Source organism: Lepidochelys olivacea (assembly GCF_965140295.1).
Source record: "Lepidochelys olivacea isolate rLepOli2 genome assembly, chromosome: 14".
Classification (NCBI taxonomy): Eukaryota; Metazoa; Chordata; order Testudines; family Cheloniidae; genus Lepidochelys; species Lepidochelys olivacea.
The window spans coordinates 41,508,964-41,647,781 of NC_140424.1; the positions used below are offsets into that span (position 1 = coordinate 41,508,964).

Consider the following 138,818-nt stretch of genomic DNA (forward strand, 5'->3'; position numbering starts at 1 on the left):
TTTGAAGTGTTGAAGTGACTTCCTGAAGAGAAACTATCGGGTATTAAAGGGCTCATTAATCTAGCAGAGAAAAGCATAACAAGACGCAGTGGCTGGAAACTCAAAAAAGACCAATTCATATGAGAAAGAGGGCATACATATTCAACACTGAGAATGAATCACCAAAGGAACAAACTAGAAAGGGAAGTGGTGGAATTCCCCACCTCTTGATGTCTTCTAATGAAGACGAGATGGCTTTCTGGAACGTGTGTAGTCAAAAACTAGCTACTATTCTCTACAGAAGGCATGTGATTTGCAGGGGGTCTGATGACATACTCTAATTGTCTCTTCTGTCCATAAAGTCTGCTAATTTATGAAAAACTGAGCTTTGCATGGGGAGAAGCCTCTGATGTTTTACTGTGTTCGGCTTGAGCCCACAATGAACGCTCATTGCGTGGGGTGACCCAGGGGAAGCAGCTCAAACATCCGGTGTGGCTGGACAGGGGCAGGACATCAGCACTGCAGGGGAGGGGTGGGTGTGGCAGTGACATCACAAGGGCCTTTGGCAGGACCTCAGCCGATTGGACAAAGGTGGTAGGGAGGCGATGACCTCACAGAGAGATCTTGACATCAGCCAGGCAGGACAGGGGGGCAGGACAGGGGCCACCTCGGAGATCCCTGTGGCTTTGCTTCAGCACGTCTCCTTCTCGAGGTCTCTCCTGGAGGACTGAGAGAGCATTCACTTGCACGTACGTGAGCGCAAGGAGGACCCTCTTTGGAGTTTTCTCCTTTTCTTTTCCTGGTTTTGCTCGAAAACAGACGTCCCTCTAGAGAAGGTAAGAGCCTCGGAGAGGTTTGGAACCTGTTCAGTCTGATCCATCAGGTGCCGGCGGATTTTTAGGAAAGGAAAACACTAGATTGTGGGGGCAGCATTTTATTTCCGACCTAGGACTTTGTCCCTTAGAATCACTGGGGACATTGGGGTTTCTCCTTTTTGTTTTCCCTTTTGCTCTGTCCCTCCTACCTTTCTCTTCTTGCTTCCTTTGTCCTCTTCCTCTGCTCTCCTCCCACCACCAGGAGCTGTGTGTCTGGAGCGGGGGTGGGGATTGTGGGAGGCCCTCACAGAGAGGTGAGACTGGACTAGTGCTCCGAGAGTGATCCCCTCGGTGGTGACCAGGGCCATTCTTTGGGCTATTTGGTGAGACCCTTTAGCCTCCCACCCCTCAAAGTCTCAACCTTGATTGGCTGAGGAGGGGGCTATTGACAGGGAGGAAACTCTGGTCTTTCTTGTTCTCTTTTATGACCAAGCAAATAAGTCACAACCAGTTAGATGTTTGACTAATGTGGATGCTGCTCTCCATTCATTGTCTCAGAGCAGTTCCTGATCCTCTCGAACATTCCAATTCTTCTGAAATACTTGCTGAATAATTACTATGAACAATTGTTGGTCTGTAGCTCATTTGAGAGCAACTGCATCAGCAAAGACAAGTCCCTGCACCTTTCTCAGCCTTCGTTTCTCCTTCTGTCAAGGAGGAATAACAATCCTCTCCCATCTACCTCGCCATGGGTGGGTGATGGGGATCCACTGAAGAGTGTCACTCGGAGCAGTGCAGACTAGGGGGTGTCCGATCACACTGAGCCAAAGCAGATTATGACCAAATATTCGATTTCATTTGCATTTTATTATTTTGAAATTGTGAAGAGCAGCAACTACTTAGCTCAGCCTGAAGCATCTCATCTAATGTTCTAGATCATAGTGTCTCCCCTTTGTGTACGACGAGACAGTTTAATGCGCTCTGACAAACAGGAGATGCTCTTGTTTTGCAAACAAATATTTTTGCAAAGAATTTTCATCCTACTTGTTATGATTTCAAGAAACAAAGTGGTTTTGTCTGAATGGATTTTCTGACAGAAAACGGTTTCCATGAAAATGTTCACACCTTATTTCCTGGGCTCTGGAAGTGCTGGGATGTCAGGATCCTGCAGGTGCTGTCACCTCCGCCCTAGGGCCGTGTTCTGCACCCCCCTTCTGCTGGCTGAGTTTCTTCCTCCCTTGGCAATAAGACAGACACTTGTTTTCACAGTCAGTCGATCGCCCTCGTGTCATCACCCTGCCTGCTGGCTGGGCAGGGTAACTCCTGAGGTCACCACCCTCTCCAGCCTGCCTTGGGCTTGGGGAGTGAGGAGGAGGGTGAGGGACGTCTGCTGACCCTGAACATCCGCCATCCATCGGACCATCACTGAGAGCAAGTGAGTGGCATTCGGGTTCCTCGGTGGCTTCCCCTGTCTGTGGGGAGAGGCAGAAAGAGGGGGAGAGGATATCTCCCAAGGGGGATTTCATTTGCAAACAGCCCCCAAGAGCCCCTCACTCTTAGACCGGGCAGGAGCTTCTCCAGAGCCGTCTCCAGTGTGTTTGGAAAGGTTCCAGCAATGGGGCTCCCAGCCCTTCCCTTGTGGGACACTGTTCCCCAGGCTGAGAGTCTCTGAGCTGGGCCAGAGCCTGTGAGCTGCTGAGCATGGAAATCAATGGGGAACGAGGAGGGCCCTGGTCTTCCTGTGCCTAGGGTCTTTGTGACTTTGCCGTGGGGAATGGTTTCCCAGGAGAAGTCGGGACTCCTGGCTTCTGTTCCTTCTCTAGCCTGGGTGGGAGAGTGGCCTGGGATAAGAGGAGGGGGCTGCTTGTCCAGAGTAACCGATGGTCTTTGGGACTGACCCCATTGCTGGAAAAGGATGAGACTTCCTGGATATTGCAGCAGCAGGGATTACGAGGGGGAACGTTGGGAGCGGATCATGCAACGAACTCCTGCCCGTGTGTAGATGGCACTCCCTGAACTCCTGTGGGGGCAGAGGGGGCGGCTGTGGTTGGAGCAGGGAGGAGGAGGGCCGGAAAAGGGCCAGGAGTGAAAGGCTGCCTTGAGCCCAGACTCACCCCTGCTCCCCGCTCGGTTCCAGGATGGCCAGGCTCCTGCGGATGTTGCGGAGGAAGGCTCTGCAGGTGACTCCAGAGCCTGAGGGAAGCAGCTGCCGCCTTCCCGAGGGGCAGAGCAAGCCCTGCGTCCCCGCTGGCGGGGAAGCAGGTCCCGTCCAGCCCAGACGGCGGAAGTGCCCGGCCGTCTGGAAAAGGACCCCGGCTCCCGGCGCAGGCGCCGAGCTGGGAGCGGCCCCGACCAGGCCCCGGTGGAGCTGGCCCAGGCTGCGGTTTGGCAGACAGGACCCAGCCCAGGAGGGGCGCCGGGCAGGGTGGCTCTGCGGCTGGTTGTGTGGGCAGCAGCGGCCCCAGGAGCCCAGCCCTCCTTCCCATCAGGAGGCCTCGCCCTGCCCGGTCTCTGAGGACCTTCCAGCCCCCGCCGGCCAGGAGGTGGAAGGTCCCTGTCCCAGCACCGGCAGCTCAGCCTGGGACCGCGGCAGCACCTGGGCCTCTGGCAGCAGCCAGGCCGATGGAGGCCACTGCTTTGTGCCAGGTGAGGAGCCAGGCTGGGCTCCGGGAGGGCTGAGGACGGGATGTGAACACCCTGGGCCCAGACGCTCTCCCAGGGATCCGGGGTGGGGGTCCCCAGCCCAGGTGTCTGGCCTGAGCCCCACGAACCCCACGGACAGCGGGGACACGGAAGCTCTGGGCTTCGGCAGCTGTTGGGGGCTGAAGACATCCATGAGAGGGAGGTCTGGGGCCCCATCTGCCCTGGGTGCCTGAGTTGGGAAGGGGGGTCTGGAATCCTGCTCTGCCCACCACGCCCCTGTCCTTCCCTCCCTGGTGCAGGCACCCCCCTGGATTCGGAGCAGGAGGAAGGGGTGGATGTGGCCAAAGATGAAGCTGCTCTCAAGGTCATCCGAGAGCAGCTCCAGTGCAGAGATAAGGTACAAATGTTCCCCACCTGGGCTGGAACCAAGATGGCCCTGTCCCTTCCCAGCATCCCCACCCCCTGCCGAAGGTCTTGTCCCTCCTGATCCACCACCCCTAATGGGGCCCTTTTACATCCATGATGTGGGACCCCCAAGATGGGGGTGTTTGTCCCACAACAGCCGAGGTCGTCTCCCCCCACAGCCACTGTCCCGGTTCCTGATCCTGCTTGCGTAGGAGTGGTGGGGGATTTGGAGAATAGGCGGGTCCCCACAATCGCCCATTGAGGCCTGAGCCCTGGAGATGGTGTGGGTGGGGCAGGAAGGTCCCTCGCTAACAGGTTCTCTCTCGCTATCCCCCACTCCTGGTGGGTCCAGGATGAGGAGCAACAGCTCCTGTTCCTTCAGGCCATCTACCCCGCATGTCTGGCTGCACAGGAGAGAGGGGAGGACACGCTGGAGCCGCGCTGCTGCAAGGCGGCTGTGGTGAAGAGGATCGTGGTGAGTGAGACACGCCATACGGCAGCTGGCGAGAGGAGAGAGACATGGGATTGGCAGGGGTATGGCCAGGCTAATGGGTGGGGGCTGGGTGGTGTTGGAGGGGGCAGCAGAGGGCAGGGATTGCTGGGGCTGAAGACTTGGGAGAAATTCTGAGATTGGTGGGTAGTGGGCAGGGGGGGAATTGTGGGGCTGGATGGCAGCTGAGAGTGGGGGACAAGGAAGGAATCGGGGGAGCGGGAGGTGGTGGGGGATCCTGCTGGCCATGTGGGGCACTGGCTGTGTCATATCCCCACTGGGAGGTGTCAGTCGGGCCTGAATCTCACACGCTCCTTTGTCTCCTTCGCGTCTCACAGGAGCTCATCGAGGAGCTTCCCGACGACTCGTCACCCAGCGCCGTCCTCGCCCACTCCCTGGCTGCAGTGGGCTACCTCTGGTACTGAGACAGCCCCACCCCCCCACCCCACCGGCTCCCCTCACCCCAGTGCTGCTCAGGCCCAAGGCTGGGAGTCACCGTCACTGTCCCGCCCAGGTCACCTCCCAAGAGTGGCGCCTCTGGCAGAGATGATGGGGAGGGAAGGGTCACTCCCTCCTGGCGGGGCTCTTCTTTTCACTCCCATAACATGACAGGGGCCTTGGGGAGGGGCTCACTCCTGGGCTCAGATACAGGAGCGGCCGCAGGCTCCAGGGAACAGGAGCTATTCCTGTCCTGCCACTGTCTGTCTGGGAAGCCTTGGCCTTGTCATTCCCGAGCTCAGTGCCTCAGTTTCCATTCTCGCCAGCCTGTGCCTCTATCCCTGTGGCTTGGTGTCCGTGTTGGCCACAGTCCCACCCCCGTACTGCACAGTCTAATACCAGCTCCTCTCTCTTGCCAGCACCATGAAACCTGCCCTGGAGCCAGACCTAGAGACCCACCTCTTGCGAGCTGCCCTTCACTCCGTCTTCACCCTGGGCACGGAGAAGGACACCACCGACATCCAGGTACATCCTCCTCCTCCATCCTCCTCCTCTTCCAGAGTGCTCCTTGGTCCTGCTCCCTTGATTCGCTGGAGCTCCAGATTTCAGGGTGGGGTAGCGGAGATGGAACAAGCTGCAGGGTTGGATCCTTCCCTCCAGCAGGGAAGAGATTACCCCTCTCTGGGGGATTTCTTTCTTTCTTTCTTTCTTTCTTTCTTTCTTTCTTTCTTTCTTTCTTTCTTTCTTTCTTTCATAAGCCGTGTTTTGCCCAGAAGCCCAGCCTCCATCCATAGCAACTTGTCTGTTTCATACTCTTCTGCCTACAAGGCCCTCTGCAGGGACCTGCTAAACTCATGGATCAAAGGTCCAGGGGTCATCAATTCTTGTGAATTGCCTGCAGTGGGATGTGAAGGAGAGAGGCCAGGAGATGTGTTTGGGAGTCTCTCCAGTGCTTCCCAGAGACCCCTCTTCCCATCCTGTGGCAGGTGTAGGCTCAGGTTCCCTAACTCTGACCCATGCTTTGCAGGCTCTGCATAAAGTCATCCCAGAGGTCCTGGATGCCATGCTGGGGAATCTGCTGGCAGAGTCCCCAGACACAGACAGGCTCCACTTCATCTTGGAGGTGAGCCCCGTTTTACCTGAACTCTTTGGGGGACTGGTAAGGAGAGAAGGGAAGATCCATTTTCTATTGTGTCCTCCTAGCTGGGTCCCCAGTGGGCCGTCCTTGGTTGGGGAGGTCAGTGCAATGCAGTGTCAGGTCCTTCCTCCTTGAGGGACAGAGGAAGGAGCTGGGACTTCAAGCCAGAGCTCTGCCTGGTTCTGCGGAGCACAAACCACAGGGCTCCTGGCTGTCTTGGGGAGTGAGAGTCTGAAATCCCACCCTTCCCCCACCCCTCCAACACACACACGCCATGAGATTTGGGAGATGGTTCTCAGAGAAGAGGCACATGCTCCTTCCTAGAGAAACAGGAGGAGCCCAGGGAATCAGCCCTTCCCTCTGATCTGCTCTGATATTCCTGGGGGGATTGTGCTCTCAGTCACTCCCTACACCCCCCTAAGGATTTGCGTAGCAGGGAAGGGTGAGGGTTCAGTCTCCTTTCTGGTGAACTGTTCAGGAATCAGGAGTTCTGGGAGGAGGGGACCAGCCCCGACCCCCAACATTGTCCCAATCTAGAGAGATGCTGACAAGTTGTGACCTGCAAGGTACAAGCTGCGTCCTGTGGGAAAGAATCCCCTTCTAAAGCTCTGCCATCAAGGCCTCAGATATTCCCCCCTGCACAGAATGTCTCAAGCCCCTGGGGCTGGGGGCGTGGGGGGCTCATTTGCAAAGCAGGTGCAGCTGGCCATTGAGTCTGACCTGCCTCCTTTCCCCACAGCATGTCAACTTCTGGGTCGTGTCCAGGGTGTCCCAGGAGCGAGCCAGGGCCATCAGGAGCAGCACAGCCCTGCTCAGATACACAGTCACCCTCCCTGAGTTTGACGTAAGTGACCTCCGACCCCAGCTTGCTGGCTCCAGGCGGAGGCGGGCTGGCTCCAGCGGGCTGCAGGATCTGCTGCTGCCGGGGCTGTGGCTTAGGAGGGTTCTTCATGGGAAGGCAGGGTCAGAGCAGGGACTGAGCTCGGCTTGAGTCAAGTTCTTCTGGTCCTGGTTCAGTGTTGTCCCTGGGCCTTTAAGGAGCCCATGCTCCACCCCTGCTTGGCATCCCAAAACAGCTCCAGGCTCCCTTGGCAGCAGAGCAAATGAAGGGTCGATCTCAAGCTCCTCTCCCCCAGCATCTCCTGCAGAGGGGCTAAGGGGAAGGAGCCCTCTGGCCCAGGGAGGACAGGGAGCTAACAGGAAAATGCTGATGGAGTCCCCTCTCCTCTCCCTTCCATTAGATCTCAGCCGAGTTCCCTAGGATGGGGCACCATGTGGCCCAGCTGGCTCTATTTGTCAGCGATCCAGACAAGGACATCAGCCGGCAGGCCAGGGAGGGGACTTACCGGCTCTACCAACTGCTGCTCCAACAGAGGGGTAAGGAACCCAGCTGGGACACGGAACCCAACAGGGGACTGAGAGTGACCACAGGTGGATAATGGGACCCCAGACCATTTCTCTCAGACTGACCCCAGCTGGAGGACAAGTCTCTCTCTGCCTCTGTTCTTCTCCACTCCACTGTGGAGCCACCATTGGGATTGGAAGGACACAGAAACTGCAACCAGAATGAGGAGAAAAGTCTCTCTCTCTCTCTCTCTCTTCCAGGCCTGACCATACATGACGCGGAAGATCTCTGGTGCTATGACTGGCACCAGGACAGCAGGCTCTTGGGCTACAAAAATACAGCCAGAGTTGGGGAGGTAAGGGCACTGTGCCAGGGCATGACACAGCCCGGGGAGTGGGGCTGGCTGGGTTCCCTGCAGTGAATGCCTCCTGGAGACAGGAGAAGAGCCCACTCCTTATTTCCAGTTCAGAGCTCCTCATCCAGCAACCAGTGGGACAGGCTGGTGCGAAAGGTCCCACATTGGAACCTCGCTAGTTGCCGTGATTTGAGTGTCTTAAATGGCTGCATTGCTCCGTGGCATAAGGAGGATCCCCGGGTGGGTGAGTTAATATAGGATTATGGCTCTGGGTGTCTCTCTGCTCCTTGTCCCGCTGGCTGATCCCCAAGTGTCTGAGAGGAGAGCACTGGGTCAGTCAGTCATGATTCCTTGATCAGACCCCTGTTTAATTCCCTGCACCCTGTAGAAGAAGAGAAAGGAGGTGAGCTTTGCCCAATTCCATTGCCGGTCAGGAAGGAGAATGCCCCAACCTGGGATCTGGGTAGGGGACATAGTGAGCTCCAGAGCCAATATGGACCACATGCGCCCCCCTCATGTCTCCAGACCTGGCCAGGGAATGGCAGAGTATCTGGACCTCAGCCACTGTTCCAAAGAAACACATTGTCACTGACCCAAGTTGCGGCTACTTACTGCACGAGTAGAAAATCAAAGACATCGACCCCACCCTCCGCCCCCGTCTCACAACTGTGGAGAGAATATCCAAACCTTCGAACACACCGTAACACAGTGCCCCCAGACTGGAGTCAAAGGTGAAATGGGTGATTTCCACAACATCACAGAGGAGGCCTTGGAGTGACTCCTGGATCGACAAGGGCATCGACAGAACGCTGCTCCACAGACGCCCCGTGAGAGAGACTGTGTGAGCTTGTCCCTCCTCCCACAAGCTGAATTGCTGCAGCAGAAGAAAAGTCTCCGAGGAGTGTCTGGGATGGGGACTGGGCTATGAGTCTCCTTGTCCTTGTCAGGCTGCAGGTTGGATTCCCCTTGAAGAAACCAAGGAGCTGCAGAGGCCATTCCCAGCGACGAGAGAAATCACTAAGCTGGGGTGAAGAGACCTTTGGCTGTCAGCTCCAACCCCCTCGCCCCCCACAACACACATACACTCCTCTAGCCGCTGAGGTGCAGGAGATCTCTCTGCTGGAAGCAACACAGGGTCCCCTGTCGTCTCTGTGCCCTGCACAGCAGAGTGGGCCTGCTCACACACATTAGAGATCCATTTCCAGCCCATCCTGGCCCCTGCCATAAATTGCCCTCCCGAAAGAGCCACTGGACGCTTTGGTCCCTAAGCACCTGCGACCTTTTCATAAAGGGGCTTCCCTGAGCCCTGGGACCCTGAAAGAGTCCTGGGGAATGAACTGCCTTGGCCACAGCAGCTCTCTTCCCTGCCCTTTGGGGCACTAGACGGTGATGGCATTGTACGGCCAGGACTTGGAGGCTGGCTCTGGGCAATCTGCTCGAGCCTCGTGTCCTCTTGCTTCTAGGTCTTTGGAAAATTCTTCTGCGACGGGCAGAAAAGATCCTTTCTGCAGACAGCAGTGCTGGCCATCCACGACCCCCTGCTGCGTGTCAGCCAGGCTGGGCTGGTGCTCGTCTACTCCCTCCTGGGGGAAGCCCAGCAACTGATGGGGGTCACGGTAAGCAGCTGCAATCGACTCAGGAGCTTGGGGTGGGGCCCAGGGCCTCATTTCCATCCGATCGCCATTCCCTGGCCTGCTAGCAAGGAGCCTAGTGGGGACTTCTGGACTTCATGGACTTCTCTTCTTAGGATGTGGTGCTCTGCTATCACTCCTGGGAAGGACAGGAGAGTCCCCTAAGTGCCCTCTGGGAACCTTTCCTGCCCCACAGAGCTGCACCCATTTTCCCCATGGCCTAGTGTCCAAGTCACCTGAGCCACCATCGAGAGTTGCTCCCATCCCTGGCAGCCTGGGAGGCCAAGGACTGACTGGAGATGGCGACTGACCAGGAAGGGCTGAGGCACATGGGCGTGGGAAGCGGGTCTTGCTGCTGGTAGGGCTGGACCCGCTCTGGAGCGATTCGGAGGATTCAGTCAGCAGGGGCTGCTGACCTGCCCCCTTCACCAGGGCTGCCATCCTGTGGCTTCAGCTTTTGTCACTGGGGTGACTTGGGGAAAGGTCTCAGCCTCTCCCCATCCCACTTCACTGCTGCCAGAAACCCTCCTGCCCCCCGCCACCCTGCTACAGCCCCCTCCCTGCCCTACCTGGGTGGGGATGGAGGTGGGGGTGGAGGAGAGGGTTCTACGAACTTGAGCGGTGTCCCCAGGTGGGTTGGAGGTGGAACAGCTGTCAGGGGCACGGATGGGGAGGTGGCAGGAGCTCACCCGACAAGGAGGGGGGTTGGCACTGGAGGTCACTAGAGAGGACAGCAAGCCTCCATCCTGGGGGTCGGGAGGGTGAATCCACCACTCAGACATGAGCAGCTGCTGGGTGGAAATGATGGTGCTGATTCCAGGTGCCCTTCATCCTCCCTGATTCCTGGGGAGTGTCTCAGTCTCTGACATGTTCTCGTTCCCCTGCAGCACGAGGATGTCACAGCCAAGGTCATGGGCCAGCTTCACATCATCAGGCACTTGCACCAGATGCCCGAGGCGCTGCAAGGGCTGTGGCTCATCTGATGCTCTGAAAGGTTCCCCTCCTTGTTCAGCAAGTCCCGCTCCCTGCTGCAGGTACTGCTCTGTCTCACTGTAAATGCAGGGCTAGTGGAAGCAGAAATGGAGGCCCCTGCACTCACAGAAATTCTCTCCCCTCTCTGTGGAGCTGGGTCCTTCCCTCGGCCCCCCCAAATTCCTTCATCTGGGGCAGGAGCTCTTTCCCTCATACCCATACCCCTCCCCTCTTTCCTTCATCTCACCCCCAGCCCATTCCCCGTGCTCCCAGGCAGAGATCTTCCTGCCCCATATGGCGCAGAAGTACCTTTGGGTCAGGGCTACAGACTGTCTGCCCAACTGAAGCTCAGGAAGCTCCACATTTGAGGAGGTGAGGATGGGACAGAGGCTCAGGGCTAGCTTCATCTCCTGCTCTTTATTCTTCCTTTGGCCCTTCTCTGGGCTCTCAGAGTGTGACATGAAGAGGAGCCTCCTCCCCCCGTGACTTCTAGGCCCTGGGGTGTGTGACAGCCTCCCAGATGGCTGCAGTCAGAAGCTGAGCCACCTCAGGGAACAGTGGGGACAGGTCCCTTGTCCGAGGAAACCAATCAGTGGTAGTTCTCAAAGAGGCTGAGAGGGAAGACCCTGCTCCCTCATGGAGGTAAGAGCCATTGACTTCTTTGGGCATATGGGTTTCTTGGGGGAGAAATGGGATCCCTGCTGCATAGGCTGCCTGGGAGCTTCCCCCATCCCTGCGACAGAGACATCTCCATCAATGTGCCACCCTTGTTTTTTTCCTAGGAAGAGGCTCCCCAGAGAACTCCTACTCCAACCTGTTCTCCTGGGAGCGTTTCTGGGAGGAGGCTCCCATCCCTCAGTCTCCAACTCCATCATGCAGTCTCTTTCACATAACATCTCCGCTCTCCAGCTCCACTTCCCGCAGCAGGACAAATGGACCTTCAGCTCCTAGAGAACAGACTGACCTCCTTCTGATCAGCAATGGGGTTTCACCATCCCCTCAGCAAACCTGTCAGCCGGGCTGGACCAGATTTGAAAGAGGAGGGTATCTAACAGGGTGACTTGGCCTGTGGCTGCCAAGCCTGGGGCTAGGCCAAGTTGATGACCAAGTCAGCCCCACCTGAGAGGAAACAAGGGGAAACAGCAGCAAAAGTACAGAAGCAGAGCGAGCTGTTCAGTAGACAGCCTTGGGCCGAAACCTGGAGTCCAGGGTAGGACTGGGTTCTCTCACCGTCCCTAAGGAAGGGGACACAGAAGACCATAGAAACCCAAGAAGGGCAGGCCAAGCCGAAATCAGGCTGAGGAAGAGCTCCCCACGAGGGTGGAAGGCCTTGTTTCTGTTCAAGACATTTTTGGACTTTGTTTGGAAGGAGCACGACCCAGGAAGGAGTGGAGTAAAGGCCAGTGACCTGGTTGGGGGGCTGAGTTCCCAGCCAACAAACTGCAAGCGTGAGTATCAGCAGGGTTGCTAGCCCAGCGAGAAAGCGGTGACACGAGGCCTGGCCAGCATCTAGCGGTGAGTGAACTCTGGTACGCACCTGCTTCCATTCTGGAAAGAGCCTGGTATTGGAGAGTGGGTGGGGAGAGCAGGGAGGTGGGAGGGGTTCCTGAGGCTGGAGTGGGGAGGAAGCTGTGGGGCTGGGAGGGGAAGGACATGGCCCAGCTTGTGGGAGGGATCCTGCTGGCTGTGTCTGGAGCCCTGTGTAACCTCTTCTGTGGGAAGTTCCCATGGGTCAGTGGGGCCTGAATCTCTCCTGCTCCTTTGGTCTCTTTGGGCTTCACAGGAGGTGTCTGGTGAAGTGCCCTTGGACTCTGGGCCCAGCACCGCTCAGAAATTATTCGCTACCTTCAGAGAGACAGGGCACAGCTCAGCCTGTTGGGTACTCTGGAGATTCACACTTCACTTGAACACACGACACTGAGGTGGTTTTGGAAGCACAGTAACAAAGAAGAGATTTAAGTGACACTAAGGAAGAGAAAGAGACAAATTTCAAAGAGACAAACAAAACACAACACACTTTGTAGTGACTTAAACTGAATCTTAACAAGTCACAATCTTTGCCTTAGCAGTTTCCAGACTAACATCTCAGCTTTCCTAACAGACCTTCTTTGATGTCCCTGTAGGGTAGAAAACTTCTCTGTCGAATCCGCTGATTTGATTGCTTCGTCTTCTTCTGGGCTGCCTGGACCCTGACTGTAACATCTCTCTGGCCCAGCCTCTTACACAGATGTGTGCTGCAGCCAGCCTATCGCAGGGAGCAGTGGAGACAGATGATCTCATCCTGTCAGACCAAGAAACAGGGGTCCCAGTGAGGCTTAGATGGAAGATCCAGGCATCTCCTGGAGGTAAGAACCGTCCACTCTTCCGGGCACTTGGAGCTGTTGCAACGAAGAGGGGGCTCCTGTTCCATAGCCTATTTTCATCATGACTGTGTTTTTTTTATTCTCAGAGGATGTGTCCGGGACCCTGGAGACTCTTTCGTGAAGGAGGTTTGAGCGGGGAGAGATCAGTCACTGTCATGACCCCCGGGTCATTAACCCGGGTCTCCAGGGTTCCTGGGAGCAGCCACCTGGAAACCTACGAAAAACTGCTTACCTAGGACTGACGAAGTCCAGACCCAATTTGAGGCTCCATCCCTGAGGACCTATTGGCAAAGTCCCAGAACAGCTAATCGGCCCCCGGGACCTCCTTAAACCAACAGCAGGAACAAGGAGCTGTCTGAACACCCGAGCTCCTCCCCGGCTCTGGACCGTGTGTTGGCTGTTCCTGCTCCCCAGGCTTGATTTCCTGGCATGCGGACTCAGGGTGACTCATCTGGCTTGAGGTGCTGAACACAATTTGGTCTTTTGCTTCTGCTCTTCCTGTGTCCTGACCCAGCTGACTCTCGACTCCTGCCTTGTGAGTGTGGACTCTGCCTCTGACCACTAGGTCTGGCTGCTCATGACCCGGCCATGACACTGACTTTTCGACAATTCCTCCAGTGCCCTTTTCTGCTCTCCAGCTCTGCTCTCCCAGCAAGACACACCGATCCCTGGCTCCCAGAGTCCTGCTTGCCTGCTAGTCAAGGGCTCAGGGGGAGAGCTTGTCTTGCCCCCTCCCCTACCACAGCTGCTTTTCCTCAGGGACTCTCCCTAGCGCAGAGGAGAGTCCGTCCTGGCAGCAATTCAGGAAGTCACAGAAGGGACGGTCTGCTCAGCTCCCTCTGCAATGTCACTGCCCGAGACCATTACGAGTGGGTGCCCAGTGACTGCGCCAGCAGCTCCTTGAGAGACTCCTGGGGGCAGGGCAGTCGTGTTTCCCGGTGACCGCGGGAAGCCATGCAAAGAGTGTGGCATTGAGGAGACTCTCCTGCTGTCCCAAAGGGTTTCTGTTCTCCTGCACGGTCAGACCGTGGGGCTGGCTGGCAGAATGGGGAAGAGCTGGTTGGTGATGAGTTGGAGGAATCACCATAGAGGTGGCAGCAGCTGCAGATCCTGGAGTCCCTGTGGTCGGGTTACCATGCGTCCGGATTTTCCCGGACATGTCCGGCTTTTTGGGTTTTAAATCGCCCTCCAGGAGGAATTTGTAAAACTCTCCAAAGGGCCGGGATTTCCCTCCCAATGCAGCACTCTGGGGGCGCGGGGTGGGGGGGAGCTGTATGCTCTGCGGGGGAGCATGGCACTGTGTCTGGCTCCGCACCCCAGACACACTGCTCTGAGCAGCAGGTAAGGGAGCCGGGGGGCTGGAGAAGGGGCATGGGGTCCCAAGGACAGTCAGGGGACAGGGAGCAGGAGGGGTTGGATGGGTCAGGGATTCTGGGGGGAGCCTGTCACGGGGTGGGCAGGGAGAGGGGTCGGGGGAGTCAAGGGAGATGGAGCAGGGGGGATTGGATGGGGCGGAGGTTCAAGGGGGAAGTCAGCGGCAGGGAGCGGAGGGGGGTTAGATAGGTCGGAGGCTCTGCTGGGGCAGTCAGGGGAAAGGAAGTGGTTGGATCGGTGTGGGAGACCCGGGGGTCTGTCAGGGGGCAGGGGTGCGGATAGGGGGTGTGGCAGTCAGGGGACAGGCGGGGGGAAAGTTCTAGGGGGGCAGTTAGGGTGGGAGGGTCTCAGGAGGGGGCAGTTGGAGACAGAGAGAAGGAAGGCTTAGATAGAGGATGGGGTCCTGGGAGCGGGAGATCAGGGGACTAGGAGCGGGGGGGTTGGATGGGTTGACAGTTCTGTGGGGGGCAGTCGGGGGCAGGAAGTGGGAGGGAGTAGATAGGGGGCAGGGCTACCACTCCGCCCCCCCACCCGGAGTGTCTTCTTTTTTGAAAGTTCAAAAATGGTAACCCTACCCTATGGGCTAAGCCTCCACTCCTGAGAGTTGAGGCGAACCTCCCCCTGTTCTCAGGGAGTCTTTGGCTTTGGTGGCTGGGCCTGCCTGCCGAGACAGAGGACTCAGTGTTTCCATCAGGCTGCTCAGCTGCAAATGCAGCCACCCAAAGACGTGAAGAAAGGAAGCGAAAGAGCAAAGCTGGACCCTCCGCTGAGCTCCTGCCATCAAGTGAGCCCAGCCTGGGAGAGACGAGGGAAAGCTCCAAGGTGGCTGGGGGCTGCAGGAATCCAGGGGAGGAGAAATAAATCATTAATGATGAATCCTAAGGGCTTTGTCTTGTGTGGTGAAGGGTTTAAAATGGGTCTAGTTACTATCACATTCAACTTTACAATGGCTGTGTCTGATTGAAGGGCAGGTCTGGAAAGGTCAGAGGTCACTCGAGGAGCTTTAAGTCTCAGATTCTGTCCCTATTGCCTGCTTTGACCAGCTGATCTCAACCCAACACATTCCTCAGGTGGTCGCAGTGATGAGCTCTTTCCCTCTTTTTCTGGATTAGCCGCCAGCAAGGGGACAGGATACATGTGGCCAAGGAAATGGAGAGGCATGGGGGTCACTTGCAGAGGCATGCAGATAACTTGCAGAGTTGCCTGTTAATGCAGCTCCTCTGGGGGAGCACGGTAGGGTCCCGTGCACTCAGGGGCACCATTTCAAATTTTGGTGGTGGCGGGGAGGATAAGTTCACCATGATTCCAGGGGCTACTTAGGCACCTGAAAACTCTAGTGTTTTGGCAGATAACTTAGCAAAGAGCTGACAGGAACACTTGCCAGACTGCTTTTCAGGGAAGACAGCTATAAGAATCGATCCAGGGAATGGTTCTGCATCTCTGAGCTGTTTGGACACTTTCAGGGAACATTCCCGATGCAAGACAGAGATCCCCAAAGTTATCCTGGGTAACCCTGAGAGACTTATGGAAAACTCGCAGATACCACATCTCTGCTGTCTCTTTGCACTGACAAACTTGGACTGTCTGAACCTGTTCATGTATTTTACCTGCTTTAAGCTCTCAATAACTTTCACATATAAAAGGAAGAAAATTAAATAAATGAGTGACGTAGTTACACTGATATAGGGCCGTAGTGTAAACCCGACCTCAGAGTTGTCCCATTGAAATGGAATTATTCACAGCAGTCATTAAAGTTAAACATGCACGTGTCAAGGTTCCTTCCCCACTTTGAACTCTAGGGTACAAATGTGGGGACCTGCATGAAAACCTCCAAAGCTTACTTATACCAGCTTAGGTTAAAACTTCCCCAAGGTACAAACTATTTTACCCCTTGCCCTTGGTTTTCCACTGCCCCCACCAAACATTTCTCTGGATTCCTGAGAAAACGTTGTTTGGAAACGTCTTTCCCCCAAAAAACCCTCCCAACCCTTGCACCCCACTTCCTGGGGAAGGTTTGGTAAAAATCCTCACCAATTTGCATAGGTGACAACAGACCCAAGCCCTTGGATCTCAGAACAATGAAAAAAGCAATCAGTTCTTGAAAAGAAACATTTTAATCGAAGAAACAGTAAAAAGAAAAAAATCACCTCTGTAAAATCAGGATGGTAAATACCTTCCTTACAGGGTAATTAGATTCAAAACATAGAGAATCCCTCTAGGCAAAACCTTAGGTTATAAAAAAGAGACACAGACAGGAATATTCATTCTATTCAGCACAACTTCTTTTCTCAGCCGTTTAAAGAAATCAGAATCTAACGCATATCTAGCTCGATTACTTACGAAGTTCTAAGACTCCATTCCTGTTCTGTCCCCGGCAGAAACATCCCCCAGAAAGACACAGACTCTTTGATGTTCTCCCTCTTCCCAGCTTTTGAAAGTATCTTGTCTCCTCATTGGTCATTTTGGTCAGGTGCCAGCGAGGTTATCCTAGCTTCTTAACCCTTTACAGGTGAAAGGGTTTTTCCTCTGGCCAGGAGGGATTTTAAAGATGTTTACCCTTCCCTTTATATTTAGGACAGCACGCAAGTGTTTCCAGGGCCAAGATTAAGGCCACAGCTTATGAGAGGTGCAGACGCAAGAAAAGAAGAGCTGGGCAAAAACTGAAATACCACTTGGAACTTAGCCCAAACAATGCAGCATGAAAAAATAAACTCATCTTCTTATACAGTAATAGATCTGGTTCAAAATGATTTTACACTGACAATGCAACCTTTTAACTAAAATGACACTTTGGATTACATTGATCATTTGAAAAAAGTTCCCTTTCTAAAAAAAAATTTTGGATTTCTCTGCCCACTTGAGAGAGAACGTGGAGTTTTTCCCACCAAAACTAAACAAAAGTTTGATAATTAAAGACATTTGCAAATAAGTTTGAAGAATATCTGGGGGGCGGGAGGGTAAGTGGTTTCTTCTTCAGTTTTCATGACCCTCCCCACCCCCGCTATTTTTGACCAGTTCTAATTATGAAGAAATGTCTGTCTGTCCATGAATGATAAATATGTCTGCTCCTGAAACATTTACAAACAACGGCTCTCATCAGGAGCACTGAGGTCACATTACGTAGAGAAACACCCAGGCCTGCGGGGTTCACATTCTCAAAGACATAAACCGCCCCAGGATGGGAATGTCACACACAACACAGCGTGACTGGCCCGGGTTGGTTAGGTGCATGTTTTGCTGTTGCTGGCAAATTGTACTTTTGTGAGGTGGGGGGGAGTTATATTTGAAAGGAGTTCTTCCTCCTCTCCCACTCTCATCCAGGGGTGCCGGAACAGGGGAGACCAGGGCCCACCACTTTTTACTGTCCATAAGTGTGAGCGACTGGACGAGGGGGGAGAGAAGGGAGGGGGGGAGTGTTTTGGGGGCAAGGGGCGGTGTGAAGTGGGAGCTCAACGAGAAAGGCGGTATGAGGGGGGGAGTCAGGGAAGGGGGGGTTGAGGGGGCAGGACTTCAAGGAGAAGGGGTGGCACAGGGGCTGGGTCACAGTTTGGCTGCCAGCCCCCCCCCCGCCCCCACACTTTTAGGAAGCTTTTTCCCATCCTGCCTTCATCCCAAATTAGTTTGTTACAGTAAGAAAACTTTGAGCAACAAGGAGACTCAGAGACCCACAATATTACCGCTAAAATCCTCACCCGCCCCTGGAGCTGGGCAAACAGAAGTTTTTGGTCGCTGGCAATTCCAAAAAAGAGATGGAAAAAAACTGGTTTCAGGTTGAACAAAACTAAAATTTTTCCGAATTTTTGATGAACCAAAAATCATTAAAAAAAACAACAACAAAAACCCAGGAACATTTCAATATATGTAACTTTTTGAATTTTTAAAATAAAACTGAAGGACATTTTTAAACAAAAAATTGTTTCAAGCTGAAAAATCAAAATGGTTTGTTTGGAAAGTGTCTAAACGAAATGCTTTGACTTGTTAAGAACTGGGGGGAGGGGCTGGACGTGAACAATTCAGCAGACCGGATACGAATTCGCAAACTGCTGAATCTGCATTTTTCACCTTAAATTGGTTTAGATGAAAAGTTTCGCCCAGTCTAGTCCCCACCATTGAGGGGCACCGTAAGAGGGATCAGCTCTTCTAGCTGGTTTCCCAGCCCAAGTCTGTCTCCATTTAATGGGTCCGCTTTAGGGTTCCCCACTCCGCTTTAGGGTTGCCAATTTTAATTGGATGGATTCCTGAAGATTTTATCACATGACATGATCTTTAATTAAAAATTAATCTTGAATTCCTGCAGACTCCCGGTCATCCTGGAGGATTGGCAATGCTACTCCAGTTTCCTGGGCCACACCCGTGTCCCCACCTAATGGATCCCTTCCTCTGGGTTCCTGGGTCAAGCGTCTGTCCTCCATGAGCAGGTCTCCTTCCCCATTCTCCAGAGCTGGGTCTCGATTCCTGTTTCTGGTTCCCTGGGCCTGGTCCCCGTCCCTGTCACACACTGCGGGGAGCTCAAATTCCTGTGAATCCTGCGGACTTCCAGGCTGCTGGGAGGGATGAGTCAGCAGCTTCCTGAAGACGAGTCGCGAGTAGGCAAACACTTTCCCTCTACCTTTCCAAAAACCACATCGGTATAGTAAGACTAGCTCCCCCACCACTGCCACCACTCCACGCACCAGGAGACGATTCCAGGATGCTGGCTCTGAAACAAAAAAAGAGAGAGAAAGGCCCCATTACTAAGGGACTCCGTTAAATCATCCCACTGCTCCCATGAGGATCCCAGAAGATGAAGACGTTCCTGGCATACAGTAAGAGCTGAGTTGGGTCATGCGCACATGGGCAGCACTCAGAGCAGCGGGAATGAGATCTCCAGGCTCATTATCCCCATTGGCCAACCTGACGGAGGGAGAAAGGTGAGCCCGGCAAAGCAGCCCCTGTTCCAGAGTCTGGGAACTGGGATTTTTAAGATGCTCCAGGATGGGGTCCCTCAGGTCTTAAGGTTAGAGGGGACGGTTAGGATCATCTACTCCAGCATCTCGTGAAGCGTGGGGAAGGGCTAGCCACGATGGGAAGGGTGGGGTTTGCAGTTGTATCCAGGAAAATGGGGGGTGGGGTCGCTAACACATTGCTGACGGGTGAGGGGCACGATTGGTTTCTTTGCCTTGAGGAGGGGACTCAGCATTTAAAAGTCTTGGGAACAATAATTTAGTCTGAGCCCTGGCATAACCCAGGCCAGAGAACGTCGCCTACTGATTCCTGCACCCAGTCCAGTGATTTATGGCAGTGACGTGGCATTGAGAGGGATTTTATCATACGCTGAAATCCAGGTGCAGAAGGGAAAGGGCATTAGAAGCTGAAAGACCCCAGAAGTGGCTCTGGTTTTCTCCTCAAAATAACCACCCGGGGCTGATTTTCCCCGGCCCAGTGCCTTGCAGTCATGCACCCAGCACCGAGTGAGTTCGGTGTGCAGGCAGGCTCCCAAATCCAGACAGTGGCACTTCACATCCACTTTGCCCTGGCGTCAGGGACTGCCCTGAGCACCCATCCTGCAAACATTTACACACCTGAGCCCTCCCACTGAGATCCAAGGCTACTCCTACGGATGGAGTAAAACACGTGGCTAAAGCGTTTGCAGAGGTTCCAAAGAGCTGTGGCTCCGTGTAAAAGGAACATTACTTCAGTTATTCCAATCTTGGGTTGATGAGATGCTCCTGCCCGCCCCCTCCATTCACAGCTGAGTCTCCCACCCACTGCAATTCTCCAAGGAACTTCCCACTCCGAAACCCGAGACACTGTGGCCAGCGCTAGCTGTCCCTCTGGCCCAATCCCATGCTTCAGGACATAGTCTGAACGCCACCAAGATCAGTAATTAATTCCCCACCTGCATTTACAGGCCACAGTGTCTAGGGTCTCGGAGTGGGGAGTTCCTTGGAGAATGATCAGAGAGATTGAAGTGATAGCTGGGAGTGCTGGTAGCATAGGGCCTGAGGAGAGAGTCTACAGAACCAGACAATCCTGCTGTCAGGGTGCCAATGCCTGAGATGAAGGGGTGTCCAGGATTTCCAGGATTATGGATCTTGGGTAGCAGATAGAAGACCCCTGGTCGGGGTTCTAGGGGTGTGTCTGTGCAGATTTGTTCCTGTGCTTTTTCAGGGAGTTTCCTGAGCAGATGCTGTAGTCTCTTTTGGTAACTCTCAGTGGGATCAGAGGATAATGGCTTCTAGAAAGTGGTGTTGGAGAGCTGTCGAGCAGCCTCTTGTTCATATTCCGACCTATTCATGATGACGACAGCACCTCCTTTGTCAGCCTTTTTGATTATGATGTCTGAGCTGTTTCTGAGGCTGTGGATGGCGTTGTGTTCTGCACGGCTGAGGTTATGGGGCAAGTGATGCTGCTTTTCCACAATTTCAGCCCGTGCACGTCGGCAGAAGCACTCTATGTAGAAGTCCAGTCTGTTGTTTTGACCTTCAGGAGGAGTCCACCCAGAATCCATCTTTTTGTAGTCTTGGTAGGAAGCTCTCTGTGGGTTAGTATGTTGTTAAGAGGTGTCTTGGAAATATTCCTTGAGTCGGAGAGGTCGAAAATAGGATTCTAGGTCACCACTAGCTCCTGGGACACCCTGGACAAAACCCAGAAGTTGACATGCTGTGGGGAAAGGAGGCAGGTCAGACTCAATGGCCAGCTGCACCTGCTTTGCAAATGAGCCCCCCACGTCCCCAGCCCCAGGGGCTTGAGACATTCTGCGCAGGGGGGAATATCTGAGGCCTTGATGGCAGAGCTTTAGAAGGGGATTCTTTCCCGCAGGACGCAGCTTGTACCTTGCAGGTCACAACTTGTCAGCATCTCTCTAGAGTGGGACAATGTTGGGGGTCGGGGCTGGTCCCCTCCTCCCAGAACTCCTGATTCCTGAACAGTTCACCAGAAAGGAGACTGAACCCTCACCCTTCCCTGCTGTGCAAATCCTTGTGGGGGTGTAGGGAGTGACTGAGAGCACAATCCCCCCAGGAATTTCAGAGCAGATCAGAGGGAAGGGCTGATTCCCTGGGGTCCTCCTGTTTCTCTAGGAAGGAGCACGTGCCTCTTCTCTGAGAACCATCTCCCAAAACTCATGGGGTGTGTGTGTTGGAGGGGTGGGGGAAGGGTGGGTTTTCAGACTCTCACTCCCCAAGACAGCCAGGAGCCCTGTGGTTCATGCTCCGCAGAACCAGGCAGAGCTCTGGCTTGAAGTCCCAGCTCCTTTCTCTGTCCCTCAAGAAGGAAGGACCTGACAGTGCATTGCACTGACCTCCCCAACCAAGGACGGCCCACTGGGGACCCAGCTAGGAGGACAGAGTAGAAAATGGATCTTCTAGTCTCTCCTTACCAGTCCCCCAAAGAGTTCAGGTGAAATGGGGCTCACCTCCAAGATGAAGTGGAGCCTGTCTGTGTCTGGGGATTCTGCCAGCAGATTCCCCAGCATGGCATCCAGGACCTCTGGGATGACTTTGTGCAGAGCCTGCAAAGCATGGGTCAGAGTTAGGGAACCTGAGCCTACACCTGCCACAGGATGGGAAGAGGGGTCTCTGGGAAGCACTGGGGAGACTCCCAAACACATCTCCTGGCCTCTCTCCTTCACATCCCACTGCAGGCAATTTGCAAGAATTGATGACCCCTGGACCTTTGATCCATGAGCTTAGCAGGTCTCTGCAGAGGGCCTTGTAGGCAGAAGAGTATGAAACAGCCAAGTTGCTATGGATGGAAGCTGGGCTTCTGGAAGAAAAAGAAAAAGAAATAGAAAGAAAGAAAGAAAGAAAGAAAGAAAGAAAGAAAGAAAGAAAGAAAGAAAGAAAGAAAGAAAGAAAGAAATCCCCCAGAGAGGGGTAATCTCTTCCCTGCTGGAGGGAAGGATCCAACCCTGCAGCTTGTTCCATCTCCGCTACCCCACCCCGAAATCTGGAGCTCCAGCGAATCAAGGGAACAGTACCAAGGAGCACTCTGGAAGAGGAGGAGGATGGAGGAGGAGGAGGTACCTGGATGCCGGTGGTGTCCTTCTCCGTGCCCAGGGTGAAGACGGAGCGAAGGGCAGCTCGCAAGAGGTGGGTCTCTAGGTCTGGCTCCAGGGCAGGTTTCATGGTGCTGGCAAGAGAGAGGAGCTGGTATTAGACTGTGCAGTACGGGGGTGGGACAGAGCCCCTCCCCAAGGCCCCTGTCATGTGATGGGAGTGAAAAGAAGAGCCCCGCCAGGAGACAGTGACCCTCCCCACCCCACCATCTCTGCCAGAGGCACCACTCTTGGGAGGTGACCTGGGCGGGACAGTGACGGTGACTCCCAGCCTTGGGCCTGAGCAGCACTGGGGTGAGGGGAGCCGGTGGGGTGGGGGGGTGGGGCTGTCTCAGTACCAGAGGTAGCCCACTGCAGCCAGGGAGTGGGCGAGGACGGCGCTGGGTGACGAGTCATCGGGAAGCTCCTCAATGAGCTCCTGTGAGACGCGAAGGAGACAAAGGAGCGTGTGAGATTCAGGCCCGACTGACACCTCCCAGTGGGGATATGACACAGCCAGTGCCCCACATGGCCAGCAGGATCCCCCACCACCTCCCGCTCCCCCGATTCCTTCCTGCCCATCCAACTTGTCCCCCTTCCCGGATTCCTGCCCAGCTCACTCCCAATCCCCTTCTCTCCTCCTCCCTGTCAAAACTGCCCCCATTCAGCCCCATCCCGATGACCGATCTGGGACCATGGGATTCCTTGTCCCCCACTCTCAGCTGCCATCCAGCCCCACAATTCCCCCCCGCCCACTACCCACCAATCTCAGAATTTCTCCCAAGTCTTCAGCCCCAGCAATCCCTGCCCTCTGCTGCCCCCTCCAACACCACCCAGCCCCCACCCATTAGCCTGGCCATACCCCTGCCAATCCCATGTCTCTCTCCTCTCGCCAGCTGCCGTATGGCGTGTCTCACTCACCACGATCCTCTTCACCACAGCCGCCTTGCAGCAGCGCGGCTCCAGCGTGTCCTCCCCTCTCTCCCGTGCAGCCAGACATGCGGGGTAGATGGCCTGAAGGAACAGGAGCTGCTGCTCCTCATCCTGGACCCACCAGGAGTGGGGGATAGCGAGAGAGAACCTGTTAGCGAGGGACCTTCCTGCCCCACCCAAACCAGCTCCAGGGCTCAGGCCTCAATGGGGGATTGTGGGGACCCCCCTATTCTCCAAATCCCCCCCCACTCCTACGCAAGCAGGATCAGGAACCGGGAAAGTGGCTGTGGGGGGAGACGACCTCGGCTGTTGTGGGACAAACACCCCCATCTTGGGGGTCCCACATCATGGATGTAAAGGGGCCCCATTAGGGGTGGTGGATCAGGAGGGACAAGACCTTCGGCAGGGGGTGGGGATGCTGGGAAGGGACAGGGCCATCTTGGTTCCAGCCCAGGTGGGGAACATTTGTACCTTATCTCTGCACTGGAGCTGCTCTCGGATGACCTTGAGAGCAGCTTCATCTTTGGCCACGTCCACCCCTTCCTCCTGCTCCAAATCCAGGGGGGTCCCTGCACCCAGGAGAGAAGGGAACAGGGTGATGCCTGCTGCCACTTGAGGGTTGGACGGGGCGTGGTGGGCAGAGCAGGATTCAAGACCCCCCTTCCCACCTCAGGCACCCAGGGCAGATGGGGCCCCAGACCTCCCTCTCAGGGATGCCGTCAGCCCCAACAGCTGCAGAAGCCCAGAGCAGAGCCCCCCTCCCCTGCCCAGGACTCCAGGGGAGGTGTCTGTTCCCCCCGCCCGGAGCAGCAAGGACCAACTGGCAGCAGCTCTTCACGCCCCCACCCCCAGGTCCCCGTGCGGAAGGGGCAGCTGTGTGACGGCTGCTGCTGTCCAGTGCTGGGACACGGACCTTCCCCCTCCTGGCCGGCGGGGGCTGGAAGGTCCTCAGAGACCGGGCAGGGCGAGGCCTCCTGATGGGAAGGAGGGCTGGGCTCCTGGGGCCGCTGCTGCCCACACAACCAGCCGCAGAGCCACCCTGCCCGGCGCCCCTCCTGGGCTGGGTCCTGTCTGCCAAACCGCAGCCTGGGCCAGCTCCACCGGGGCCTGGTCGGGGCCGCTCCCAGCTCGGCGCCTGCGCCGGGAGCCGGGGTCCTTTTCCAGAAGGCCGGGCACTTCCGCCGTCTGGCCTGGACGGGACCTGCTTCCCCGCCAGCAGGGACGCAGGGCTTGCTCTGCCCCTCGGGAAGGCGGCAGCTGCTTCCCTCAGGCTCTGGGGCCACCTGCAGAGCCTTCCTCCGCAACATCCGCAGGAGCCTGGCCATCCTGGAACCGAGCGGGGAGCAAGGGTGAGTCTGGGCTCAAGGCAGCCTTTCACTCCTGGCCCTTTTCCGGCCCTCCTCCTCCCTGCTCCAACCACAGCCGCCCCCTCTGCCCCCACAGGAGTGCAGGGAGTGCCATCTACACACACGGGCAGGAGTTCGTTGCACGATCTGCTCCCAACGTTCCCCCTTGTAATCCCTGCTGCTGCAATATCCAGGAAGTCTCATCCTTTTCCAGCAATGGGGTCAGTCCCAAAGACCATCGGTTACTCTGGACAAGCAGCCCCCTCCTCTTATCCCAGGCCACTCTCCCACCCAGGCTAGAGAAGGAAGAGAAACCAGGAGTCCCGACTTCTCCTGGGAAACCATTCCCCACATCAAAGTCACAAAGACCCTAGGCACAGGAAGACCAGGGCCCTCCTCGTTCCCCATTGATTTCCATGCTCAGCAGCTCACAGGCTCTGGCCCAGCTCAGAGACTCTCAGCCTGGGGAACAGTGTCCCACAAGGGAAGGGCTGGGAGCCCCATTGCTGGAACCTTTCCAAACACACTGGAGATGGCTCTGGAGAAGCTCCTGCCCGGTCTAAGAGTGAGGGGCTCTTGGGGGCTGTTTGCAAATGAAATCCCCCTTGGGAGATATCCTCTCCCCCTCTTTCTGCCTCTCCCCACAGACAGGGGAAGCCACCGAGGAACCCGAATGCCACTCACTTGCTCTCACGGATGGTCCGATGGATGGCGGATGTTCAGGGTCAGCAGACGTCCCTCGCCCTCCTCCTCACTCCCCAAGCCCAAGGCAGGCTGGAGAGGGTGGTGACCTCAGGAGTTACCCTGCCCAGCCAGCAGGCAGGGTGATGACACGAGGGCGATCGACTGACTGTGAAAACAAGTGTCTGTCTTATTGCCAAGGGAGGGAGAAACTCAGCCAGCAGCAGGGGGGTGCAGAACACAGCCCTAAGGCGGAGCTGACAGCGCCTGCAGGATCCTGACATCCCAGCACTTCCAGAGCCCAGGAAATAAGGTGTGAACATTTTCATGGAAACCGTTTTCTGTCAGAAAATCCATTCAGACAAAACCACTTTGTTTCTTGAAATCATAACAAGTAGGATGAAAATTCTTTGCAAAAATATTTGTTTGCAAAACAAGAGCATCTCCTGTCCATCACAGTGCATTAAACTGTCTCGTCGTACACAAAGGGGAGACACTATGATCTAGAACATTAGATGAGATGCTTCAGGCTGAGCTAAGTAGTTGCTGCTCTTCACAATTTCAAAATAATAAAATGCAAATGAAATTGAATATTTGGTCATAATCTGCTATGGCTCAGTGTGATAGGACACCCCCTAGGTGGTGATAGGACACCCCTATTTTGCTCCTAATATACTTTACCAACTCCTTCTTACTGTCCTTAGCCCTGTCAGCCATGGGTTATTCCCTGATGTCTTTAGCTTCCCTTATCCATTTTCTACACTTCACAACTTCTAATGCATATCACTTGCTATCTATTTCCTCTTTTTTCCCTTCATTTTATGTTGCTTTTTTATTTCTAATTGCTGGTTCACTTCACCAATGAACCAGGATGGGCTTTTAGGCAAAGTTGTTCTCTTTCTCGACTGTAGAATCATTACAGGGTTTTTTTTCATTTGTTTATTTTTGTTGTTGCCATCTAATAAACTCTTCCTAAAGAACTCCCCATTTTCAATCATATTTTTTCTGTCAAATTTTTTCTTCCTGGTCAATTTTGCTCATAATTTTCCTTAGCTTTGGGAAGTTTCCCCTTTTGAAGCATCAAGCATATATATGTTACTTGTTGGGACTAACCTTTGTTTGCCCATATTGAATGTAATCAGGTCATGATCACTGATCCCTAGGCAATCACCCACTTCCAGTCCAGTGATTATCCATCATGAGATCCAAAATAATTACCTCATTTGAGTGGCAATATCTTTTCCTTTAGCAAACAGTGATAATTTTTAGACAATCTAACGATGTTTTACCCCTGGCTACATGAAACGTCCAGCATATGTCTCCCAAACTGGAGTAATCCATAATCAACACAATTTTTCTTTCCAGAGATTACAGACAGGTGCTTATGGAATAACTCCTCTTGATCTTTAATTTGATTCGATGGTCTATAATAGACCCACACCAGTGTCTTCTCCTGGACTTGGTAAGTTAGCACATGGAGCCATGTACCAATATTCTGACCCGTACAGCAGTATCGGCAGAAGCATTCTCACAGATATGCTGATTTTTTATTCAAATCTGTTTGGCCCTGCATCTCATGTAGAGTTGGAATATGAGGAAAGCCAATGAATGAAAGATACTGGCTGCAGAACTGAGCTGGATGAGGGTGGATGTTGAGAGTCTCAGGACTGCAGAAAAGAAATGACAATGTGATAAGAAAATGACTAGGGCAAGAAATAACACTGTTACATAAGATTCAAGAATCATAGAATCATAGAATATCAGGGTTGGAAGGGACCCCAGAAGGTCATCTAGTCCAACCCCCTGCTCAAAGCAGGACCAATTCCCAGTTAAATCATCCCAGCCAGGGCTTTGTCAAGCCTGACCTTAAAAACCTCTAAGGAAGGAGATTCTACCACCTCCCTAGGTAACGCATTCCAGTGTTTCACCACCCTCTTAGTGAAAAAGTTTTTCCTAATATCCAATCTAAACCTCCCCCACTGCAACTTGAGACCATTACTCCTCGTTCTGTCATCTGCTACCATTGAGAACAGTCTAGAGCCATCCTCTTTGGAACCCCCTTTCAGGTAGTTGAAAGCAGCTATCAAATCCCCCCTCAGTCTTCTCTTCTGCAGGCTAAACAATCCCAGCTCCCTCAGCCTCTCCTCATAACTCATGTGTTCCAGTCCCCTAATCATTTTTGTTGCCCTTCGCTGGACTCTCTCCAATTTATCCACATCCTTCTTGAAGTGTGGGGCCCAAAACTGGACACAGTACTCCAGATGAGGCCTCACCAATGTCGAATAGAGGGGAACGATCACGTCCCTCGATCTGCTCGCTATGCCCCTACTTATACATCCCAAAATGCCATTGGCCTTCTTGGCAACAAGGGCACACTGCTGACTCATATCCAGCTTCTCGTCCACTGTCACCCCTAGGTCCTTTTCCGCAGAACTGCTGCCTAGCCATTCGGTCCCTAGTCTGTAGCTGTGCATTGGGTTCTTCCATCCTAAGTGCAGGACCCTGCACTTATCCTTATTGAACCTCATCAGATTCCTTTTGGCCCAATCTTCCAATTGGTCTAGGTCCTTCTGTATCCTATCCCTCCCCTCCAGCGTATCTACCACTCCTCCCAGTTTAGTATCATCCGCAAATTTGCTGAGAGTGCAATCCACACCATCCTCCAGATCATTTATGAAGATATTGAATAAAACCGGCCCCAGGACCGACCCTTGGGGCACTCCACTTGATACCGGAGTGGAGAAAACCATAAGAAACCATGACGTGGTTTGGACATGGGCCAAGAATGGATCAGAAATCACATGTGGTGATGCATACCAGAGTACCAAGCAACTAGAAATAGAGGAAGCCCAAGGCTGCATGGGCTAATCATGGTGAAGAACATAGAATAAAAAGATTTAAAGATGATGGAAGCCAAGACTCTGATACAAGACAGAAGGTGGTGGGAAGACTTCATCCAGACCCATCATTGCTGCTCAGCTGATGGGCAGGAAACAAAGGAGAAGACACTGAACCATATGCATGTAAGATCCTGCAGTTCCAAGTTATCAATAAGTCTAAAACAGGTAATGGTGTCTTTCATACAGAACGCCACCTCCCACCCCCCTGCCAACACACACACACACACCCCTCTTTTGCCCTCAGAGATATTAATGTTGCAATCATAATGATCATCCCACCAATTTTCAGTGAAGCCAATTCTATCAAATTTCTTCTCATCAGGGAGAACCTCCAGCTACTCCTACCTCTCACCCAGATTCCCAGCATTTGGTACAAAGTAACTAATTCCCCCGCCTGCCCCGACTGCTTTTTCACATCCTTTGCCACATTGGTTCAATTTGTTTGTGGCATGCTGAGTTGTGTATGTACTGCATTTGCCTTCTTAGCACCCTCCCCTCTCATTTCTAATTTAACATGGGCCTAGCTGCTCCCGCTCGTCTCCAGAGAAGATTAGCCCCCCTATCTGGGAGATACAGGCTGTCCCATTCAGACAGCCCTCCTCTCCCATGGAAATGTGGCCCCATATTCAACAAAACCCAAACCTGTTCAGGTTCAGACCTGTTGCACCGCCAATGATTCACTTCCAGTATTTTCCACCTTTTCTCACTCATAGGACCAGAAGGACCCTTTGTGCAGGATTCTAGCACATGGTTCTACGGGAGCACCAGCTGGCCGCTAAAGCCAGCTTACTGTTTCAATGTGGACTTTGGGACAGTGAACAAAATTTTGGGTCATTTGAGCTCTGGGTTCCAGAGATACCGCGTCCCCCAAAGAAAGAACTTTTCGTAAAGTAGAGGGATTCTACCAACTTTTTTTGTGCCGACCTAGGAGGTCAAACCATGTCTCTGAGCCTGACCGCAAGGGTAACCGTCATTTGACACTTATCCTAGTTAGTGTACAGCAACCGCTGCCTCTTGGGAGGAGCAAAACAGAGCACAGTGTTCACCGGGGAATTTAGCTCTCGCGATTGGTGTGTGTCTAACATTCATTTGCCAAACGGTTTACACGGCATATGTGAAGACAGAGGGTCAAAAGGGACTTGCTAGCCAGAAAAGATAAACAAGAACACTGGGGGTTCAAGGCAACAAGTTACAGCCATTGAACCCGAGTGAAAGCCAGGCCCTGGGAATCTGAGTTTGGCCCTCGGGAGAAATAGACTTGTGTTGCTAAAATCTGCCTCTGTCAAAGGGGTCTTTTTTCCCCAATTTTTGCTGAATGGAATCGAAGCTGGGCAGAAATGCAGCAGGCCCTGAAATAGCTTTAGGAAAGATGGGGATAAACTGGACAGAGGCCAGAGGAGAGCAGCACAAATTAAAGGTTTAGAAACTCTGGCCTCTGAGGAAAGGTTAAAAAAAAAAACAACTGGGCAGGTTTGATCTTGAGGGAAGAAGACTGCGGAGGGGACCTGCTTACAGTCTTCCAATAGGTTATGGACTGCTATAGAGGGTATGGGAATCAATGGTTATCCATGGCCCCTGAAGGTAGGACAAGAACTAATCGGCTCAATCTGCAGCATGGGAGATTTGGCTTAGTATCAAGCTGTCCTTCAGCGGCTCAAGAGCATGAATGCCAACCTCGGGGCAGACTACCACAGACAGGGCCCAAAGCCCAGCTGAGTTCTATACTTAGATTTCACCCGCCAGATCTTAAATGTAAACTCTTCAGGCCCCAGTAGCCTAACCATGGAGTCACAGGCAACCTCCTTGGACACTCGTCTTTCTTGCCATCTAGGTATGCTTCCTTTCATGATAGATGGTCCCTTAAACCCAAAATCACAACAATATTCAAATTAATCCCAGTCCCATAGGACCGGTCATGTACCCCAGGTCAGTTGCACGGTAGATCGTACACCAAAGACAACGCTTGTAGCCAATCCAGTAATAAACTAGCTAAAGATTTATTAACTAAGGAAAAGAAATGGGAGTTATTTATATAGGGAAATGGAGTTATTTATAAAGCAGTTAAATGTATACACACAAACGAGTCACAGTCTTTAGTTTCAAAAGGTAATTAGAGTTTCTATTGTAATCAAACTTTACATGTTTTTTAGGGCTATCCCAGGCTGTATAGCTGGGGATCCCGTGCTTTTTCTTAGAAATCTTGCCCTCGCAAAGTCCAGCAACACAGAGATAACTTAGTCCTCCTTGTTGTGTGTGTGTGGGGGGGGGGGTATTCCTCTTTCTTTGCAACCCCTCGACAGGAGGAATAGGTCTGCATATCCCCAACTCATGGCAGGAGTGGGGGTAGGGGGGCAGGAAGAGCGATGAAGAGAGTCTTTTGTTCTGTGATGCTCACTGATGGGTCATCTGCTGTTGATGTACCTTCACGAAACCAGTACTTTACAATAGTTGATGTCCGGTAATTTGCCTGGCGCCGGAGAAAATGACATTCCGTCTGTAGGAAGTGAGGATTTTACACTAGCTAATGCTGAGGTTTAGGAAGGACGGGAGTGGAACAGAGTTAGGCCTGGCCTACACTACAGAATTACTTTGGGATAACTTACGTCGCTCAGGAGTGTTATACCGAGCTAAGCACCGACGTAGACAGCGCTAGGCCAGTGGGGAACCTCTCCCGCTGACATTGCTGTCACCTCTCGCGGAGGTGGAGTTATTAAGCCGACGGGCAAGCTCTCTGCCATTGGCTTAGAGCATCTTCACCAGAAGCACGACAGCGGGACAGCTGCGCTGCTGGAAATTTGTAGCGTAGCCGTGTGCCCTTAGGCCTCGTCTATGCTTACAAATTGGGTCGTCCCCGTTACGTCTCTCAAGGGTGCGAAAAATCCACCCCCTTGAGCAACGTGGTTACACTGACCCAAGGCACCTTGCAGTTCTGCATTTGATTGTTCCTTCCTAAGGCCAGGTCTAGGCTACAGACTGACAGCCGTCAACGTAACGCACGCCCGTAAAAATCCACACCCCTGAGCGACTTGACCTAATCCCCAGTGTAGACATGCTCTGTTGGCAGGAGAGCATCGCTTTGTACTGTGTCAGACCCTAGTCCTGCATGTTTCTGGTCCCTTCTGGGCAGAGACCCAGAGCGTCCCAACTAAAATCCCAAGTCTCCTCCCCGCTGCTTTTCTCCCTTTCTTTGGGCCAAACAAAGACAAAGGCTGCAGTGGAAGGCACGTGGATTACATCAGCCTAAAATAAAAAATAATTAAGGTTTGTCCACAGGTGCTGACTTTTATTTTTCCCCATTGGTGCTCCACCCCTGCTCCACCCTGAGGCCCCACCCCCCACTCTGCTCCTTCCCCAAGGTCCTGCTCTTGCTCCGCCTCTTCCTGCCCCCCCATCCCCTCCCCTGAAGCCCCCCACTGGCCTGCTGCTCTCCACCCTCTCCCAAGTGCCTCCTGCCAGCCACGAAACAGCTGATTGGTGACGCAGCTGGAACAGCTGTGGCTGGTGGGTGTTGAACACCCACCAATTTTCCCCCATGGGTGCTCGAGTCCCGGAGCACCCATGGAGTCGGCATCTATGGGTTTGTTTACACTAGGATTTTAGGGGGAGACGGGGGTCTCTAGGCATTGCATTTCAAGGCAGGGAAAAAGCCGTGACTCTGCAAAAGGCTTCGGGGTCATGATGGACAAGCAACTCAGCATGAGCTCCCAGTGTGATGCTGGGGCAAAAGGGGCTAATGTGATGCAGCACCGCAGGGGCGGGGAGGTAATTTTACCTCTATCTGTGGCACTGGGCAGACCAGTACGGAGGGCTTGTCTATACAGCGCGCTAAATCAGCACCACTGCAATCGATGACGAGGCATTGGTTTAGCAGGTCTAGTGAAGACGCGATGAGTCGTTGGGAGAGCGTCTCCCCACCGCATTAGGTCGATGTAAGCTATGTAGCTCCGGGGGGTGATTTTTTTCACACCCCTGAGTGATGTCACTTACATTGACTTAAGTGGCAGTGTAGACCAGGCCTGAGATCGCAAATACAGTTCTGGTGTTTGCACATTAAACGGGATGTTGAAAAACTGGAAACAGGGCAGAAAAGAGCCGCAAACCTGATCTGAAGTCTGGACAAAATGCATTCCAGTGAGAGACTTGAAGTTCAATCTGTTTCAGCGGTTCTCAAAGTGTGGGTCGGGACCCCAAAGTGGGTCTCGGCCCTGTTTTAATGGGGTTGCCACGTCTGTCATTAGACTTGCTGGTACCCCAGGCTGAAGCCAAAGCCTGAGGGTTTCAGCCCTGAGTGGCAGGGTTTGGGCTCCCGTCCCCTCTCCCCCCCATGCCCAGGGCGGTGGGGCTCAGGCAGGCTCAGGCTTCAGACCCCTCTCCTGGGGTCATGTAGTAATTTTTGTTGTCAGAAGGGGGTCACGGAGCAATGAAGTTTGAGGACCCCTTTATCAAATGGAAGATTGAGAGGTGACGTGATTGTGATGTATAAGTACCGGGTCCTGAAGGGATCTTAAATCTAGCTGGGAAAGGAATAACAAGAACAACTGACTGGAAGCTACAGCCAGAGAGATTCAATTGAGAAATAAGACACAAATTTGCAACAGTGAGAAATTTAATCATAGAATATCAGGGTTAGAAGGGACCTCAGAAGGTCAACTAGCCCAACCCCCTGCTCAAAGCAGGACCAATCCCCAACTAAATCGTCCCAGCCAGGGCTTTGTCAAGCCTGACCTTAAAAATATCTAAGGAAGGAGATTCCACCACCTCCCTAGGTAATGCATTCCAGTGTTTCACCACCCTCCTAGTGAAAAAGTTTTTCCTAATATCCAACCTAAACCTCCCCCACTGCAACTTGAGACCATTACTCCTTGTTCTGTCATCTGCTACCACAGAGAACAGTCTAGATCCATCCTCTTTGGAACCCCCTTTCAGGTAGTTGAAAGCAGCTATCAAATCCCCCCTCATTCTTCTCTTCCGCAGACTAAACAATCCCAGTTCCCTCAGCCTCTCCTCATAAATCATGTGTTCCAGTCCCCTAATCATTTTTGTTGCCCTCCACTGGACTCTTTCCAATTTTTCCACATCCTTCTAGTAGTGTGGGGCCCAAAACTGGACACAGTACTCCAGATGAGGCCTCACCAATGTTGAATAGAGGGGAACGATCACATCCCTCGATCTGCTGGCAATGCCCCCATGTATAAATCCCAAAATGCCATTGGCCTTCTTGGCAACAAGGGCACACTGTTGACTCATATCCAGGTTCTCGTCCACTGTAACCCCTACGTCCTTTTCTGCAGAACTGCTGCCGAGCCATTCGGTCCCTAGTCTGTAGCGGTGCATGGGATTCTTCCGTCCTAAGTGCAGGACTCTGCATTTGTCCTTGTTGAACCTCATGAGATTTCTTTTGACCCAATCCTCTAATTTGTCTAGGGCCCTCTGTATCCTATCCCTACCCTCCAGCATATCTACCTCTCCTCCCAGTTTAGTGTCAGTGGAGCAAGCTGTCTTCAGATCACGGCTGGACACTATTCTGAACCTTAGACAAATACAAGTGACTGGGCTCAATAAAGAGGTAAAACTGGGTGAAACTCTTTGAACTCTGTTATAGATCCGACTAGATGATCTAATGGTCCCTTCTGACTTTGAGACCTATTAATGTTGTGGAAATGTGCTAATGGAAATATAACCTACAAGTGGGCCATGAACGTAAGATAGCCAATCCAGAAATATAAGCAAGTCAGTAGTAAAATGACTAATGAAGTAATTGATGAAAACCATGCGCTCTCATGTTTGCAGAACGGGGGAATTAGTTAAAGAAACTAGGGCAGAGAGGAGGAGGGGTATATAAATAGATATGCTTGGAGGAATTTGATTTTTTTTAATAATTTTGCTGGATATTTATTTTAAATCATTTTTTTTTTACCAATGTCAATGTTCCCAGTTGTGCAAAATTATGGGGGTTTAAGCTTTATTTTACTTTAATTTATTTAAATTCTCATTGTCGTGGGAAATTATAGGGGGCATGAGACAATGGGCGGGGCCAGACAATAATTCTTTAATGAATGCATCCGATGAAGTGGGTTTTAGCCCACGAAAGCTTATGCCCAAATAAATTTGTTAGTCTCTAAGGTGCCACAAGGACTCCTCTTTTTTTTTTTTTTTTCTGGCTGATACAGACTAACACGGCGGCCACTCTAAAATCTTTAATGACCGCAGATGTTGAGATTTTAATGGTTAAAGCTTTATAATCGAGACACACAAATTCTCAACATCACGTGTCAAAATATACCAAGTAAGTCTCCTTAAATGAAACTCTCAGACGTTCTCAAGGGGCAGTTTTCTTACTTTTCCTGGCTCTGAATTTCAGTTATCAGCTATGGAACTGTTTTTTGTTGGTTTGTGCGCGTGTGCCATGAAATCGACGTTTACCAACATTTACTCATAAAAATCTAACCCTTCCAAGCAGCCCCCCCCCATATATATATTACAAGGGGAAAACCGAAGGACTTATTACTGCAAATCCAAACCAGTATCAAATATTATAGGACTGCACTAACCATTTAGGCTCATCGATTCTTTGAACACCTGTGTAACACAGAGGAATGTTAACTATTTATTCCTTGACTGGGTTTGACTAAAGCAATTCTTCAAGAAAAGGCATCCAGTCTTAATCTGAGGACATGACGTACTAGAGAACCCGCCGCTCCCCTTGGTAGTTTGTCCCAAAGGTTGCTCATCCTCACTGTTAAAATTGTGCCTTGTTACTAATTACAATTTGTCTGGCTTTAATCTCCAGCCATTGGTTCTTGTTAAGCCTCATGCAACCTTCTCACCCCATTTCCCTAGTTCACAGCTGTTCTTATCAGTCCAGCATCCACCCAGCACATCTGCTCCCAGCTCCCGCAGACACCGACAAAAGAGCAACAGTTGACAACGGGGAAAAAAGCGCAGTGAATCCATGAGAGACTCCAGGATCCAGCCAGGGGAGCAAATGCCCTGAGAGCAGGAAGCTCAGGTTAATATGAGCCAGAGGACGGTAAACCCCTGGTCTCCCCTAAACTGCCTAAACCTGCCTCATTTCGAGCCTTCTTATATGATCACGTTATTTACAAAAGTTTTAACATCATCCTAATGAAAGGAGAAAACCCAAATTCCCTTCTGCAATTTGAGCTGGGTAGGAAACAGCCCAGAAGCAGCTTTACCAAGAGATGGAACCAGGGATTGAAGCTCGGAGGTATCAGGCTGTGTTTGGAATTTATACAAATCACCCCTCCAGGTCTGAGACATTTTCATCTCCAGCCCTCAAGAGTCTGACTTAGCATGAAAGACGACAAAGACGTATGCAGGGGAATTGGATTTTTTTTTTTTTAGTAAACTAAGGCCAGTCCTAGTGATGGAACTGATAGAATTTCTCTTCTGTGTGGAGTCTCCAGTGTCAGTTCCACTTGAAACATTGTCCATGCTTAAGATATTTAAGAGGTCTTTTCCCTGTATAGATTTGCTGATGCCCCATACGTGCTGACCCCAACTGAAGCTTCTCCCACATTCAAGGTTTTTCTCCCGTGTGGATTCTCTGATGTCGAATATGGGTGGAGCTCTGATTGAAAGTTTTCCCACAGTCGAGGCATTTATAGGGTCTCTCTCCTGTATGGATTCTCTGATGTTTAATAAGGGCTGAGTTGTCACTAAAACTTTTCCCACACTCCAGGCACTTATAAGGTCTCTCTCCTGTGTGAGTTCTTTGATGTGAAATCAGATCTGAGCTCCAACTGAATCTTTTCCCACAGTCGAGGCATTTATAGGGTTTCTCTCCTGTATGTGTTCGCTGATGTGAAATAAGGTATGAGCTCTGACTGAAACTTTTCCCACACTCCAGGCATTTATAAGGTTTGTCTCCAGAATGGGTTCTCTTGTGTCGAGTCAGGTGTGAGCTCCGATTGAACCTTCTCCCACAATCGAGGCATTTATAGGGTCTCTCTCCTGTGTGCAGTCGCTGGTGAGTAATAAGGGCTGAACTGTCACTAAACCCCTTCCCACAATCCAGGCATTTGTAAGGTTTCTCGCCTGTATGGTGCATCTGATGTCTAACAAGCTGCATGTTCCAATCAAAACTTTCCCCACAGTCCAGGCATTTATAGGGTCTTTCTCCCGTGTGGGTTCTCTGATGAGAAATAAGATCTGAGCTCTGAATGAAGCTTTTCCCGCATTCCAGGCATTTATAGGGTTTCTCACCTGTGTGGGTTCTCTCATGCCTAATAAGATGGCAACTTTGATTGAAACCTTTCCCACAATTAAGGCACTTATAGGGTTTCTCTCCTGTGTGGATCCTCTGATGGGAAATAAGATTTGAGCTCTGATTGAAACCTTTCCCACAGACTAGGCACTTGTAGGGTTTCTCTCCCGTGTGGATCCTCTGATGGGAAATAAGATGTGAACTTCGACTGAAGCTTTTCCCACACTCGGTGCATGTGTTTTTTCTCTCTTCTGTGGGGATTCTCTGCTGGGCTGTGGTTTCCTTGAGATCCTTGCAATCTCCACCATGATTTATGGGTTCGCACATTTTCTTCCCTGGGTCATATCCCAGCAGCCTCTCCGACCTACGCTGATTTCCACAGGCTTTTCCTGGTTCACGATTCTCATAAAAATCCCCCTCGGATCTTCCCAATACCGTTCCTTGCAGATCCACGTCCTCACCACCTTCCCGCTGTGGATTCTCATTCACCATCCCAGCACCCCCTGGAATACAGAGAGAGAATCCAGAAGGAGTCATCCCCGTGCCGGGGAGAAAGGAATGAAAAGGGAACAGCAAAGAGGGGAAAAACAACACAACCACCACTGAGGAGACTGAGAAAGGGAACATTTACTAACCCTTCTGTAATTTTTCCTTCTCTGAAGTGTGTCCCTGGTGCTCCATGATCCATTAGAACTGGGATATTCCTCCTCATCCTCCAAGCATGGAGGCTCCTCTTTCTTTTAAACCCTCTCTCTCACTCTAATTTCATAGTGTACTGCACCTGGTATAACAACAGCATCACGGGGTGAAGCTCAGTTTCAAAATAAAGTTTTCAAAATAATTTTTTTTTTAAATAGAGCATCCATTTGGAAGAAATAAACTAGTTGTAACAGACAACACAGAGCACCGGGGACCCACAATAGAGAAATTTCATTCTGCCTCCAGATCCCTTCAAAAGATCCAGGGGGAAGTAAAGTCTGGGGGCGGGGAGCTCGTCCCAGATCTCAGTCAGCGTGGGTGGGTGGCATCTGCCCCATGGATGAAGCTTGTCCCAGGAAGGGAGGGGAAGAGACATGAATTAATACAGACAAGACAATACAATGCTTCTGCCACCTCAACGGGATGGAGATGAATTAACATCTCCCTTGTGTTTCTAACTCCTCAGTCCCGTGGCTGGGGGAGTGGAGATCAAAATGTGTCTTAAATGAGTTGTGGGGACTATGGGGTCATTCCCCTGAAATCATAGGGTCTGTTTGCATGGCTGCTGAGAGGTGTAATTCCCAGCTTGGTAGATGGACAAGCACTCGTGTCTAACAATAGCAATATGACCATGGCAGCATGGGCTGTGGCTTGGAATACCCACCGGAGTACAATCCTGCCCTGCCCCTTGGCTAGTGCTAGCCTCTATCTGTGCCACTATTTTTAGGCATTAGTTTTCGGAAAACTATTACATGTAAATGTATCTGAGCTGGGAATCACACCTCCCAGCTGCTGTGTAGATGTAATCTAAGTGACCAAAGAAGAACCTCACCAGAAGCCCAATTGAAAACATCACAGCCGCCCCCCCGGCCCCTCCGCAGCCCCTTCCCAGGCTTCCAATAATCAAGGGGACAGGACTCGCTTATCCAGCGAGGTCACCATCTCATAATTCTCCTGCATGACGTCCCTGTAGAGGGCTCTCTGAGCGGGGCCCAGCAGAGCCCCCGGCCCTGGGTGAAATACACAGCCACCTCCTTGAAGGTCATCGGCTCCTGAAACAAGAGTCCCAGCCACAATCCCACTAGTCCCAGGGGAGGAGGGCCGATAAAATGAAAGGTCTAGTGGAGACAGAGGAGCAGAATCCCACCCCCACCTTGCTCGGAGCAGCCAGGAGACTTGAGGGAAGGGAGAAAGAGAGAGCTCATTGTCCCTCCCAGCCGGTGGAGGAGGGCAGGGGCCTTCCCCTTTACACACACCTACTAGCCAGAGGCTGGCACAGGAAATGGAGCCCCTCAGCAGGGTCCAGGGACAGGAATCCCAACACCCTCCCCATTCCTAGCAGCTGGGGGTGAGGGGACGGGGCCTCTCCCCTGGGCCTCACTGCGGGGTGCCCCCTTCGTATTCCACATCAGCCTCTGCCTGGTGGGTTCAGACTCCAGCAGTGGGAGTCCAGTCCGTTTTCCCAGCCCTGTCCAGGGGGGGTTGTTTCCAGTTCCAGAAATGGGAGAATTTCCACCCCGCTCCCAAGGGGCATCTTCTGAACATACTCAGGTGACTAGCCCAAGCCGCTATCGAGGCCGTATATTTAGGTGCTAACTCTAGCAGAACTAGTGCATATACATCTACCCGGGCTGGGAATCCCACCTCCCAGGGGCTGTGTGGACGTAACCTAAGTGACCGGGGTAGAGACTGAGCAGAAACTAAACTGGGCACACGAGAGCCCCAGGAATGCCACAGACTGAACATGTCCCAGCAGGTTTGTCCCTCCCGGTCACCACCTCCCCGGCCCTGTGTATTTCCTGCTCCAGCCCTTCTAACACAAACCCACCAGCAGCCCCCTGAAGCTCCCCCCTCTGAAGGGGTTTCCCATCCCCCAGCAGGATGTGTTGAAGTCACTGGGATAAGGCAGTCCTACCCCAGTGGGGAGCTCCATCTTTTGGAAAGTGGATGAAAGTTCATACAAAGTTACAATCATCTCTAAGATTGCTAGGAAAAGGTACCCAAAGGAGACAGTCTGGGTCAGCCCAAACAGAAAGGTCCAAATAGACATTGGAGGAGTGGATCTGAAACCCAGGTGAGCGCCCTGCCCCAGGGCTAGAGTCATTCTCATTCTCTCTCACCCAACTTATGTGTAATTATTTATACATGGTGGAACAGCTTCAGCGGGAGAGACTGAGAGAGACGTACCAAGGAAAACCCCATAGTCCTATATGCCAAACTCCAGGAGAGGGTTCACAACTGCATATTCTCTACTAGATTCAAGAGGCCTTTAGAACCTGGTATTTTCTCTTTGCAATCCAATCAATGACCCAGGACACTATTTTGCCTCTAAAACTAAGGAAATCTAATATAATTCAAAAATTAGAACGTAAACGTCAGTGAATTTCGAGGAGCTTTTATATGACTATTTGACAATCATTAAGAAAGAGAAAAATTAAGAAAATAGAAGAGGATTCACATTTTAGCTAATTAGAAGGGAGAAGGCAAAAAAAATTAATAGTTGGTATTTAGCTAAACAAGTAAGCGTCATAGATGCAAAATATTAATCCTTAAATAGAGAAACTGAACACATTTTGAGGGGCTTTTGTATCAAAATCTGGCAAGTGAGAAAAAAGAAAAAGAATTGAGAGGTTATTGAGCAATATCTTATTAATGGAGAGAAAAGGGGCTCAACTTCGTGCAAAGGTTCTCAAACTTTTTTTTGCTGACCCCCCCCTTTGAAAATATTTCAGACTGGGATGACCCCCGCTCAGAAAAAGTGATAGCACATTGCTGTGTGTACTCAGAGGAGCACTAAATGAAGCATGTAATCAATAGCCCTGCAGTCAAAGGCACTGAAACCTTGCAAAAAGGGAAAAGTCGGGTGACCGTATTTCCAGATCCCCAATAGAGGACACTGCTGGGGGGGAGGGGGAACTGTAGGGGGGTACAGCAATACCGTACCAGGCCACCCGTACTTCTGTGCTGCTGCTGGCCCTGGTCCTGCCTTCAGAGCTGGGTGCCTGGCCAGCAGCTGCCACCCTCCGGCTGCCCAGCTCGGAAGGTAACGCCTCCATCAGAAGCACCAGAGAAGTAAGGGTGGCCACACCATACCATTTCGTGACCCCCCCCCCACGCACACACACAATAGCCTTAAGACCCCTTTTGGGGTGAGGACCCCTGTTTCAGAAATGCTGACTTAGTGGTTATTGTATTGCTAGACTTATACACAGGCTTGGCAGAAATTGATTTTTTTTCCCAATCATTTCAATGACAGTATCAGTGTTTCTTTTGAAGGATTGATTTTCAATTTTTATCGATTTAAAGGTTCACAGTCGCAGGAGTTAGTGGGGCGGATCACACAAGAATTATTCAAGGACCGCAGACGTTGAGATTCAACAAGCTGAAAGCTTTATAAATGTTACACACACGCTGGCATCATCATAGGCCAAAATATACCCAGTAAACCTCCTAAACTCAAACGCTAAGAAGTTCTCAAGCAGCATTTTTCTTACTTTGCCGGTCTGCACATTTCAACTATTTCCAGTGGAAATATGTTTTCATCCATTTGTGTGTGTAAGGAGAAATTGAGGTTTACCGACATTTACGGATGTAAAATCTCGTCCTTCCAAGCCTAGGTATGTAGAAGAGAAACAGAATCTGAGCAGACTGATCTCACTGTAACCCCCCCACAGGACACCAAGAGCAGGTCATTCAGGCTGCCTGGCACACGTGCGTTAGGAGACAGTGTGAGCGGGTCACACTCGGGGCTCTTCAGGAGAACAGGATCCTGCCCCCTTTCAGAGCAGGTGTCTCTGACGGAGCAAACAGGGCCCCAGCAGCCGTTCAGGGCTGGGGAGATTCACCCACCGCTGGGGCACGAAGGGGCCTGTCTCAGGGGAGGGAGGGGCTCCGAGTTTTGTAACGGGGTTACAATAAATCCCCCCCCCCCCCGACTCCATTTCAGTCTCATTTCTCTCCCCTCCCCTCCCCGACAACCCAGCCCCAGGGACACAACAGGGAACCCCCCCTGGGGCCCGCCCATGCCCCCCCCCGGCCGCTCTCCCCCCTGCCCGAACCCCCGCGCTGGCCCCGGGCGCAGATCCTGGGCAGAGCCCGGGCAGCGACTCGCCGCTGGGGCCGCAGCTCCGGTCCCTCCGCCAGGCGCTTCCCAGCCAGGGAGCAGCTTCCCGGGGCGGCGGGAGCCGGGGCTGCGGGGCCGCTTGTGCAGAGTCACTGTCCTGCCCGGCCCCGGCCCCGGCCCTTTCCCCGGGTCCCCCCATCACCTGCGGGCTCCGGCTCGGGGGCTGGTGCGGGCCGAGCCCGGGGCGGAGCGGGGCGTTAGCGCCGGTCTCTCCCCGCACAGACCCCGCCGGGGAGCAGCAGCGGCTCGGCCCGGCCCCCGGCTCGCAATGGAGGAGCTGACCCAGGAAGATAAACAGAGGCAGAGCGAGCGCAGCCCGCCCCCTCCCAGCACGAACCAGGGCCCTGTGGGGGCAGCAGCTAAGGACCCCCCCGGCCCGGCCCACACCCCGCTCAGCCCGGGGCGCCCCGGCCCGAAATTCCTCCTCTCTGCCCTGTAGAGACCGGCCCGGCCAATCCCACCCACCGCCCGGGTCACTGAGAAACGCGCCCGGGCAGGCTCCCTGGGAGGCCAGGACCCGCCACCCCCGCGGATTTGGGGACCCTCGGCAGCAATCCCCGGTCCCCATAGAAACCCCCCTTCTCCTCTTCGCAGGGATCCTGCGGACTCCTCCTTTCCACCCCCCACTGACAGGCTTAATCATAGAATCCTAGAATATCAAGGTTGGAAGGGACCCCAGAAGGTCATCTAGTCCAACCCCCTGCTCAAAGCAGGACCCAACCCCAATTAAATCATCCCAGCCAGGGCTTTGTCAAGCCTGACCTTAAAAGCTTCTAAGGAAGGAGATTCTACCACCTCCCTAGGTAACGCATTCCAGTGTTTCACCACCCTCCTAGTGAAAAAGTTTTTCCTAATATCCAACCTAAACCTCCCCCACTGCAACTTGAGACCATTTCTCCTTGTCCTGTCCTCTTCTACCACCGAGAATAGTCTAGAACCATCCTCTCTGGAACCACCTCTCAGGTAGTTGAAAGCAGCTATCAAATCTCCCCTCATTCTTCACTTCTGCAGACTAAACAATCCCAGTTCCCTCAGCCTCTCCAGCTTCAGTGCAAGAACCGCCCCGAGTGCTGGGGCAGGGGGCTGCCGGACAATGGGTTTGTCTAGGACCCAGAAAGGGAGCTGGGGATGGAAGGGAATTGCACCCCCTACAGTAACTCTTTGTTGCTGGGTGAATTCCAGAGTCCCTGCAATGACCCTGTCCACCCACCTAGCTACTGGGCAATATGGACACCTGCTTATCAGGGGTTTACACACATACAATAGCCCTGAAGTTGAACTCTGGGTAACCCCTTCTAAAGTTCAGAAGAGCCCCGACTCTGACCTATGCTTCAGCAGAGAGTTTAGCTGCCACTCAGGAAGAAGGGGAGTGTAATAGAATTAGGCCCCGTCTACACTTAAAAATTAGGTCGACCCAGCTACCTCCCTCAGCTCTGGGTGTGAAAAATCCAGCGCCTGAGCAATGTAATTCAACCAAGCTAAGGCCCCATGTCGACCATACCTTGCCAGTTATTCCCCGTTTTGTAGCTGTGCGTTTGATTTTTCCTTCCTAAGGCCAGGTCTACTCTACAAACGGACACGGGTACAACTACATCACTCAGAAAATCCACCCTCTGGAGCGACGCAGGTATATTGACCTAACCCCCCAGTGAAGACAGTGCTATGTTGGCAGGAGAGTTTAGACCCTGAACATGTGGGAAGACCCACTGGCCAGACACCTGGGAAAGAATCAGAGGCCCCCCCATCCAGTGTCCCATCACCAGCCATTGGGGATATTTGCTGCTATAATTCTGTGACTTTTTAAATAGAGAATAAAATGCTTTTTGGACAAGGAGAGGGAATTAGTGGGCAAAGGAGTGGGAGGAAATGGGGAGAGAGGTTTGGGGCTGCAGAGAGGGCAGGGGGTAAATGGGCAGGGGTAGTAGGGGAAGGGACAGCGGTTGGGGGGCTAAGGACACAGGGGGATGGGGTTGAGGGAAGTGGGAGGAGAGAGGTGGGGCACTGGGAAGTTGCAAGAGAGGAGCACCTCTCAGCCCCACATAATCTCCTTCCGTGTGTGTGCTGAGATCCGGGTGTCCTTGCCCCTCCAGGGCATGTCCGAGCCCCCTCTCTGCCCTGCATGTGATCCAGCATCTGGGGAAGGCCTGACCCACTGGAGGAGGAGCTGAGAACAGGCATGCTGGAAGCCTGTTTTTTCAATATCCTTCTTAATATGCAGCCACCAGAACTGCATTTACGATCCCAGTCCTCATGGGCGGTGGGTGAATCACGGGTTCGAGGAGGCTAGCCCCCGTCCCGGCCCACCCCTTCTGCCTGAGGCCCTTCCCCTCCCCTGCTGAAGCCCAGAGGCCCCCCACCCTCAGCTGCAGAGCACTGGGCGGCCCCAGCCCCCCCAAGTCCCAGCCCCAGCAGGCTTCCTGGAAGAGGAGCAGCCTGCCTGGGCTAGGGCCAACTAGCAGCAAGGGTGGGAGGGAGCGGCTCGGGGCTGTTTGGGGAGGTACAGCCTTCCCTAGCCTATTATATGCACCGCCCATGCCAGTCCTGGTCTCCCCAATGCTCCCCAGTCACCAGCCCCAGAGCTGAATCAATCAGGGTGCAGGGGCAATGTTTTAAATAAAGGGGTGAAACAGCCCTGCTGCGGGGTGGAGTCCCAGTGCCCATGCAGAGTGCTACTCCAGCTTCACTTACTAGCGAAGCCCTCCAGTAAGTTAGTAGCCACTTCATATGGGGAGAAGACAGCGTTCTAGAGTGAAAGTCTTCTAGAGATCCAGGGAATAGATGCTTCATATGCTGATCCCAATAACTGTACCACTTTAGATACAGTTTGACCAGCCAGTGAGGACCAGTCTGCTACCAACCTGGAATGCTGCTGGTTGTGGAGATCCCCAGACTGTCAAGGGGGGGGTCAGAAGTGCTTTGAAAGGGCTGAGAAGCTGCCATTCTTCTCAAGCTGTGAAGGGTCCAGGTGACTTGAGTCCAGAGCGCCAATGTGCGGGAGGTCAGATTAGATGATCATGATGGTCCCTTCTGACCTTCAAGTCTATGAATCAGTGAGACACACACAGCACATACGAGGCCACACTACAATGACTGAGAAATCATCTCTGCGAGACGATCAGAGGGGACTGTGTTCTGATGTGCGTGCTCGAGAACAGGAAGGTCGATATCATGTGGGAACTTTATCTTTGAATATCTGTAATAGCAACAAAATGGGGACATCTATATACGGAATGCCTGTAGATTTACTGTCCAACTGCTTGTCTTTAAATGATATTCACAGTATTCCAAATCCTATCTACAATGGGTTGTCCCATTTATAATCATTTCTGTGTGCATGGAATGTCTATTTCCCAGGTCACTCTGTGGGACTCTCTCTTCAAAGCCCACTGGGCAATATTACCAGCTACTTAACAGGGTTTTACATACATACAACAGCCCTGAAGTTTAACTCTGTGTCCAGCCTTATGGAAAGAGCTCCGGCCTGGGTTTCACCAGAGAGTGAAGCTGAGGTGCAGGAAGAAAGGGAGCATAATAGAGTTATACGTAATATTGTGTGAGCAACCCCAGACCTCATTATGCCAGTGGGGCCGTTTACCTTTCTGGGTTGGTTTTTATTCCACTTTGTGTGGCCCTGGCTGGCAATGAAGTCATCGCAAACCAGGTAGTACAAACTCTTGCTCAGAGGTGCACTGTATGTTTGTACAAACGATTCAAGGGTACGTCCACACTGCCGGGACTGGCTCAGCTGACGGGGGCTGACAGGGCTCAGGTTGTGGGGCTATAAAATTGCAGTGCAGACGTTCGGGCTGGGGCTGGAGCCCCAGGGGAGAGAGTCTCAGATCTCAGGCTCTGATTCAAGACCAAATGTCTACACAGTTCATTTTAGCCCCGAAGCCCAGGCCTGAGTAAGCTAACCCAGGCTCTGACTCAATGCTGCAGGGTTTTTTTATCTCAGTGTAGATGTAACCCAAGCTGCATCCCCAGCTAGTGTAAATTGGCCGTAGCTCCATTGGAACCTGTGGGGCCAGATCCCCAGCTGGTGAGAATCAGAGGGGAGGATCTGACCCATGGGACTTGCAACACACACACATTTTGCAGGCAGTGCCCAGTTGGGAGCGGGGATGTGAAAATTCACTCCTAACACAGCCCCGCAAGAGGCAGGGATGAATCAGCCAGGCGGAGCTGATCATTCCCACTAAAATCTCCAGCCGGCTGCTCAGGGGGCTAGGACAGTTTAACCAGAGTGAGGGGACATGGATCTCAGTGACTTGGGCTCTGGGTGGAACTTGCTCTGCAGGTTTCTATAGTTAAAGGGCATAGAGGAGGCATTGCTGGGTCCTGCTTGATGAGACGGTGAAAAGTGAGTGTGCAGGGAAGGGGCTCATTAGCTGTTGTCTCCAGGGAGCTGGTGCTCAGATGGAGGATGGCGTAACTTTACAAATGGCCACCATCATAATTTGCTACCTGTCACAGTTATTGACATCTGCTGGGTGTTCTTTTCTGCTACTCTGTGACAACGTGCTGCCCCGCCCGATGTATCAAAATGTGATGGATGGGGGTTGCCTGTCACAATTTCCACAATGTGCTACCATGGAGAAAGCTCTGTTGGCAATTTGGACACAAGGAAAGAAAGGGAGTGTTGTCATTTGGAAAAGCACTTCTAAACAGTTAAAATGCAAGGCTATGCAAACCATAATGTCAGTATTTTTTTTTTCTTTATTAGTCTCATTGCCAGGGGATGCTGTGAAGGCCAAAACTATAACTGGGTTCAAAAAGGAATGAGATCAGTTCCTGGAGAATAGGTCCGTCAATGGCTATTAGCCATGAAGAGCCCGCAGAGTTGGCAGCTCCAGGATGTGACGTCTCTGGTGCTCAGGGTTGGGGAAATAATGCCTCAAAGAAGATTCCCAGACAGCCACCGAGTCCGTTAAAGGCTATTTGTACTCATGACTCAAGACAAAGGACTCTGGGAGTTTGAAAAACTAAATTTGACTTTATTCTTTCCAAGCCAAAAATAAAAGCTAAAATCTCCTCACACCCAGAGCTCAGCTCAGCATGGAGCATTTCAGCCCCAGCCCAAGATGGTGCTGCTCCCGGCTCCCGCGGGCATCAGCTATGGAGCAACGTTGTACAGTGGGCAGAAAAATGCAGAGGATCCATTAGAGACGCTGGGATTCAGTCACAGAAGGAAACACTGTGAGAGCAGAAAAGCCAGGGACTTCGGTTAACAGGAGCCGGAGAACGGTGCGGCATCTCCAATCCCGGCTGAGGGTTTTATCCCCCAGGGACGTCCTTGGCATGCGTGGGGAGAGTGTGGCAGAGAGAGTCTCCATCGTCCCAATAAAGGACACTGTGGAGGGGGTTGCGGTGACTATCTTGGTTCACAGACTCCTCATTGCCCTCCAGTCGCAGTGATGGATGTCAGCTGGCTTCAGGGCTCGCCAGGCCTGTTGATTTCCCTAGTTTCCTTCCTATCTCTGCTCAGTCTTGTCCTCCCAGGAATCACTGATGCACCCAATCACTCCACAAGCAGTGTCATTTGTAGCCCTTTAGGATTCAGGGACGGCTTCACCCAGTGATCACAGGCTATTTCCTTCTCTCTCTCGCTCCTGTGTAGCAAGTTAACAATTCTCAGCCTCAGCTGTCTGGCTCTCCAGAGAAAACCCTGCAGTTTCCCAGCTCTTTATCTTTCATGCTCTCCCTCTCCCAACTGTATCTCCCATCACTGCAGGGATCAGGCAGGAACTTCCTTCCCCATTTCAGTCTCTGCCTCTCAGCCTGCGACTCTCACACTGTCCCCACCGACGTTTATGTTGAGGGTGATGTATAATAATCATTATTCAAACAACACTAAGACCGCATGGCAAAGGGTCGTAAAATGGTACCAATAAAATAAGACAGTGTTCTAGCAAGTGGCCATTTGTCTTATGGCGTCCCCAATAAACCTGCACTACGTCCTGTAAAACAAAAGTAATATCCTACTAGGTGACCAAATGGCCTTCAGGAAATAGAGAACAATCCACAATACAGGGTGGACTTATAAGACACTCTCAGGTTCATAATAATTGACATCCCAGAGCTTGTTTCAGATGATTCAAAATCAGGAGAACAGACTTACCCATGTTCTCCTCTGAACACTCTACACCTGCCCTGTTTGGAGCCTTCTTACCCAGTCACGTTAGTTACAAAAGTTTTAACATCATCCTAATGAAAAGAGAAAACCAAAATTACTGTCTGCAAATAATCGGAGGTTGGTAGGAAAGATACCAGAAGCTGCTTTACCAGTACGTGTACATTGGGATTTAAGCTCAGAACGATCACACAACATTGGGGATTCATTTGAATTTTCCCTCCAGGTCTGTGACACTTAAATCTCCAGCCCTTATGAGTATGACTTAGCATGAATGAAATCAAAGACGTATGTAGGGGAACTGGATTTTTTTTTTTTTTTTAAATAAACTAAGGCCAGTCCTAGTGATGGAACTGAAAGAATTTCTCTCCTGTGTGGAGTCTCCAATGTCAATTCCACTTGAAACATTTTCCAAGTTAAAGATATTTAAGAGGTCTATTTCCTGTATGGATTTCCTGATGCCTGATACAAGCTGACCCCAGCTGAAGCATCTCCAACGTTCAAGATTTCTCTCCTGTGTGGATTCTCTGATGTCGAACATGGGTTGATCTCCGACTGAAACTTTTCCCACAGTCAAGGCATTTATAGGGCTTCTCTCCCGTATGGATTTTGTGATGTTTAATACGGGCAGAGTTATCAATAAACCTTTTCCCACAGTCCAGGCACTTATATGGTCTCTCTCCTGTGTGAGTTCTTTGATGTGAAATCAGATTGGAACTCCAGCTGAATTTTTTCCCGCACTCAAGGCATTTATAGGGTTTCTCTCCTGTGTGAGTTCTCTGATGTGAAATGAGGTATGCACTCTGATTGAAGCTTTTCCCACAGTCTGGACACTTATAGGGTTTATCTCCCGTGTGGGTTCTCTTGTGCCTAGTAAGGTGTGCGCTCCGATTGAATCTTCTCCCACAGTCGAGGCATTTAAAGGGTTTCTCTCCTGTGTGGACTCTCTGATGAATAATAAGGGCAGAACTGTCACTAAATGCTTTCCCACAATCCAGGCATTTGTAGGGTTTCTCTCCCGTGTGGTGCTTCTGATGTCTAACCAGCTGCATGTTCCAATCAAAACTTTCCCCACAGTGCAAGCATTTATAGGGTTTTTCTCCCGTGTGGCTACTCTGATGTGAAATAAGATCTGAGCTCAGAACAAAGCTTTTCCCACAGTCCAGGCATTTATACGGTTTCTCACCCGTGTGGGTTCTCTCATGCCTAATAAGATGTGAGCTCTGAATGAAACCTTTCCCACAGTCAAGACATTTATAAGGTTGCTCACCTGTGTGGGTTCTCTCATGCCTAATAAGATGCGAACCCTGATTGAAACCTTTCCCACAGTCAAGACATTTATAGGGTTTCTCCCCTGTGTGGATCCTCTGATGTGAAATAAGATTTGCGGTCTGATTGAAACCTTTCGCACAGACAAGGCACTTATACGGTTTCTCTCCAGTGTGGATCCTCTGATGGGAAATAAGATGTGACCTCCGCATAAAGCTTTTCCCACACTCAGTGCATGTGTTTTTTCTCTCTTCTGGAGGGATTCTCCGCTGGTCTGTGGTTTCTTTGAGGTCCTCGCAATCTCCACCATGATTTATGGGTTCACACGTTTTCTTCCCTGGGTCGTATCCCAGCAGCCTCTCTGACCTGCGCTGGTTTTTGCAGGTTTTTCCTGGTTTATGATTCTGGTAAAAATTCCCCTCGGATCTTCCCAATACTGTTCCCTGCAGACCCATGTCCTCACCACCTTCCCGCTGTGGATTCTCCTCCTCATTCTCACTCACCATCCCAGCACCCCCTGGAATACAGAGAGAGAATCCAGACAGGAGTCATCCCCCATGCCGGGGAGAAAAGAACGAAAGGGGAACAGCAAAGAGGGGAAAAACAACACAACCACCACTGAGGAGACTGAGAAAGGGAACACTTACTAACCCATCTGTAATTTTTCCTTCTGTGAAGTGGGTCCCTGGTGCGCCAGGATCCATTAGAACTGGGATATTTCTCCTCATCTTCCAAGCATGGAATCTCCTCTGTTTTTTAAGCCCGCCCTCTCACTGTAGTTTCACAGTGTACTGCACCAGGTACCACAATGGTGCCACAGGGTGAAGCCAGAAACAGAGGTTTTAAAAATAAATTTAAAAAAATAATAAAGCCTCCATGCTTGGAAGAAATAACCTAGTTCTAACAGACAACACAGAACATCAGGGACCCACAATGGAGAAATTGGATTCTGCCTCCAGATCCCTTCCAAACACCCCGGGGGTCATAAAGTCCGGGGGCAGGGAGCTGCTGCCAGATCTCAGTCAGTGTGGGTGGTTGACATCTACCCCAAGAATGGAGGTAGTCCCAGGAGGGGAGGGGAAGAGACATGAATGAATATAGATGGGAGAAGACGATGCTTCTGCCAACTCAAAGGATGCAGGATGGAGATGAATTAGGCCTCCCCTTGTGTTTCCGACTCTCCTATCCCACGTCTGGGGGAGTGGAGATCAAAGTCTGTCTTAAACGGGCTGGGGGGACTATGGGGTCATTCTCCTGAAATGGAAGGGTCTGTCTGCACAGCTGCTGGGAGGTGTGATCCCCAGCTTGGTAGATGGACAAACATGAGCATGGAATAACAGCAGTGTGGCCATGGGCTGTGGCTCAGACTAGTCACCTGAGTACAATCCCGCTCTCCCTCTGGGCATGTACTCAGGAGGCTAGCCCAAGCTGCTATCTGCGTGGCTATTTTTAGGCACTAGCCCTAGCAGAACTAGTGCATGTAAATCTACCTGAGCTGGGAATCCCACCTCCCAGATGCTGTGTAGACGTAACCTAAGTGACCAAGGTAGAACCTGAGTAGGAGCCAAACTGGTCATATCACAGACCCCCGCAGCTTCCAGTAACCAACGCAAGAGGACTCCCTTACCCAGCGAGGTCACCATCTCATAGTTCTCCTGCATGACGTCCCTGTAGAGGGCTCTTGGACCGGGGTCCAGCAGAGCCCCCTGCCCCTGGGTGAAATACACAGCCACCTCCTCGAAGGTCACCAGCTCCTGAAACAACAAGCACCAGAGATATAGAATCCCACCCGCACCCTGCTCAGAGCAGCCAGGAGGCTCCATGCGTGGAGAAAGAGAGAGCTCCTTGTCCCTCCCAGCCGATGGAGGAGGGCAGGGGCCTTCCCATTTATCACACACCTGCTAGCCAGAGGCTGATACAGGAGATGGAGCCTCTCAGCAGGGTCCAGGGACAGGAATCCCAACCCCCTCCCTATTCCCAGCAGCTGGGGATGAGGGGACAGGGCATCTCCCCGGGACCTCACCCCTGGGTGGCCCCTTTGTATTTCAGAGCAACCTCTGTCTAGTGGGTTCAGGCTCCAGCACTGAAAGTCCAATCAATTTTCCCAGCCCTGTTGGTTTCTTTCCCGTTCCAGAAATGGGGGAATTTTTATTCCATCCCCCAAAAGGTCCTGTTCTGAACATTATGCCACAAACTGAAGACATCCCAGCAGGCTTGTTCCATCCTGTCACCACCTCCCCGGCCCTGTGTATTTCCTGCTCCAGCCCTTCTAACACAAACCCACCAGCAGCCCCCCTGAAAATCCCCTCTCTGAACGGGTTTCCCATCCCCCAGCAGGATGTGTTGTAGTCACTGGGATCAGGCAGTCCTACCCCAGTGGGGAGCTCCATTTTCAGACAGAGTGAAAATTCTTACACAGTTACAACCACGGATAACAATAAATGTTGCTAGGAAAAGGTACGCAAAGGAGACAGGCTGGGTCAGCCCAAACAGAAAGATCTAAATAGATATTGGAGGAGTGGGCCTGAAACCTCGGTCTCCTAAAATCCAGGTGAGCGCCCTGCCCCAGGGCTGGAGTCAGTCTCACTCCCTCTTACCCGACACATGTGTAACCATTTATACATGGTGGAACAGCTTCAGCGGGAGAGACTGAGACGTACCCTGGAAAACCCCAAAGCCTTTTGTGCCAAACTCCAGGAGAGGGTTCACAGCGGAGAGTGACCAAGTAGAGATAGCCGCCTATATCACTTTGAGGGGTAGGGGCGTATGACCCACCCCTCCCCTCAGCATTTCCTATTGGCTAGCTCAGGCAGCTCCCCAGTCAGCAAGCTGTGTTTTGTGGATCCCATTTTTAGGTGCTTAGCTCTGCCCAGGGAGAATATAGGGAACCTAACTCAGGGCTGTGGATTCCACTCGGAGGCAGGGCATCTGAACAGAAGGTGCTGCTCTGCTGATCTCGTAATGCCTAAATCCCTTGGTACATCTAGCCCTCGGCGATTTCCCCATCAGTATCTGGGAGACACTGGTCCCTTAGCCGAGGGAGGCTCATTAAATATGGAGGAAACACCTTGATTTGCAGATATCAGGGGGAAAGTTTATCATTGGGGAGTTTAATCTCCCACCCACCCAATCCCCATGTGGTGTTACAGATTTTTAAGGCCAGAAGTGGAAGAGACCATTGAATTTAGAAAAACTAGTCTGACCTCCTGTATGATACAATCCATCGCAATTCATCCGGTTACTCCTGCACTGAGTCCAATCACTTGTGTTGGACTAAAACACATGTATCAAGGCATCCAGTGCTGAATTTAAGAGATGGAAAATCCACTGCTTCCCTTGTTAGTTTTTTCAGAAGTTAATCACCCTAATTTTCCATTTGTATTTCTCTGGCTTTCATTTTCAGCCATTCTTTCTCCTTTCACTTTTCTCTGCTAGAATTCAAGAGGGCTTTAGAGTACCTGATAATTTCTTTTTGTAATCAAATCAATGACTCAGGGCAATATTTCTCCTCCCAAATTGAGGAAATCTTATATAATTCAAAAATTAGAGTGCAAACATCAGTTAATTTTGAGGAGATTTTATATCCCTATTTGATAACTGAGAGAGAAAATATGGAAATGATTCACATGTAAGTTAATTAGAAAGGAGAAGTCAATTAATTTTCTTAGTTGTGGGTATTTAGAGAAATAAATTAGCAGATAATATATTAATCTATAAATAAGAGAAATTGAACAAAATTTGAGAGGATTTCATATCAAAATGTGGCAAGTGGAAAAAAGAAAAAAAAATCTGAAAAGTTATAGAGCAATATTTTATTAATGGAGAGTAAAGGGACTAGATTAGTGGTGATTGTATTGCTATATTTATATACAGGCCTGGCAGAATTTCTTTTTCTCTCTCTTTAATTATGTCAATGGATAATATCAATGTTTATTTTAAGGGGTTCCTTTTTATTTTTATTGATTTAAATGTTCACAGTTGCAAAGGAAATTACAGGGTGGGTCAGATAATAATTATTTCATGGCTGTAGATGTTGGGATTAAAAAGTTAAAGCTTTATAACCATTCAAACGCACACTGTCAGCATCACATGTCAAAACATACCAAGTAACTATCCTTAAATCAAACTTTAAGAAGTTCTCAAGCAGCATTTTCCCGACTCTGCCTCTCTGGTCATTTTGATTATTATCCATGGAAATACTTTTTCATCTGTTTGTGTGTATAGGGTGAAAGTGACGTTTACCCTAAAAAAATCTAATTCGTCCAAGCCTATTTATACAGAACAGAAACAGAATCTGAGCAGACTGATCTCACTGTAACCCCCCCACAGGACACCAAGAGCAGGTCATTCAGGCTGCCTGGCACACGTGCGTTAGGAGACAGTGTGAGCGGGTCACACTCGGGGCTCTTCAGGAGAACAGGATCCTGCCCCCTTTCAGAGCAGGTGTCTCTGACGGAGCAAACAGGGCCCCAGCAGCCGTTCAGGGCTGGGGAGATTCACCCACCGCTGGGGCACGAAGGGGCCTGTCTCAGGGGAGGGAGGGGCTCCGAGTTTTGTAACGGGGTTACAATAAATCCCCCCCCCGACTCCATTTCAGTCTCATTTCTCTCCCCTCCCCTCCCCGACAACCCAGCCCCAGGGACACAACAGGGAACCCCCCTGGGGCCCGCCCATGCCCCCCCCCCCCGGCCGCTCTCCCCCCTGCCCGAACCCCCGCGCTGGCCCCGGGCGCAGATCCTGGGCAGCGACTCGCCGCTGGGGCCGCAGCTCCGGTCCCTCCGCCAGGCGCTTCCCAGCCAGGGAGCAGCTTCCCGGGGCGGCGGGAGCTGGGGCTGCGGGGCCGCTTGTGCAGAGTCACTGTCCTGCCCGGCCCCGGCCCCGGCCCTTTCCCCGGGTCCCCCCATCACCTGCGGGCTCCGGCTCGGGGGCTGGTGCGGGCCGAGCCCGGGGCGGAGCGGGGCGTTAGCGCCGGTCTCTCCCCGCACAGACCCCGCCGGGGAGCAGCAGCGGCTCGGCCCGGCCCCCGGCTCGCAATGGAGGAGCTGACCCGGGAAGGTAAACAGAGCCCGAGCGTGGGCAGTGTCTGTAACACAAACCGGGGCCCCCGGACTCTGCGGCTGGGCTCCTGGGGACGGAGGATGCTCAGTCGAGGTCCCCTCCGGCCCTGCACGTGTGTGATGGTCTGAACCCCCCTGGGCGCTGGGCCGGGCTGCCCCAGGCGCAGGGGGCCGCCGAGCAATGGGTCCAGCGCTAGGACCCAGAAGGGAGCTGGGGACGGAAGTGAATTCGCTACAGTAACATTTGGTTGCTGGTGGATTCCAGGTTCCCTTTGCAAGATCCCTTGCAAGAGCCCGGAGCCCGGGCTGCAGCCGGGAGAGGGGAATCTCCAGCCGGGCGCTTCCCGCTGCTCCCCGGGAGCCTCTCCCAGGGCAGAGCCCCCAGCCTGGCCAGCACCCTCCTGCATAGGGAAGACAGATCCACACACACACACACACCAGATCTGGGATCCCCAGCCCTGAGAGGGAGACGCTCCCCACTGAGCAGCCCCTGCTCTCAGACACAGCACACCCTGGAGGGAAGGTAAGAGAGACCTTCCCCATTGCACTCCCCCCACCGAGGGAACAGGGCCTCCGGGTTTCGCTCTGTCTGCAGCAGGGGTGACCCGATCCTCCTGGCTCTGCGGTTAAACTGTCCTAGCCCCCTGAGCAGCTGGCCGGGGATTTTAGTGGGAATGATCAGCTCCGCCGGGCGGATTCATCCCTGCTGCGTCGGGAGTGAATTTTCACATCCCCCCTCCCAGCTAGGGACTGCCTGCAAAATGTGTGTGTGTTGCAAGTCCCATGGGTCAGATCCTCCCCTCTGATTCCCACCAGCTGGGGATCTGGCCCCACGGGTTTAGATGGAACTATGGCCAATTTACACCAGCTGGGGATGTGCTTGAGTTATGTCTACACTGAGTTTAAAAAGCCCTGCACCAATGAGTGTGAGCCTAGGTTAGCTCACTCAGGCCTGGGCTGCAGGGCTAAAATGAGCTGTGTAGAGAGTTGGTCATGGGCTGGAGCCTGAGATCTGAGACACTCCCCCATGGGGCTCCAGCCTCAGCCCCAACGTCTGCACTGCAATTTTATAGCCCCACAACCTGAGCTCTCTGAGGCCCAGCCACCTGAGCCAGGCTTGCCATGTCAGGGGTCTTTTACCGCAGTGTGGACATACCCTTGAATCATTTGTACAAACGTACAGTGCGTCTCTGAGCAAGAGTTTGTCCTACCTGGTTTGGGGCAACTCCATTGTCAGCCAGGGCCACGCAAAGTGGAATAAAAACCAACCCAGAAAGGTAAACGGCCCCACTGGCATAATGAGATCTGGTGTCACTCACACAATATTACGTATAACTCTATTATGCTCCCTTTCTTCCCGCACCTCAGCTTCACTCTCTAGTGAAACCCAGGCCAGAGCTCTTTCCATAAGGCTGGACACAGAGTTAAACTTCAGGGCTGTTGTATGTATGTAAAACCCTGTTAAGTAGCTGGTAATATTGCCCAGTGGGCTTTGAAGAGAGAGTCCCACAGAGTGACCTGGGAAATAGACATTCCATGCACACAGAAATGATTATAAATGGGACAACCCATTATAGATAGGATTTGGAATACTGTGAATATCATTTAAAGACAAGCAGTTGGGCAGTAAATCTGCAGGCGTTCCATATACAGACGTCCCCATTTTGTTGCTATTACAGATATTCAAAGATAAGGTTCCCACATGATATCGACTTTCCTGTTCTTGAGCACGCACATCAGAACACAGTCCCCTCTGATCGTCTCGCAGAGATGATTTCGTCGTATGTGCTGAGTGTGTCTCATTGATTCATAGACTTGAAGGTCAGAAGGGACCATCATGATCATCTAATCTGACCTCCCGCACATTGGCGCTCTGGACTCAAGTCACCTGGACCCTTTACAGCTTGAGAAGAACGGCAGCTTCTCAGCCCTTTCAAAGCACTTCTGACCCCCCTTACAGTCTGGGGATCTCCACAGCCAGCAGCATTCCAGCCTGTGGGTTGGTAACGGACTGGTCCTCCCTGGCTGGTCAAACTGTATCTAAAGTGATACATCGCTGGATCCTGAACCCATTAGCCAGAGGCTGCTGTGGAATATGAAGGGGGCACCCAGCAGTGAGGCCCAGAGGAGAGGCCCTGTCCCCTCACCCCCAGCTGTTGTGGGGGACAAGGAGCTCTCTCTTTCTCCCCACACCTGGCTGCCCTGAGCAGGGTGGGGCTGGGATTCTGCTACTCTTCCCTCCGCCCCCGAGCTTCCATTTTATCGGCCCTCCTCTCCTGTGACTAGTGGGATTGTGGCTGGGGCAGCAGGTGCTGAGCGGGGGACTCTTGTTGTGTCAGATGCCGGTGACCTTCGAGGAGGTGGCGGTGTATTTCACCCAGGGGCAGGGGGCTCTGCATTCTGAGGAAGTTAACAGAATAAATGGCCCAGGCACCCATAGTCTCTCAAAATTCTACATGTGTCAGTTCTGCATCGCTCCTTTTCCTGGACTAGGGGAAATGTCTGGGGCAGGTTCCTCTCCTACTCAAACTCCTGTAGTACCTAAGGCACCTTGTCCTGGAAGCTGAGTGAGAAGTTTCACTTGCTGGAGCAGGAATACCCAGGAGAGCTCACGGACTTTCTGCTCAACCCTAGAAACTGCTGGCAAATTCCGGCGAATCAGAGAATTGCATCTTCTTTAATCCTGTTTTGTCTCACGACTGAGGGTATATTTGGAGCTCATTCTAGATGGGATCCTGATTGGGTCTGAGTGCTAGTTTCTATGCAGAACAGAACAGTGCTTCCTTCAAGTAAGTCTGCCATATGATTACCCGTGCTGCAGTGTATTCTCTTACCCGTCACTAATGGATCATGGAGCCCCAGGTTCCTGCGAGGGAGAAAGATAAAATTTAGTGACCCACACATAGCTTTTCCTTCTCTGCTCTGGGCACCTCCTGCTCTGCGAGACTCCACCCTGGATGTCACCAAATTTTGCATTAAATTCCAGTTGGGAGGGCAAATCACTCACTCCTTGCTTTTCCCATTCCGGAACATTCCTCCAGAGAGATGGAGAAACCTCGGTATTCCCTCACGCTGGGGATCTTGCTTTGCTGGATGTCTTCATTTCCATCTGTTGTAGAATCAGTAGATAAAGCCTCCTGCCTGGAGCTGGGTAACCTTTTGGGAATGTTTATTAATAAGAATGTGGAGTTTGTCCTCTCAGCTTTGGCACTTGGCCGGTGGGAAGCTAGAGATGCGGTTGGGTCTCTGAACAGCTCTGCCTGCTGGGGATAAAGTGTGAATCTAGAGAGCGGTTTTTTAATAAAAGAAGCCTTCGTGCTCGCAGAATGAGGAGGAATAACCTAGGTGGAATGGATCACAGAGCACTCGCTTTAGAGAAGGAAAAAATGATAAATAGGTTAGTAAATTTCCCCTTCCTCAGTTTCCCCAACAGTTATTGTGTTGCCCCTGTTTTTTTCTGTTCCCCTTTCTTTCCTTCTCCCCACAGCGAATGGCTCCTGGCTGGATTCTCTCTGTATCCCAGCAGGTGAGAGGATGGCGAGTGCGAATGAGAAGGAAAATCCACAGCAGGAAAGTCTTGAGCAAATGGAACTACAGGGGATGCTATTGGGAAGAACCGAAGTGACCTATTCCCAGAGTTGTGGCCAGGGAAAAGCCTGTGATAGACAGTGCAGGTCAAAGAGAAACCAACCATGGAAGAAAGTGGTTACATCCATTAATCATGGGGGAGGATGGAAGGATCTTAAGGAAACTACAGCTCAGTTGAGAATGCACATGGGAGAGATTAAAAACACATGCACTGAGTGTGGGAAAAGCTTCCATCGGAAATCACACCTTATTAGACACCAGAGGCTCCACACAGGAGAAAAACCCTATAAATGCCTCGACTGTGGGAAATGTTTTAATCAGAGCTCAAACTTTATTGTGCATCAGAGAATCCATACGGGAGAGAAACCTTACTAATGCACAGTGTGTGGGAAAAAATTTGTCCAGAGCTTGGATCTTACTTCACATCACAGAACCCACATGGGAGACAAACCCTATAAATGCCTCGACTGTGGAAAAAGCTTTAGTCGGAGCTCAGATCTCATTTCACATCAGAGAATCCACACAGAAGAGAGGCGTATCGATGCCCCAACTGTGGGAAAAGGTTTAATGACAGATCTAATCTTATTAGGCGCCAGAGAACCCACACCGGAGAGAGGCCCTTTAAAAGCTTGGACTGTGGGAAACGTTTCTGTCGGCGCTCACAGCTTATCAGACATCAGAGGGGACACAAGAAAGAAATCCTATAAATGCACAGAGTGCGGGAAAAGGTTTATTGACCATTCAAACCTTACTTGGCATCAGCAAACCCACATGGGAGAGACACCCTATAAATGCATCGACTGTGGAAAATGCTTCAATCGGAGCTCAAATCTTATTGTGCATCAGAGGATCCATACAGAAGAGAAACCTTATAAATGCCTCCAGTGTGGGAAAAGTGTCAATCAGAATTCAGCCATTCCTGTGCGTCAGAGAACCCACACCGGAGAAACGCCCTACAAATGCTCGGACTGTGGGAAAGGTTTCAATCAGCGCTCACACCTTACTAAATACCAAAGACTCCACACAGGTGAGAAACCTCAAATGCGGGAAAAGCTTCAGTTTCGACGCAGATGTTCTCAGGCACCACAAATGCAAATAGGGAAGAGACTTCTTAGAGATGTTTAGTGTGGAGAATGCTTCAAGTGGAACTAACATGATATTGGACATCAAAGACTCCTCCACACAGGAGAGAAGTTTTCTCAGTGTCCTGTAAAAATTTTCTCAGTGTCCATAGTAAAAAAACAAACAAACAAACAAACCTATTTCCTCATTCCCACACACATCCAGGGCTTCTGACTCCCAAGGATCCAGGTACCCATCTCTGGGGTGAGGATACAGCCACAGCTGATCCTAAGCTGACAAGCGACCCTCTGGATCTGCCTGGTCTAAGCGACCCCCAGGCAGAGGAGAAGAAGCCCCGATCAGCGTTCTCAGCTCTCCATGCTTAGGAATCCCACTGTGATTCATTTGATCCCAAAGCAGACTCCAGAAGGCTGCAGGTGAGTCACAGACATGAAGGTGGGATGTCTAATCCCTAACACACGGCGATCGTTCTACGTTAAATCAAGGTTTCCATGTGTTGGTAAATTGACTTACTGCCAAGCTCAGATTGCTGGCAGCTGTGCAGATAGGAAGTTTGTTTGTTCGCAATGATGCTAAAACTTTTGTAACTAACACGACCAACTAATGAGGAGGTGCTGAATGAAGCAGGTAATGAGTTCAGCAGAGACAATGAGTAAATCTGTACTCCAGGTCACAGGTAACGCACTCTGGGATTTCACTTTATGTAATCTTGAAAGGATTTTATAGCCCACGCTGTATCATGAGTTTTTTCCTCTCTTTTCTGAAGGTCAAAACTGTGGATACTGGTTTTCTTTCACAGGCTGTACTGTTGATTTTATTGGGGACTACACAAGACCAATGAGCAGTTGCCAAAATAGTCCCTTCTTATTTAGTTTCTACTATGTGCCCACCCTGTTAGTGTTGTTTGAACAATGGTCATTATAAATAATCACCAGCACAAACACTGATGGGCGAGTCTCGCGGGCCGAAAGGCAGCCATCGACACGGGGAAGGAAGTTACCGCCTGACCCCTGCGGTGACGTGAGGTGCAATAAGGAGCATGGGGAATACAGAGCTAGGAAACGGTAGGGTTTGCTCGCGAGAGCCAGACAGCAGAGGCTGAGAACTGTGAACTCGCTGCACCGGGGCATGAGAGAGACAGGAAATGTCCTATGAGCGCTGGGGGGAAGCCATCCCTGAATGCTAAAGGGCAGGAACTAATGCACTGAGGGGAGCAATCGGGAGCGGTGAGGGGCGTCCTTGAGTTCCTGAAGGGCTGAGGCTCAGCAGAGCTGAAGAGGACCCCAGGAAAGTCAACGGGCCTGTCCTGCCCTGACGCCAGGCCAAACCTCATCAGCGAGGCTAGCGGGAGACGAGGAGCCAGGCAGCCCAACTGGTCACCTCCTCCCCATCTACCACTGCGTCCTGGGTGGGGATTGTCCCCCCGCCGCCACTTCCCACACCAGATATAAAAGCTACAGTTGGGACTGGAGATTCTGCAGGAGCGCCAACCACACGTGTTCAAAAACCATGGGTCAGGCTCCCCCAAAATCATGAGATTGGCTTTAAAATCAAGAGATTATGTAAAACTAAGACGTTTGGTAGTCTTTTTATTTGCCGTCTGCTTTCTGAGCCTTCAGGGTAGAGGTCCCCAAACTGTTGGGCATGCCCCCCTAGGGGGGTGTATGGGGTGGGGAGTCCCTCCCTACCCCCAGCTCTGCTCTGATCCCACCCCAGCTGCGATCTCATCTCCTGGCCCCATTAGCACGGCTCCACTCCTGGCCCCGCCCCCAGCCTCGACCCTGGGCATGGTCCCGCTCCCGGCCCCAGAACCACCCCCCAGATGCATCCCCAGCCTCGACCTCCTTACCGCTGTCCACGTCCCATCCCCCCACCCGGAGCCATGGCCCTGCTCTCAGTCCTGGCTCTGGAGAAGTGAGGGCACGCAGATAAGTGTAAGGTGGGGGTGCAACCCCCAAAAGTGGGGACCGCTGCTTTAGGGTGCATTGGGGTCACATTTTGAAGCTTCCTCCGCAGCCTCAAGGGCTGGAAAGTTACTTTTCCTTTAAGAATGGAGGCTGAAATCATCACATCTCCACTTGACTCCAGGAGCTGGGGCTTTAAGAAAAACGAACGACCATGAGGCTGAGAGCTTGGCCCCAGCCAGCACCAAGCTCTCACCTTCCCCCCGGCCTGCCCCAGCCAGGGCCATGAGGAGGGGCGGGGAGGGAGAGCAGCTAATGGCAGCGGGGCCTCAGCCAGGAGGGGCGAGGCCTCAGCCAGTGCAGAAAAAAAGTAGTGAGTGCCCAGTACTCACAGACAGACTCTCCCCCCCAGTCCCGCATCAGCTCTTCCACCTCCCTCCCAGCGCCTCCCGCCTGTCGCGGATCAGCTGTTTCGCCACCTGTAGGAGGCACTGTCCAGGGTGGGGCGGAACGGGGCGGAGCAGGGGCTTGGGGGAAGGGATGGAGTGGGGCCAAGGCCTCGGGCAGAGCGGGGTGTCGAGCGCCCTCCTCCCCCCCGGCAACTCAAAGACAGTGCCTGGGCCACAGACTGGACAATCCTCGGAAATTCGGAGTTCAGGGTCAATTTAAACCCAATGAGGCACAGGAAATGCACAGTGAGGTCAACCAAGCCCCGTGCTGCCCTGGGGTAGGCTCTTCCAACTTCCCAGCTAGGTAAAATTCACTGGGATCCTGCTGCTCGCACTGCCCGGGGTCTAAATCGGGGTAAGCTCGCTGGCGTGGATTCCCCGCTCACTCCCCCCTCGATGAAATCAGAAGTAACCCCACTGGCCGCCACGGGAGCGAGGTGAGAGGCGACGCTGAACAGTGACTCCTTGTGCTGTTTGTGTAACCCCACTGCGATGGGGGCTGCTCCACTCACCGCTCGGTGGTGCCTCCTTGTGGCTCCTCCGGGGGAATTCACTCGGCCACCGGGTCAGATGCTCCTTCCTGCGCGTTCCCCTCACTCGCTCTGCTGCCTCTTGTCTTCCTGCAGCCTGTCGCTCTTTCCTCTTTGTAGTTTAGCCCTCCAGCTAGCTCACATTAAAGATCTCCCCCCTTCTGAGGTACTGCAAGCCCTTTGAGGCAAACTGTCCCAGGTGGACCGCTTCCCCCAGGGCGGGTAGGGGAACCCGCGCCCACCCTCTACACCAGGTTCCAATCCAGAGACCCTCAGCCCAGCAGCTCTGGGCTTTTACTTTCCCAACCCTCATTGCTCCTTCCCTGGACTGCTTCCTACTTTGTCCTTGCAGCTTCTGGCTTTTCCCCCCTGGTATTGGGGGCTACCACTGCAGATTTCCTCCCCCCTGCCTGCCAACTTCCTCTCTTTATAGATCCCGCCCAGCTGCTTCCCCGCAGCTGGGCTTCATCTGCAATTAGGCCCTACCACTCCCTAGGTTTCCTCCAGGTGCAGCCTAAGATTAATTGGCCCTTGTGTGGGATGGACACTCCGTCACACCCACCCATTCGGTCTTGCACTTTGTTGCCTTCTCATGGTGGCTGGGGCCCATCTACGGTGGATGAGCCTGCTACAGCCTTGCCTGACAATCTTGGAGCTCAGTCAGAGGAGGCCTGTACATTTAAGAACCAGAAATCCCAGCTGCAATCTCCATGACCCACCTACGGACATTGCTCTTATATTTACCGGTTTTGTTTTTAAGATAAGTAGGTGGAAGTGATTCTAATCTCTGAGCTGGGTTCCTGCCGAAGGGCCCAGGCCCACATCCACAAAAGAACGGAGGCGCTGTGATGAAGTCTCACATTGGATCTGGGACAATAGGGCCCATTCCCCTGAAAGGTAAACCTAAAACTAGGCAAGAACCTAAGTATAAGCCAAAGTGGGCTCATCACAGACCCCACAGTAACTGAGGGGACAGAAATCCCTTACCCAGTGAGGTCACCGTCTCATAGTTCTCCTGCATGACGTCCCTGTAGAGGGCTCTCTGAGCGGGGTCCAGCAGAGCCCCCTGCCCCTGGGTGAAATACACAGCCACCTCCTCGAAGGTCACCGGCATCTGGAACAACAAGAGACCCCCCCTCAGCACCTGCTGCCCCAGCCACAATCCTACTAGTCCCAGGGGAGGAGGGCCGATAAAGTGAAAGGTCTAGTGGAGACAGAGGAGCAGAACCCACCCCCACCTTGCTCAGAGCAGCCAGGAGGCTTGAGGGAGGGGAGAAAGAGAGCTCCTTGTCCCTCCCAGCCGGTGGAGGAGGGCAGGGGCCTTCCCCTTTATCACACACCTGCTAGCCAGAGGCTGGTACAGGAGATGGAGCCCCTCCACGGGGTCGAGGGACACGAATCCCAACCCCCTCCCCATTCCCAGCAGCTTGGGGTGAGGGACAGGGTCTCTCCCCTGGGCCTCACTACTGGGTGCCCCCTTCATATTCCACAGCAGCCTCTAGGTAGTAGGTTCAGGCTCCAGTGCTAGGAGTCTGGTCTGGTAAACCCTGGCCAAGGGGCTTGTTATCTGTTCCAGAAATAGGGGAATTTCTACCCCTACTCAATGGGCCTGCTCTGACAAACAAACCGCAAACTGCACACGTCCCCTGCAAGTTTGACACATCCTGTTCCCCTCCCTCCCCCTGTGTATTTCCTGCCCCTTTCCCTCTCGGACAAACTCACCAGGAGCGCCATCAAAAACCTGACCTGAGCAAGTGCCATGCCACAGCCCAGGTCTCTCCAGCATCTGCAGGCTCCGGCTTAGGAGTTGGTGCCGGCAGAGCCCGGGACTTCCCCAAGGGTTTGGTTCCAGCTGCCGGGGAAAGTCCCCATCTGGCCTAGGCACAGAGGGGGCTTTGATAAAGGTTTCTCCCCGCCATAGATCCCTCTGAGGAAGCAGCAGCTGCTCAGTCTGGGATCCCAGATCCCAACTGATTGGGAACATCGGACTTTCCCAGCTTCCAGCCAGGCCAGCATGTGGGGTCTTGGGGGGAAGGGGAAGAGCAGGGGGCAGGAGATCGGGGGGGGGGGTCCCGTGGCAGGAGATCGGAGGGGAGGGCAGATGTTCTTTGTGCCCAGGGCCCCAATAAATTTTAATCCACCTCTGCCCCATCACTGTATGTTCACAGAAAAGACAGGACTTTCGCTGCTCCTTTAAAGAGAGAGCAGCAACAGCTGGTTATCTTGCCTAGAGTTAACAATCGCTTCAATGCAATCACAACACTGGGTTGGTTTAGATAAAAAAGTCAAACAAGTTTATCTAACTAAAGAGAGAGGTTTTCAGTGAACCCAAGGATAAGGGATAAAGCTAGAAAGGGTTACAAACGACCAAACGTGAAAGACATGCTTTCGAATAGCAAAGATGTAACTTAACAAGTTACCATCTTTGTTCAAGGTAGTTTCCCCACCAGTCTTCCTGTTCCAGCCATGGCTGACTAGCTTTCCATCGGGATCCCCACAAAGCCCAAGGCTTGTTTCCTCGGGTGAATGGTAACATCGGGGTCCTCTGCCCCTCTCTTTATAGTGCAGTAAACCTTTGAAAAGTCTTCTCTCAAAGTTCATTGCCCCAGCTTCAAGAGGCAGGAAGGCTTCCTCAGGGCCCAGTCTGCATCCCCGATTAAGATTTTTCAGTACGCATCGTCCCCTGCTTGCTCTCCTGATGGCTCTGTTTACCTTGCATGCCAACGGGCTTTTCTTTGTCTTTGGTCAAACCTGGCCTAACTTACATCGGAGACACGTTCCAGCAGGGGGGAGCCACATTCCTGGGTCTGGAACAGGCATGTTTTAGGCCCTGCCTGTCAAACACATTTTAAAAGCACCTGGGCAGCACATGTCTAGCAAGTTCTTGTACACGCCCCATCCATTCATCACTCAAGAATATTAATGATCAGAGAATTATAGTTAGAGGCCGATGACATTGGTTGAGTGGTGATGTACCTGGCAGGAGCAGCACCATCCAGCAACATCGTGGTCATCTGAGTGGTCCTATGCAGGATGACGCTGCTCACCCCGTGTGGAGAAGAGGCTAGAAAAGGCTCCTTCCCCAGAACCTGACCAGACTACTGACTCTGGAAGGTCACTCGCTGTGAGGTCAGAAAACAAGCAAACGCAGTTATGATAGCTATGTGGAATGCTAGGACTCTGTGCAACAACCCCTTCCACCAGCACACGTTGCAAGAGAACTGGCCAGGTATAGGGTCAACATTGCTGCACTGCGTGAAACCAGACTTGCTGACAAAGGGCAACTCATGGAGATCAGTGCAGGGCACGCATTCTTCTGACAAGGCTCCCCAACCTCTGAGCCGTTACGAGCCAGTGTTGGCTTTGTCATTAGCAACTCCCTTGCTGCCAAGCTCGAACATAAGAACGGCCATACTGGGTCAGACCAAAGATCCATCTAGCCCGGTGTCGTGTCCTCTGACAGTGGCCAGTGCCAAGTGCCCCAGAGGGAATGAACAGAACAAGTAAACATCCAGTGATCCATCCCATCGCCATTCCCAGCTTCTGGCAAACAGGGGCTAGGGACACCTGCCCATCCTGGCTAATAGCCATTGATGGTCCTATCCTCCATGAACTTATCTAGTTCTTCTTTGAACCCTGTCACAGTCTTGGCCTTCACAACATCCTCTGGCAAGGAGTTCCGTGGGTTGACCGTGCATAGTGTGAAGCAATACTTCCTTTTGTTTGTTTTAAACCTGCTGCCTATTCATTTCATTGGGTGACCCCCCCCCCCAGTTCTTGTGTTATGAGGAGTAAATAATACTTCCTTATTTACTTTCTCCACAAGTCATGATTTTATAGACCTAGGTCTACCTAAAGGCATAAATGATTGTCTTATGCTTCTGCGGTTGCCATCGAAACGTAAATGGTACACTACCATCATCAGTGCTTATGCTCCTACCATGACAAATGTCAACAATGAGGAAGTATGCAGTGTACTTGTAGCCATGTTGGTCCCAGGATATTAGAAAGGCGAGGTGGGGGAGGTGATATCTTTTATCGGACCAAATTTTGTTGGTGAGAGAGACAAGCTTTCGAACTACACAGAGCTCTGAAGAAGAGCCATTTGCTCTCATCAACAGAAGCTGGTCCAATAAAAGATCTTACCTCATCCACAATGAGAAAGAAAAGCTCTTCAGTGACCGAGACAAACTCATCGTGTCTACATCAGCATCAGATAAATTAATTATGATGGGAGACTTCAATGGAAGGGATGGAAGTAATGGGTAACCTGGCAACACGCCCTTAGACAGTATGGGACTCGGAAAGAGAATAGCAATGGATCTCTGCTAATCAGTGAGTGCATCAAACGGCAGCTAGCGGTCACAGATACCTTTCTCCACCTACCAGATATAAAGATAACATCATGGATTCACCCAAGATCCAAACAATGGCATCTTATCAACTACTGCATCATCCAACAATAAGATCTACAGGACAGACCAGGGCATGATCTGCTCCAAACTGTTACTGGCAATTTGACCCATGTATTGCAAGTCATCAACTAAATCAGGGGTTCTCACAACAAATGTTTTGGTGGCCTCAGCGTGCGGCCACCAACTCTTGCTGGTGGCCGCTCTGACAATTTTTAAATAAATAAAGAGGAGGGGCTGCTGCTTTACACACACCTCCCATCACCACCCAGAATGCTGTGGCCACAAGAAAAGCCCCTGGTGGTCATGTGCGGCCACGGTGGCCGCATTTGAGGAACACTGAACTAAACCAGACAGCTCAATGTAAAGCGATGACAAGGTGCAGCTCTGCAACTCCACAGCATCTCTGTCTGACCCCACTGGTTTGACTATTGGTGCTAAGGTACATAGCGAATGGGCCACTTTTTGCAATGCCGTATACCAAGCCACTCTTGCCAAAATGATGTCACCAAGATGAGGTCAACAAGAATGACCCAGACATCTAACAGCTGCTCATTAAACAACATGAGATGCACTGTCGAATTCTTGCACCCCATGTCCCTGTAGGCACAGTAACAATATACAGGAGTCTGCAACAGGAAACCTGGTCTAAGTTTAGAGACGTGCAGGATCAGTGGTGGACTGCCAAGGCAGATGAAATCCAGGGCTATGCCACCTGTCAAAAGACCAAAGACTTTTATGCTGCTTTGAAAGCTGTGTGTGGTCCTACACACACGACCACAGTGCCTTAGAAGAGTATGGATGGCCTAAGACCAATCACTGACAAAGGAGAAATCCTTCAGAGGTGGCAACACCATTTTGGTGATCTTCTGAACCCACCATCTAACGCTCCAGGTGAGGCACTAATTAGAGTAGTGGGTCAACCGACATGTAATTACAACATGCACGCAGCCCCGTCCCTTGACGAAGTCAGCACTGCAATCCGTGCCATGAAGAACTTCAGGGATCATAGAATCATAGAATATCAGGGTTGGAAGGGACCTCAGGAGGTCATCTAGTCCAACAATCCCCAATTTTTGCCCCAGATCCCTAAATGGCCCCCTCAAGGATTGAACTCACAACCCTGCCTGGTTTAGCAGGTTTAGTTGGTTTAGCAGGCCAATGCTCAAACCACTGAGCTACCCCTCCCCACCGCCTCTGATGGCATTCCTGCAGAAACATTCAAATATGGAGGCCAGACCTTGCTAAGGCGACTGCCTGGACTCTCTCTCTCAAGATATGAAATACTGAAGATATACCACAAGATTTTAAAGACACCACCATTGTCACCATATACAAGAGGCGAGGTGAAACGTCAAACTGTGGCAACTATCACGTTATCTCGTTACTCTCCACCACTGACCAAAGTACTCTTTGATTGTCAATCACGTGCTATCAGAGTCACCATGTGATTTCAGGCCAATGAGAGACATGGTATTTGAAGCTCATCAGATGCAAGAGAAATGCAGAGAATAGCAACAGGACCTTCACGCTGTCTTCCTCAACCTGGCTAAAGCACTTGACACAATCAGAAGACCTGGACTATGGCAACTAGTTTGTAAGTTTGGTTGTCCAGAGAAATTCACCGCCATTCTGAGACTAGTTCATGATGGAATGCTTGGGCCAGTCTGCATAGAAGGTATTCTGTCTGACCCCGTTTCCTACCACTAATGGTATTAAACAGGGCTGTGTAATTGGTCCGATCCATCTAACCTCTTCTAGGCAGCAGTGCTCGATGATGCTACAAGGCGGAAAGATAGGCACTGAGGGAAACCCTACTGCAAAAACTTAGATGCCAAGTGACCCGAGGAACCCACTGGGCTAGAGCACGAGTTTTGTGCATCGTAGTGGTCCTGAAACTGGGATTTGGCACCTAAACAGGGACCTTGGAGCCTAACTCCTTTGGGGAACTCAGGCCCTTTTCCTTCTCCGAGCCACTCTCATAACTGCTTCTCCTGCTGTCTGCTGGCTTTTCTTCTCTAGCACACACAGCTCTCCAAACAACCCCTCGTCCTCACGGCTTACCTCTGCTCAGGCGTTGCCATGGGCCCTTGTGCTTTGCGCGGCGACCTCCTATTACAAAGAGGGGCTTAACTCTTCCTTCCATTTAGCCAGGAAGAGGGGTAGTTAGCACAGACGCCAACTTCTGTCAGCGCTGGTGGGTGCTCGAACCTCGCCCCCGCCTCCGCCCCACCCTGCCCCTATTGGATCCCTCCCCAAATCCCCGCCCCGGCCCTGCCTCCTCCCCCAAGCACGCCACGTTCCCCCTGCTCCCCTCTCCCTCCTAGGCTTGCCGCGCAAAACAGCTGTCGTCCTGATGGAGTTTGAGGGTACGTCTACACTACAGAGACCATACTGGCACCAGTATAACCCCATTGTGTAGATGCAACCTACACTGATGGAAGGGGTTAGTAGCTAGGTCAACAGAAGCGTCCTTCCACTGACAGTTTTGCATCTACACAGGGGGGCTCGCTCGGTCTAGCTATATTGCTCAGGGGTGTGGATTTTTCACTCCCCTGACTGATGTAGCTACGTCAACCTAACTTTTAAGGGTACACCAGGCCTAAGATGTTGACACAGTGAATGACTGATCTCCCATCTAGAAAGAAATTATTTTCACAAATAACAAATGATACACACTGAACAATTTACATAGTGTTTTGTTTCCCCTGTCAGGATATTTCCCCTATCAGTTACACTCCCAACCAAATCTTTGAGTTTAAAAGGTTGCCACCTGGACTGACTTTATCACCCAGAGAGAAAGGAAAGAAATAACATAACAAATTACAAAAGCGTCACTATTTACACAGCCAGGACATCTGCACCTCACCACCCAAATCAACTATATGCCGTCCAAATCTCCTGTGAGCTTTGCTCTCCCTGCATGCTTTCCTTTCAGTCCCCTGGGAGACGCTGCTTTCAACAGGTCTTGAGGAGTGTCTGTTGTTTCCAAATAGGACAAACTTCACCCCTTCTGTTCTAATGGGCAATTAATCCCTGTTCCAACTCTTCCAGCCTCAGTTTCCACACCTATCTTTTCAGTTTCTAAAAGGTGGCCAAAATGAGATTCTACTCCCTGGAGACGTTCTCAGGTGGTCAGGAAACCTGAAAAGCCATTTGGCTCTTAAAAAGTTGGATAGCGCACAGAGCATGGCCTACAGGAGCAACCAATTCAACTTCACCTTTCCAGGACAGGGAGAATGTGAAACTGACAAGAGCCTTGCAGGTGGACAGTCAAGAAGCTGAGTAATTCCATTTTAGTCCTCCTGAAAGTGAATTTTCTTTCCTTCTGAAGATCCCTTTTGGTGAAAAATTTTGAGTGTTTTGGCCTTTTGTCCTGATTGATCATAAAAATGTTTCTAAAAACACATTTTTCACAGGAAAAGATGTTCATGCGTCCAGGCAGATATCCCTAAGAGGCAAAGGCCACTAGTGTGTGCAGCAACGAGGAAATGGATACTTTAAAAAAAAAAAAAAGGCCACAGGGAGAATTTCTCTCCTTTGTGGAATCTCTGAGATCCAATATGCTGTTCGCTTCACTGGAATCATTTCCACACTGAGAATTGAAGAGGTTTCTTCCCTGTGTGGATTTGCTGATACCTGGTATGCTCAAAGCCCCAACTGAAAGTTCCACAGTCAAGGTTTTTTCCCTTTGTGCAGCCTTTGATGCATAATAAGATTTGAGTTCTGACTGAAGCCTTTCCCACAGTCCAGGCATTTATACGGTCTCTCTCCAGTGTGGGTTCTGTGATGTCTAATAAGATCTGAGTTGTAACTGAAGCTTTTCCCACAGTCCAGGCATTTGTAGGGTCTAATCTGATGCATGATAAGGCTTGAGTTGTCACGAAACCTTTTCCCACACTCGAGGCATTTATAGGGCTTCTCGCCCGTGTGGATTCTCTGATGGGCAAGGAGCCGTGAGATCAGAATGAAACTTTTCCCACAGTCAGAGCATTTAAAGGGTTTATCCCCAGTGTGGAGTCTCTGATGGACAATAAGGGCTGAACTTCCACTAAACTTTTTCCCGCACTCCAGGCATATAAAGGGTTTTTCTCCCGTGTGGGTTCTCTGATGTCTAACCAGGGTTGAGCTCCGATTGAAGCTTTTCCCACAGTCGAGGCATTTATGGGGTTTAACTCCCATGTGGATTCTCCGATGGTTAATAAGGACTGAGCCGTTACCAAACATTTTCCCACACTCCGGGCACTTGTAGGGTTGCTCGCCGGTGTGGACTCTTTGGTGTCTAATCAGATGTGAGCTCTGAATGAAGCTTTTCCCACAGTCAAGACATTTATGGGGTTTAACTCCCGTGTGGATTCGCTGATGCTTAATAAAGGCTGAGCCGTCACGAAACATTTTCCCACACTTCAGGCACATATAGGGTCTCTCTCCCGTGTGGACTCTTTGGTGTCTAATCAGATGTGAGCTCTGAATGAAGCTTTTCCCGCACTCCAGGCATTTATAGGGCTTTTCTCCGGTGTGGAGCCTCTGATGCCTAACAAGGTGCCCTCGCTGATTAAAACTTCTCCCACACTCAAGGCATTTAAAAGGCCTGTCTCCAGTGTGGAGTCTCTGATGTGAAATAAGGTTTGAGCTCCGATTGAAGCTTTTTCCACACTCGGAGCATGTGTTGTCTCTCACTCCTGATGGGATTCTCTGCTGGGCTGTGGTTTCCTTGGGGTCTTTGCAAACTCCCCCATGATCGGTGGATTTACCCACTTTCTGCCCTGGATGGGTTCCCAGCTGCGTCTCTGGCCTGTGCCCATTTCCCCAGGCTTTTCGCCGCTCCTGGGTAAAATTCCCTTCAGATCTTTCCAATAACATCCTGTGTGATTCCACTTGCTCAGGACCTTCCTGCTGCAGATTCTCCTCTGTGTTTTCACTCACCCTCCCGTCACCTGCTGGGACAGAGAGAGAGAGGATCCAGACAGGAGTCACTCCCAGTGCCAGAGAGAAACAACAGGAGAACAGCGAAGAGGTTTAGCAACATAATAACTAGAGGAAAGACGGAGATATTTGATGCTGCCTCCACATCCCAGCCAAACAGCAAGGGGGAAGTAAAGTCAGGGAGGGAACTCCTGCCAGCTGGAAGCCAGGGTGAGCGTGAAGCTGTGAGTGACACCTGCCAGGAGGACGTGACCCCTGCTGGCTACAGCCCTGACCTGGGTGAGATGAGGCAGAACTGAGGGCTCTTGCTCACAGCACATTTGTGGGAGTCCCAGCTTTTTCCTTCACTCCCCGGGTGGTTTGTGCTCGTTTCATCGATTCCTCACCTGTGCGGGCGCCTCTCGGGCTCTCCCTTTCCTCGCAGGCTTGGAGATCCGGGACCCACGGCTCTTCCCCTCGCTCCAGCTGGGTGATCAGCTCAGGTTTGGGAAGGGGGAATCCTGCTAGGGGACGGGGGGAGGGGAAATCAGGCAAGATCAGGGCGTGTCAGGCATTGGGAAAGGATTTGTCACAAAGAACAATCCCTGATTTTAACCTGGCCCCACGCTGGGCTTGAATCTGAACAACTGGAAACGCAGTCACTGAGGCCTGATGGGAGAGGCAGGCGTCTGTTTGGGGGACGGCCTGTTCTGTGGGAGTTTCCAGGATCTGTGCACTCTGGGGGACTTCGTGATGCAGACATAGCTCTGGTGTCAAGCCTCTGCCTATATGTAATCCTACAGAGGCCAGAGCCCTGCCCAGGGCTGGAGCTAGTCCCTGGAAGGGAGGGGGACAGGCAGGGGTGCTGGAACAATTTTTATAGTGGTGGGTGCTGAGAGCCTTTGAACCAAACTATAAACCCTGGATATAAGGGAAACCACTTCAAGCCAGGGAGTGCGACAGGACCCCTAGTTCCAGCACCTATGGGGACAGGGAGAAATAACACAGGCAGGCAAATACAAGCTTCCGCCCCCTTGAAAGCTGTGGGGATAGGGACGACTTAGCAGCTCTATTGTGTTTCTGCCTCCCCCATCACGTGGGAGGAGGGTGGAGCAGAAAATCTCTGTCTCACTGGATCTGGGGACTTGTGCAGCCCATTCTCCTAAAATCTAAGCCACCTGGAAAGAACCTGAGCAGAAGCTGAACTGGGCACCTCACGGACCTCGTGGCTTTAATAACCGAAGGGACGGGACTCCCTTACCCAGCGAGGTCACCGTCTCATAGTTCTCCTGCATGACGTCCCTGTAGAGGGCTCTCTGAGCGGGGTCCAGCAGAGCCCCCTGCCCCTGGGTGAAATACACAGCCACCTCCTCGAAGGTCACTGGCCCCTGAAACAACAAGAGACCCCCACTCAGCACCTGCTGCCCCAGCCACAATCCCACTAGTCACAGGGGAGAGGGGCCAATAAAATGGAAGGTCTGGAGGGGGGACAGAGTAGCAGAATCCCACCCCCACCCTGCTCGCAGCACCCAGGAGGCTTCAGGGTGGGGAGAAAGAGAGAGCTTCTTGTCCCTCCCATCCCAGCAGATGGAGGAGAGCAGGGGCCTTCATGTTCGTCACATTCCTACCAGCCAGAGGTGATACACGAAATGGCACCCCCAAAACGGGTCCAGGGAGAGAAATCCCAACCCCTCACGTTCCTAGGAGCTGGGTCTCTAGGATGGGACATCTCGCCCTGTTGGCTGCCTCTGGCTAGAAGTTTCAGGCTCCGGCACTGGGAGTCTGGTAAATTTCTCCAGCCTTGTATGGCGGGGGTTGTTCCCTGTTGTAGAAACGGGGGAATTTCTACCCTCTTCCAATGGCCCTGATCTAAAACTCCAGCCCCAGGCTGAGCAGTCCCAGTATGTCAATGACATACTGTCCCCATCCTCCCTCGACATGTGCTATTTTCTGTCCTCCTCCTTGAGCAGCGACCTCTCTTCAAATCCCTTACCCGAGCAGGTTCCGCTCCCGCCGTTTCCCAGCCCTGTTTCATGGTCCAGTGGGACGACCTGGTTGTTATTCTGCAGCCTGTCGGGGTGAGAGGAGCGACTGGGAAGCTTTCAGAAGGGGCTTTCGTCCATTTCCCGCCCCCCGCCCCCACCCAAGGCTCTTTCCCTACATTGTGGAGCCTGCCATTCTGGGAAAACGCTGGGTCACTTTATCCCAGTGCAGACCCGGCCCCTCCTACCAGGACTAAACCCATCCAGACAGTTTTAAACCCTCCCTGTTACAGAGTCTCTGTAACAAACGCTAGAAAAGAGCAGAATCAACAGACCCACTTTGGGGGATTCCCCTCCACAAGAGCAGAGAGTCCCCCCAGCAGCACGGGGACTTGGAAGAGGCAGGAACTGACTTGTCCTCTCTCTGCTCCTCACTGTCACAATTTGGGGATTCAGCCCAGACCATTAAGGAGTTTTGTCACCACCTGCTCTGCAACTCTGGATGCCTTAAATGTTACACTGCTGTGGCTCGCAGCTCGGACACCAACAGCCAGCAAACAAGCCTTGCGGTCACATCCTGGCTTTCACAGTGTTGCCAACTCTCAGGATTTTGTCCTGAGTCTCATGATCATTATTGTTTTCCTTAAAGCCCCAGCTTCTGGAGTCAAGTGAATAGATGATCATTTCAGCCGTCATTCTTAAAGAAAAAAGCAAGTTTCTAGTCCTCGTGGCTGTAGAGAAAGCTTCAGCATGTGACCCTAGTGCACCCAAAAAGCAGAAAGCAAATAAAAATCTCTTATTTTTACATGATCTCATGGTTTCAAAGCCAATCGCATGATTCTGGGTGAGCCTGACTCATGGTTTTTGAACAGTTGGGGTTGGCCATTCTGCTTTCATCACCCAGTTAAACCTCTGATTATTTCTAGACCTACAGAGGCCAGAGCCCGTTCTGTTGGCAGAATGACCTCCAAAATCCCCGCCACTCCCAAATTTCCCCAACACTGTCTCCCTGCAGCGTCCCGCTCTCTCCTGGAACCGAGTTCCTTAACCCCACTTCAGGAGGTGGGAAGGTACAGCCTTCATCTCCCGTTGAGATTAAGAGTAGTTCTCAACCAGGTGTACACGTTCCAGGGGTTACATCAACTCATCTAGATAGTTGCCTAGTTTTACAACAAGCCCCATAAAAAGCACTCGTGAACTCAGCACGAACTAAAATTTCAGACCGACACTGACTTGTTTATACTGCTCCACAGACGACACACTGAAATCAATCATAGAATATCAGGGTGGGAAGGGATCTCAGGAGGTCATCTAGTCCAACCCCCTGCTCAAAGCAGGACCAATCCCCATTTTTTGCCCTGATCCCTAAATGGCCCCTCAAGGATTGAACTCACAACCCTGGGTTTAGCAGGCCAATGCTCAAACCACTGAGCTATCCCTCCCGCCTCCTCAGATACATACAAATATTTTCTATTCCAACATTAACTAAACAGGAGGTTAAACAGCTACTACTGAACATAAACATTTTTAAATCTGCAGAATCAGATATCTTACCTAAGAGTTTTAAAATAATTGGCTGGGGAGTTGTTTGAGCCATAATGTTGATAATTAACAAATCTTGGAATATTGGGGACCCCAGTACAACAAAATGTAAGGACACTGTTTATAATCCAGTTGATTTATTTTATAATTACATGGTAAAAATGAGAACGGAAGCAATTTTTCAGTACTAGTGGCTTTTGTAGTTTTAGGTCTAATTTTGTAAGCAGGTCATTTTTAAGTGAGGTGAAGCTTGGGGGTAGGCAAGACAAATCAGCCTCCTGAAAGGAGGCCAGTAACCTGCAAAGGTTGAGAGCCTCTGTATTAAGTGATCACACACACCCCGAAGCCCCCTTTGCTCTCCTGATGTCTTTGTCAGCCTGGCATGCAAATGTGCTTTTCTTTGTCTCCGGAGACACCTTGCTTCATTTACATGGGAGCCACATTTAAGCAGCCAGATCCTCATTCCTCGTCTCTGGAAAAAAACAGTTTATCATCTCCCCCTGGCATGCCTTTTAAACACATTACCCATCCTAATTTCAGCAGATCTATATAATCCATTGTGGGTGGATTGTACATGCATCTTGCAAGATTAATGATCAGTGAGTTATTGGCTTCCCAGTGACATATTACAAGGCATCTTTTAGGTGCGCTGAACTGGTCAGCCAGCTGAAATGCACAGCTAGGTATCAGGGTCTTCTTGCTTTCTGGCATAGGCACAGGGTCTCACACACCTTGTTCCCAGGAAATTCTGCCCAGGGACAGATGCAGTCAATGGAGCAGGGCAGGTCTGGGAGTTGGGAACCTCTCTCTCCACTTATTGCTCCTGCTGCCCCTTTTAAATCATTCTCCCCCTTTCCATTTCATGTCCCCTCTCCCTCTGTCAGGGAGACTTGGTTACTGTCCATTCGCAGGGGCACTGGCTTTCCCAGTAGCTAGATCGGCTCCTGCGAGCGCTAATGGGAAGGAGTGCCTCTGGGTATCAGTGGCACAGCAGCTCTGGTTTAATACAAACAGGAGGAAGTTCTTTGTCGCACGATGAGCAACTAACCTGTGGAACTCCTCGCCAGGGGATGTTGTGAAGGCCCGAAGTATAACTGGGTTCAAAAAAAGAACTGGATAAGTTCATGGAAGATATGTCCACCAGTGGCTGTTAGCCAAGATGGTCAGGGATGCAACCCTGTGCTCTGGGTGACCCTAAATCTCTGACTGCTAGAAGCTGGGAGGAGAAGACAAGAGTGGATTTGTTCTGCCCTTTTCTGTACTCCCCTTAAAGCTCTAGTACTGGCAACTCTCACAGACAGGATACAGGGCTAGATGGACCATTGGTCCACCCCAGTTTGGCCGCTCTTATGTTCTTATCCAATTGCTAGAGAAGAAAAATTGATGACTTTTGCAGAGATTTTTATGTCAGGAGGATTCAATAAATGAGACTGGAAATGAGGAAATGCTGAAGCAACTATGTAACCTGACCAGTTAGACAGGAAAAGGCTAAATCGGAGGTGGTTTTATTGAGACAGGCTGCGTCTGGGGGAAAGAACCCCACAGTGGAGAGGAGCCAACTCCAGTGATGGGTCTCTGAAAAGCAAAGAGCTAGGCACTCAGAGAAGCAGATCTAGGACCATCGTTCCAGGAACGGAGTGGAGCCAACTAAAAGTGGGAAGATGCCCAGAGCAGGGGCACCAGAGACCCCTGGGAGGGGTGGCCCTGAACCGGAGACACAGGAGTGAGTTTGTTTACTTCCCTGTTTTAATAAAATAAACCCCCTTAGAGGAGATTGGCTGTGGAAGAGCATGTTTGGGAAAGGCAGAGAAGCCCTGCCTTGTGACACAGATATTTGGAGGGGAAAAGAAGGAGGATATTTGGTGGGGAATGGTTAAGAAAATAATCTAAACCCATTAGGGTCCCTGAGACAACCTGGAATTCCACAGAGATTTTATGATGTGACGTGTCCCTTCTATGCCAGGCTCCAGCCAATCCCCAAGCCAGAAACTGGTCATGTGACTCCCAGACAGGCTATATAACCCCACAGGAGGAACAGCGCAGCTCATTGTCACTCCAGGGCTTGGAATGGTCTCCTGCCTGATGGGGGGCAACAGACTTCCCAAGCCTTAGCCTTGCTCCAGCCCTGTTCCTAGTCCTGCTCCAGCCTCGCTCCACCCCTGCCCCTGACTCCTGATTTCAGCTCCGACCACTGGGCATGACTGCCCCAGCTCAGACCATTAGGCCTGACCACCTCTGTCCCAGTGTCTGACAGCCGGGTAGAGCTCCCCAATACAAAGCGCTGACAGGGAAGTGTTTAACCCAGCATAGACGAGAGGTCTATAAGCACTGAATGACAGGGGGCCAGTGTTAATGAACAGTGCAGGGGTTCCCAAACCTTTCCCCCCTGGGGCCTACCTGTGCAATCGTTGCAATAGCTATTAACACTTCTGGAGGAAAAGTATTAATTTTAATGATTACATCCATATAAACGAGAGGTCCCCAAAGTGTGGGGCATGCCCCCCCAGGGGGAAGTGGAGGAACGTCAAGGAGGCCTGGTGGGGCCCAGGCCAGCCCCCACAAGGACAGGGAGGGAGCGCCACCCAGCTCCTCCCCACCCCCAGCTCTGCTCCAGTCCTGCCTCCTCACATGGCCCCGTCCCCAGCCTCAGTGCGGCTCCGCTCCCAGTCCCGTGCCAGCCCCCAGCCTCGGCCGATGGCCACGGCTCCATTCCCGGGCCAAGTTCGAGGCTGGGTGCGAGGCCGGGCGTGGAACTGCACCTGGCCATGGGCCCGGCTGCAGATCCGCTCCCGCCCCCATCCCCAGCCTTGGCGCCTAGCTGCGGACCTGCTCCTGGCTCCAGACACACCCCCCCAGCCTTGGCTCCCTTACCTCTGTCTGTGTCCCCCCCACCTCCACAGAGCCACAGCCCTGCTCCTGGCCCTAGCCCCGGAGGGAGGCGGGGGTGTGGGGCACGGACAGGGGTAAGGGGGGCCATGACACTCAAAAGTTTGGGGACCGCCGATATAAACTATAGATGCTGTAAATACACCATGTCCATGTTTCCTTTTCCTTTTAATGCCAGCAACTGGAATGAGAGAAATCCCGAGCCGTCTGCACGCCGAGAAATGCTGCAAAATCTTTGAACCCGAACGGTTTTAGTAAAACTACACTTACAAACAAACAAAGTGGAGAGTCAAATTCGGGGTTCAAACAGGGCCAACGTGCTGTTTTCACAGATTCAGAGATATGAAGGTCAGAAGGGACCATTATGATCATCTAGTCAAACTGAACAAGGTGACAGGAGTCAGGTGGAGCTGAAGATTTACGAAGCGCTTGACTTTCTAAGAGCGGGACAAACCGGCGGCCCACCCCGGACTGTGTCCTGGCCCACAGTTTTGGACTGGCCGTTCTGCCCACGCATCCGTGAGTAGAATTAACGTCGTCGTGAGTCCTCCCTTGGCTCTGGCACTGCCTACCTGTGAGTGATGGACAGACTCTGAAGAACCCCAAAGCCAGCACTCAAATGGGCGTGTTAATACAGACTTTTCAAGCCAGATCCCTCGCTGGTGTGACTCCGCTGTAGCATCTGATTGCCTTGGGGATCTCACCTGCGGGGACTGTGCAAGACACTCCGGGCTTGCCAACCCCAAATGTTCAAAAATCATGAGTCAGGCTCCCGAAAAATCGGGCGACTGGCTTTAAAATCATGGGAAAATCCCAGGGGGCCAAAGGATGCCACCGGCAGCGCACTCCAAAGGAGCGGAGATGAATAAACCAGGTGGGGCTGAGCATCCCACCCAATTCAACTCAAATCCCCAGCACACTGCACACAGGCCTGAGAGCAGCCAGCCAGTAAGATCCTCCTGACCCTCCCCCTGCAGACAGGGCTGAAGGGAGGCATTGTTCCCTGTTACGGTGCAATGGGAAGGTCTCTCTTACCTTCCCTCCAAGCGGGGCCCTCCCTGGAAGCAGGGGCTGGACCAAGAAGGGGGGCCCTGGCCAAGCTGGGGGCTCTGCCCTGGGAGAGGCTCCTGGGGAGCAGCAGGAAGGGCCCGGCTGGAGATTCGGGGCTCGGGGATCTTGCAAAGGGACAATGGAAACTGGAATTCACCCAGCTACAAAGCCTTACTGTAGCCAGTGCAATTCACTTCCTGCTGCTGGGACAGCATGACTCCATCCCCAGCTCCTCCTGGGTCCTAGCGATCATAGGCGCTGGAAGTAGGGGGGCTGCCGCACCCCCAGCTTGAAGTGGTTTCCATCATGTCCAAGAACAAAAGGAGGACTTGTGGCACCTTAGAGACTAATCAATTTATTTGAGCATAAGCTTTCGTGAGCTACAGCTCACTTCAGCATCCGATGAAGCGAGCTGTAGCTCACGAAAGCTTATGCTCAAATAAATTGGTTAGTCTCTAAGGTGCCACAAGTCCTCCTTTTCTTTTTGCGAATACAGATTAACACGGCTGCTACTCTGAAACCTGTCATATCCAAGGTTTACAGCTTGGTTCCATGGCTCTCAGCCCCCACACTGTACATATTATTCCAGTCCCCTCCCCCCCCCCCCCGTGATAGCCATATACCCATTGTGCTGTTGCTTGGGGGAGCAGCCTCTCCTCGCATTAAGGAGGATTCAGGCACAGAAGCCTCCATGTCCATGAAGCCTGGAAAGGAGGAGGGGAGAGGGGGAGAGGGAAGATTTCACACACTGACCCACACACCCTTCCCTCCTACCCTGTCTCTCACTCTCAGCTCTCCTGTGTTCATCCAAACCTGCTTTGACTAAAAAAAAAAAAGAAAAAAAAAATCCAATCAAACAATGTCTCTAATCACAGCATAAACCAGAGTCCAAGCAGCCGGTGTTCTGCCCAATTTGCCAGCTGAAATATTCGCTGGTAACTAACCAGCGGTCCAGTGTTCTGAAAACATCCACACAAACCCTGTTTCATTGGTCATTTCTACCCTGTCTCTCCTCCGCCTTGTGCCTGTATTTTTGTTAAAAACAGAGCAAGTAAAGGCCCTTCACCCATCAAAACAAAAAGTAAAATGAACCCTTTCCTTTCTAGCAAAGAAAGGGTATTAATGAAAAATTATTATAGTTATATAATATATAATAATATAATATATCATAGTTAACTAAAAAAACCCCAACCTTTCATAAAGTCTAATTAAGTTTGTTTCGCATGATCAGTCAACCAGATTTTTGATATAAATGCTTGATTTAATTCCTAGGTTTTCTGTGCTTCAATAAACTTTCAATAGTAAATAGTAGATATTAAAGGGGGGAAATAATATTCATGCAAATAATCCATAAATCGATGGCAATAAATCAAAACCAGATGGGAATTTTGTTTTTAAATTCAGTGAGAAAAGAAGGGAAAACCTGAGGGGTCCTACAGCAATACCTGACTATTGGAAAGAAAACAGGCCATATCAAAGGCGTTTCTATTCTATCTGCTAATTAATTCATTATATTATTTTATAATTATATTACATATCTGTCTACTAGATAATTACCTAGAAGATACAAGTGAAGGAAGATGAGAGGGGATTTATATTGATCGTACACACAAAAATCCAAAATTTGAAGACAGTTAGCAAAGTGACACGTTTGAGCACACCCAGGTAGGCCGGGCCAGAATCAAGATGCCCAGCACAGTGTTAATTACATTAAGATCACTGCACTTCACTGCTGGGGAGATTCCCCCATTGCGGTGGAATTCGGTGGGACTTGCTGGTTTGTCTCTGGGGGCAGTAATAGAGGTTAGGGTTAGGGTTAGAATTACCACCCCACCCCCCGCTCCCACCTCCCGTCTTCCATTTTCCCGCCATCTCTGATATCGCTTGTTTCCTTTCCAATAGACAACGCTGTAGGACCCCCTGGGATTTTTTCCCCGATTCGCCATTCACAGTAGCTTCACTCTGCGACTGACCATTCCAGCGACTCCTGATTGAAATGAGGGAAGAGAGGCAATTCCGCCAAAGTGACTACGACGGAGTTACACTGATTTGCTACAGGGTGACAAGAGATCATGGCCCAGCGACCCCAGTGGGGTTGCCCAGGTTTAGTGAGTGAGGGGTGCAAACAGGGAGTCACTTGATGAAGGGGTTCCAGAGACACAGTTCTCCCTAGAATAGCAGCTTTCAATTTTCAAAATGCACTGAAATCGACGTGCCTATGTAAACTGCTTCAAAAATCGCAGCTGATACTGGTGCAATATGTCCAGGTGATCCCAGCAGGCAATTCATGCTTCATGGTATAAAGGAAGATGAACCCCTCCCCCTCTTCCCTAGGTCACAGCTAATTTAATCTAGAGAAAAATTCCCTTCCAATGCCAAATCTGGCAATCAGCAGAACCCTGAGCACCTGAGCAAGAGAATCTAGAAAGGAGTTTTTGTACCACCTGAGAGAACTGATCTACCCTGTCCAATGTCCCATCTCCAGCCGTGATTGCCTCAGAGGAAGGTGGTGGTGGTGGTGGGGAACATAGAACATATCAAGCCAATTGTGCATCAAGGGGAATAAATTCCCTCCTAACCCCTGCCAAGTGACCTGCTGAAGCCCTGAAGCATCAGGATTGATTATAATCATTATCATCATGTAGAGCTACAGATCCTTGCAAAACAGCAGAAGTCCTGTGATCTCTCAGTCACAAGTCCGAGTCGAGGGCTCCATCTCTAAAGTGCTGTGAGGGAACCTAGCTGGGTCCTCAGATGGTTTAAGCCTCTGGAGCCTAAACAGAATCCAGCCACTGCCCCACGCCTGAGGTCCGGAGGCACACTGCCAGGTCACAGACCAAGTGTCTAGCACCCCCCACCCCGAGAATTGGAACCCGCTATCCAGCTGCAAGCCCCTCGGCTCAATGCTGATCCTTCAGACATTCCCCCTCACCCCTTCGGTTAAACACAACCTGACCCAGAAATCCACCCCAAGGTGTGAAACTTCTCAGATACCTCTTCAAGGGGCCACGTAATAGTTGTGAGGCACAGAACTACTCTAGGCAGAATTCAATTTTTACTTTTTAATCATTTCACCAGATAATAGCGATGTTTATTTTGAAGCTTATTTTTTTTGAGATTTTTACCGTTTAAAATTTTCACAATTGCAGGAAAACTGCAATTTCACCATAGCAGGAATAACTGTCACAGTTGCAAGGTCCGACAATTATTTAATGACCGCATGTGTCGAGAGTCGAAAAGTTAAAACTTTTATAAACCATTAAACCACAAATTGTCAGCGTTACACATCCAAATATACAGAATACATATCCTTACATCAACCAATCATCCTTGTTTTTACTATTCGTTCCCTGCTCCTTTTGAAATAAGCCGAATTGAAAAGGTCTAAATACCTGGATTTGGACTCTAAAGTTTCTCAAGGAGCATTTTTCTTACTTTGCCTAGTCATAAATTTCAAGTTGTTTTCAATTGACCTATTTTACATCTATTTGTGTGTGTACAGTGAAATCAACATTTACCGATAAAAATCAAGTCCTTCCAAGCCTATATGTAACACACACATACACTTTGCATGGGGAACACCATGGCTCTTTTACTTAACAGCTAAAGCACACATGATCATACAGAACACAACAAGCATTCTCAGTGCAGTGCCCCTCGGTAGTTCACCCTGTCCTTGGGAGTCTTTGGGGGACCACCTGCGTTCAGGTATGGAGGCAGAGTTCCCTGCCTCATCAAGCTCCTACATGCTGGGCTTCCCCCTCCTCTTGAGCTAAATGGCCCTGAAGAAGAAGCAACAGGTTGACTTCCTTTTGTTTGTTTTAAACCTGTTGCCTATTCATTTCATTTGGTGGCCCCTAGTTCTTATGTTATGAGAAGGAGTAAATAACACTTCCTTATTTACTTTCTCTACACCACTCATGATTTTATAGACCTCCATCATATCTCCCCTTAGTCGTCTCTTTTCCAAGCTGAAAAGTCCCAGTCTTTATAATCTCTCCTTGTACGGAAGCCGTTCTATACCCCTAATCATTTTTGTTGCCCTTTTCTGAACCTTTTCCAATTCCAATATATCATTTTTGAGACGGCGCGACCACTTCTGCACACAGTGTTCAAGTTGTGGGTGCACCATGGATTTATATAGAGGCATTATGGTATTTTCTGTCTTATTATCTATCCCTTTCTTAATGATTCCCAATATTCTGTTAGCTTTTTTGAATACTGCTGCACATTGAGTGGATGTTTTCAGAGAACTATCCACAATGACTCCAAGATTTCTTTCTTGAGCGGTAACAGCTAGTGTAGACCCCATCATTTTATATGTATAGTTGGGATTATGTTTTCCAGTGTGACATCTTGAAACTTAGATGCCCAGAGGACTTTACTGACAGGAGTTTAGGCCCCTAGGGAATGCAGGTACCTGCAGGGTTAGGCAGCAGCTAAGCAGGGCTTTTGAGGATCTCAGTGGTGCCTAGGTGTTGGATTTAGGAACTTAATGTGCCAAAGTCCCTTTGAGGATCTAGCCTTTTACCATAGCTGGGCACGTGGATTTAAGCTCAGAACAACCACACTCGCTTTGGGATTCCTTCAAATTCTCCCTCCAGGTCTCTTACACTTGCTTCTCCAGCCCTCATCGGTCTGATCAGGGATCAAACAAGTCAAGGCGTGACTCCTGAGCATGGAGAGCTGACAGCAGGAGACACTGGGGGAGTGGAGCGGGAGAACGGGGGAGGATCAACTCTTCATGTCTGCTGCATCAAGGGGGACTGTGACAATGGAGAGGGGGAAGGAGGGAATCCCCCCTCCCCCGCTCACCCTGTCCGCCTTAAGTAACACGGAGGCTGTGAGAACACATTTGTCTCTCTCTGCTCCAGCTCTCTACTCACGTTTTAAAAAAGGAAAAAGGTACAAAAAATAGCAGCTCTTCAGAACGGCATGGGGCATCCTCGGAATGACTGGGAAGAAGCCCATCTGTCTCTGAAGGGGGAACTCAGGGACTCACAATCACTTTGCTAATAGGGGAGAACCGTACAAATGAGACGCTCCGAGTCAGCCGACACTAGGAACAGTGGGGGAGGTTTGGTCGGAGATGGGGTTGTGCTAGCTAACTCTAACCCCCTTCCCAAGTCTAGACAAGCTCTCAGAGGCTGATGCTGCTCGGGCTGCAGTGGGATTCTTAGGCTTCTAGGTCTTCGAGGCTGCCCACGATGGAGAGCTACAGAAATCAGTCCCGCGCAGTGGTGCGATCTGAATGCAGGGAGGACACATTCAAGGTTTCTCTCCCACGTGAAGTCTCTGATGTCGAATGAGGTGCGAGTTCCGATTGAAGCTTTTCCCGCACTCTGGGCATTTATAGGGTTTCTCTCCCGTGTGAATTCTCCGATGCACAATGAGGTTCGAGCTCCAGTCAAAACTTTTCCCACAGTCGAGGCATTTATGGGGTTTCTCCCCTGTGTGGGTTCGGTGATGTCTATTAAGGGCCGACCTGTCACTTAACCTTTCCCCACAGTCGAGGCATTCATAGGATTTCTCACTTGTGTGGCTTCTCTGGTGTGAAATAAGATCTGAGATCTGACTGAAGCTTTCCCCACAGCTGGGGCATTTATAAGAGTCCTCCCCCGTGTGCAGTCTCTGGTGTCTAAACAGGTGAGCGCTCCGATTAAAACTTTTCCCGCAGTCCTGGCATTTGTAGGGTTTTTCTCCTGTGTGGTTTCTCTGGTGGGAAAGAAGATCTGAGCTCTGAATGAAGCTTTTCCCACACTGGGGGCATTTATAGGGTCTATCTCCTGTGTGGATTCTCTGATGGGAAAGAAGATCTGAGCTGTGAATGAAACATTTCCCACACTTCGGGCACTTATAAGGTCTCTCTCCTGTGTGAATCCTCTGATGTGCAATAAGCCGTGAGCTCCAGTCAAAACTTTTCCCACACTCCAGGCATTTGAAGGGCGTCTGTCCGGTGTGGATTCTCTGATGTGAGGTAAGACCTGAACTCCGATGGAAGCTTTTCCCACACTCGGTGCATTTATACAATTTCTCTCCCATGTGCAGTCTCTCGTGTCTAATGAGGTGTGAATTCTGATTGAAACTTTTCCCGCATTGGAGGCATTTATAGGGCTTCTCTCCTGTGTGCACTCTCTGATGCCTGATCAACTGTGTGCTTTGAATGAAACTTTTACCACACACCAAGCATGTATAGGGTCTCTCTCCTGTGTGAATTCGCTGATGAGAAATAAAGTTTGAGTGCCGGCTGAAGCTTTTCCCACAGGCCGTGCAACTGTTTTTTCTCTCTCCCAGGTGGATTCTCTGCTGGGCTGTGGTTTCCTTAAGATCCTTGAATCCGCCCCCCCAAAAATTGGATCTGTCTGCTTTCCTCCCTGGCTGGATTCCCACCTGCCTATCCGACACGCACTGACTCGCCCAGGATTTTTCCTGCTCACGGTTTTGGGAAACGTTCCCTTTGGGTCTCTCTGAGAACATCTCATGCATTTCCACTAGCTCAGGACGTTCCAGCTGAGGATTCTCCTCATTCTGACCCACCGTCTCCTCACCTGCTGAGACACAGAGAACCCAGATAGGAACCATTCCCAATGGTGGAGTGAAAGGAAAGACAGGGGAACAGCGGGGAGAGGAAACACGGCACAATAACTTCCGGAGACATTGAAAAATACAATTCTGCTTTCACATCCCATCCAAACACGCGGGGAGAAATAAAGAACATAAAACATAAGAACGGCCCGACTGGGTCAGACCAAAGGTCCGTCTAGCCCAGTGTCCTGTCTTCCGACAGTGACCAAGGCCAGGTGCCCCAGAGGGAATGAACAGAACAAGTGATCCATCCCCTGTCCCCCATTCCCAGCTTCTGGCAAACAGGGGCTAGGGACTCCATTCCTGCCCATCCTGGCTAATAGCCATCGATGGACCAATCCTCCATGAATTTATCTAGTTCTTTTTTGAACCCTGTCATAGTCTTGGCCTTCACAATGTCCGCTGGCAAAGAGTTTCACAGACTGACTGTGCGTTGTGTGAAGAAATACTTCCTTTTGTTTGTTTTAAACCTGCTGCCTATTCATGTCATTGGGTGGCCCCTAGTTCTTGTGGTATGAGAAGGAGTTAACAACACTTCCTTATTTACTTTCTCCATCCCAGTCATGATTTTATAGACCTCTACCATATCCCCCCTTAGTCATCTCTTTTCCAAACTGAAAAGTCCCAGTCTGATTTATCTTTCCTCATACGGAAGCTGTTCCATACCCCTAATAATTTTTGCTGCCCTTTTCTGAACCTTTTTCAATTCCAATATATCTTTTTTGAGAGGCGGCGAGCACATCTGCACACAGTATGAAAGCCAGGCAGGGAGCTCTGCCGGCTGTCAGTCAGGATGGCAAGTCCTGAGAATTGCCCAATATAAGAGTGTGACACCAGCTACTCCCACCTTGACCTGGGTGAAATGAGGCAGAACTGGGGGAGTCGCTCACAGCACAGTCGTGGGAGCCCTGGCTTTTATCCTTCCCTCACCAGACGGTTTCCATGTCAGTGTCACTGATAACTCACCTGCCCGGGCACCTCTCGGGATCTCCCTTTCTGCAGGGCTGTTGAGATCGGGCACCCACGGCTCTTCCCCTCGTTCCAGCCGGGCGATCAGGTCAGGTTTGGGAAGGGGAAATCCTGCTGGGGCAGGGGTGAAACCAGGTGAGATCAGGGTGTGTCAGGCATTGGGAGAGGATTTGTTACAAAGAACATTCCCTGATCTTAACCTGGCCCCGTGCTGTGCTGCGTGGATGTGGAACGTGAAGGGACCGGAACGTGGTGACTGAGCCCCCTTGGGACAGGTAGACTGGGACGTTTTGCGCCCTCAGTTGGCAGTTTTCAGGAGCTGTGCGCTTTGTGGGACCTGCTGACTAAGATCTAAATCCCCTGCCCGTTTCTAAAGCTTCAGAGCACTCCACACAGAGGGAGCTAGCCCCAGGAATGGAGCGGAACGGGGACTGTGTGTAAGAGAATTAATACAGACTGGTAAATGCCAGACTTTCCCCTTTACAAGGGGATGAATTAGCATCTCCATTGTGCTACTGAGCCCTCCGTTCTATGGAAGAAGATCCGGAGAGGAATTTCTACCTAGCACCGGATCTGGGGAATACAGGATCCAATCCTCTGAAATCAGAGAATCGTAGGACTGGAAGGGACTTCGAGAGGTCGTCTAGTCCAGTCCCCAGCACTCGTGGCAGGACTAAGTATTATCTAGACCATCCCTGACAGGTGTTTGTCCAACCTGCTCTTAAAAATCTCCAATAATGTAGATTCCACAACCTCCCTTGGCAATTTATTCCAGTGCTTAACCACCCTGACAGTTAGGACGTTTTTCCTAATGTCCAACCTAAACCCCCCTTGCTGCAATTTAAGCCCATTGCTTCTTGTCCTAGCCTCAGAGGTTAAGGAGAACAATTGTTCTCCCTCCTTCTTGTAACAACCTTTTATGTACCTGAAAACTGTTATCCCGTCCCCTCTCAGTCTGCTCTTCTCCAGACTAAACAAACCCAGTGTTTTCAGTCTTCCCCCCTAGGTCGTGTTTTCTAGACCTTTCATCATTTTTGTTGCTCTAAATCAAGGGTGGCCAACTTGTGGCTCCCCAGAGGTTAAGATGCGGCTCCTTGCATTGGCCCTGACTCCGGGGCCGGAGGTACAGGTGCCAACTTTCCAATGCGCTACAGGGGGCTCACTGCTCAATCCCTGGCTCTGCCCCAGGCCCCAGCCCCACTCCACCCCTTCCCCAAGGCCCCCGCCCCTTTCCCTGAGTCTGCTGCGCCCTTGCTCCTCCTCCTCCCCCGCCCCCCAAGCCTCCTGCTGATCGCGATGGCTGGGAGGCGCAGGGATGGAGAGTTAGGCGCTGATCAGCGGCGCTGCTGGCAGGTGAGAGACACTGGGGGTGGGGGGCAGGAGCTGAAGGGGGGCTGCTGATGTGGTAGTGTAGCTCTTTGGCAATGTGCACTGGTAAATTCTGGCTCCTTCTCAGACTCAGGTTGGCCACCCCTGCTCTAAATCTAAGTGACCAGGGAAGAACATGAGCAAACGCCAAAAAAGCATCTCAGAGTCCCCACGGGTTTGAGGGGACGGGAATCCCTTACCCAGCGAGGTCACCGTCTCATAGTTCTCCTGCATGACGTCCCTGTAGAGGGCTCTCTGAGCGGGGTCCAGCAGAGCCCCCTGCCCCTGGGTGAAATACACAGCCACCTCCTCGAAGGCCACCGGCATCTGGAACGAGAGAGCCCACTCAGCGCCTGCTGCCCCAGCCACAACCCCACTATTCCTGAGCGAAGATGGCCAATAAAATGGAAGCTCCTGGGTGGGGAGAGATAGCAGAATCCCGCCCTAGACTGAACAAGTCCAAGAAGCGGGTTTGTCCCACCCTCTCCCCATCCCTCCTGTGTGTTTCCTGCCCAGAGGTGAAAGTAAGCCGGTACAGTTCGGTACGGCGTACCGGCAAAAGCCAGTATGCCGTGCCGGACAGGACCGGCTTCCCCAGGCTGGCTCTTTAAAGGGAGCCCTGGGGACTTTAAATCTTGATTTAAAGGGCCGGGTATTTAAAGGCCCTGCCTTTTCCGGTTGAGGTCACGCCCCCATGCTCAGGACTCCGGAGTACCGGTAAATCCCTTAAGTTACTTTCACCCCTGGTCCTGCCCCTCCCGCTCTCGTACAAACCCACCCGCAGCTCCCTGAAAACCCCCTACCTGAGTTTGCTCTGCCATAGTCATTGTCCTTTCTTGTCACCTGAGAGGTCGGGACAATCGCGACGGCCACAGGGTTGTTATTCCACGATCTGCTGGGGTGAGAAGGGCAACTGGGGATCGTTCAGAAGGGGCTTCAGTGCATTTCACAGCCCAGTTCCCTCCCGGGTCTTTGCCTGCAAATGGATGTCCTAGGTTCCGGGCAAACGCGGGTCACTTTATTTCGTCGCGGAGCCGACCACCAGGACGAAACCCATGGAGATAGCTTTAAACCCTCCCAGTAGCAGAGTCACTCAACCGCACGCTAGGAAAGAGCAGAATCAAAGCAGCCCTGACATCGTTCCCAAGGGCCTCACTTCACCCCAGCATCCTGGGGACCCAGCGGGGACAGGACCTGGCTTCTCCTCTCTCAGCTCCTCACCTGTTTCCCAGGAAAGTCACTCTGCCCAGGGACGATGCAAGGAATGGCTCTGGGTGGTTACAGGAGCTGGGAACATCTCCCTCCTTTATTTCCCCTGCTGCAGTATCCTACCGCTCATCTTTTCCCTCTCTGCCAGCCCTTTTCCCCTACACCCCTCAGTCAGCACCCTGCCCGATTCCCCTGCACCCTGTCCTTCTGCATCCCCGCTTCCCTACTCCCCTCGCTCCCCTTCTAATGCACCCTCCACATCCCTATCCACCCTCTCCATACGGTCTGGCTGCCCCATCCCCCTTCAATTCTCCAGCCTCCTTCTGGTTCCCCACCTCTCTTCCATATTTCACTGTCTCGTGCCAAACACGGAACAGCCTGGCTTTAGCCTCATTGGACAGAATGGGATTCGACAGCTGTCCGTGCAGAACGTAGGGAATCTCAGCCAGTCTTGGCTGGGAGCAGCCTGTTGCTTCAGTCCCATTGGCAGTGGTGGGAAAAACTCACTTCTTCCCTCCAACAAACAGAAGTTTCAAAGCGGGGGAGTGACTCAAAATCTGGGTATTTAGGGAGACAAATATGAACAGCCATAACGGATCAGACCAATGGTTCATCCAGCCCAGTGTCCCGTCTTCCAACAGTGGCCAATGCCAGGTGCCCCAGAGGGAATGAACAGAACACGTAATGCTCAAATGATCCATTCCCTGTCACCCATTCCCGGCTTCTGGCAATCAGAGGCTAGGGACACCGTCCCTGCCCATCTTGGCTAATAGACATTGATGGACCTACTCTCCATGAATTTACTTAGTTCTTTTTTGAACCCTTTTATGGTCTTGGCTTTCACAAGGTCCTCTAGCAAGGAGTTCCACAGGTTGACTGTGCACTGTGTGAAGAAATACTGCCTTTTGTTTGTTTTTAAACCTGCTGCCTATTCATTTTATTTGATCCCTAGTTTTTGTGTTATGAGAAGGAGTAAATAACACTTCCTTATTTACTTTCTCCAAACCAGTCATGATTTTATAGACCTCTATCATATCCCCCCTTAGTCGTCTCTTTCCCAAGCTGAAAAGTCCCAGTCTTATTAATCTCTCCTCATACGGAAGCTGTTCTATCCCCCTAATCATTTTTGTTTCCCTTTTCTGAACCTTTTCCAATTCCAATATCTCTTTTTTGAGATGGGGCACCCACATCTGCACGCAGTATTCAAGATGTGGGCGTGCCATGGATTTATATAGAGGCATTATGATATTTTCTGTCTTATTATCTATCCCTTTCCTAATGATTCCCAACATTCTGTTATCTTATTTATGGAGATAATATATTTATCCAGAAAATATATAACAATAATAGAGAAATCAAGAGAAATTGACCCGAGGGGATTTTATATCAAAATCGGGCCAGAGAAAAAGCAAAAGAACCTGAGTTGTTCACCTGTATTAGATATTTGGAGAGAAAAGAGACAAGATCGAAAAGGGTTATATTGACCTATTAGATAATTACATAGAAGACCAGCAAAATTGCTCCAATTGACATTATTCCAAAAAAAAACAAAAAAACCCTACATAAAAAAAATCCATGGTACACCCACATCTTGAATACTGTCTGCAGATCTGGTCGCCCCATCTCAAAAAAGATATTCTTCACACAACCCCTGGAACTCTTTGCCAGAGGATATTGTGAAGGACAGGACCATAACAGGGTTCAAAAAAGAACTAGATAAATTCATGCAGGATAGGTCCATCAGTGGCAATTAGCCAGGATGGGCAGGGATGGTGTCCCTAGCCTCTGTTTGCCAGAAGCTGGGAATGGGGGACAGGGGATGGATCACTTGATGATTCCCTGTTCTGTTCATTCCCTCTGGGGCACCTGGCACTGGCCACTGTCGGAAGACGGGACACTGGGCTAGATGGACCTTTGGTTTGACCCAGCGTGGCCGTTCTTGTGTTCTTAATATTATTCAGGTTGCAAAGTGTAGCACTTATAGTAAATACAGGGTCAGAATCAAGGGTGGCCAGGCAACGTTAATTCTTCCCCATTAGGTGTGTGTGCATTCAGATATAATCTCTACAGATAGGATCCCACACGGCACCGTTCATTAACACAGGACCCTGCCTCCTTCAGCCCTTTCAGACTGGATGTATCTGATGGTGCAAACACATCCCTGTCAAGCACGTTAAAACGGGGGAGATTTACCCCTCTCTGTGGAATTCAAGGGGACCCCCCCTGTTTATTTTTTGCAGCAGGGGAAGGGAAGAGGGCAGATAATATATTGGATTATGGTTTTTTGAACTAAAAATTTCCACCATCCCACAAGCATACACCTCCCTCTTCCATTTTCCCTCCATCTCTGTCTGAGTTTTCACCCTTTCCCTTCCTGACAATCCATCCCCAGAGAGACTAAGGGGAAACCCCACTGGGGCCTGATCATGGTGTCTCTGAACCCGTTTGCCTGTTTCTCCTCCTGAATCCCCCCCTCCAGACAGGAGTGACCAGACAGCACCTGTGAAAGAACGGGACAGGGGGTGGGGGGTAATAGGCACCTATATAAGAAAAACCCCCAAAAAACAGGACTGTCCCTATAAAAAGGGGACATCTGGTCACCCTATTTAACAGGGAGCCCTTGGATCTGGGTGTGGGGTGTGGAGGGACGGGAGCATTGCTGGGAAGGTCTGTCTTCCCAATTGGGGATGTGCTGGGCTCTCGGAAGGGAGAGAAAAGGAGTATTTGTGGCACCTTAGAGACTAACCAATTTATTTGAGCATAAGCTTTCGTAAGCTACAGCTCACTTCATCGGATGCATACCGTGGAAACTGCAGCAGACTTTATATACACACAGAGAATATGAAACAATACCTCCTCCCACCCCACTGTCCTGCTGGTAATAGCTTATCTAAAGTGATCATCAGGTTGGGCCATTTCCAGAGTCTCACGTGGAGCAGCGGGAATGCAATGCCCTCAAAATGCAGCATAGTCTATACGGGACTTAGCCATCCTTAGCCTCAAGGGAACCTGCCCCGCGCTTTCAGAAGAGGAGCCGGGATGCTGTCCCTTGTCTCTGTTTGCCAGAAGCTGGGACTGGCTCACTTGATGATTCCCTGGTCTGTTAGTTCCCTGTGGGGCACCTGGCACTGGCCACTTTGGGAAGACAGGACACTGGGCTAGATGGACCTTGGGTCTGACCCAGTGTGGCCGCTCTTATGTAGCCCAGGAGCTGAAATTCATTACTCTGCTAGGTTTCAGAGTAACAGCCGTGTTAGTCTGTATTCGCAAAAAGAAAAGGTTAGTCTCTAAGGTGCCACAAGTCCTCCTTTTCTTATTACTCTGCTAGACACTCAAAATCACGGAGGGAACAGAGACCCTGGATTTATGACCTCTTCGGACAGTCTCTAACCCACCAACTCTTTTTGTCCTACGCCTGCAGAGGTGTTCATGGGCCAGTCTTACCTTGAATACCATCTGGGCTACCTATGAATGCTACCCAGGCCCTTCCCCCTTGCAGTGTGACCCCTGGGGGTACCTTTCCCAGCCCTGCGGAGGAGCTCTGGGTGGCTGGGGGACGCTGATCCCTGGCACCAAGAGAAGCTGCTCCAATAAAAGAGATCACCCCCCCCCCACTATAGTCACCTCTGCCGCAGCCCGGGTTCGGGTCCCCACCCGCAGGGGGCTTTTCTGGGGTCTCGCAGGGGGCGATGCCGGGAGCCAGGAACTGGCGCAGACAAAAAGGGTTACCGCAGTTCACTTCCTGCAGCCGGGCCCCAGGGATCGCCCCTGCCCCAGCTCCCTTCTGGGTCCTAGCGAGAAACCCCTGGCCTCGCAGCCGCCGCTGGGCCCCACGGTCCTGGCTCGCTGCCTCCCTGAGACCGGGGGCAGCCTGTGCCCATGGGGGAGAGAAAACCGGAAACGGCAAGATCCCTTTCAGAAGCGGGGGGGTTGTATGGAGATTTGGGGGGCCCCCAGCATAGGCGCTGGAATTACGGGTGCTGGGCGCGGCACCCCCTGGCTTGAAATGGTTTCCATCCTATCCAGGGTTTGCAGTTGGGGGTCAATGGCTGTCAGCCCCCACACCCACACACACACACTGTGTACATTGTCCCAGCACCCCAGGACGGAAGAGAACCTGGGGTGACGGGATCCGAGCCCCAGCGAGCCTGCCCTGAGCCGCGGGGTGGCCGGGGGGGGGACACACGGGGCTGTGGGTGTGTGGTTTGCTCCGCAGGTTTCTGCCGTTCAGGGAAGGAGCTCAGAGAAGGAAACTGGCCACATCCCTCCAGGGTCCGGCTGGCGGGGAGGGGAAGGGCTGGAGCGGGGCCCGGACCACGGTTCATTCGCGGCTGTACCCGGAGGCCACCGGTTCTTGCTAAGAGGTGGAGCGGCGCTGGCTTTGTCTCTGTTTATCTTCCTGGGTCGGGAGCCGCCGCCTCCCACTCCCGGACCGAGCCGCTGCGGGGTGTCCGTGCCGGGAGAGAGACTCATCCAAGCCCCCGCTGCGCCCAGCCCGGGTGGGGACTTTCTCCCGTGGCTGGAACCAGCCTGGGGCTCTGCCCACACCCCGGAGCCCGCTGGAGAGAGACCCTCCTGCACCCCCGGGTAACGTGCCTCTGCACCAGCCAGCCCTGCCGCCTCAGATCTCAGCCCCTGGGGTTGGAAAGCAGCCCAGGAGGGGAAACAGGGCAGGAGCTCGTGTGTAGCGGGCTGGGGTCTCACTGGTGCAGGGGTGAGGGGCAGGCGTTGTCCCCGGCCTGTTGGTCTGGATGTCCCAATGCTTATAGTTCTCGGGAGACCCAGATCTTTCTTGGGATTTCTCCCAGGAATCTGTTCCACCTACCTGCCCTTTTATTCCTCAAGGTGCCTCTCTTTCAGGACTCCAAAGCCTGATCCGCCAAATAGACCCTCCCCTGGTTATTTCCTTCGCCGCTCAGTCCTAAATTCCAACAAGCCAATCTTGAGCCATTAATTTCCAGTTCTGTTGTCCTCTTGTCTGCCAGTCAGAGTTTAACACAGTCCTTGGGTGGTATCCGTAGACTTTCGGTTTGGATTCGTCCAGTTTTCTCTATCGCCTTTCAAACCTTTGTCTATCCTAGGGTGACCAGATGTCCCGATTTTATAGGGACAGTCCCGATTTTTGGGTCTTTTTCTTATATAGGCTCCTATTTACCCCCCACCCCCGTCCTGATTTTTCACATTTGCTGTCTGGTCATCCTAGTCTATCCATAGGGCCCTACCAAATTCATGGTTCATTCTGGTCAATTTCCCAGTCATAGGATTTTCCTGCGCTGGGCAGGGGGTCCTGCTCTGGGCAGGGGGTTGGACTAGATGGCCTTCCAACTCTGTTATTCTATGATTTTTAAAATGGTAAATTTCATGATTTCAGCTATTTAAATCTGAAATTTCGCGGGTGTTGTAATTGTAGGGGTCCTGACCCAAAAAGGAGGTTTTTTGGGGGGAAAGGGGGTCGCAGGGTTATTGTAGGGGGGTTGCGGTGCTGCTATCCTTACTTCTGCGCTGATGCTGGTGGTGGCTCTGCCTTCAGAGCCGGGCGGCTGGAGAGCGGTGGCTGCTGGCTGGGAGCCCACCGCCAGCAGCAGGGCAGAAGTAAGGATGGCCTGGTCTGATATAGCCATCCAGAATAAGGGTCGTAATACCGTGACCGTCCCCCCCCCAAAAAAATAACTTTTCGACCCTCCCTGCAACTCCCTTTTGTGTCAGGAGCCCCAGTTTGGGAAATGCTGGTCTCCCCCATGAAATCTGTGTAGTGCAGGATAAAAGCACACAAAAGACCAGATTTCATGGAGGGAGACCAGATTTCACGGTCTGTGACGTGTTTTTCATGGCCGTGAATTTGGCAGGGCCCTACCGATCAGTGTTTATCGTTATAGGTGATGGTAACGTCTTATGAACTTTCACCACGTTTCCAACCATCGAGCTCACAAACGGGGTAGGCCTGTGAGATCCCGATGATTACACCACGTCCTCCCAGGGCACGGGGAAAGGAAACAGCTGTGGTGGAGCTGTCTTGGGTAGGGGCTTTGCTGGGTGGCCCTGTGCTAGATGGGGAAGGGGTAGGAAATACACAGTGTAAAGGATATGCCAGCACTGTCGGGATGTGCGTTCATTCTGCAGCACGATTCTCAGCACAAGTTTATTGGGAGCAGGTGGAAATTTCCCCATTTCTAGAAAAGGAACCAACCCATGGACAGGGCTGGGAAAGAAATAACACAGCCCTAGGGCTGGAGCCTGAATGTACTAGACAGAGACTGCTCTGGAATATGAAGGGGACACCACCAGTGAAGATGCCCCATCTCCTCACATCTGGCTGCTGGGAATGCGAAGGATGTTGGGGTTCCTGTCCCAGGACCCTGCTTGAGGTCTCCAGCTCCCTTATCAACTTCTGGCTACTAGTTGTGTGATAAGTGGGAAGGACCCAGCCCATCTCTGTCCACGGGGAGGGACGAGGAGCTCTCTCTTTCTCCCCACACCTGGAATTTCCTGGCTGCTCTGAGCAGGGTGGGTCATGTGGGGGATTCCACCACTTTGTCCCTCCCCAGGGCTTTCATTTTATTCTCTCCCCGCCCCCCCCACCCCCCTGATTCGTGGGATTGTGGCTGGGGAAGCAGGTGCTGAGTGGGGGACTCTTGTTGTTTCAGATGCCAGTGACCTTCGTGGAGTTAGCTGTGTATTTCACCCAGGGGCAGGGGGCTCTGCTGGACCCTGGTCAGGGACGTCATGCAGAATTGTGAGACCGTGACCTTGCTGGGTAAGGGATTCCTGTCCCCTTGGGTTATTAGAAGTGGTGGGATCTGGGATGTGCCCACTTTGGCTCCTGCTCAGGTTCTTCTCTGGTTTGACTGGATTTCAGGGGAATGGACCTGTGTCCTCTGCTCAGGACACCCCAAACTGCAAGACAGTGCGTTACCCCTCAGCCTGAACAAGGGTGAGTTTTGCTGGTGATTGTGGTGTGTATGGCAGCTCTTTGCGGCACCGATCTGTCTGCTTCACCAGCAAACTCCTTGAGACTCTGCCAGTCTAAACCTTGGCTTTCAGGTAACAACTGGTGCAACCTAGTTCCCAAGTTCCCCAGAGCCCTGTCCTGGCTGCCTCTCACTGCACACTCAGGGAAATTATTACGATCTCTGCCTCCAAAGAGACAGAGCATACCCCAGACCTTGCTCTGTCTCTTCCCGCCCCTGTTCCACTTACTCCACTTCTCCACCTCAAGAGCCAGGAAGTCTCCCTTGGGTGCAGATTGAGACCCCCGGTGTGATCATTAAATTGTCTTCTCCCTCCTTGTTAGCCTGATGGCCATAGACGACTTGTACCTCCCCACACGTGTCTCCTCGGCCCAGTGCCCACCCTGCCCTGAGCCTAGCCCAGGGCTGCTGCGCGCTCCCTGCCCCATGTTACTAGCGGGGCGGAGGGTGAGGGTGGAGTGGGCTTTGTCCTTCTCCCGCTGCACCTCCTCCTGGCACATTCAGACACTGTCCCTGGTAGCCGGAGGTGGGTTTGAGCGCCACGGTCTTGCTTGACCATTTTCGCACTCTTTTCCCACTCTTTCCCTCCATGAGTCAGCAGAGCGGCATGGCCCGCACTGCCAGTCTGCTGGTACCTGTCCGATGAGGGGACAACCCAGTTGTAAGGGATCATGGAGCACCAGGGATCCGCTTTGGAGAAGGAAAAATTAAAGATGGGTCAGTAAAATTTTCTCTTTCTCAATCTCCCCACCAGTTACTGTGTCGTGTTTCCCCTTTTTGCTGTTCCCCTTCTCTGCCTTCTCCCCAGCACAGGGGACGACGCCTGTCTGGATTCTCTCTCTTTATTCCAGCAGCCGATGGGATGGTGAGTGAAAACACGGAGGATAATTCACTGCAGGAAGGTCCTGAGCAAGGAGAAGCACATGGGACATTACTGGAAAGATCCAAAGGGAATTTTGGCCAGAGCTCTGAGTGCACGAAAGCCTGTGGAAATCAGTGCAGATCAGAGAGGCAGCTGGAAAACCAGCCAGAGAAAGAAGTGGGTAGGTTTAATGTGGCGGAGGATGCAAGGAACTCAGAGAAACAACAGCCCAGCGGAGAAGCAACATGGCAAAGAGAAAAAAACACGTGTGCCGAGTGTGGGAAAAGCTTCAGTCGGCACTCTCACCTTATTTCCCATAGAAGAATCCACACAGGCGAGAAACCCTATAAATGCCTGGTGTGTGGGAAAAGCTTCAATCAGAGCTCAAACCTTATCTCACACAGAAGAATCCACACAGGAGAGAAGCCCTATAAATGCCTCATCTGTGAGAAAAGCTTCATTCAGAGCTCACAACTCAACAGACATGAGAGAACGCACACGGGAGAGAAACCCTATAAATGTGTTGAGTGCGGGAAAAACTTCATTCAGAGCTCGGATCTTATTTCCCATCAGAGAAGCCACACGGGAGACAGACCCTACAAATGCCCCTACTGTGGGGAAAGTTTTGATCGGAGAACACAGCTTATTATCCATCAAAGAATCCATTCAGGAGAGAAACCTTACAAATGCCTCATCTGTTGGAAAAGCTTCAATCAGAGCTCCAACCTTATTTCGCACCAGCGAATCCATACGGGAGAGAGACCGTATAAATGCTCTGACTGTGGGAAAAGATTCAATAGGAGTTCGCACCTTATGCGACACAAGAGAACCCACACGGGAGATAAATCCTGTCAATGCCCAGAGTGTGGGAAAAGTTTCGACCAGTACTCAGATCTTATTATGCATCAGAGAGTCCACACAGGAGAGAGACCCTATAAATGCCTGGACTGTGGGAAAAGTTTTGACTGGCGCTCACAACTGGTTATACACCAGAGAAGTCACACTGGAGAGAATCCTTATAAATGTGCGGACTGCGGGAAAAGTTTCAGTCGGAGCTCAAACCTTATTACACACCAGAGAATCCACACAGGCGAACGCCCTTTTAAATGCCTTGATTGTGGGAAAAGTTTCTGTCAGAGCTCAGATCTTTTTTCACATCAGAGAACCCACACGGGAGAGAGACCCTATAAGTGCTCAGACTGTGGGAAAAGGTTTAGCGACAGCTCGACCCTCATTAAACATAGGAGAATCCACACTGGAGAAAAACCCTATACGTGCCAGGTCTGTGGGAAAAGCTTCAGTCAGAGCTCCACCCATACTCGACATCAGAGACTCCACAGGGGAGAAAAACCTTGAATGTGGGGGAAGGATCTTTCAGGGCACAGGTAGTCTGAGGCACCAGCAAATCCACACAGGGAAGAGACCTCTGTCATCTCTTTAGCATGTCAAGCGGAGCTCACACCATACTGGACATCAGAGACTCCTGCACACAGGAGAGAAATTCTACCAGGGCACCGTCAAGAGACCAGACATTTTCTATTTCCTGCACACATCAGGGGTGTTTGGCCCCCAAGTATCCAGCTGCCCGTGTCTGGGGTAAGGACCCAGCGGCAGCCAATTGTGTGCATATCAGTTACACTGCTCCATTCATTAGCAAACTGAGTTTTACACTCATCTACTTCGCCCTTCTGGGGCAGATTGTCTCATCCCCTGTTATTTCATGTTGCTGTGGGTTGTTGTTTTGTTGGGGGGGGTTAGTACCTTTCCTAAAATATGAATGGATAGCGTGAGAGGGAATGACTCCGTAACCTGTTGGCCAGGGCATAGGTGCCAACTTCCTCTCTACCCAAGGGGGTGCTCAACCCCCTCCCCAGGCTCTGCCCCAGCCCTGCCCCCACTCCACCCCTTCCCTCAATCCTCCACCCCCACTCCACCCCTTCCCCCAGCCCAACCTCCACCCCGTCTTTTCCCACCCCTGTCCTGCCCCCTCCGCCAAGAGTGCCCTGACCCTGCTCCTCCCCCTCCCTCCGTGCACGCCCCGGAGTTGATCCACAGCGGGCGGGAGGTGCTTGGAGGGAGGGGGAGGAGTTGGTCGGTGGGGCTGTCAGCAGGCGAGAGGCAGTGCAGCGGGGCTGGGGGGGGAAGCTTGGCTTAGCATCCACTAATTTTGCGGGAAAACCCACGGAGTTGGCGCCTATGGGTCAGGGACCTGCGAGGCCCAGTCTCTCAACAGGAGAGACTAAGGAAGCCCCACATCAGGATATCCCGTAGGTTGGTGATCACTCTCCTGTGGGAGAACCCTGTTCAAATCCTCTCTCTCCCTCAGGCAGAGAGGGGAAATCCAACCGGGGTCCCCCTCATCCCAGGTAAGTGCTCTTACCACTGAGCTAATAGGTGGGTCGCACCACCTCCTCAGGCCATTATATGTGGAGAGAGACAGGTGTCTAACACAATCTCACAAGCCTAAGCCACGAGTCTGCCGGAGAAGGGGTACACCCAGACTGTGGATCGGGAGCAGAGATAGGCCCTTGTCTCTATCGGACAGGACACACCCCTCTCATCAGCACCTCCCATTGGCTAGCTTAGGCTGCTCCCCTTGGAGCATGGCTCGCATTCTTGGGCACCTCTCTCGCCCCATTCATCATGCTTAAGTCAGGTTCTATGAATGCCATGGTTGTTCCAGGAATTTGCCAGGGTGCCTCAAAGTCAGGGAGTTGTGACGCTGAGCAGGGTAGAGCTGGGCCTAGAATGTAGTCTGGCCGGGATCGGTTCCTGGCCCTACGCTATTTAATGTTTTTATTAAAGACCTGGAAGGAAACATAAACAGATAAAGTTTGCTGACGACACAACTCTCAGGGAAGTGGGAAATAATGAAAGGGACAGGCCACTGACACAGAGCGATCTAGATCACTTGATCGACTGGATGCAAGTAAACCACATGCGTTTTAATATGGCTCAATGTCAATGTAATACCATCTCAGAAAAAAGAACGTGGGCCATACTCACAGGGTGAGACACTCTATCCTGGGAAGCCGTGACTCTGAAAACGATTTTGGGGTTGTGATGGATAATCAGCTGAACATGATGATCCAGGGATGGCCTACGTAACACTTGGTCCTGCCATGAGTGCGGGGCACTGGACGAGATGACCTCTCAAGGTCCCTCCCAGTGAATGATTCTATGAGCTCCCTGTGCTATGTAGTAGCGAAAAAGGCTAATGAGATCCTTGGGTAAATAAACCAGTCTAGCACGTACGAGTAGGCAAGTTATATTGCCACTGTATTTGGCACTGGTGTGACCACTGTTGGAATACTCTATCCAGTTCTGGGGTCCACAATTCAAGAAGGATGTTGATAAATTGGAGAGGGGTCAGAGAAAAGACCCAAGAATAATTAAATGACTGAGAAACATGCCTTATATTGAAAGACTCAAGGAGTTCTCTTTCTGGTTATCAAAGAGGAAATTAAGTTGGTCATACCCTAGAAGTGCCTCTGTGAGTAGCAGAAAGTTGATAATATGGGGCTCTTCAATCTAGCAGACAAAGATCTAACAAGATCCAGTGGGTGGAAATTGAAGTTAGATAAATTTAGAATAGAAAAATTGCCCCATATTTTCACAGTGAGGGGAATTAAAACACTGCAACAATTTATCAAGGACTGTGGTGGATTCCCCATCATTGGCAATTTTAAAAATCAAGATTGGATTCCCCCTGCCCAACCCCAAAAAGCTCTAGTTTACACAGGAATTAATTTAGGAAGTCCTACGGGCCGTGTATGAGGGATATCTGACTAGACAGCCATATAATTTGTAAATCTATACTTGGATATTCGTTTTGTTTGACATGAGCTCAGATTTATACTGGAGACTTTGTAAGACAAATGATCATTTGCCTTAATAGTGCTTTATTTTTGTTTTAGTTTTACCATGTCCACACTTTTGGCCATGAGATTTAGGTGTCATTTGAACAATGATTATTATAAATAATCTGGGCATGGACACGGCTGGTTGGGTGCGAGAGTCTCAGTCTGAAAGGCAAAGATTGATCTGGGGAAAGAAGTTGCTGCCTGACCTTTGCAGTGACATGAGATACAGACAGGAGGGGAGAAGATGGGAGATGGAGGGGAACAGAACTGGGGGAACTGCTGGGTTTGCTCTTGAGAGCCAGACAGCTGAGGCTGAGAACTGTGAACTCGCTGCACTGGGGGCCAGAGAGAGACAGGAATTGTCCTGCGAATGCTGGGGGAAGTTGTCCCTGAATTCTAAAGGATTGCGAACGATGCCACCAGCGGAGCAATAGGGAGGGGGCCGTTCTCTGAAGAGGCCAAAGCTGGGCGGATCTGAGATGAGAGCCAGGGAAGTCCACAGACCTGGCCAGCCTTAAATTGAAGCCAAGCTGACTCTCATAACCGAGGCCAGAAGGCAATAAGGAGCCCAGCGGCTCACCCCTCCCCATTTACCACAGTGTCTTGTATGAGGATGACAGCGTCTTTCCTTCCTGACTCACCAGGGACGTTCCCAGGGGGATAAACGCCTCAGCTTGGCTTGGAGATGCCGACACTGCCGTAAATTCACCCCGTCCTCTGCATCCCATTAACCTGAGCTCCCTGGGTTCCCACTTTCGCGGCATTTGCTTTTACGGCAGGATCTCAGCTTTCTCATAGGATCTCTGTGCTTTTCTCCCAGCTTGTAATGTATGGCTCTGTCACTGAGGCCTGCAGGAGCTGGGAACAGCCATGTGCGGGGCTGGGGCTGGAATGCACCATGCTGAACTGGACTGCGGGCAGACGGGGTGGTGGGTTACCTTTTATTTCTTGCTTTGAAATGACTAAAGTGGAATTTAGTTTCTCAAACTCCCCGTGTTTTTGCCTTGACTAATGACTCCAAATGGCCTTTAACAGATTCCGCGGCTATCTGGAGGCCTCTTTGAGATGCTATTTTCCCCCCAGGCCGAGCACCAGAGAGTGCTGATGCCGGCTCTCCCAGCTTTCAGACTCTTCTGCGGGGAAAATCCCTGGTCTGTAGCGAAATCCCCTCTGGTTTTCATTTCCCAGTCACCTGCCTTCTGCAGAAGGAGAATCAATCAGTTTCTGAAGCCTGGTGGAGTAGCCATGGGGAGGAATGGTAAGGGGACAGGGAGCTATTTGTAGGAGACATCACAGGTGTTGCCACTTCTCTTTGCAGGACACTATCACCTGTCACTGGAGGGGAAGGTCCCCAACTTTCTTCCCTTATGGTTCTGCTCTGTCAGTTCTTCTGAACTCCCAGAGAGCGAAGGTCCCTGCTAGAATTATCCCAGTGTTGCATAGGAAACATATATTTTTGTAAAACCAGGTCTTTCTCAAAGCTGTCGCCAGTGAACTGGGCTTTCTAAAACAGTGGTTTTCAAACTGCGGGTCATGACCCAGTACTGGGTTGCGGCATGTAAGGCACTGGGTCACGGCAGCTCTGGTCAGCACCACCGACTGGGCCATTAAAAGTCCCATCAGCGGCGCTGCCCAGCTAAGGCAGGCTAGTCCCTACCTGTTCCGACACTGCGCTGCGCCCCGGAAGTGGCCAGCAGCAGGTCCGGCTCCTAGGCAGGGGGGCCACGGGGCTCTGTGCACTGCCCCCAACCCAAGCACTCCCATTGGCCAGTTCCTGGCCAATGGGAGCTGGGGGGGATGGGGCCTGTGGGCGAGAGCTGTGCAGACCCACTTGAGTACCTCCGCCTAGGAGCCGGACCTGCTGCTGGCCACTTGCAGGGTGCAGCATGGTCTGCTGTGCCAGGACAGGCAGGAAGCCTGCCTTAGCAATGCTGCTGCACCACTGACCGGGAGCCACCCGAGGTAAGCCTGTGCCCCAACCCTCTGCCCCAGCCCTGAGCCCCTCCCACAGCCCAACCCCCTCATCCCCATCTCCACTGGGTTGTGGGCATCAACAATTTTCTTCAACTGGGTCACCAGCAAAAAGTTGGAAAACCCCTGTTCTAAAACACTGGGTCCGGATGATCCTTGGTGCCAGTAAGGCTCAGCATCAAGGGGTGAGTTGGGGAGAGCTCAGGAGCTATGCCAGAGCCCAGCCCAGAAGGGCAAAGTCGACAAAGGGGTCACCCGGCGCCCCCCGCTGCTCTGATCCCCATATGCCACTGCTTCAGTTTGTAAAACCTGCACCTGCTCCATATGGCACTTACTCCCCTCGCGTAGTGAATGAGTCACCAATAGCGATTGAGGATCCTGCGGTAGCCTTGGGTGTTGGTCGTATAGCTTAGCCAGTGGGGGCTCATCCATTTGGACGGAAAGGCCCCAGATTCGATCGGGATCGCCCAGGCTAAGGGCACGGCCTTCTATTTTAAAATTAAGACAAATAGGCTGAAAGGGACTCAAATCTCAGAGGTGGGCTCCTGCCCCTACAAATTTACCCACCCGCCGGCCTCTACCAACATGAACATTTTACTTTGAAATCTGCGGGGTCACTGGCAGCAGTCAAGCGAAGCAGGTCAGCGTCAGTGTATACCGGATCGGCGCCTTCGGTTTCCATGTTTGTGGGCCTCTCTGGGCGTTGATTTTAGACCTGTTCCTCATTCTTCTTAGCCTAGGCGCAGTCGGCCTCAGGCGGCTCATGACCAGGATTTACTCCCGAATTTGGTCCGCTGGTTGGATCATTCACTTTCCTGGCCTGGGGTCAGGTACGGCAACGTGAACGCTGATCCACACCCCCCAGTTCCCCATTCATTCCTTACTCTGACTATTCATTGGAATGGGATTAGGATGAGTCTTGTGGTTGATTTTATTCCTGAAGCGTGGAAAGACGCCGCCCAGCCAAGGCCCATTGCAGGAGGCATGGTGGATACACACCACTCGAGACAGCTCGCGCCTGTCTACGTAGACCAGGGGTGGGCAAACTTTTTGGCCCAAGGGCCATATTGGGGTTCCAAAACTGTATGGCAGGCCGGGTAGGGAAGGCTGTGCCTCCCCAAACAGCCTGGCCCCCGCCCCCTATCCACCCCCTCCCACCTCCTGCCCCCTGATGGCCCCCCTCAAAACCCCTGACCCATCCAACCCCCCCCCTGCTCCTTGTCCCCTGACTGCCCCCTCCCAGGATCCCCTGCCCCTAACCACCCCCCCAGAACCCCACTCCCTATCCAACCCCCCTGCTCGTCCCCTGACTGCCCCGACCCCTATCCACAGCCCCGCCCCCTGACAGCCCCCGCGGGACTCCCACGCCTATCCAACCGCCCACTGTTCCCCATCCCCCTCCGCCCCCTCCGCCCCGAACCTCTGCCCCACCCAACCACCCCCTGCTCCCTGTCCTCTGACTGCCCCCTGGAACCCCTTGCCCCTTATTCAACCCCCCCCCCCACTCACCTCCCCCTTACCATGCTGCTCAGAGGAGCAGGACTGGCAGCCGCGCCGCCCGGCTGGAGCCACCCACCCCGCCGCGCGGCCTGGCAGGAGTTCGCAGCCCCACCGCCCCGAGCGCTGGGGGCACGGGGAGCTGAGGCTGTGGGAGGGGGTTCTGCGGGGGAGGGGCCGGGGGCTAGTCTCCCTGGCCGGTACAGGTGGGGTGCTGTACAGGCTGTAAATCCTGTGTATAATGGAATTAATCCACGTCAAGCCGGGCGTGGGGAGGGGCGGCATCACCCCTAGTCCCAGCCCCTATGCCTTTATAGTGAAAATTTAGGCACCCAGTGGTCTTAGGTGCCTGTAGGGTTTTTGGATCACACTAATGTCTGAATCTGGGATTTGGGCACCTAGGGCCAGATGTTCAGGTGTATTTAGGCACCTAACTCCCATGGGTTTGCGTATTTGGCTCTGAACAGGAGTTAAATCTCAGCAGAGTCCAGGGCTGCCCCAGGGGGGGGGCTAGTTCCAGCCACCAGAGAAAATCCCACCTGGGCTGGGCACAGAGGGAGATTTCAGGAGGGTTCGCTCCACAGCTTGGGGGAGCGGCAGCTGGTGAGTCCAGGCTCCGGGTTCCCTCCTCTGGGCAGGAACAGAGCCCTCTGCAGACAACAGCTGATGAAATCCCCTCCGGGCCCCCGCCACAAAGTCCATGTCCCTGGAAAATGTACCCCCCCCCCTGCAGCTCATGGCTCCGAGCAGCCCAGCACCCTTCTGTCCCCTTCGATTTTGGGGAGCCTCTGGAACAATCACAAGTCTCGATCAAAAAAATCCCCCTTTTCACTGGGGATCTTGCAGTCTCCCCCTGCCATCCCCCATGGACACGGAGGCTTGGGGGCTCGAACTTCCCTGAATCCTGGGAGAGGCGGCCCATGTCTAAGAGACCTGAAACCCTCCCCAGAGGTGGGAGCCTGGAGCCAGGTGGCTGCAGCGTGGGGGGTTTATCGCTAGGACCCAGGAGGAGCTGGGGATGGAGCCATGGCTGGGGTCATGCAGCCCTGGCAGCAGGAAGTGAATTGCACTGGCCGTGTGAACGAGTTTCACGTCCCCGGCGCTGTCCCTTTTGCAAGAGCCCCGGCTTAGCGGGGGCTGCGGCTGGGGACCCCAGAGCCCTGGCTGCACCTGGGAGAGGTGGCTTGCAAAGGAGTAACCTTCCCGCTGCTCCCCCAGGAGACTCTCCCCGTGCAGAGACCCCCAGCCTGGCCAGGACACCCCATAAAGGGAAGACCACCCGCCCTGAGCAGCCCCTGGTCTCAGTGAGGGCACCGCTTGGAGGGAAGGTAAGGGGGTGAGCGGTTACACTCATTCTCCAGTTACACTATCTCAGCCCCTTGTTCTGTTCCCTGAGGAGTTCAGTGGAAGTGATCAGCCCAGCCTGTTGTTATGTCCCTGGGTTTTTGTACTTTTCTGCTGGTGGTGAATTTGCCCATCTGTCCTAGCAACTGGGGAATCCGTGTGCAACGCGTGTGTCCCACACACCCCACCGATCAGAGGCTCAGCTGGCGTAAATGAAGTCGATGGAGCTATGGCCGGATTCCCATCCGCTGGGGATCTGGTCCCGTCCACTCCAGTGTGGCACAATGGCATACGTCTGCCAGCGGGAGGATCTGGCCTGACAAATTTGTATTTACAGGCAGGGCTTATTGGAGTACCAATCTGGACTCCTTCAGAGTCAGCAAATGCCAGACAAAGTGACATACAAACAAACCGCAAAGGGGAAAGCCCCACCAGGTCAAGTCAAAAAAGTCAAGTAAGGGTTATCTCAGTATTACTTGTGAAAGGCTGTAAAGTCCAGCGCTCACAGTCGGGCCGTGTTAATTCCGCCCCCTGATGTGTGGGCATCAGGATCCAATCGCTAATGACAGACTCACATGCTGCACCCTTCATGAACGCAGGACCGCGTGTCATCTGGTCCTCATTTTGTGCTTTTAGCCCTCTCATCTCTAACATGTCCCCGTTGGCACTTTGATACGAAGGAAATCTCCCCATCTCTGTGGAATTCCAGGGAACCCACGGTTTGTCCCAGGGACACTAAAGGGGTGAGGTTTTTCTAAATTATTAACTATTCCCCACCAAACACACTCTTCCCTGCCCTCCCTGGCACGCTCTCCTCCCGTTTCCCTCTAACTATCCACCGGTGATGTAAAACCACCTCAGCTTTTGCCTTATCCTGGCTAACTAGCCAGGTGGTATAAGTCTTTTCCGAGTTTCCTGTCTCATTTATTGAACACTGACATAAAATCTTCTCAAAAGTCACCAATTTTTCTTCTCTAATGACTGGTTAAAAACATAAGAGCTGCTAAACTGGGATAGAGCAATGGTCCATCTCGCCCGATATCCTGTCTCTGGCAATGGCCAGTACCAGAGCTTCAGAGGGCATGAGAACCCACCCCATCTTCCCCTCCTGGCTTCTGGCAGCCACAGCTTTAGTGTTCCCTCGAGCATGGGGTTGCATCTTTAACCATCTTGGCTACTAGCCATTGGTGGACCTATCCTCCATGAACTTTTCCAATTCTTTTTTGAACCCTAGTATAGTCTTGGCCTTCACAACATCTTCTGGCAAGGAGTTCCACAGGTTAATTGTGCATTGTGTGAACAAGTACTTCTTCTTGTTTGCATTAAACCTGCTGCCTATCAGTTTCATTGAGTAACCCCTGGTTTTTGCACCATGGGAAAGGGTTAATAACACTCTTCTATTCACTTTCTCCACACCGTTCATGGCTTTATAGACCTCTGTCATATCCCCCTTAGTCGTCTCTTTTCTAAGGTGAGCAGCCCTAATCTTTTAGTCTTTCATCATATGGAAGCCATTCCACACCCTTGATCATCTTTGTTGCCCTTATCATAGAATATAAGGACTGGAAAGGACCTCGAGAGGTCATCTAGTCCAGCCTCCTGCACTCATGGCAGGACTAAGTATTATCTAGACCATCCCTGACAGGCGTTTGCCTAACCTGCTCTTAAAAATCTCCAGTGTCAGAGATTCCACAACCTCCCTGGGCAATTTATTCCAGTGCTTAAACACCCTGACAGTTAGGAAGATTTTCCTAATGTCCAAGCTAAACCTCCTTTGCTGCAATTTAAACCCATTGCTTCTTGTTCTAGTCTCAGAGGTTCAGAAGAATAATTTTTCTCATTTCTCCTTGTAACAACCTTTTATGTACTTGAAAACTGTTATCAAGTCCCCTCTCAGTCTTCTCTTTTCCAGATTAAACAAACCCATTTTTTTTCAATCCTCCCTCATAGATTGTGTTTTTTAGACCTTTCATCATTTCTGTTGCTCTTCTCTGGATTTTCTCCAATTTGTCCACATCCTTCCTGAAATACGGTGCCCAGAACTGGACATGATACTCCAGTTCAGGTCTTACCAGTGCAGAGTACAGCGGAAGAATGACTTCTCATGTCTTGCTTACAATACTCCCGCTAATACATCCCAGAACGATGTTTGCTTTTTTTGCAATAGTGTTATACTGTTGACTCATATTTAGCTTGTGATCCACTATGATCCCCAGATTCCTTTCCACAGTACTCCTTCCTAGGCAGTCATTTCCCATTCTGTAGGTGTGCAACTGATTGTTCCTTCCTAAGTGGAGTACTTTGCATTTGTCCTTATTGATTTTCATCCTATTTACTTCAGACCATTTCTCCAGTTTGTCCAGATCATTTTGAATTATAACCCTATCCTCCAAGGCACTTGCAACCCCTCCCAGCTTGGTATCGTCCGCAAACTTTATAAGTGTACTCTCTATGCCATTATCTAAATCACTGATGAAGATATTGAACAGAACTGGACCCAGAACTGATCCCTGCGGGCCCCCACTCAATATGCCCTTCCAGCATGACTGTGAACCACTGATAACTACTCTCTGGGAATGGTTTTCCAACCAGTTTTGCACCCACCTTATAGTAGCTCCATCTAGGTTGCATTTCCCTAGTTTGTTTACGAGAAGGTCATGCACAATAATATCAAAAGCTTTACTAAGATGATGTTGAAGTAAAAAGAAAACAGTACAGATTTTAAGCATAGAAGTTTCTGGTTATTAGGGAATAAGGTACAGGTTATCAAGGGGTGCAAAATTCGGTTTAGGAATGGGTGGCGTAAGGAATACCTAATCTGCAATCTCCCCGATTGGGGATAAAAGGTTAACAGGTCAAAGTACAGACATTGAGATATGGAGGTATATTATTCATATAATGGCTATGTTCAGGTGTGGAGTATAATGAGTGGATACGATGATGAGGCTGAATCTACCCTCATTTGGTGGGATTTAATGTTCAGTGAGTTTATGGTTCCAGTTCATATGGTCCCATGGAAAAAGTCTCTCAGCCCCTTTCCCATAGTCGGTGCACGATGTCGTACTGGCTCCCACCTCCTGGTGCCGGTGATGTGTTCGATGTAGATGTCCCTGGACCATCGGATGGCGTCCGAGACCATGAGGTGCCGCATGAGCCGTGCGTAACGTCGACCGATCCCACAGGTCCGCAGCACACGCTTGTGGCAGGGGTCCCAAGCGCCCAGGGCTCCGATGATCAGGGCATCCATCTGCACCTCGTAGCCCTTCGCTCTCAGGGTGTCGGCCAGGGGGGCGTATTTTTCCAGTTTACGAGCTTGCGCTGTTCTCGAAGGAGACCGTGACATCGACGAGGATGATCTCGGTGACGACCACGTCAGGTCGCAACTGGCTGTCAGTACCAGGGATGGCGCAGTCCACGGCGACCTCCCGCAGGCGCGGTGCGATGGCTTTCACCGGGCGGTTCTGGATGGCGTTGTGATGCAGCTGCCAGGCTCTGGAGTGGGGCTTGCAGCTGCACAGGACGTGGGGCAGGGTCTCGTTGGAGTAGCCGCACTTCCTGCAACACTTGTCTCAGTTCCTATGGCGGACGGCTCCGTTGAGCAGGACGCAGTTGAGCCGGGCGCGGTGGATGAACAGCCAGTCGGCGAAATGGGTGAAGCCACCCCCAGCGAGGAAGTGGTTGCTGGCGTCCCACTTGCTGGTCAGTTCGAAGGCTTTACCCTGGTCCGGTTTACGCTTGAGGGTTTCCATGTACAGTGAGTGGATGCCTGCCTTCAGGGTCCTCTCCAGCATGCCCCTCAGGGTGATGATGGTGTTGTCGTCGGACCTGATCTGCGGCACCAGGACTCCCAGCTCCTGGCGCTCCTCACACCACTCCCAGCGGCAGCCGATGCGCTTCCCCAGGCGATGAGTGGCATTGCGAGCGCGGGACCACAGTGAAGCGATGTCGCGCCCGTCCCGTCCAAATTCGCCATCCAGGGAGCCGTTCAGGAAGGTGGCGATGTCGGGGCTCTGCCGATCCACTTCTTTGTTGCGTCATGGAGGGCGTTTGCCGTGATGTTCCTTACCATGGCATCAGGACACATCAGCAGGCAGAAGGCATGGGTGATCACCGCGATGTCACACAGGTCGCCCATGCGGGGGACATTGGCACCGCCATGCCTGTGAGCGATGTAGATCAGCTCGTTGCTGGCTCTCTGGGGAAGGAACAGCCACTTCTTCACCAGCTGCCGGATGATCTTGTCTGCCTTGTTGAGGGGTACCTGCTCCATGGCGGATCCCCTTAGGACGAACGAGATGCGGGGAATCAGGAAGGTGTTCAGGGCATTTATCTTCTGCCACAGTGCTAGCAGGGAGGCATCGATCTTGGCGGCATCCTGCAAGATCTCCTGGATGGTGTCCTCGGGTGTCTGCCGGACACGGAAACCCGTTGGCGTGTGTCATAAATATAAAGGGAAGGGTTAACCCCTTGAAAATCCCTCTTGGCCAGAGGAAAAATCCTCTCACCTGTAAAGGGTTAAGAAGCTAAAGGTAACCTTGCTGGCACCTGACCAAAATGACCAATGAGGAGACAAGATACTTTCAAAAGCTGGGAGGAGGGAGAGAAACAAAGGGTCTGTGCCTGTCTGTATGCTGCTTTTGCTGGGGATAGAACAGGAATGGAGTCTTAGAACTTTTAGTAAGTAATCTAGCTAGGTATGTGTTAGATTGATTTCTTTAAATGGCTGAGAAAAGAACTGTGGTGAATAGAATGACTATTCCTGTCTGTGTGTCTTTTTTGTAACTTAAGGTTTTGCCTAGAGGAATTCTCTATGTTTTGAATCTAATTACCCTGTAAGGTATCTACCATCCTGATTTTACAGAGGTGATTCCTTTACTTCTATTAAAAGTCTTCTTGTAAGAAAACTGAATGCTTTTTCATTGTTCTCAGATCCAAGGGTTTGGGTCTGTGGTCACCTATGCAAATTGGTGAGGATTTTTACCAAACCTTCCCCAGGAAGTGGGGTGCAAGGGTTGGGAGGATTTTGGGGGGAAAGACGTGTCCAAACTACGTTTCCCAGTAAACCCAGTTAAAGTTTGGTGGTGGCAGTGGAGATCCAGGGTCAAAGGATAAAATTAATTTGTACCTTGGGGAAGTTTTAACCTAAGCTGGTGAAAGTAAGCTTAGGAGGTTTTCATGCACGTCCCCACATCTGTACCCTAGAGTTCAGAGTGGGGAAGGAACCTTGACAGCATGCCTAGGTGCTGGCACACCTGCCCCTCTGCCAGGGGGATGACAGGCTCGCCCTGGATCTGGAACCCTGTCGTCTGCGCCAAGTCCCTTTTGCTGTCGTCAATGTAGAGAGTTGCGCACTTCTTTGCACTGAAGCGGAGCCGCATCCAATCGGCAGCTCGACTGGTGGCATCTAGCATACGTTGGAGGTTCTCTGGGTCGTCCGTGGTCAGGACCAGGTCATCCGCGTAAGCCAGGACGCTCGCCCTCTCACTGTGGAGGTTGAAGCCATCTGTGCCATTGGAGATCGCTCACAGCAACGGCTCCATGGTGAGGTTAAAGATGTTGGGACTTTGGGGAAACTACACTTTGATCTTAGCTTCAAGGAGCCAAGAAGCGATCGCTTCCCCACTATCCACAAGACTTGTTACCCTGTCAAAGAAAGCTATCAGGTTGGTTTGACACTGATTTGTCCTTGACAAATCCATGCTGACTGTTACTTATCACGTCATTATCTTCTAGGTGTTTGCAAATTGATTGCTTAATTATTTGCTCCATTATCTTTCCGGGTACACAAGTTAAGATGATTGGTCTGTATTTCCCTGGATTGTCCTTATTTCCCTTTTTATAGATGGGCACTATATCTGCCCTTTTCCAGTCTTCTGGTATCTCTCCCATACTCCATGACTTTTCAGAGATAATCGCAAATGGGTCAGATATCTCCTCAGTCAGCTCCTTGAGTAGTCTAGGATGCATTGCATCAGGCCCTGGTGACTTGAAGACCTCTAACTTGTCTAATTTCAGAGTAGCAGCCGTGTTAGTCTGTATCCGCAAAAAGAAAAGGAGTACTTGTGGCACCTTAGAGACTAACCAATTTATTTGAGCATAAGCTTTCGTGAGCTACAGCTCACTTCATGCAACCGATGAATTGGGCTGTAGCTCACGAAAGCTTATGCTCAAATAAATTGGTTAGTCTCTAAGGTGCCACAAGTCCTCCTTTTCTTGTAACTTTAACTTGTTCTTTCCCTATTTTAGCCTCTGATCCTACTGCATTTTCACTGGCATTCACTATGTTAGACGTCCAATCACCACCAACCTTCTTGGTGAAAACTGAAATAAAGCTTCTGGGAACCGTTTCCAGTTCCACCAATGAAGGAGGGCCACTCCTTTGATTTTGCTCTTTTCTGGAGTTTGGCTTAGGACTCTGTTACTGAGAGGGTTTAAAACGGTCTCGGAGGGGGGTGGGTTAGTGCTGGTGGGAGGGGTTGGATTAAAATGATCTGGTGTTTTCCCAGCGTCACAGATTCTAGAAAGTGTGTCTGTTGGGAAAGAGCCTGGGGTGAACTGGAGCGTGAAATGGACGAAAGCCCCCTGGTGAAACCTCCCCAAGCACCATTCTTTCCCCGACAGGGCTGCAGGGAAGGGAAATGACAGCAGCAGATTCGGTGCAGGTCGGGGATTTTCAGCAGGGTTTTGCTCGAGAAGAAGGGGCAGAAAATACACGCGTCCAGGTGGGAACCAGGGTGGATTCACTTGCTGGAACTGTTTGGTTTGGGCCTTGATTTTTAGAACAGGGGCCATTGGGAGAGGGTAGAACGCCCCCCATTTCTAGAACAGGGAACAACCCCACCTGCACGAGGCTGGAGAAATTTACCAGACTCTCAGGGCTGCAGCCTGAACCTACTAGCCAGAGGCAGCCAACAGGGAGGTCCAGGGACAGATGCTCACATCTAGCTCCTAGGAAAGGGGAAGGGTTGCTGGGGTTTCTCTTCCTGTACCCTTTTCGGGGGGTTTGTCTCCCATATCAGCCTCTGGCTAGTAGGTATGTGATGGACATGAAGCTCCTGCCCTCTTTCATTGGTCCTTCACCCTCTCTCTTTCTCCCCAATCTGCAGCCTCCTGGCTGCTCTGAGCAGGGTGGGGGTGGGCTCCTGCTACTCTGTTGTCCCCCCTGCCCCCCAGCTTCCATTTTATGGGTCCTCCTCCGCCGTGACTAGTGGGATTGTGGCTGGGGCAGCAGGTGCTGAGTGGGGGACTCTTGTTGTTCCAGGGGCCGGTGGCCTTCGAGGAGGTGGCTGTGTATTTCACCCAGGGGCAGGGGGCTCTGCTGGACCCCGCTCAGAGAGCCCTCCACAGGGACGTCATGCAGGAGAACTACGAGACGGTGACCTCGCTGGGTAAGGGCTTCCCATCCTGTCTGCTATTAGAAGCTGTGAGATCTGTGATGTTGCCATTTCTGGTCTTTCTCAATCAATTAGATTTCAGGGGTATGAGCCCCACTGTCCCCAGGCCCCCTGGGAGAGAGACGTCCCTCTTCACCCCACTCCCATGGGACAGGGGAGTTAGCAAGATAAAGGAGATGATAATTCGTTCCCATCCCCACAGCTTTCAAAGGGGTAGAAGCAGCGCCTTGACCTGCCAGTATTAATTCTCACTCACATACACAATCCCTGTCTCCCGCCCTTCCTGGGACGAGCTCCATCCCTGGGCCGGGCGCCGGGCTCTGCAGGTTTAGCAGTAGGCAGGGGCTGACAAGCACAGCTTTTGTGTGCACCAGCAAATTCCCCAGGGTGCAGATTCTGGAAACTCGTACTGAGAGACGAGCACATCCCCTGCCTTTGACTTGGGGGCTCAGTGACCATGTTCCCATCCACTCAGATTCCCTCTCCCCCCAGCCCAGCGCGGGGTCAGGTTAAGATCAGGGGATGTTCTTTGTGACAAATCCTCTCCCAATGCCTGACATGCCCTAATCTCACCTGATTTCACCCCTTGAGCAGGATTTCCCCTTCCCAAACCTGAGCTGATCACCCAGCTGGAGCGAGGGGAAGAGCCGTGGGTCCCGGATCTCCAGGCCTGCGAGGAAAGGGAGAGCCCGAGAGGCGCCCGCACAGGTGAGGAATCGATGAAACGAGCACAAACCACCCGGGGAGTGAAGGAAAAAGCTGGGACTCCCACAAATGTGCTGTGAGCAAGAGCCCTCAGTTCTGCCTCATCTCACCCAGCTCAGGGTTGTAGCCAGCAGAGGTCACTTCCTCCTGGCAGGTGTCACTCACAGCTTCACGCTCACCCTGGCTTCCAGCTGGCAGGAGTTCCCTCCCTGACTTTACTTCCCCCTTGCTGTTTGGCTGGGATGTGGAGGCAGCATCAAATATCTCCGTCTTTCCTCTAGTTATTGTGTTGTTAACCCTCTTCGCTGTTCTCCTGTTGTTTCTCTCTGGCACTGGGAGTGACTCCTGTCTGGATCCTCTCTCTCTCTGTCCCAGCAGGTGACGGGAGGGTGAGTGAAAACACAGAGGAGAATCTGCAGCAGGAAGGTCCTGAGCAAGTGGAATCACACAGGATGTTATTGGGAAGATCTGAAGGGAATTTTACCCAGGAGCGGCGAAAAGCCTGGGGAAATGGGCACAGGCCAGAGACGCAGCTGGGAACCCATCCAGGGCAGAAAGTGGGTAAATCCACTGATCATGGGGGAGTTTGCAAAGACCCCAAGGAAACCACAGCCCAGCAGAGAATCCCATCAGGAGTGAGAGACAACACATGCTCCGAGTGCGGGAAAAGCTTCAATCGGAGCTCAAACCTTATTTCACATCAGAGACTCCACACTGGAGACAGGCCTTTTAAATGCCTTGAGTGTGGGAGAAGCTTTAATCAGCGGGAGCACCTCGTTAGGCATCAGAGGCTCCACACCGGAGAAAAGCCCTATAAATGCCTGGAGTGCGGGAAAAGCTTCATTCAGAGCTCCCAGCTTATTACACATCAAAGAGTCCACACGGGAGAGCGACCCTACAAGTGCCCGGAGTGTGGGAAAATGTTTAGCGATGGCTCAGCCTTTATTAACCATCGGAGAATCCACACGGGAGTTAAACCCCATAAATGCCTCAACTGTGGGAAAAGTTTCAATCGGAGCTCAACCCTGGTTAGACATCAGACAACCCACACGGGAGAGAAACCCTTTATATGCCTAGAGTGCGGGAAAAAGTTCAGTGACAGTTCAGCCCTCATTGCGCATCAGAAACTCCACACTGGGGATAAACCCTTTAAATGCTCTGACTGTGGGAAAAGTTTCTTTCAACTCTCACGGCTCCTTGCCCATCAGAGAATTCACACGGGCGAGAACCCCTATAAATGCCTCGAGTGTGGGAAAAGGTTTAATGACAACTCAAACCTTATTACACACCAGATTATCCACACGGGAGAGAGACCCTACAAATGCCTGGACTGTGGGAAAAGCTTCAGTCGCAGCTCGCATCTTATTACACATCACAGAACCCACACAGGAGAGAGACCCTATAAATGCCTGGACTGTGGGAAAAGCTTCAATCAGAGCTCAAACCTAATTACACATCAGAGACTCCATACAAGAAAGAAACCTTGACTGTGGTAGAACTTTCAGTTGGGGCTCTGGTCACATGAGACATCAGCAGATATATACAGGGGAGACACCTTTTAAATGTCCTTGGAGTGGAAAATGCTTCAAGCAGACCTACACCATAGTGGACCACAGAGACCCCATGAAGTATCCATTTCCTAGTTCCCACACACATTAGTGGCTTTTGGTTCTCCGGGATAGCTGCCTGAAACAGGAAAATCTTTTCCGGTGAAAAAGTTTGTGGGTTTGAAAAGATTTTCATCCTGAATCTGGACAAAAAGTAAAAAAAAACTCAAAAAATGATCACCAAAGGGGTCTTTCAGGAGCAAAATGGAATTTTTCAGCTTCCTGGCTGCCCATCTGGTAGGCGCTTGGCAATTTCACTTTCGCCTTGCATTCAGGAAGTTAAATTGACTTGATTGTTCAGCTAGCCCATGCTCTGTGCGCTATCCAACTTTTTAAATGCCAGATGGCTTTTCAGGTTTAATGACCACCTGAGAACGTACCCAGGGAGTAGAATCTCATGCTTGGTCTACGCTACATACTTACTTTGGTATAACTACATCATGCAGGGGTGTGAAAAATCCACACCCTAGGGGAAAAATAGTGGGTGCTCAGCACCCACCAGCCACCTGAGCTCAGCTCCCCCCATTTCCCTCCCCCCCTGTGCTTCCCACCTGCCGTGGAGGGGGAGGAGGAGCGGGAGCAGGGAAAGGAGAAGCGAGGGCAGGGCATGCTCAGAGGAGGGGGAGGAATGAGGCAGGAAGAGATGGAGTGGGGGTGGGAAGAGGCCGGGTGGGGCCTTGGGGGAAGGAGTGGAGTGGGGGCAGGGTCTGGGGCGGAGCGGGGGGTCGAGCACCCCTGGGGAAATTAGGGAAGTCGGCACCTCTGTACAGCCTCACTCGCCAGACGGAAGTCAAGGCACACTCTGGTCCCTGGCTCGACTGCGGGCTTCAGCCTCGGCTTTCTGGCGGCTCGCCTCAGTGACTGCACCAGCCTTGACCTGGCTTCTCCAAACGGAGCGGTTGTAGGCAGGGCTCTCCCAGCTGTCAGTGGGAATGCTTGAATTTCCTGAGGCCTTGCTTGACTTTGTTGCTGTATCAGAGCTTTGGCCTTCCTCTACGTTGCGGGTGGTTCTTAAGTTGGCCATAGAGCATACCACTGATTTTGTCGCTTCTCCTTTCATCTGTCAAGATGTTGGATGGCCACCACACTGGGTCATGTGCCTGGACTAATTTAGCTATGTTATTGTCTTACAGATCTTGAGGCTTGTAGGCTCATTGCATTTCTATCTTAACACATACTGATAGGCTACATTCATTCCATAGTTGCTTAGGTCTAACTCGGGCTTTGGGTGTCACAGTGCTTTTACCAGACGCTTAAAAGTGAGGCGTTGTGATAGGGAGCAACACAATGCCTTGCTCTTCTTTTGTGTATTCGGGCCAGAGCTGCTTGGGGCACAGGACTGGCCCGAGAGACAGGCTTGGAGATTTTGAGCCGGGAAACCGCCTGCCGTTGTTTGTTCCTGTTGTGTCCTGGGAAATGCTCCCATGTGTACGCTCTTTGGAAATAAACGGGGCTAAAATAATTAGTTTATCCTGCTAATGGAAACGGCCCGTCAATGCCCATAATACTGGCTAGCAAAAGGGGCAACTCTGGTGTCAGAACGCCAAGGGTTGTGCATGCCCCATTGCCCCATACCAGGATCTCCTGTTCTCTCTCCGGCCAGGGGCTCTTTGTGCCCCCCATTTCTCTCTCCCCCCATACCAAGGTTCCCCATTCTGCCCTTTAGGCTGGGGACTCTGTGTGTTTCCACTGTCGTTTTCTGCCCCCCTGACAGGGGTCTCTGTGTTATTCCTCCCACACGCCTGTGTTCCTTTTTTTTTTTTTCTCCTCACCCTCCAAAGTGCCTTTATTTTCCAGCATGTACACTGCTGTGCTCAGCCCTGCCAGTCTGGACCAGTCGATCTGGGCTCTGAGACTGGCTGCGGTGGAGTTTTTGATTGCAGCGTAGACGTACCCTAAGTCCTCTTTGTGGATCTAGCCCTATGGTCCCACCCCAGAGGCAGCCGCATCTCCGTGCTCACTCCTCAGTCCCACCTGTGTCCCCTGCACTATCCTCTCCTCCATCCCATCGGGGGAATGACTCAGGGCAGTACCGTAATTTGCCTCCAGAACAAGAAGTTGGTGCAGTTAAAAAGGGAGGAGGGGAAATCCCCTCAGATCAGAGGTGGGTTTTATATCAATATTCCAGAAATACAGAGGAAATGACAAAATCTGAGAAAATTCAATAATGAAGGAACGGGCAAAATCTGAGGGGATTTTGTGTCCATCCCTTATCATCAGAGAGGAGAACTGGGGGGTACCCAAGAGCCATGCGCGGGTGTCAGGCTGGGGAAGGGGACCCAGACCCATGGGCTATGTGCGGGTGTCAGGCTGGGGAAGGAGGCCCAGACCCCAGGGCCATGCGTGGGTGTCAGGCTGGGGGAGGGGGCCCAGACCCCAGGGCCGTGTGTGGGTGTGAGGCTGGGGAAGGGGCCCAGACCCCAGGGCCATATGCTGGTGTCAGGATGGGGAAGGGGCCCAGACCCCAGGGCCATATGCTGGTGTCAGGATGGGGAAGGGGCCCAGACCCCAGGGCCCTGTGCTGGTGTCAGGGTGGGGAAGGGGGCCCAGACCCATGGGCATGTGCGAGTGTGAGGCTGGGGACATAGATGCATGAAAGGGGTGACATCTGAGGGGAATTTACATTAATATTCAATAAATAATTGAAAAATGCTGATTCCCCCTCCGGCCCTGCCATTGCTGGGGGTAGCAGGGAGCCAGAGCTGATGCTGCTTTGACAGGAGATTGAGTGGGTGAGGAAATGGAGCTGGAAGGGAAGCTGTGGATGGATTCTCCATCTCTTGGTGTCATCAGATCAAGACTGGATGCCTTGCCGGAAGATCTGCTTTAGCCAGACACAAGTTATTTGGGCTCAATATAGGAGTATCTGGGTTAAACTTTTAATGGCGTGTGATAAACAAGACTCCTGACCCGTCACTCCAGGGGCCCAGGAGTCACTGGTCTTCACAGAAATCTGCATCGGCGCCTATGGCTGTCCGCTAGGTTATTTCCTAAATAACCCACATCCTTTCCTCTCATTCGTATTGCCTGGCGTTGGGCGGTACTTGGCCGGTGACCCTTTAACCAGGTGATTCTGATCACTCCCATCATTATTCTCTCCTCCTCGGTTTTTACTACCCCACCGATCATCGGCATCTTGCCTGGGCCTCACTGGGGTCGTCCCCTTCATATTTTGAAGCAGGCTCTAGCTCAGTGGGGTCCCAACTTTTCCTGTCACGCTCACCCTTACCAGCAATGGAATCTGTCTGCGCCCCCCCCCATTACTGCACTGTTGGCTCAGCAGGGGATCTTGGGCTGGAGGCGGAGCTGGGGGGCAGAACGGGGGATGAGGGTGGACAAGGAATGAAGGCAGAGCAGAGTTGGGGCTGGAGCTGGGCTGCGGGCCAGAAGTGGGGCCTGGATCAGGACCGGGGCAGGAGTGGAGTCATGGCCGGGGCCAGGAGTGGATCCAGGGACCGGGGCTGAGCTGGGCCCGGGGGTGGGAGCCGAGCCGGACCTGGGGCTGGGCTGAAGCTGGGGGTCAGGGGAAGGAGACAAGTCAGAGCAGAGCTAAAGGCAGAGCAGGGCTAGGTGGCGCTCCCTCCCTGCTCTCTTTGGGGGTGGCCCAGGCCCCACCATGTCCCCTTTGAATATTCCTCCATGCCCTTTTAGGGGGGTGCGCCCCACAGTCTGGGGACCACAGCTCTAGCTGCCAGCTTGGGGCTCCAGCACTGGGAGTCTGGTCAGTGTACCCAGCCCTGCCCAGAAGGTTTGTTTTCCCTTACAGAAATGGAGAAGTCATGCCCCAGAATAGATTGACCACCTCCCATGAAGTCTGTCAGCTCCTGTCCTCCCTCCCTTCCTCACCCTGCATGTTTCCTGCCCCTCCCTTTCTCTAGTATAAAACCACCAGCAGTTCCCTGGAAATCCCCTTCCTGAGCCAACTTCACCACAGCCATTTCCGTCCCTCCGTCAGGAGGAGGCGCTGATCGGGTGTGAAAAGTGAAGTTATTCTTCAGCCTGTTAGGGTGACTGAGAACGGTGATGGGGAACGTTTCAGAAGGGGTGTGAGTCCGTTTCACACCCCGATGCCCCCTGCGGTGTTTTTTGTTTTGTTTTTGCTGCAGACAGAGGTCCTAAACTTTGCATGAGGGAAAATTTTAGGGCACTTTATTACATGGCAGATGCAGCCCCTCCTACCAGGGTGAAAACCACTGAGATGCTTTTAAATCCTCCCACAGACAGGGTGGCTGAACGAAAGCAAGAAAAGAGCAGAATCAAAGGAGCTGCTTTGGGGGAATCTTGTATCTTTAGATAATTCAACAGCAAAAATTAGTGACATTTGAGAGGCTTTTATGTCAGTAGTTGGTAATTAAAAGAAAAAATAGGAAAATCTCAGGTTTGCATAATTTCACTGAGTAGACGGGAAAAGGGTTGTATATCAATAATGGATACCTAGAGGGAAAAATAAGCAATTTATGCAGATACTCATAATGCATAAATAGAGAGAATGGATTATAATGGGAGGGGATTTTTTATCAAAATCAGTTACAAGTTGGGAGTCCCAGCACCACTGTGCTGAAATTCCCTCCGAAACCTCTTTCCACTCGGCTTCCCAAAAACTCAGTTCAACTCCCAACTTCGTCCCTCGCGTTTTTTATTGAGCATCCAGCCAGGCTACGCTGAGCTAATTAAGTATAAACACAGGAAGTAAACACAGGGGACAATGCGAATCCAAAATTACACGCAACCCTCTCTCTTTATATACATTTGTCCATCTCTTTGCCTTCACTTTACATTGCATCGCCCATGTTAAAACTGGTGCAGTTACTTTGCAAACCCCGATCTCTGCACCGCACGTTCTGGCCATGCACTACACGTGTTCACCCTACGCCTCCCCTTGCTTGTACGTTCCTAACTTATCTTGCTCGCTGTGATCTTGTTCCTAAGAAATAGCCCCCTGTGGGTTCCCCCTCTGATCTTTAGCTCGATCAGGAATTGTGTCTCTTTCCCTGACCCACATCGTCACTTCTTTGAGTTAGCATCAACATTCTATTTTCAGCCTAATAATCTATTCCCTGCAATCCTGTCTTGCAAAAAATAAGGCCTTCCCCTGTGTGTTTAATGTCTCATGTCAAGCGAGGCCTATCTACACTATGTAGGGTGACCAGATGTCCCGATTTTATAGGGACAGTCCTGATATATTTTCTTATATAGGTGCCTATTATCTGCCACCCCCGTCCCGAATTTTCACATTTGCTATCTGGATCACCCTAACACTATGATTCATGATAACAGGATCACCCTCTCCACTGTTCATTAACACATGACAAGGTCCCCTCAGACCTTTTAGACCTGATGGAGTAAACATGTGCTTGCCAGCATGTTATGGGGGGATTTCCACATCTCTCTGTAGTTCAGGGGTGGGTAAACTATGGCCCAGGGACCGCATCCAGCCCTCAAGCTCCCACCAGGGAGCAGGGTCCAGGACTTGCCCTGCTGTGGCGCTCCAGCTGGGGAGAGGGGTCAGGGGCTTGCCCCACTCTGTGTGGCTCCTGGAAGCAGCGGCATGTCCCCGCTCTGGCTCCTATGCGTAGGGGCAGCCAGGGGGCTCTGCACACTGCCCCTGCCCCAAGCACTGCCCTGCAGCTCCCATTGGTCAGGAACCGCAGCCAATCAGAGCTGCGGGGCAGCACCCGTGGACAGGGCAGTGCACAGAGCTGCCTGGCGGCGCAAGAGCCGGAGGGGGGACATGCCGCTGCTTCTGGGAGCTGCTTGAGGTAAGCACCACCCAGCGCCTGTGCCCTTGGCCCCCTCCCATGCTCCAGCCCTGATCCCCCTCACTCCCTCCGAACCCCTCGATCCCAGCCCGGAGCACCCTCCCGCACCCCCACCCCTCATCCCCAGCCGCACCCCCACCCCCTCCCGCACCCCAACCCCCGATTTCGTGAGCATTCCTGGCCCGCCGTACAATTCCCATGCCCAGATGTGGCCACGAAGTTTGCCCGCCCCTGCTGTAGTTCAAGGGGACCCACAGCTTGCCTCAGGAGGCAGGAACGGGGGTTACATTTTTCTAACAACACCCGCCCCCCCCCCCAACCGCAAGCATGCTCCCCTCCCTCCTCTGTGTCACCCTCTCTCCCCACCCTTCAATCCCCCCGCCCCCCTTCCTGCTCATCCACCCCAGTGCAAGGCTGGGAGACGCTGCCTGCACCCCAGAGGCGGGCGGGGGGGGCTGGCTGGCGGCAAAGCAATCGAGTGCCCGCTAGGACCCAGGAGGCGCTGGGGTGGGGGCGGTGACGGGAGGTCACCCCCAGCCCCCGCAGCAGGAAGTGCAGTTCAGCCGCTACAGTGTAGCCCCTGATCGCCGCTGGCTGCAGGGCGGGCGCCCTGCGCTGGCCCCGTGCAAGATCCCCCCCCCCCGGCTGCAGAGGGGCGAGGGTCAGCCCGAGGGAGTCTCATCCCTGCTGCTTCCCCAGCGGCTCTTCCATCCCAGTTCAGAGACCTCGGCCTGCCCAGGACTTTCCCTGTAGGGCAGACGGATCTTCCGCCCCCCCCCAAAGGAAAAGAGCTGGGACCCCAGATCCAGGAGGAAGACACCTCCCGCGGAGGAGCCGAGCTGCTCCACTTGGAGCGAAGGTAAGAGAGCCCTTCCCTTCCCTTCCCATCCCATCCCTTCCCTTCCCATCCCATCCCATCCCATCCCATCCCTTCCCATCCCGCAGCTGATCCTGCTCGCTAAACGCTCTGCAGACTCTGCTTAAACTGTCCCAGCCCCCGGAGCCCTTGACGGGGGATTTTAATTTGGAAGATCGGCTCAGCTTGATTTTTATGGTGCTTTATTTATTTATTAATGGCTCTTCTTTGTTATGGGTGAATGGTCACCTCCTCGCAGGGACTAGGGGAATCCGTGCAAAATGTGTGTTTTGTGTGGGGCAAAACCACAGGGGCCCAAATCCTCAGCTGGTGTCAAATCAGTTTTCAGGGGGGTAGCCGCCTTAGTCGGATGAAGTGGGTTTTAGCCCACGAAAGCGTATGCCCAAATAAATTTGTTTGCCTCTAAGGTGCCACAAGTCCTCCTCGTTGTATCCATGAAGTCAACAGTGTTGTGGTCAATATGCCCCAGCTGGGGATCTGGCCTGATTTATTCCAGTGGAGCTGTGATCCATTGACACCAGCTAGAGATCTGGTCCCGTTTATTCCGGTGGAGCTGTGATCTATTGATACCAGTTGGGGATCTGGCCCCGTTTATTCCGGTGGGGCTGTGATCCATTGACACAGGCAGGGTCTGATCAGAAACAGTCAAATAAGAGTCCCAATCAACTACAGCGTGTAAAGGCAGACAGCTAAAAGGAGACAAGTTTTTAAAGTGCTTGTATACCATTGTTAGAAGTTTAAATAATAAGATGGGTGAACTAGAGTGCCTCATCTTAAATGAGGATATTGATCTAATAGGCGTCACAGAAACTTGGTGGAATGAGGATAATCAATGGGATACAGTAATAGCAGGGTACAAAATATATCGGAAGGACAGAACAGGTCATCCTGGTGGAGGAGTGGCATTATATGTGAAAGAAAGCATAGAATCAAATGAAGTAAAAATCTTAAAATGAACTAAATTGCACTATAGAATCTCTCTCTATGGATAGAAATTCCATGCTCGAATAATAAGAATATAGCAGTAGGGATACATTACTGACCACCTGACCAGGATGGTGATAGTGACTGTGAAATGCTCAGGGAGATTAGAGAGGCTATTAAAATAAAAAACTCAATAATAATAATGGGGGATTTCATTTATCCCCATATTAACTGGGTACATGTCACCTCAGGATGGGATACAGTGAGAAAGTTTCTTGACACCTTAAATCAGTGGTCCTCAAAGCCAGTCTGCCACTTTTTCAGGGAAAGCCCCTGACGAGCCGGGCCGGTTTGTTTACCTGCCGCGTCTGCAGGTTCGGCCGATTGCGGCTCCCACTGGCCGCGGTTCGCTGCTCCAGGCCAATGGGGGCTGCGGGAAGCGCGGCCATCACGTCCCTTGGCCCACGCCGCTTCCCGCCTGTAAGCCTGACTTCAGTACTGGGCAAACTGGTTGAAACTACTCTGAAACCTTTTTTATAGCAGCTGGGTTAGTCTCTATTCGCAAAAGAAAAAAGAAGAATATTGTCAGACATAAATGAACATAATTTGTTGAGGAAGAATCAACATGGTTTTAGTAAAGGGAAATCATGACTCACCAAGCTACTAGGATTCTTTGAGGGGGTCAACAAGCGTGTGGCCCAAGGGTATGCAGTGGATATAGTGTACTTAGATTTTCAGAAAGCTTTTGACAAAGTCCCTCACCAAAGGCTCTTAGGCAAAGTAAGCTGCCACAGGATCAGAGGGAAGTTCCCCTCGTGGATTGGTAACTGGTTAAAAGATAGGAAACCAAGGGTAGGTATAAATGGTCAGGTTTTGGAATAGAGAGAGGTAAATAGCGGTGTCCCCCAGGGGCCTGTTCAGGGATCAGTCCTATTCAACATATTCATAAATGATCTGGAAAAAGGGGTAAACAGTGAGTTGCCAATATTTGCAGATGACACAAAATTACTAAAGATAGTTAAGACCCAGGCTGACTGTGAAGAGCTACAAAAGGATCTCTCAAAACTGGGTGACTGGGCAAGAAAATGGCTGATGACATTTTATGTTGATAAATGCAAAGTAATGCATGTTGGAAAGCATGATCCCAACTATACATATAAAATGATGGGGTCTAAATGAGCTGTACCAACTCAAGAAAGAGATCTTGGAGTCATTGTGGATAATTCTCTGAAAACATCCACTCCATGTGCAGCGGCAGTCAAAAAAGTGTAAAGAATGCTGGGAGTAATTAAGAAAAGGATAGATAATAGGACAGAAAATATCCTGTTGCCTCCATATAAATCCCTGGTACGCCCACACCTTGAACACTGCATGCAGATCTGGTCGCCCCATTTCAAAAAGATATATTGGAATTGGAAAAGGTTCAGAAAAGGGCAACAAAAATGATTAGAGGTATGGAACGACTTCCATATGAGGAGAGATGAATAAGACTGGGACTTTTCAGCTTGGAAAAGAGACCGCTAAGGGGGGATATGATTGAGGTCTATAAAATCATGACTGGTGTAGAGAAAGTAAATAAGGAAGTGTTATTTACTCCTTCTCATAACACAAGAACTAGGGGTCACCCAATGAAATTAATAGGCAGCAGATTTAAAAAAATAAAAGGAAGTATTTCTTCATTCATCGCACAGTGAACCTGTGGAACTCCTTTCCAGAGGATGTTGTGAAGGCCAAGACCATAAGAGGAGTTCAAAAAAGAATTAGATAAATTCATGGAGGATAGGTCCATCAATGGCTATTAGCCAGGATGGGCAGGAATGGTGTCCCTCGCCTGTGTTTGCCAGAAGCTGGGAATGAGCGACAGGGGATGGATCACTTGATGATTCCCTGTTCTGTTCATTCCCTCTGAGGCACCTGGCACTGGCCACTGTCCGAAGACAGGACATTGGGCTAGATGGACCTTTGGTCTGACCCAGTAGGGCCATTCTTATGTTCTCATGACGCCAGCTGGGGCTCTGGTCCCGTTTATGCTGGTGGAGCTGTGATCCATTGACACCAGCTGGGGATCTGGCTTGAATAATTTGTATCAACATACAGTATTTTTTTGGGTAACTGTTTGTACAAACTGGTTTAAGTTCCTTCAGAAGCAGCAAATGCCCAACAAAGTGGAATACATACAAACTGCAGAGGGAAAGTGCCTGTTAGATCAAGATTTTTTTAAAAAAAAAGAATTAAGACCTTGTCTAAGCTAAGATTTTTGGGGCAGATTTTCAAAGGCGCAAATGGCCTGTTTGGGGTTTGTACAGCTCCTAGCACAGTGGTGACCTGAACTGTGTGGCACTTACAGGAGCTGCATTTTTAGGTACCCTAAATAGCTTTGAAGATCTATCCCAGAGAATTGAGGTCATAACTACAGACTGGAGGAGAGGAGGGGGGAGAGACTGTATCTTGGAAAGCAGTGACTCTGGAATGGATTTAGGAGTCCTAGTGGGCCCTAGGATCAACTCAACACGATCTCCCGGTGTGATGCTGTGACAGAAAGTGCTAATACAATCCTTGGGTGTAAACGGGAATGGGAAATAGAAGAAAAAAGGTGATTTTGAAATTAAAAATGGTAAATTACCAGATCAGAATAAGAATATAGGACACGTTATACTACAAAACACTGTTATGAAGGGATTGCTTAGCTTCTAGCCTCAGTGATCCTTTCCTGTGATCCCTACATTAAGTGGCACCGTGACATCCATCTACACATTAACCAAGCTAAAACCTGGTGGGCTAAGGACAATGAGTCATAAAACCACCATTTAAATAAATACACAAAACAATGGAATGAATCTACATTGGCAGTGGATCACCATTGAGACAATCAGAAGAGCAGATAAGACAGATTCCCGAGGGATCTGTGAGGCTCTATGCAGGCAGCTCACACCTGTGTAAATGAATGAGGAATTCTTTTCACACCAAAGACATGAACAAGAATTCCAAAATAAGTTAGGGTGGTGGATGTGCAAACCCCTTCACCGAATCCAGCCTCCTTCAACAGCTTGAGACCTCATTTCAGATGGAGGAGAGACGTTGTATCTAGGCAGTGGGCTGCATTGTGACTTCAACACCACAGCCATGGGGGTCAGGGCTGAGATATGCTACCTAAAGAGGAACAAAAGCCCATCCACCACCCTCAGCCTACTTCGCCTGTTTGTGGTAACTTTCATCCCCTCTGCAACCCCTCCTATTCTAGGGGTTTTCCTCCCTGCCACTTTGCAACCCATCTGCCCCTATCTGTTTTACGATCCCTGGGTCAATTTCTGCCCATCGCTCCCCTGCTGCCCCTCTTTAAAGCAGTGAGCAGATGCACCTTGGGCACATTACTGGGGGCATTCAATTCGCTGGAGAAAGCTCAGTAACAGCAAAGTAGCCAATTCCAGTCAGAAACCATTTGTGGCATTCACTCTAGTTTTACAAACTGTTCGCTGGCACAACTTGCTACCGGGAGCAGTTGCTAGCCATTCTTTTTGGTTGCCCCGTCACAGTTTGCTTGCCCTTGCCTTTCCCCATCCGCTGATTCTTAAGTGGAGGATGTCAGGTAATGCAGTGAGTTAATGTTAGCTTAGGTACGGGGTGGTGGGAAGTAAAGCCTGTGGTTGGTGATGAGACAGTTATTTAATGGCTGAGGAGTCTACAAAGGCCCATTTGGCTGCCACAAGCCACCGTAGAATGTTTTTCCAATGCTAGCAGTTTGGCGAGGGGAGCGGGGAGGGAGGTTGGGGGAGAATTAAGGCTTACTAGCTAGCAGGGGAATTTTCCAGGACCTGGCTGAAGGTGCCAGGAATGGGCTCTCCAGACACCAGAGCAGTGGCGTGCCATGGCCTTTGTAGTAAGGCATGCGGCCACTTTTAGCAAACAGATTTTGCGCTAAACTTTCCATCCTGATGAAGAGTCCACCAGCTCTGCTCTATCACGGCTGATTCAGTGCTATGCTTGCGTGCCCTAGCGACGTGGCACAAAATGGAGTCCTCCATGTGGCGTGGTCTCATGTGGGGAGGACGCCGCTTTGTTCGACAATGCACGTTCAGGGGCTGGACGGAATCGTCCCTCAACCCACAGGACGCCCATCGAACCACGTGTTTTGGGAATTCTGGGGCATGTGCTGCATACATAAATGGCACACTGCTGCACCAGAGAAAAGCGCATCGGGGTCTGTAGGAATCCAGGTTACAGGGAAGGTGGCATTCAGACCCCATTCAGAGGAAGTAGCACTCAGCAGCTTCTGAGACGGATTTCTGAACTGGGATCTATAATCAGATTTTTCCTGGGCTTGAGAGGGTAGAGAAAGCACCTCTAGATGAACAGGACCTGAGTTCACCCATGGGTTTACTTGTAAGTAATACAATAAGAGTTTGTTAGCCACTTCCTGCCTCAATGGCTAGAAGTTCCATGCTTGAATAAGAAGAATATAGCAGCAGGAATATACTACCAACCCCCAGACCAGGATGGTGATGGGATTCTGAAATGCTCAGAGAGATTAGAGAAGCTACAAAAATAGAAGACTCACTCATAATGGGGGATTTTAACTATCCCTGTACTGACTTGGTACATGTCACCTCTGAACGGAGATCAAATTTCCAGACTCTGTTAACGACGGCTTCTTGGGAGCAGCTGGTCTTGGAACCCACAAGAGGAGAGGGAATTCTTGATTTCGTCCTAAGTGGTGCAGAGGATCTGGTCCAAGAGGTGAATATAGCTGGACTGCTTGGCAACAGCAGCCATGATGTAATTAAATTGAAACATCCTTGGGAGGGAAATACCAAAGAAGCCCACCACAGTAGCATTTAGCTTAAAAAAGAGGAACTGCACAAAAATGAGGAAGCTAGCTAAACGGAAAATAAAAGGAACAGTCACAAGAGTGAATTGCATGCATGCTGTATGGAAACTTTTTAAAACCACCATAACAGAGGCTCAAATTAAATGTGTGCCCAAATTTTAAAAAACAAAAACCAGTAAGAGAACCAAAAAGGAAAAAAAAGCCACCATGGCTAAACAACATAAGTGAGTTGCTTAGAGGCAAAAAGGTGTCCTTTAAAAATTGGAAGTTAAATCAGACTCAGGAAAACAGAAAGGAACATAAACTGTGGCAGGTCACATGTAAAAGTATATTTAGGCAGGCCAAAAAGAATTTGAAGAGCAACTAGCAAAAGACACAAAAAGCTTTTTGAGTACATCAGAAGCAGGAAGCCTGCCAAACGGTCAGTGGGGCCGCAGGACAATCGAGGTGCTAAAGGAGGACCAAGTTGTGGGGAGAAGCTAAATAAAGTCTTTGCATCGGTCTTCATGACTGAGGATGTGAGGCAGATTCCCAAACCTGAGCCATTCTGTTTAGGTGACAAATCTCAGGAACTGTCCCAGACTGAGGTGTCATTAGAGGAGGTTTTGGAACAAATTGATCAAACTAAACAGCAATAAGTCACCAGGACCAGATGGGATTCCCCCAAGAGTTCTGAAGGAACTCAAAGGTGAAATTGCAGAACTACTAACTGTGGAATGTTTCAGAGTAGCAGCCGTGTTAGTCTGTATTCGCAAAAAGAAAAGGAGGACTTGTGGCACCTTAGAGACTAACCAATTTATTAGAGCATAAGCTTTCGTGAGCTACAGCTCACTTCCTCAGATGCATATCGTGGAAACTGCAGCAGGCTTGTGGAATGTAACTTATCACTTAAATCAGCCTCTGTTCCAGATGACTGGAGGATACCTAATATAACATCCGATGAAGTGAGCTGTAGCTCACGAAAGCTCATGCTCAAATAAATTGGTTAGTCTCTAAGGTGCCGCAAGTCCTCCTGTTCTTTTTATGGATACAGACTAACACGGCTGCTACTCTGAAACCTGATATAACACAGATTTTTTTAAGAAAGGCACCAGAGGCGATCCTGACAGTTACAGGCCGGTAAGCCTAACTTCAGTATTGGACAAATTGGTTGAAACTAAGAATTATCAGACACATAGATGAACATGGTTAGTTGGGGAGGAGTCAGCATGGTTTTTGTAAAGGGAAATCATATCTCACCAATCTAGAAGAATCCTTTGAGGGGGTCAACAAGCATGGGAACAAGGGTGACCCAGTAGATACAGAGTACTTGGACTTTCAGAAAGCCTTTGCAAGGTGCCTCACCAAAGGCTCTTAAGCAAAGTAAGCTGCCAAGGGATAAGAGGGAAGGTCCTCTCATGGACCAGTAACTGGTTAAAAGATAGGACACAAAGGATAGGAATAAATGGTCAGTTTTCAGAATGGAGAGCGGTAAATAGCGGTGTCCCCCAGGGGTCTGTACTAGGACCAGTCAACATAGTCATAAATGATCTAGAAAAAGAGGTGAACAGTGAGATGGCAGTTTGCAGACGATACAGAATTACTCAAGATTGTTAGCTCCAAGGCTGACTGCAAAGAGTTACAAAGGGAGCTCTCAGAACTGGCTGACCGGGCAACAAAATGGCAGATGAAATTCAATGTTGAGAAATGCAAAGTAATGCACATTGGAAGCATAATCCCAACTATAATTACCAAATGATAGGGTCTAAATGAGCTGTTACCACTCAAGAGAGAGATCTTGGCGTCATTGTGGTTAGTTCTCTGGAAACATCTGCTCAGTGTGCAGCAGCAGTCCAAAAAGCGAGCAGAACGGTAGGAACCATTAGAAAATGAATAGGTAACAAGACCGAAAATATCATATTGTGTCTACATAAATCCAGAGTTTTACTACTGCGTGCAGTTCTGGTCACCCCATCTCAAAAAAGATACATTAGAATTGGAAAGGGTACAGAGAAGAGCAACAAAAGCAATTAGGGGGTGGAACAGCTTCCTTAGGAGGAAAGATTAGAAAGACTTGGACTGTTGAGTTGGAAAAAGAGACAGCTAAAGGGGAGGGGCGGGGGTAGGATAGAAATCTATCAAATCATGTCTGGGATGGAGAAAGTGAACAGGAAAGTGTTATTTACCCCTCCACATAACACAAGAATCAGGGTCACCCAATGACATTAATCGGCAGCGGGGTTAAATCAAGCAAAAGGAAGTATTTCTTAATGATTCCCAACATTCTGTTCGCTTTTTTGACTGCCCCTGCACATCGAGTGGATGTTTTCAGAGAACTATCCACAGTGACTCCAAAATCTCTTTCTTTCTGTGCTGTTGAGGAGGATGAAAGTCCCAGGGAAGGAGAGCATCTAACTGGAGCAGAGGGAAACAATCCCATAGTTGGGACCCTCCTTCCAGATGATGTTCTGGTATCCTCTCGCACTGAGGACACCGCTCCGGGGGAGGGAACTCATGCTATTGGGAAGAGACAGATATTAGTAATTGGTGATTTGATCATTAGAAACATAAATAGCTGAGTTTGCGATGAGCAGGAGAACCAAACGGTGACTTGTCTGCCTGGTATGAAGGTTGCGGATCTCTCGAGATGTCTAGATAGATTTATGTGTAGTGCTGGGGGGGAGCCGGTGGTCGTGGTACATGTAGGTACCAATGACATAGGCAAGGATAGGATTGAGGTCCTGGAGTCTAAACTTAGGCTGTTAGGTAAGAGATTGAAGTCTAGGACCTCCATGGTAGCATTCTCTGAGATGCTCCCAGTTCCATGTACAGGGCTAGTTAGACAGGCAGAACTGCAGCGCCTCAGTGCATGGATGAGATGATGGTGTAGGGAGGAGGGGTTTAGATTTATTAGGAAATGGGGAAACTTTGGGGAAAGGGGGAGCCTATACAGGAAGGATGGGCTCCACCTAAACCCAAATGGAACCAGATTGCTGGCACTTAACATTAAAAAGGTCTTAGAACAGTTTTTAAACTAAGGGCTGGGGAAAAGCCGACAGGTGCGGAGGAGCACATGGTTCGGACATCCCTTAGGGGAGGATCTACTCATAGAGGCTCTCTGTGTCCTAGTGAGGACGAGAGGATGGAAAATGATAAAATAAATGCAGGTTCTGATCAGAAACAGTCAAATAAAAAAGAGTCCCATTCAATTACAATGTGTAATGGCAGACAGCTAAAAGGAGTCAAGTTTTTGAAGTGCTTATATACCAACGCTAGAAGTCTAAATAATAAGATGGGTGAACTAGAGTGCCTCATATTAAGTGAGGATATTGATCTAATAGGCATCACAGAAACTTGGTGGAATGAGGATAATCAATGGGATACAGGAATACCAGGGCACAAAATATATTGGAAGGACAGAACAGGTCGTCCTGGTGGGGGCGAGGCATTATATGTGAAAGAAAGCATAGAATCAAATGAAGTAAAAATTGTAAATGAATGAAACTGTACCATAGAATCTCTATGGATAGAAATTCCATGCTCGAATAATAAGAATATAGCAGTAGGGCAATATTACTGACCTCCTGACCAGGATGGTGATAGTGACTGTGAAATGCTCAGGGAGATTAGAGAGGCTATTAAAATAAAAAACTCAATAATAATAATGGGGGATTTCAATTATCTCCATATTGACTGGGTACATGTCACCTCAGGACGGGATGCAGAGAGAAAGTTTCTTGACACCTTCAAGGACTGCTTCTTGGAGCAGCTGGTCCTGGAACCCACCAGAGGAGAGGCAATTCTTGATTTAGTCCTAAGTAGAGCTTAGGATCTGGTCCAAGAGGTGAATATAGCTGGACTGCTTCGTAATAGTGACCATAATATAATTCAATTTAACATCCCTGTGGCAGGAAAAACACCACAGCAGCCCAACACTGTAGCATTTAATTTAAGAAAGGGGAACTACACAAAAATGAGAAGGTTAGTTAAACAGAAATTAAAGGGTACAGTGCCAAAACTGAAATCTCTGCAAGCTGCGTGGAAACTTTTTAAAGACACCATAATAGAGGCTCAAAGTAAATGTATACCCCAAATTAAAAAACACAGTAAGAGAACCAAACAAGAGCCACCGTGGCTAAACAACAAATAAAAGAAACAGTGAGAGGCAAAAAGGCATCCTTTAAACATGGAAGTTAAATCCTAGTGAGGAAAATAGAAAGGAGATAAACACTGGCAAATGAAATGTAAAAATAGAATTAGGAAAGCCGAAAAAGAATTTGAGGAACAGTTGTCCAAAGACTCAAAAAGAAATAGCAAAATGTTTTTTAAGTACATGAGAAGCCGGAAGCCTGCTAAACAACCGGTGGGGCCGCTGGACGATCAAGATGCTAAAGGAGCACTCAAGGACGATACAGCCATTGCAGAGAAACTAAATTAATTCTTTGCATGGGTCTTCACAGCAGAAGAGGTGAGGGAGATTCCCAAACCTGAGCCATTCTTTTAGGTGACAGATCTGAGGAACTGTCCCAGATTGAGGTATCATTAGAGGAGGTTTTGCAACAAATTGGTAAATTAAACAGCAATAAGTCACCAGGACCAGATGGGATTCACCCAAGAGGTCTGAAGGAACTCAAATGTGAAATTGCAGAACCACTGACTCTAGTCTGGTTTCAGAGTGGTAGCCATGTTAGTCTGTATGAGCAAAAACGACAAGGAGTCCTTGTGGCACCTTAGAGACTAACAAATTTATCTGGACATAAGCTTTCGTGGGCTAGAATCCACTTCATCAGATGCATGGAGTGGAAAATACAGTAGCAGGTATAAAAACACAGCACATGAGAAGGTGGGAGTTGCCTTACCAAGTGGGAGGTCAGTCTAACGAGACAACTCAATTAACAGTAGGATACCAAGGAAGGAAAAATCACTTTTGTAGTGGTAATGAGAGTGGCCCATTTCAAACAGTTGACAAGAAGGTGTGACAGGTTTCAGAGTAGCAGCCGTGTTAGTCTGTATCCGCAAAAAGAAAAGGGGGACTTGTGGCACCTTAGAGACTAACAAATTTATCTGAGCATAAGCTTTCGTGAGCTACAGCTCACTTCATCGGATGCATTCAGTGGAAAATACAGTGGGGAGATTTATCTACACAGAGAACATGAAACAATGGGTGTTACCATACACACTGTAACGAGAGTGATCAGGCAAGGTGAGCTATTACGAGCAGGAGAGCGGGTTGAGGGGGACCTTTTGTAGTGATAATCAAGGTGGGCCATTTCCAGCAGTTGACAAGAATGTCTGAGGAACAACGGGGGGGTGGGGGGGGCAGATAAATATGGGGAAATAGTTTTACTTTGTGTAATGACCCATCCACTCCCAGTCTTTATTCAAGCCTAAGTTAATTGTATCCAGTTTGCAAATTAATTCCAATTCAGCAGTCTCTCGTTGGAGTCTGTTTTTGAAGTTTTTTTGTTGAAGAATTGCCACTTTTAGGTCTGTAATCGAGTGTCCAAAGAGATTAAAGTGCTCTCTGACTGGTTTTTGAATGTTATAATTCTTGACGTCTGATTTGTGTCCATTTATTCTTTTACGTAGAGACTGTCCAGTTTGACCAATGTACATGGCAGAGAGGCATTGCTGGCACATGATGACATATATCACATTGGTAGATGCGCAGGTGAACGAGCCTCTGATAGTGTGGCTGATGTGATTAGGCCCTATGATGGTGTCCCCTGAATAGATATGTGGGCACAGTTGGCAACGGGCTTTGTTGCAAGGATAGGTTCCTGGGTTAGTGGTTCTGTTGTATGGTGTGTGGTTGCTGGTGAGTATTTGCTTCAGGTTGGGGGGCTGTCTGTAGGCAAGGACTGGCCTGTCTCCCAAGATCTGTGAGAGTGATGGGTCGTCCTTCAGAATAGGTTGTAGATCCTTGATGATGCGTTGGAGAGGTTTTAGTTGGGGGCTGAAGGTGATGGCTAGTGGCGTTCTGTTATTTTCTTTGTTGGGCCTGTCCTGTAGTAGGTGACTTCTGGGTACTCTTCTGGCTCTGTCGATCAAGAAGGTGTGAGTAACAGTAGTGGGAAATTAGTATGGGGGAAATTAGGTTTTGTAATGACCCAACCACTCCCAGTCTTTATTCAGGCCTAATTTGATGGTGTGCAGTTTGAAAATTAATTCCAGTTCTGCAGTTTCGCGTTGGAGTCTGTTTTTGAAGTTTTTTTGTTGAAGAATTGCCACTTTTAGGTCTGCTATTGAGTGTCCAGGGAGATTGAAGTGCTCTCCTACTGGTTTTTTAATGTTATAATTCCTGATGTCAGATTTGTGTCCATTTATTCTTTTGCATAGAGACTGTCAGGTTTGGCCAATGGACAAGGCAGAGGGGCATTGCTGGCACATCTTTTCATGTGCTGTGTATTTATACCTGCTCCTGTATTTTCCACTCCATGCATTTGATGAAGTGGGTTCTAGCCCACGAAATTTTATGCCCAAATAAATTTGTTAGGACTCCTCGTTGTTTTGACTGTAGTCTGTAACGTATCATTTAAATCAGCTTCTGTACCAGATGACTAGAGGATAGCTAATGTGAGCCAATTTTTAAAAAGGGCTCCAGATGTGATCCCGGCAATTACAGGCCTGTAAGCCTGACTTCAGTACCGGGCAAACTGGTTGAAACTATAATCAAGAACAATTTTGTCAGAAATATAGATGAACATAATTTGTTGAGGAAGAGCCAACATGGTTTTAGTAAAGGAAAATCATGCCTCACCAATCTACTAGGATTCTTTGAGGGGGTCAACAAGCGTGTGGCCCAAGGGTATGCAGTGGATATAGTGTACTTAGATTTTCAGAAAGCTTTTGACAAAGTCCCTTTGTCCCACCAAAGGCTCTTACGCAAAGTAAGCTGCCACAGAATCAGAGGAAAGTTGCCCTCGTGGATTGATAACTGGTTAAAAGATAGGAAACAAAGGGTAGGTATAAATGGTCAGTTTTCAGAGTGGAGAGAGGTAAATAGCGGTGTCCCCCAGCGGTCTGTTCTGGGACAAGTCCTATTCAACATATTCATAAAAGATCTGGAAAAAGGGGTAAACAGTGAGGTGGCAAAATTTGCAAATGATACAAAATTACTAAAGATAGTTAAGACCCAGGCAGACTGTGGAGAGCTCCATAAGGATCTCTCAAAACTGGGTGACTGGACAACAAAATGGCAGATGAAATTTAATGTTGATAAATGCAAAGTAATGCACATTGGAAAACATAATCCCAACTATACATATAAAATGATGGGGTCGAAATGAGCTGTTCCCACTCAAGAAAGAGATCTTGGAGTCATTGTGGAGAGTTCTCTGAAAACATCCACTCAATGTGCAGCAGCAGTCAAAAAAGCGAATAGAATGCTGGGAATAATTAAGAAAATGATAGAGAATAGGACAGAAAATATAATGTTGCCTCTATATAAATCCATGGTACGCCCACATCTTGAATACTGTGTGCTGATGTGGTCGTCCCATCTCAAAAAAGATACCTTGGTATTGAAAAAGGTTCAGAAAAGGGCAACCAAAATTATTAGAGGTATGGAGCGGCTTCCGTATGAGGAGAGATTAATAAGATTGGGACTTTTCAGCTTGGAAAAGAGATGGCTAAAGGGGGGGATATGATTGAGGTCTATAAAATCATGACTAGTGTAGAGAAAGTAGATAAGGAAGTGTTGTTTACAACTTCTCATAACACAAGAACTAGGGGGCCCCCAATGAAATTTATAGGCAGCAGGTTTACAACAAATAAAAGGAAGTATTTCTTCATACATTGCACAGTCAACCTGTGGAACTCCTTTCCAGAGGATGTTGTGAAGGCCAAGACCATAAGAGGGTTCAAGAAAGAGCTAGATAAATTCATGGAGGATAGGTCCATCAATGGCTATTAGCCAGGATGGGCGGGGATTGTGTCCCTAGCCTCTGTTTGCCAGAAGCTGGGACTGGGTGACAGGGGATGGATCACTTGATGATTCCCTGTTCTGTTCATCCTCTGGGGCACCTGGCACTGGCCACTGTCCGAAGACAGGACACTGGGCTAGATGAACCTTTGGTCTGACCCAGTAGGGCCATTCTTATGTTCTTAAATAGCTTCTGGGGGTGGCTCAGTGATATGTTGCCATAATAAATGGACAAGAGGAGGGGCTAAGCGGTCATGCCACTGTTTGTGTGGTGTTCCACCTCTTTGAGTTCCAGCCGTGTTCTGCACGCTCTCTAGCTGCATTCGTTGCATCGGGCGCAGCTGTGCTGAAGGGTGGAGGGGTGAGCCGGAGCGGGCGGGGAGGACTTTTCGCTGTGGTACGAGGAGAAGGAGCATTTCAGCACCGAATTCTGTAGCGGGTGTATCAGGAGACGGGGGAGGGGGTCTTCTTGCCAGGGGCATTGGCACGCTGGTGCCAGACGGAGCAGCCGTCTCCAAGGGGTCCCTGGAGGCCGTGTCGCCCAAGGAATCCTCAGGGTGAGGGTGAAGGGGAAGTAAGGTTTCCGAGCTCAGGGGTGGTTTCACTGCTGGTCGCCCGCCTCTTCCCCATCCCCTGAGGAGGAGAACTGGCTGCAGCAGGGCCGGCTTAGGTGCGGGGTTTTCTGGGAGCTGCTGGTGGGTGTGAGCTAGAAGGGAAGGGGTAGGAAATACGCTGGAAGAGGAAGGGAGGGGAACAGGGTGTGACAAGCCACCTGGGACGCGTTCTGCCTGGGACCCGATTTTCAGAACAGGCCCTTTGGGGGGGAAGGTAGAAATTCTCCTATTGCTGGAACAGGCAACAACCCCTCTGGATGGGGCTGGGAAAACGGACCAGAGTCCTGGTGTTGGAGTCTGAACCTACTAGCCAGGGGCTGCTGTGAAATACGAAGGGGGCACTCAGTGGTGAGGCCCCGTCCCCTCACCCCCAGCTACTGGGAATGGGAAAGGGGTTGGGATTCATGTCCCTCGACCCTGCTGAGGAGCTCCATCTCCTGTATCAGCCTCTGGCTAGTAAGTGTGTGATAAACGGGAGGGCCCCTGCTCTCCTCCATCGGCTGGGAGGGACAAGGAGCTCTCTCTTTCTCCCCACCCTGAAGCCTCCTGGCTGCTCTGAGCAGGGTGGGGGTGGGATTCTGCTCCTCTGAGACCCCCCAGAGCTTCCATTTTATCGGCCCTCCTCCACTGTGACTAGTGGGATTGTGGCTGGGGCAGCAGGTGCTGAGTGGGGGTCTCTTGCTGTTTCAGGGGCCGGTGACCTTTGAGGAGGTGGCTGTGTATTTCACCCAGGGGCAGGGGGCTCTGCTGGACCCCACCCAGAGAGCCCTCTATAGGGACGTCATGCAGGAGAACTATGAGACGGTGACCTCGCTGGGAAAGGGATTTCCGTCCCCTCAATTATTAGAAGCCGTGGGGTCCATGGTTTGCCCAGGCAGGTCAGGTTCTTTCCTGCTCAGTTTGACTTCATGGGAATGGGCTCCATAGTCTCACGATCCAGCATGAGAGACACTTTTACCTCCATGCCACCTCCCATGAATGCGGGATTGAGAGATACTAGGGCGCTGCTAATTCATTCTCATCCCTCTAGTTTTGGATTTATGCCCTGAAGCAGCGTGTTGACCTGCCTGTATTAAGTCTCACTCACACACACTCAGCATCTCTGTTCCCCTCCCTTCCTGGGACTAGCTCCATCCGTGGGGAGGGGCTCTGGGCTCTGCTGGTTCAGAAAGAGACAGATTTGTAACACCAGAGCTGTGTGTGCGTCAGTAAGGCCTCCCCAGGTGCACAGATCCTGGAAAGTCCTGCTGAGGACATAACTCGTTCCTCCCACCGTTGTCTGCTTCTCCCATGGTGACTCAGTGACCATGTTCCCATCTGTTCAGATTTCACATCCCCCTAGTACAGCCCAGGGTCAGGTTAAAAATGAAAGGGATTTTCTTTGTGACAAATCCTCTCCCAATGCATGACATGCCCTGATTTTGCCCCTTGAGCAGGACTGCCCCTTCCCAAACCTGACCTGATCTTCCGTTTGCAACAAGGGAAGGAGCCGTGGGTCCCAGATCTCCAAGCGCCTGAGAGAAGGCAGATCCGGAGAGGCGCCTGCCCAGGTGAGGGATCAGAGAGACTGACACAGAAACAGCCTGGTAAGTGAAGGCAAAAGCGGGGTTTGTGAGCGAGCTCCCCCAGTTCTTTCTCATCTCACCCAGGTCAGGGCTGTAGGTAGGAGGTGTCATATCCCCATGAGTAGGGCCCTACCAAATTCACGGCCATGAAAAACGCGTCACGGACCATGAAATCTGGTCTCCCCCCATGAAATCTGCACTTTTGTGTGCTTTTACCTTATACTATACAGATTTCCCAGGGGAGACCAGCCTTCCTCAAATTGGGGGTCCTGACACAGGGGGGCATCACAAGGTTATTTTAGGGGGGGTCACGGCATTAAGAACAAAAGAATGGCCCTACTGGGTCAGACCAAAGGTCCATCTAGCCCAGGATCCTGTCTTCGTACAGTGGCCAGTGCCAGGTGCCCCAGAGGGAATGAACAGAACAGAGAATCATCAAGTGATCCATCCCCTGTCACCCATTCCCAGCTTCTGGCAAACAGAGGCTAGGGACACTATTCCTGCCCATCCTGGCTAATAGCCATTGATGGACCTATCCTCCATGAATGTATCTAGTTCTTTTTTGAACCCTCTTATGGTCTTGGCCTTCACAACATCCTCTGGAAAGGAGTTCCACAGGTTAACTGTGCATTGTGTGAAGAAATACTTCCTTTTATTGGTTTTAAACCTGCTGCCTATTAATTTCATTGGGGGACCCCTAGTTCGTGTGTTATGAGAAGTAGTAAACAGCACTTCCTTATCTACTTTCTCTACACCAGTCATGATTTTATAGACCTCAATCATATCTCCCCTTAGCCATCTCTTTTCTAAGCTGAAAAGTCCCAGTCTTATTAATCTTTTCCTCATACAGAAGCCATTCCATACCCCTAATCATTTTTGTTGCCCTTTTCTAACCTTTTCCAATTCCAGTATCTCTTTTTTGAGATGGGGCAACCACATCTACACACAGTATTCACGATGTGGGCGTACCATGGATTTATATAGAGGCAACATGATATTTTCTGTCCTATTATCTATCCCTTTCTTAATTATTCACAGCATTCTGTTCGCTTTTTTGACTGCCGCTGCACATTGAGTGGATGTTTTCAGAGAACTATCCACAATGACTCCAAGATCTCTTTTCTGAGTAGTAACAGCTCATTTTGACCCCATCATTTTATATGTATAGTTGGGATTATGCTTTCCAATGTGCATTACTTTGCATTTATCAACATAAAATGTCATCAGCCATTTTGTTGCCCAGTCACCCAGTTTTGAGAGATCCTTTTGTAGCTCTTCACAGTCAGCCTGGGTATTAACTATCTTTAGTAATTTTGTATCATCTGCAAATTTTGCCACCTCACTGTTTACCCCTTTTTCCAGATCATTTATGAATATGCTGAATAGGACTGGTCCCAGAACAGGCCCCTAGGGGACACCGCTATTTACCTCTCTCCATTCTGAAAACTAACCATTTATACCTACCCTTGGTTTCCTATCTTTTAACCAGTTACCAATCCATGAGAGAACATTCCCTCTTATCCCGTGGCAGCTTACTTTGCGTAAGAGCCTTTGGTGAGGGACTTTGTCAAAGGCTTTCTGGCAATCTAAGTACATTATATCCGCTGGATCCCCTTGGGCCACATGCTCACTCTGGAGCCCTTTTTAAAAATTGGCGTCATATTAGCCATCCTCTCATCCAGTGGTTCCCAAACTTTTTCCGCCGCTTGTGCGGGGAAAGCCCCTGGCGGGCCGGGGCGGTTTGTTTACCTGTCGCGTCCGCAGGTTTGGACAATCGCGGCTCCCAGTGGCCGCAGTTCGCTGCTCCAGGCCAATGGGAGCTGCTGGAAGCGGCAGCAAGTACATCCCTCGGCCCACGCTGCTTCCAGCAGCTTCCATTGGCCTGGAACAGTGAACCGCGGCCACTGGGAGCCGCGATCGGCCGAACCTGCGGACACGACAGGTAAACAAACCGGCCCGGCCCGCCAGGGGCTTTCCCCGCACAAGCCGTGGAACAAGGTTGGGAACCACTGCTCTAGTCATCTGGTACAGAAGCAGATTTAAACGATAAGTTACATACCACACCTAGTAGTTCTGCAATTTCACATTTGAGTTCCTTAAGAACACCTGGGGGAATCCCATCTGGTCCCGGTGACTTACTGCTGTTTAATTGATCAATTTGTTCCAAAACCTCCTCTAATGACACCTCAATCTGAGACAGTTCCTCAGATCTGTCACCTAAAAAGAATGGCTCAGGTTTGGGAATCTCCCTCACCTCTTCTGCCGTGAAGACCCATGCAAAGAATTCATTTAGTTTCTCTGCAATGGCCGTATCGTCCTTGAATGCTCCTTTAGCATCTTGATCGTCC

At 51.0% G+C, this 138,818-nt stretch overlaps 8 protein-coding genes across 40 annotated transcripts in view; 4 read left to right on the forward strand and 4 right to left on the reverse strand.

Annotated features, from left to right (window-relative positions):
• Positions 1-23,914: 23,914 nt before the first annotated feature.
• LOC311530894 (uncharacterized protein) lies at positions 23,915-41,624 on the reverse strand. 4 transcript variants are annotated; one of them, XM_084647914.1, is made up of 4 exons: positions 41,017-41,615; positions 40,246-40,364; positions 36,688-36,833; positions 32,414-36,555 (listed from the first exon to the last, which is right to left on the reverse strand). In XM_084647914.1, exons 3-4 carry the CDS (start codon positions 36,731-36,733, stop codon positions 35,366-35,368), a joined length of 1,236 nt encoding a protein of 411 aa, XP_084504040.1. In that variant the 5' UTR covers positions 36,734-36,833; positions 40,246-40,364; positions 41,017-41,615; the 3' UTR covers positions 32,414-35,365. The 4 variants fall into 4 exon arrangements, 3 of the variants coding, with proteins under 3 accessions (XP_084504040.1, XP_084504041.1, XP_084504042.1); XR_014714106.1 differs by lacking the exons at positions 32,414-36,555; positions 36,688-36,833; positions 40,246-40,364 and adding exons at positions 23,915-24,224; positions 24,929-25,094 and having other exon boundaries at positions 41,017-41,624; XM_084647915.1 differs by lacking the exon at positions 36,688-36,833 and having other exon boundaries at positions 41,017-41,614.
• Positions 41,625-45,847: 4,223 nt separating this feature from the next.
• Positions 45,848-53,873, reverse strand: LOC311531013 (uncharacterized protein; the record flags this gene model as incomplete). The annotated part of the gene is made up of 4 exons (XM_084648073.1): positions 45,848-48,790; positions 49,901-50,027; positions 53,181-53,315; positions 53,865-53,873. 4 exons carry the CDS (start codon positions 53,871-53,873, stop codon positions 47,505-47,507), a joined length of 1,557 nt encoding a protein of 518 aa, XP_084504199.1. The 3' UTR covers positions 45,848-47,504.
• Positions 53,272-59,747, forward strand: LOC311530922 (zinc finger protein 48-like). Of its 5 annotated transcripts, none has more exons than XM_084647978.1 (3): positions 53,372-53,853; positions 55,010-56,727; positions 56,857-59,747. In XM_084647978.1, the coding sequence occupies exon 3, from the start codon at positions 57,357-57,359 to the stop codon at positions 58,041-58,043; it is 687 nt and encodes a 228-aa protein (XP_084504104.1). In that variant the 5' UTR covers positions 53,372-53,853; positions 55,010-56,727; positions 56,857-57,356; the 3' UTR covers positions 58,044-59,747. The 5 variants fall into 5 exon arrangements, with proteins under 5 accessions (XP_084504103.1, XP_084504104.1, XP_084504105.1 ...); XM_084647979.1 differs by having other exon boundaries at positions 55,010-56,119; positions 56,818-59,747; XM_084647980.1 differs by having other exon boundaries at positions 55,010-56,119.
• A 7,859-nt stretch (positions 59,748-67,606) lies between these two features.
• Positions 67,607-77,884, reverse strand: LOC311530858 (uncharacterized protein). Of its 5 annotated transcripts, none has more exons than XM_084647828.1 (5): positions 77,647-77,884; positions 72,195-72,271; positions 71,463-71,589; positions 70,609-70,725; positions 67,607-70,233 (listed from the first exon to the last, which is right to left on the reverse strand). In XM_084647828.1, the coding sequence occupies exons 2-5, from the start codon at positions 72,234-72,236 to the stop codon at positions 68,972-68,974; spliced, it is 1,548 nt and encodes a 515-aa protein (XP_084503954.1). In that variant the 5' UTR covers positions 72,237-72,271; positions 77,647-77,884; the 3' UTR covers positions 67,607-68,971. The 5 variants fall into 5 exon arrangements, with proteins under 5 accessions (XP_084503954.1, XP_084503951.1, XP_084503953.1 ...); XM_084647825.1 differs by having other exon boundaries at positions 67,607-70,236; positions 77,647-77,883; XM_084647827.1 differs by having other exon boundaries at positions 67,607-70,236; positions 70,609-70,722; positions 77,647-77,879.
• A 3,349-nt stretch (positions 77,885-81,233) lies between these two features.
• Positions 81,234-91,516, reverse strand: LOC311530856 (uncharacterized protein). Of its 7 annotated transcripts, none has more exons than XM_084647815.1 (5): positions 91,417-91,516; positions 87,387-87,574; positions 86,784-86,910; positions 85,213-85,329; positions 81,234-84,212 (listed from the first exon to the last, which is right to left on the reverse strand). In XM_084647815.1, the coding sequence occupies exons 2-5, from the start codon at positions 87,408-87,410 to the stop codon at positions 82,930-82,932; spliced, it is 1,551 nt and encodes a 516-aa protein (XP_084503941.1). In that variant the 5' UTR covers positions 87,411-87,574; positions 91,417-91,516; the 3' UTR covers positions 81,234-82,929. The 7 variants fall into 7 exon arrangements, with proteins under 7 accessions (XP_084503941.1, XP_084503943.1, XP_084503940.1 ...); XM_084647817.1 differs by having other exon boundaries at positions 87,387-87,475; positions 91,417-91,505; XM_084647814.1 differs by having other exon boundaries at positions 87,387-87,687; positions 91,417-91,505.
• Positions 91,517-91,603: 87 nt separating this feature from the next.
• Positions 91,604-100,472, forward strand: LOC311530879 (uncharacterized protein). 14 transcript variants are annotated; one of them, XM_084647881.1, is made up of 5 exons: positions 93,492-93,809; positions 94,437-94,546; positions 94,621-94,723; positions 95,359-95,477; positions 95,612-100,472. In XM_084647881.1, exons 4-5 carry the CDS (start codon positions 95,432-95,434, stop codon positions 96,976-96,978), a joined length of 1,413 nt encoding a protein of 470 aa, XP_084504007.1. In that variant the 5' UTR covers positions 93,492-93,809; positions 94,437-94,546; positions 94,621-94,723; positions 95,359-95,431; the 3' UTR covers positions 96,979-100,472. The 14 variants fall into 14 exon arrangements, with proteins under 14 accessions (XP_084504003.1, XP_084504002.1, XP_084504007.1 ...); XM_084647880.1 differs by having other exon boundaries at positions 94,649-94,723; positions 95,355-95,477; XM_084647879.1 differs by having other exon boundaries at positions 94,649-94,723.
• Positions 100,473-104,038: 3,566 nt separating this feature from the next.
• LOC311530893 (uncharacterized protein) lies at positions 104,039-114,643 on the forward strand. The gene is made up of 4 exons (XM_084647913.1): positions 104,039-104,281; positions 111,559-111,685; positions 112,286-112,399; positions 112,775-114,643. Exons 2-4 carry the CDS (start codon positions 111,652-111,654, stop codon positions 113,881-113,883), a joined length of 1,257 nt encoding a protein of 418 aa, XP_084504039.1. The 5' UTR covers positions 104,039-104,281; positions 111,559-111,651; the 3' UTR covers positions 113,884-114,643.
• A 5,052-nt stretch (positions 114,644-119,695) lies between these two features.
• The window catches only part of LOC311530913 (uncharacterized protein), a 23,176-nt gene continuing 4,053 nt past the window's right edge, over positions 119,696-138,818 (forward strand). The window contains exons 1-3 of one of the 3 annotated variants that reach the window (XM_084647945.1): positions 119,696-119,762; positions 120,462-120,621; positions 136,387-136,491. The gene's annotated coding sequence lies outside the window, so the exon portion shown is untranslated. Of the gene's footprint in view, positions 119,763-120,331; positions 120,622-136,386; positions 136,492-138,818 lie in introns of those variants that run through there. The other 2 variants (XM_084647946.1, XM_084647947.1) reach the window with 2 other exon arrangements.

Excerpts from the sequence above, each read along its gene's own strand:
- LOC311530856 (XM_084647815.1), bottom strand. The coding sequence starts at position 87,410 with ATGACTATGGCAGAGCAAACTCAG. Across the intron at positions 86,911-87,386 it reads CTATGGCAGAGCAAACTCAG|ATGCCGGTGGCCTTCGAGGA; the intron begins GTAGGGGGTTTT and ends CTCTCGTTCCAG. Across the intron at positions 85,330-86,783 it reads TGAGACGGTGACCTCGCTGG|CAGGATTTCCCCTTCCCAAA; the intron begins GTAAGGGATTCC and ends CCCCTGCCCCAG.
- LOC311530893 (XM_084647913.1), top strand. The coding sequence starts at position 111,652 with ATGCAGGAGAACTACGAGACGGTGACCTCGCTGG. Across the intron at positions 111,686-112,285 it reads CGAGACGGTGACCTCGCTGG|GATTTCCCCTTCCCAAACCT; the intron begins GTAAGGGCTTCC and ends CCCCTTGAGCAG. Across the intron at positions 112,400-112,774 it reads CCCGAGAGGCGCCCGCACAG|GTGACGGGAGGGTGAGTGAA; the intron begins GTGAGGAATCGA and ends CTGTCCCAGCAG.
- LOC311530858 (XM_084647825.1), bottom strand. The coding sequence starts at position 72,236 with ATGAAACAGGGCTGGGAAACGGCGGGAGCGGAACCTGCTCGG. Across the intron at positions 70,726-71,462 it reads TGAGACGGTGACCTCGCTGG|CAGGATTCCCCCTTCCCAAA; the intron begins GTAAGGGAGTCC and ends CCCGTCCCCTAG. Across the intron at positions 70,237-70,608 it reads CCCGAGAGGCGCCCGCACAG|CAGGTGACGGGAGGGTGAGT; the intron begins GTGAGGAATCGA and ends TCTCTGTCCCAG.
- LOC311530922 (XM_084647977.1), top strand. The coding sequence starts at position 57,357 with ATGGGAGACAAACCCTATAAATGCCTCGACTGTGGAAAAAGCTTTAGT.
- LOC311530879 (XM_084647877.1), top strand. The coding sequence starts at position 95,432 with ATGGAGCACCAGGGATCCGCTTTGGAGAAGGAAAAATTAAAGATGG. Across the intron at positions 95,478-95,611 it reads GAAGGAAAAATTAAAGATGG|CAGCCGATGGGATGGTGAGT; the intron begins GTCAGTAAAATT and ends TCTTTATTCCAG.
- LOC311530894 (XM_084647914.1), bottom strand. The coding sequence starts at position 36,733 with ATGGAGCACCAGGGACACACTTCAGAGAAGGAAAAATTACAGAAGG. Across the intron at positions 36,556-36,687 it reads GAAGGAAAAATTACAGAAGG|GGGGTGCTGGGATGGTGAAT; the intron begins GTTAGTAAATGT and ends TCTGTATTCCAG.